Source organism: Rhinolophus ferrumequinum, chromosome 18 (genome assembly GCF_004115265.2).
Source record: "Rhinolophus ferrumequinum isolate MPI-CBG mRhiFer1 chromosome 18, mRhiFer1_v1.p, whole genome shotgun sequence".
Taxonomy (NCBI): Eukaryota; Metazoa; Chordata; class Mammalia; order Chiroptera; family Rhinolophidae; genus Rhinolophus; species Rhinolophus ferrumequinum.
Window position 1 is genome coordinate 3,770,576 of NC_046301.1, and position 144,179 is coordinate 3,914,754.

The following is a 144,179-nucleotide window of genomic DNA, read 5'->3' on the forward strand; positions in this document are numbered from 1 at the left end:
ATGGAGGGACTTGGGGTGCAGTAGACCCAGCTGCTGCCCCTCACCAAGGGTGACACCAAATGAACGACAGCATGTGAGTTGTAACTTCACCTGTACTTCATGCTGACCTTATGAAACAAAAGGTGTCTGCAGCTTCATCTCCATGTTCCAAAGCTCGTGCAGATGGTCTCTGGTGGCCCACTCAACCTGAAATATGCACAGAGGACATTCTGGGACACAGTTCCAGCCTCGCGATGGTCTGTGCACCTGCTCATGGAGAAGAGTTGGCTAACCTGCTACCTTCTCTTCCATCGTGCAGACGTGTTGCCGACAAGGGGCTGTCCAGGCAGGACCCTCTCAGCCCTCCTCACCTTGAACCTGGCTGGAAGCACATGAACAGCTTCTCTCTGTGGAATGTCAGTGGAAGTGGTGTGTGGATAAGAAGCACAGTGTCTTCTCCACATCTTTACCACAGTTCATTGGCTGAAAGAGAGGAGGATGCAGCACAAGATGAAAGGAGATTTGATCCCTGAAAGCTCATGACAACGGCTTCTTAACTAGGAAAACCCACGGAAGACGGTGACATGAGCAAGAGATTCTTATTTTGCTAAGCCATTGAAAGCTCAGTGTTTATCAGTTATAGCAGCTAGCATTGTTTTAATGAATATATTATTCTCTTAGTTTCAATTGCTCAGGATATGATTCAATTCCCAGAGGAATTAAAACTGAGAGAAATATAATAATATATTCGAGATAATACATAAGCAATATAGGGAAGACACTTTTGAGTCCCTTTGCTTTAGATTTCGCCATTTATCTGAGTTTTAGTCGATCACATGTCCATTTAAATCTTGAGTCTCTGGGGAGCAATTGCAGTGCCTCCTCCCACTCTGGGTCCTTAGCTAGAAGGTGTCTTGTTTCACTGAGTCTCATTGTAGCTGAGAGTGGGTGAGTGGCCGGTGCAGAAGGCCTAGACCCAGGGCTGGGAGAAAACACAGAAGAGGGAGGAACAGTTGCTTTATGGGCTGGAATCACTAGCCTGGTGACATGGGGTACTTGGCTCGGTCTATTGATTGATGGACGTTTGAAACGCAGAAATGCCTAATACAGAAGTTCAAATTTGGTTTTGACGAATTGTGCAATATAGACCTCTCCTTTAGCTTGCCTGAAAAATATCCAGTTCATTGTACACTGCTGTCTAATGCTTTTATGATTCTTTTAAAAAATGCATTCTATTTCTGATTTGATATGCTTCTAAAACAGAAAAAGACATGCAGGGATCTGGAAAAAGAATGATCTAGGGGCTGCAGAATTCTGGATTATGGAGATCTATTTTATTTCCTTTCTCTTTTCCCTAAAATTTAAATTCACAAAATATGCTGAATTAGGTGATAGAGAAAATTGTGTTTGTAGGATAGGTGGGAAATGAAGCATTTGGGGGGGAGTTTCAAGTAAATTCCCTTCTTTAGATTGCTTTCATTTATCTTTATATCTTTCTTTTCCCTTATCTTTATTTCTGAAAGCATTTTAATTTTAAAATAAAATTATGATTATGTTAAATGCTTTCATTTTCGTGACTTTCTTTGGTTAATATTTTGGCTGATTGAAGAAAGTAGGCATTACAGTTTCTTAAGGTCAAGGCTATTGTTTACATCTTTAGGAACATAGAGAAAACACTGACTCAAATCAACCTTGATTAGTCAAAGGACGATTGGACAACTGGTGATGAATCCTTCCCTCTCCTACCCAGCTTCTTTTTATCAGCTCCCCAACTGGTATGGGAGAGACTTCTGATTAAATTGGGCAGAATGGAATTATGTCAAACTTGAAAATTGTTTAATCTGGAAAATGAACTTACCCACCGCCAGAAAAGTTGATTTTTGTTAGGTAGTATTTCATTCCATTCAAAATTATTTCGGGAAACTGACAAAGCACACATTTGCAAATCTTGTCAGGAAATTGAAAATTCTTAAGAAACAATTTTTATAGGAGCTAAAACTAACAATAATTTTAGATTTTTAAATTGATGACATCTCTGAAATACTTTGAATGACTTCTCTCTGACAGCAGATACATATTTTTTTTTATTACTGGAGTAAAGCTATGGAGGTCCTTTGTGGCCGTCTCATTTTCATTTTATTGTGTGTGCGTATCTGTGTCATGCATTTCCATTTTAAAGGTTGTAGCCTATGCAGTGTGACTTTCAAACAATTGAAAAACCTCTTCCCATGTCAACCCCTCTGCTTAATCAGCAGTCACTTTATTCCCACTCTTTTCAAAGGCACTTGAACTGCCTGAAAAGCTAAAGGATATTTCAATGGAGTGTGAGGCTGGTTCCTTCCAGTGTTCGCCTATTCAAATTCAGGCATGTGACCTTCTGGTGAAGAATCATGGCTCAAGGGTGCAATCACAGCCATGCTGGGCAGATATCCGAGAAATGAAGGCGAGAAAGTTGCCTTCCAGAGCAGGAGTGAAATTTTCATATTCTGAGTGTGTACGTGGCAGTTGTGGGGTGCAGCACACAGACTAAAATTAGGGAGAATGATAGTTTACAGTAGCAGTGCATGCTTTTATAATCTCTTCTTGTTTGGAAAACATTCTGAATAGTTTTATCAAAGAGTGATATCTCCATCACTTGGTAGATTCTGATGATTTAAACAGACAGTGTCATCCCAAATCTTCGGTGCTTAAGAGTTCAGGCATAAAACTATCGATCTATTACCAATAAAAACATGAGCTTTTCTTTGTCAGTTGGTTTTACTGAAGACCATTGGATGCCAGTATAAGCTTCAGTCCCTTGAACCTCTGAAATAATGTTTTAATTTTTACTTCGTGAAGTCAGATTTGGCCAAAAGTACCTGTAACAAGGAACTGAAATACAAATCATTTTGGAAATGAATGAAACATTCAATTTGAGACATTTATTTGACTATGTGTCAGAAGTGTTTCTAAAAAATTGAATTGATCGGAGATGTAACATCTGGAGCTTAAACTTGAGACACATACCTTCTTTCATGACAATTTTGTGACAATTTCCATTTCCAGTTTAAGATTGTTTCATAGTAGACTTAAGTATAGTTGACTGGGTTCAACGTGAATATTGACAGAAGGAAATATTAGAGGAGAAAATATTTTTTAATCGGTTTTTTAAATTTATTTATTTATTTATTTATTTATTTATTTATTTATTTATTTACTTGCTTACTTACTTATTTACTTATTTTTTAAGGAGGGTGAAGCTCACATTGACCCATGTGGGGATCGAACCGGAAACCTTGGTGTTACGAGCACCACGCTCTAGCCAACTGAGCTAATCAGCTGCCCCAGAAAATATTGATGACAAAGAATACTAGACAAAAAATGAAAGTGCTTATTGTGATGTATTCCTGGTCACTGATCCTGAAACCAAGACCCAGGTGTCACATCATTACTGTCCACAGTGGGGAAAGCATAATCTGAGTCAGACAAACACATTTGAGCTTGCTTTGGGTCATTGGCTGTGTGACCCGGAGAAATTATTTTACATCCTTGGAGCTTCAACCTTTATTATTAATAAAAGTACTAATTTTCTCCCCACAGGGCTGTTTTGATTTATACGTGATAATTGGGAACATTTTTCACCCAAAGTCTTTGTTTTAAAATATTACAGTAAATATATGAAAATAAGAAAAAAATCATATTTAAAAGATATTTTATTGTGATTAATTAGGTATATTTTATTCTATTTAATATATGTATCCTTTCCTGAAAGGACAAAGTGAGAATTTCATTATTTTGCCTGCAATAACAGGTTTAGGATTTCTACATTGTGTCTATAATTATAGCAGTTTTCTCTGCTATCGCAGAATTTAGAGTGAATTTTAAACCTAATGTTTTGGCTTGTGGGGTTTAGAGTGCATTTGTTCTATACATTAAAACATGGATTGTTTGGAAGTAATAGGGTTTATTTCTACTCTCTCTTTATTATTTCATCTAGGGCTTTAGAAATGGCTGGAATTAAGTATGGTTTAGGATTAGGCATCAGAAAGGCTCAGAAAAAACTGAAGAAGGAGGTATTGGATAAGGCCTTTAGATGAGATTTATACAGGAGACAGCTTGCAATAAAATCCTGTAGTCATTGCACATTTTTTTAAATTTAAGAACTGATTGCCCACTGTGTATTAGCCTTTGTCTTAGGTTCTCTGTAGCTCCGATAGCTTGGGGAAGCTGACACTACAAAAAGGGGTGCTGTTAATAATATTAGGAACACACACGTACAGACTTGTGAACATTCCTCTGAGTAATTCTTAGCTACGTGTCATGGACTCAGTGCTTTTGGAACAACTGCTTCCACCCAGAGACTCCTTACCCCCCTATGCAGCCATGATGCTTTCAGCTTCTTCTGTTTATTACTGTCCTATAATGTGCACAGTTGACAGCTTCCCTAGGTCCCTGACGTCACCATACTGTGGGTCCCAGGCAGTCCCTGAGCCCCGGAGCTGGCAGTCCTCCCGGCCCCTCTCGTTCCCGTGTTGGGCTCCTCTCACGCCCTCTGGGCCTTCGTGAGGCACTAGTCTGGGAGAGACAGGGAAGGGCTGCCATCTGCGGTGGGTTGAAGTTCAAGGCCACTCTTGACGTATATCACTGAGAGGACGAAGAAGTACAGTTATAATGTGGATATTTCTCACTCAGAGTAAATCTGAGTAGTTTTATCAGCACGTCTATGCAATCAAAAGAGTTGTATCAAATTCACCAAAATGCTCCACTTCAGATCTCCCAACTCAAAGATCAATTCGTACGCATTGATGGGTGTGAGGATGTTTGTGTGTGTATGTGTGTGTGTATGTGTGTGTGTCTGTGTGTGTGGTGTGTGTGTGTGCAGTACAGGTGTGTGTGTGTGTGTCTGTGTGGTAGTGGTTCTTTTTTCAATATTCCCCCTCCCCCTTCCCCCCACCCCTGCCCACCTTCATGCTGACGGTAAACTGAAGGTATTTTATTAAAAACTCAAATACTGAAAGTGATATTCAGGCTCTCCCTTTTCCAACTCATGCAGTTTGCATTTATTAGTAAGATTTTTCAGTTTTTCCTAATGTGGTATAAAAATGCCTTCCCGTTGATTTGCGATTTAACAGCAGAATCTGTTTTCTCAAACAGTAGCATGGGGACGTTGGCAGACCACCTTCTCGAGGCACTGAGGCAACCGGGTAATGTGCCGAAACCTAGATTTAGTCACACACGCATTAGGGCGGACTCATGGCGAGTCACGTCGGTTAAAGTCTCTGTTTCTTTTGTCTAAATTGGAGTTGTTGATCCACGTCCAGCTGTACTTGTAACACTAATTTGGTAACAGCTTCTTCATACTATCAGCACTCAGTTACCTGTTGGCTTTATTGCAGATGTAGGAGCTATATTAAGTAACATTCAAATAAGTAATAGAAATTTAACTCAAAGAATATGGAACCAAAAGCCACAGCAACACACTGAGAACCAGTTGCAACCTGGCACCTGACAGTGATTCACAGGTTGAACAGATTAGACTAGATTTAAATCTCTGGTAAAAAAATATGGAAAGACAGAAAATCTTTTCTTAAAAACAACGTCAGCAATTTAACAGGTCTATGACATTTGGAAAACGTTGATGTGTTTATGTATTATCAGTCAAAATTAGGATAAGCTGGAAGATTTTGAACATACCATACAAACAGGAAACAAAATCATTCAACTACCTTAAAACTTCATCTGATTGAACCAGACTTCTGAGTATTTGAAACACCAAATTATTGTTGAAAAATATCCATTTTGAATGGATATTTGACCTCATATAGATGTATTACTAATAGGTAAAGCATCAATATTAATACGTTTGATTTATGAAACAGTTCTTAAAGTGTGTCTCTGTGTAGTCAAAAATCAAGCAGTCATTTAAATCTACCATCTAAATAATTTTGGTTAAAATATTGGATATAATGTGATGTATTTGGATGGTGAACTACTAGTATTCATTTCTGTGCTTCATTTGCCTCATGAAGATAAGCCTGAATCTGTGATTACTTTTTTAAACAATCTTTTCCAAGAAACCATTTGAATATTACAAGAAGGAGATATATCAGTATAAATTATGTTGTGTATATAGTTTGCTGAATCTTATAGTAATTTGTAAAATTTGTTTATGTTCATCAAATTTATATTGCCTAAAGTATAATAGGGTTTTTAAATGTTCCGTAGAATATACAAAGCCCCCAAATATGTCCTGATGGATAGTAACTGCTCCTGACATTTAAAAATCCTAATATTTTAGTACAATACACTGTTCTGTGTATGTGCAGAAGGAAAACAAGCTTTAAAGAGATAGTTTCTTTAGATATTGATATTTTCTTAGGCAAGCCTGTCTTCTAAAAAATAAAACAATTCTCTCATCTTTCATCACCTTGTCTCCTAAATCCATCCAGGAGATGGATTTAGAGTTAGTTGGTGAGGTGAATGCAAGGGGAGCTTGTTAATAGGGGTTGGCTGCTCACCCCAGAATAAAACATGTTTTCTCAAAAGATTACTTTCATGGAGTTTTTATCTTCAAAGTTTTATGTGGACATCATTCCAGAGATGTGACAAGTAAATAAGTAAGAAATAAAATAAAATAAAAAAACTGAAATAAGCATGGCCTTCAAAAACTGCAATTCTTCCTTTAAACAAATCTTCCTTACTGGCGATCTGGCTCAAATTATATGTATATAGAAATGACATGAACAAAGCATAGTATCTGGTTGAGATAAAAGTCCTCTTTGAGTATTGTTTGTAACTTGAAGACTTTGCCCCCTTGTTGGATAAATTCCATTAAACACAGCCGGGAGCAATATACAGTGAGGATTCAATGACTTTGCTGTAATGCACATGCAAATACATATTTTTCACATACAATATACAAACATCGCAGCAGGACGATTGGATAATGGAGCCAAAAAATTAGAAAACTGGCAAATGTACAGTGGATTACTATGGCGAGATTCCACACTTCAAATATAATGAACATTTTAACTCATCTGATGTCTTTTTCTAATTGGAGACACATTGGCAGAGGGGCATTTGGAGTCACAAACACCCTCAATTACTTCCATGTTAACCACATTTCCAAACTTCCAACTTGTGAACTATTTTCTAAAAAAACTTAGATGGTGGAACTTGTAGGCTTTGACCAACTCAAGTTTTCCATCCTTTTTCTTGGATTTGCCTTTCAAATTATGCTCCTCTGGATTCAGATTTTATGTTTCATTCTCCTATGACTATGTAAATGCAATTCTAATTATTATGATTTTAGCAAATAAAAATTTCAGTTAATTTTGTCAAAGAGTGCCAGGTTAACATCAAACTTTCCATAGTGTTTCCTGAATATTCTTGTCCATTGCATTCAACATGATTCTACAAGTTAAATTATAGTAAGTGACAATAAAAATATCTTGATTGGCATAGCTTGACAGTTCACAAAGGTCATGTATTCATTCATTTAACCAGTAAATGTTTACTGAGCACATATAATGTGCCATGCATTTTGCTAGACTCGGGAAATAAAATGGAGAAGAGAAAGCCCCGGTCCTGCCCTCAGGAAACTCAGCCCAGCCTCACAAAATCTTTACACATCCCAGTGAGATGGATACCTCTGAAGCCTGTTAACTTCCCACCCCAGAGTAACTGGTTCCCTGAACTAAGTTACTGCATGCAATCGTACGCCTAAACAATATACTTTTCACTTTTGCCTGGTTTTCACTTTTATATAAATGGAATTATACTATCCATGTTCTTCTGTCTTGCTTGTCTGTTTTTTCATTCATAATTGTTTTTTATATTTTCCATGTCACTTTGCATAGCTATAGTTGTCTATTTTCACTACTACATAGTATAAACATGCAACAATTTAATGATCTCGTCTACTGCTGGTGGATATTTTTGAGTTCCAATTACTCCACATTTTCACCAAATCTTGGAATTGTTAGACTTATAATTTTTTACCAAAATGGTAGATTAGAAAGATATCTCTTTGTGTTTTTAATTAGGATTTACTTAATTATTAATGAAATTAGCATTTTTCACGAGTTGATTGGTCATTTTTGTCTTAAGACTTGCCCTCTGTCCTATTTTAATGGTTTTTATTTTCTTGTTCAAATATATTCTGTGATACATATTCTATTTTCTGGATGCTAATATTTCATAAGTAATATGTGTTCTATAAATATTTCTCCCAGTTATGGCTTACCTTTCTACTATCTTTATTGAAACCTACATTTCCATATAAGTTCTTTTTTTTTTCCCTCCCTTTTTTCGCCTCCCCCTACCCCTCTGGTTCAAGCCGTTGTTTCTCAGTCTAGTTGTGTAGGACACAGCTCCCTGGCCCCTGCTGGTATTATGAGCCTTGCGCTCAATTTAGTAAATCGACACTCCATTTTCCTCCAGTGATGTGTGATATCGGTACCATCATATACCTGCTTTCTCCTTTTACTGTATGGGATAGAACCGCCAATGTAAGATAGAACCAAAGTGTTGGTAGCAGGATCATTGTAATATTCATGGCATCGGAACGCTTTCAATAGTTCATCATTTACCTTACTGTACTGTACTCTTAGGCAACATGTGTATTTAGAAAGTTCCCTTTTAGTTCTAGTTTGCTAAAAGTTATTTTTTTCACTAAGCTCCTTTTTATGCCTATTTTATATATATTCATAGATTTTACGTTGTTCAGCCTATCTTGCAGTTCTAAGATAAACTTGATCATGGTTTTATTCATTTTGTATATAGCAAGATTCAATTTTCTAGTAATTGGTTTAGCAGTTTTGTATCTGTTCATGAAGGAGACTGTGCTGCATGGTTTCTTTCTTTTGTCCCTGTCAAGCTGTAGCAGTGACCCTCAGGAAGTGAGTCGGGCAGTGTTTCCACCTCTCTTATCTCCTGGAAGAGGTTATATGAGATCGACATTATGTTTTTCTTTTTTATTAGTTTCAGGGGTACAAAGCTACGTAATACTTAGATATTTACACCCCTCGTAAAGTGATGCCCCCCAGCCCCATCTACTACCCCTCTGACATCATACTCATATATATATATACACATATATATATAAAACTCATACTCACATATGTATTATGATGCCATTAGCTATATTTCCTATGCTGTACTTTACATCCTGTGACCATATATATATATATATACTTAATTATAGTTGACATTCAATATTATTCTACTTCAGCTTTCAGCCTCAGGTGTACAGCAGAGTGAGCAGGGCTCTACACAGTCGATGAAGCGACCCCCCCTTAAGTCCAGTGCCCATCTGGCACTTTACGTGATCTTTACAACATTGTTGATTCTATTCCCCACTCTGTGTTTCCTACCCCGTGACTATATTGTGACCACCAATTTGTACTTTCTAATCCCTTCCCCTTCTCCCTCATTCCCACCCCCTCCCATTTTTAGTTTCTGACTTTTGAATGTCTGGTAGACTTTACCGATAAATCCATGTGAGACTGACCTTCGATACATTTGTGGTAATTTCTTCTCATCTGTCTTCAGTTCACTAATTCTGCCTTGTGCACAAATATCCAAATGTGGCTGTTTTTAATTTTAGTTATTATATTATTCTACAATTAATTTAGTTATTGCTCAAATCTTTTTTATAGTTCCTAATTCTCTGCAGATATTTTCATTTATTTCTTTAAACATGATAAGCATATTTGTTTTAATATTTATTTCATAATTCTAGTGTCTGTTGTGCTTGCAGATCTGTTTCTGTAATTTTTTCTTCTGGTGTTCTCCATATTGTCTTATTTCTTTGTTAGCTTTCTTATCTGTGGCTGCCTACTAGTCGTTGCCCCCAGAAAATTATTTGCAAAGTTAATCAAGGTCAAAGATAGATGTGGTTTCCTCCAGAGAGAGTTTGCTTTTGCTGCTTCTAGTTTCCTGGGGATGCTTAAAGTTGGGGCGAATTCAAATCATCTGTACAACTTCAGGTTGTGTGGTTCATCCAGAATCAATCTACTTAGGGGACAGATTCATGTAAGAGCAATGTGTGGTTATAACTTTGCAGGACTGTTTTACCCTTTCTTTTTTTAAAAATTTATTTTCCTTTATCACCTGTGCTCAATTCCAAGACAGCCTTATGTGCCATTTCTTGATGTTGGGGGCACAAGGAGAATTTCAATCACATGTAACTCTTTGGAGTCCCAGGTTAATTTTGGGAAGGCATTTATACTATTTCCCTAACACGAGGCTAAACATCTTAAAGTGCTCAATTAAGTGTTAAACGCATCATTATGCAGATAATCCTCAATAAACATTTATTAAGCATTCAGTTTGTCATCATATTTTTCCAGGTTCTCCAGGTCTTATTTTCGGGGAAACAGGGTAGTTGGGGAGAAATAATGTGTTGGAATAAGTGTAGCAGTGGCACCTTGGAAAAGTTAAGCAGGTGGACGACCTGTGTGTGCGTGTCAGGAAAAGTCCGAGACACCAAAAGCTCCAAAGCCCATAGAACATTTCTGATCATTTTTTGTAAAAACTCAGCACTTCTCCAGTGATGAATGATTATTTTTTTACTGCTAGCAATTTAGTAATTATTAACTCCTCCATAATTAATGAGTAGAAATTGAATCACATATGGGAGTCTAATTTTTATTATACGAGGCTTTTCGTATTTTCAAAAATAATCGTCTAATTTTTCCTTCAAGGATGAACAATTAATAGGTAATTTTCAACATTGGTGTCTTCATGTCTCCTGAGATTATTGGATGTGAATAACTTCTTATAAACAGAATTCTCTGGGGTGGAATTTCTCATCCTTTGCAGCTCCATGGCATTACTCATACACGTCCCAAGAGGACTGTGAATTTGGGGATGGCGAGAACCGAGCCCAGACTTGTTGAACCTGCATGTGTTTGGCGGTTTACTGTTGGTGACGTCACCACTCCCTTTGACCTGCTGTGGACGGGCCAGTCTAAGCCTGGTGATTTCATCGTGCAAGAGCCTTCCCGTTTTAGGACTAGCATAAAAAGGGAAAAAAAGGCCATCTTTTATTTTGTTCTTCACATGTGGTAAAGTCAGTGGTTGACAAAGGGAAGCAGAATGTGAGCAAGTGGTATTCACAATGGCTTCGGTCTTCGCTAGATAACCTGAGATATCTGGGTTTCTTTTGAAGTCAATCACATTATGAATCTTTAATTCTGAGCCCTTGAATTTGAAAACTCAGGTTCTAGCTGGTGAGTGCAGATGTGGATTTTATTGAAACTTCACTGAAAGCCTTCATTGAAAGCCCCTGTGCTCACCTTTTAATAGGTAGGGTGATGGATTGGTGGATTAGTGCTTCTCCTGCCAAAAAAGGGCACGATTAGCCAGTAGTGAGGTCACAGCTGGATCATTGTTGATCCCATTTTCTCTCTGCAGATGTTTTCAAAGCTTCAAACTATATCTCAACGTAATAGTGCATACAAGCTGTAGAACAACTTGTTTTGTAGTTCACTTCATTATTGAAGCAGGATACAGACAGCAATTTGAAAAGCATTATGACTTAGCCAATTGAATCTGCATTTGGCTCGAACACACTTCAAGCTCTTGGGACAGGGTCCAATCATTACACACATTTATATCACCGCTGTATTGAGGCAAAGATGTGCAAAAGAGAAGATAGCAGCTGTTTAGATGAAATAAGGATTTAACTGGATTTGAACCCTATTGAAGGCCAGGCAAGTTTCGGCAAAAGCTTGCTAGTGAACACTTTCCATGGTATTAAAACTTAAGAACACGCTGCTGTCTTCTTGCAGTCCTGAAATCCTAAAACAGCTCATATTACAGTTCCAAAGTGGGCTGGTTGACAGTAATTCAAAATAAGTAAACAAGATTTCTTAATTAAGTTGTAAAATGTAGGAAAAATATATAACCTGAAATGGTTTATTAACTCCAACAGAAGCAAAGATAATTGTTTTACAGACAGTACCACATATCCTATTAAAGAGATTATTTTTATGTCTATATTTCTTTCATTTGAGATTTTCAAAGATGTTTACACTCAAAGAAAGAACCAGAAGAGTCTCCGTATTCTCTTTCCAGAGCTTCATTCATTGAAGAGTTCAACAATAGGTCGTGGGTTACTTTTAGTATATATAGCGAAAATGGAAGCAAAAAATAAATCACAGAAAGTAGATATTCGAAATGGCTCCACTGAGAATTGGAAAACATTCCAAAAATTTTGCCTGAGGTCACACCATAATAATTCAATAATTCTTTGTGTATCTGACTTTGAATTCCTATAGCCTTAGGGAACCTTTGAAATTGTGTTCAGAAAAATTAGAAATTTTGGATTTGGAGAGTTCAATCCAATTTAACAACATTTGTTGGAGACCGTGTCAAGTACTGGCTTGAGGTAGTATATAATTGCAACAATAGTTTGAACTACGTTTCTTTAGATGATGTCATATCTTTGCAAAGCTGGAGTTTTGGTAGTTGTGACCAAAGCAAGTGTTATGTGAAATGACAGTGGTGACGCTCAAACTAATTTCAAGGTTTGAAAAGTTGTGCAATGTCCCCGACTGGTACACACATCTCATTAGCAAGTAATTATGGTTATTTAATAATGTAAGAACAATATCACTAAAATCCAGATAATGAACATATCCAGTACCCCCAAAAGTTTCTCAGGCCCTTTGTAACCTCACCCTTCTTTCTGTCCCCATCTTACCCCTCTCCGCCTTCTATCCGCCTTCTATCACTGTGGATTAGTTTGCATTGTCTAGACGTTTATACAAATGGAATCACGTAGCATGTGCCTCTTTTTGTTCTGTCTGGCTTTTTTCTCTCAGCATAATTGTTTTGAGATTCATTCATGTTGCGTGCATCGATAGGTCATTATTTTTTATTACTAAGTAGGATTCCATTGGACAGATAGGCCACGATGTATTCATTCACCTGCTGATGGATTTCTAGGTTGTTTTCCACTTGAGGGTTTATACAAATAAATTTACAATAAACATCTATGTACGTGCGCTTTCGCTATTTGGAGTAAATACCTAGGCGTGGAATGCTTTGTAGGAGTATGTTTAATTTTTAAGAGACTGTCAAAATGTTTGCCAGAACGAAATGCCATTTTACGTTCCCGACAGCAGTGTAAGAGAATTCCACATCCTTGCCAACACTGCATAAGAGCTGTCTTTTTACATTTTAGAAATTTTAATATGTGAGTAGTAGTGTTTCATGTGGTTTTAATTTGCATTCCCATAATGCTTAATAATTTTAGCATCTTTTTATGTGTTTATGTGCCAACCGTATATCTTTTTTGGTAAAGTATATATTCAAATATTTTACTCCAATTTTTGGTTTAGGTTTTGCTTATTTTCTCCTTATTAAATTTTAATGGTTTTAAAAATATATTCTGAATACAAACCCCTTATTAGATATGTGATTTGCAAATATTTTCTCCCTGTCTGTGCTTTTCATTTTCATTCTCTTAATATTCTTTCGAATAGCAGAACTTCTTAATTTTGATGAGGTTCAATCAATTATTTTTATATGTTGCATTTTTGGTGTTTTATCTAAGAAATCTTTGATTAACTGAAGATCACAAAGATTTTCTCCTGTATTTTAGAAGTTAGCTGTGGTGCATGGCTGGTTCCAGAGGCTTATATAATGCCACCAGGAAATTTTCACCCTCTTTCTGGTGACACTCTTCCTTATGGTTTGGCCTCATTCTCTCCTTCTTAAAGTGACTTTCTCATCTCTTGCAGCTGGAAGACAATGCTACAAATAGTCCCATGTACATTGTCCTTACATGCCGCAGTGGCAGAAGAAGCAAGTACCTTTCCTGACGATTCCAGAAGAAAAGCACTTTGATGAGGTGCCCACCTTTAAATCAGTCCTTACAACCACAGGGTAGGGTCCTTTGCCAGAGCTGGGTCTGGCAGTTTACGCTATTCCAAGCAACCACAAACCCAACAGAACACAAAAGCCCAGCAATTCCCTGCGGAATTATTGATGAGAAGCATCTCAGGTCCACTTACTGTTTTCAGATTAGGTCTTCAGCTTGATGAGTTCAGCCCTGGGTGTTAGCTCTCCCTGCATACATAGGACGCTGCCATTGCCATCACCCTGGGGACACAGATGGCAGCACCAGGCATATGCATCTTGGAGACTCTTCAAACTGACAAAAACATTTAGGTTGTTTTCCTAGCATTAATTTATTAATAATTCAGAAGACCATCAGGATTTGTTATTTCCCTTGTCTCTCCTTTCTTCATTCTTCCCCAAAGTCAAATGAACGAATTTGAAATGTTAGCGATAATAGGATCAGTTGTGCTCAGTTTTAATGGATCGGACCTCACACTGGAGTGACTCTCCACTGTTAGAATTTAAACTTGCATTGCCCTGGAACCTTCGTGGTTTATGGGGACAGGTCTCCATTGGACACTACACTTCTGCTGAGCTCACTCAGGCAGCTGCTTCCTTCTCTTCACGGCCTTCTCAGGTGCGCTGCTCTCTCGTGGGCCCTAGATCAGTGTTTTCTTCAAGGGACCTCTGTCACTTGAGATAACCCATTTTATAAAGAAAAAATTAAAAGAAAAATAGTAAAGTACTTTTAAGTTCAAGTACAGGTTCAAGTATGTTTCGAAACCAGCAAATTGTCATTAGTGTGCAAACAGCTTTGAGTCGGCTCTGCTCATCACTTACCATCTATGCAACACAGAACAAGTTAGCTTCATGAAGCCTCACTAGCTTCATCTTTAAAATGGGGATGATAATGTACCAGTGTCTTAAATTTAAATGAAATAACATATATAAAATCTTCTCATTGATCCTGGCAGTGAACAGAAATACAGTAGATATGAAATATTATTTTTATTAAATATATTTAATTGTTAATGAATATATCATAAGTTAGCATCTCGTTAAGTAGCAACGTTTTGTGGTAAGTGGTACTATTGTTCCCAGATATTTGCACAGCTCCCAAGTGGAGGATTGTATTTTTCTGATCCGCTGACATCAGACATGGCCATGTGACTTGCTTTGGCCAATGAAGATGCACAGAAGTAGTATGTGCCACTTCGTCACATAACCTCTGCGTGGCAGCCTTTTCCTTTCTCTGTGCCATGTTCATCAGAAAAATGTAGACAGCAGCTGCTTCATCAGCCTGGTTTCTGCTGTGAAGATAGGAGTCAATGTACAGCTGATCTGTGCTCAGTTGCAAGACAAGGAAATAAACCCTTGTTTTTAAGCAGCTGAAATATGGAGATTGTTTGTTACTGCAACACAACCTGGATTTTAAAACATTTTAGTTGTGTAAATTAATATTTACATTCCCCATCTCTAACCCCCCCTTGCAAAGGAATTATTTTATTTAGGGCCCAGTGACTAAGCCATTCCCAAAACAGATGCAGGGAAGTTTGGTTCTCAGTTTGCTATCAATCTTTTCCACTGGAAGGAACAGTTTTTTCCAAAGAATGAATTTCAGGTTTGGCTCTAGACTGAAAGCATTTTGTGGGCTGCTGGTGCTTTGCTTTCAAGTGAATCGCAATTCTGGGTACTGATCCTTCACCACTCTGCATAGCAGGCAGTTACTACTAGTGTTTCTCCAATGGCCCTTTCCAAAAACAACTTATGAATATAAAAATCAAAAGCTAAAGTCTCATTGTTCTTTACTTGGAATAAATCCCAGACAACTGCGTTGAATTTATTCATAATACATGAAAAGAAAAGGCTTAAGAAAATCTCAGTGGGAGTAGGAAGAGAAGGTAGGAAATTGGCATGATAATGAAACTTTACATAATATAAAGCGAAGAAGAGGCAAGGTCAAGGCTTTTTTCATTAGAAATTTTATACCTTTGAAAATTAGACTTGTTTACTTATAGTATTACATGTGTTTGACCAGCAAATGCCGATTTGAGTTCCAAAATGTTAATTTCAAGTATGTCAGCTACCAACTTCTTTATGGCGAGTCATTTTCCTTTTTCAGTTCAGGGGCTGGATGTATAGTAGAGCCTCAAGTGAAGTTCTCTTGGAGCAGGTTATGGATAGTTGTAGACACGATCTTGGCAGTTTGCATGAAACAAGATCCTAGTTTAAGTGTATTAAGGAAGTTTGCTATTTAGTGTTTTATTTTGGAGAGGCCACAATGATGATTTTTAGTAATGACAGACCATCACTTCCTGTTTTAGTCGGCTCAGGCTACCATTACAAAGCACCACAGACAGGGCGGCTTAAACAACAGACATGTGTTTTCTCACAGTTCTGGGGGCTGGAAGTCTGAGGTCAGGGCGCTGGCAGGTGGGGCTCGAGTGAGGGCCCCCTTCCTGGCATGTAGACGGCCGCCTTCTTGCTCTGTCCTCCCATGGTTGAGACAGAGCTCTGGTGCCTCTTCCTCTTCTTATAAGGGCAGCAGTTCTATTGGATCAGGATTCCACCCTTATGAACATATGTAACCTCAATCACCTCCTTAAAGGACCTATCTCCAATACAGTCACGTGGGGGGTTAGGACTTCAACATGTGAATTTGTGTGGAGGGGGCGAGGGTGGGCACAATTCAGTCCGTAGAACTGCCTAATTTTGGGATTAAGCTGGTTATTCATATTAAATTCAGGAATAAACCAAAGGTACCAATATAAAAATCTTGAAAATTAAAGATGTTTAAATCCCTAGCGAAGTTTTATCAGCTAACTAAAGAACGATGGGCTTTATATTTTATTGATTTAAAAATAGAGTACCCATTACTGTTCTAGATAATAGAGATGCATCCATGAACAATACAGACAAAAGTCCTGTCCTGGTGGGATGTACACTTTGGAGAGTGTTACAAATGAGTGAGTACACCCCCAAGCAGACCTTGGCATCCCTCCTTGCACTCGTCACATCTGAACTGAGGCACAGCAGGGGGAAATAACTGCCCTCAGAGTAATAGGTCTGAGTGTACGCACTGGAAATCACATATGCAGAAGTGCAGTATTTTTAATAAGTGAATTCTTTCTCCTACAGATGATGGTGGGAGGACCGATCTTATTGTTTCAAGGCATTGCAGACCCTTCTGGCGTATAAAGTTAGTCCCTTATGGGTAAACATTTAGTCCCACTCAGCATTCTCCCTTAACCCCTCATCTGCCCTTCTCTCAAGGCCTGAACTCAGTGTTGGCTTAGCTTCCCTGTTTTCCAGGCTGGGGTAGGGGTTTGTCCCTACCTGGCTCCCATCTGCTCTCAGGGCAGCAGCCTGTTGCCACGGCATCCCTGCTGCCGAGTCCATGTGTGTAGAAGCTTGTGTTCTTTCCCAGGGGGATCATCCAGTTTGGTGATGGCGAGCATGGCCCCATCACCCACCTGGTAGCCTCCCCTTTGGGCCACTGCTGGTGCTCTCTGACCTTGTAGGACGCACTCGCATTCCACCTGCCCTTGCTCTCTGCTGGGTCTTTTGGGAGGGAGGCCCCTTGTATCTTGGGGTTTCAGTCCAGAATAAGAGTGGGGTTTCACACTGGAAGAGGCCTGTGCATTCTTGTCACTTCCATCAGGCATTTTCTGTCCAGCTCTGAGGCAGTCTGTCTTCTGTTGCGTGGGAACTACCCCTAGGTCATATGTGCTTCTTTCTTACTTTGATTTACAGTAAAAACCCTATGTTCCTTGGTTGGCAGCCTGCTTCTTGCTGTTCAAAATACTACTACTACTATTATTATTTTGATTTAGAAGATTCTTTTTCTTTTCTAAAAAGCCCAGGTCCCTACAATTGTCATCTTTGAAGAGTATGAAGTGTTAGCTTTCGAAGTCAAAACCTGTACTCGTCACCTTTGCTCTGGGTTTGCCTCTGCCCTCCTCAGGAGCCTTTATATACAGACAAGGGAACCAACAAATTATGAAGGAAATGATCAAATTATTGCAGTCATTATTTCAAATACACGAAAAAACTCACAATCCATCAGGGGATATGAAAATCACCCAAATTCAGTTTGGCAATTTAGGGTTTGCCAATGGTGAATCACCAAGAAGACCCCCACTCAGTATTTTCTTCTCTCTGTTTCCCTCAGGGACTTGTCAGTCTTTCTGAAAACCCATGTGATCTCGCTAAGCTTTCCAGTCCATGCAACCCCACTGGACCGAGCTCGCGTGAGAGCAGAGACCCCGCTGTCCCGCTCACTGCTACCCCCCCACGCTGTCCCGCTTACGGTCCCCTCCACACTGCTGTCCTGCTCACCGTTTCCCCCACACACATGCTATCCCACTCAGCGCTAACCCCCCATGCTGTCCAGCTCACCGCTCCCCTGCTCTGTACCCAGGACCTGAGCTAGTGGGCACACCACACCCACTTGTCCAGCATTTTGACATAAAATGGTCTTACTCATCTCCCTTTCTGTAAGAAAAGGCAGTTTGGAGTAGTTTGTAATGATCCAGATATCTGAATTTAGATGAACATAAAGACATGGGAGTGTGATCAAGATGGGGGCTCAGTAGATCCTCCCCTCTTCCAAAGGGCTTCTGGGGCCTTCCAGTAATACACACGACATTTGCTGGGAAAGGCTATTGAGAATGCAGAGGCATTCCTGTGTTATTCGAGCAGTCGAATCATGGTACACTTACATTCTTACAGGGCAGCGGGAAGGATTTTTATCCCATCTCAAGTGCAGGCAGTCATAGAAATAAGTGTATCTCCTAAAATGGTTGGCTCTCATTTTTTTCCATGTCCTTTATATTAAAATTTGTTTCCCGTCTTTGCTAACTCTTTGACAAGCAATCCTTACTTTGAATCTGAAATTGATTTGCTCGTTTTTCTTTTTTCTCAGTCAGTGCTTTGAAAGTCAGTGCTGTTATGGTCAGGCAATATTTTAAACTACTTATGATCAACTTTAATTATATACAAACTTGTAAATACTCAGACTTCAGAGGATTTTATTTAGCAAATATAGGGAAAGACTCTTAAAACATTTGAGATTAAAAGCTGTAAACTCAATACAATCTCATTTAGCCATTATTAAGGACAGAGAAGAAGATAAGAGTGAGAAATCTGCTTGATGTCTGTGTGTTTTCTTTGCCATATCTCATTTCCATGACGTCGTCTTCTAAATTATTTCCCTTTCCTTCTCTCTCCCACTTAGTCTCTCCCAAATTTCTGAAGCAATGGATCATAAAGTAAAAGGGCTGAATATCAGAAATGAAACAGTGATGGCCTGATATAGAATACCGTTCTCACCACAAATGACAGATTTAGAATTCCAGCCTAAGTTTGTGGAGCAATGGAACCCAAAGTCTTAGTGGAATATCAGTCAGCCATTAGTTTGATGCCAAATGATGGATTTTTATTTTGGCTCTTAAGCATATTTATTTAACCTAAAACTGAGCCATTGTGCAAATTAGTAGGTACAGCCAGTAGTATGTGATTTAAATACTTTTTTCCCTTCCTATTTTTGGGGCATAAAAGAAGAAGGGAGGGCAGAAAAAATATAATACATTTTGCTTGCAAATGGAGGGCTGGGATTGGGATGGGGTAGGAAAAAAACCAAAACAAAACAGGTTTATTTAAACATTAGCTAGAATCCATGCACTGCTGAACTACAAATGACATTAATTTGCTCTTTATTAAAACCTGGAATATAGTATAAATATATTTTTTTTGAAACTGGTTCTTGTTCTTCTGGAATTTCCTGACTAGGAAAATGAAACTAGGAGACAACTGAAAAACTAGTGACCAGTAGCTCCTGATGCTCAATAAAATATGTTGAATTGATGAAGTAAATGTTTCATTGACTTTTCAGCCTTTCTATGTTCTATTAATTTTATGAGAGCTTGGTGATTCTATTTGATTCATTTCAATTTGATTTGATTCAATTGAATTAGATTCTGTATTATTAACATTATTTTGTTTTAAATCAAGAATCTTAGGTTAATGTAGTGAAAAGATACAGGATTTGGAATAGAGAAGTCTATATTCTAGAATTATCCAGTCACTTACTGGCCAAATAGTGATCAATGGCAGGTATCCTCTACTCTCCAAGCCTCAATTTTCTCATCAAAAAATAGAATAATTGGATATTTACCTCACAGGATTATATTGATCAGAAAAGGTCGTGCATATAAAGTCCTATTGAAAATAAGAAATAGTAAACAAATATCAGTTACTATTATTATTATCCCTACATGGACTTTCACAAGCCATCTAAGGTTTTTGATGAGTTTTAATGTACTCTGAGACAACTTGGAATTATTGGAAGATTTCACTCAAGGAGGATATTTATTTGGAAATTTCAGATTTCAGAGAGAAGTAGTTTGAATTATGTAACACATATTTCAGGGTAGAGATATCCATTTATTCATTCAATTCATTATTCCACAAATATATGCCAACTGTCTACTTCATACACAACAAAAAGATAAATGAGACAAACACAAGGCCACCATTTTGCCCAACTCTAGGAGGGACCAAACTGCCACAGGACATTTCTGTTCATAGACCAAACAGTTTAGCTGGGGAGAGAGACAGTCATCTAATTCCACACAACTGCTGTGTTTCCCTGAAAATAAGACCTAACCGGAAAACAAGCCCTAGCATGATTTTTCAGGATGACATCCCCTGAACATAAGCCCTGATGTGTCTTTTGGAGCAAGAATTAATAGGAGACCCGGTCTTATTTTTGGGGAAACGTGGTAAGAAACATGGTGAAAACATACCTTGTGAAAGGTAGAGAGGACAGGTCTGATGTTCGTTGCAGCCATGGTCAGTGCTATGGAGCAAGAGTATGATGTCCGGACGAGATGGTCTAAGAAAGCCTGTACAATGACACAAAGGCAGGAAAAGAGTCAGACGTAGCTTTTCCAGCTGAGCAATTCGAGCATCTGCCTCCTTCTGTTTGGTATTGCTCTGAGCTCCAGTGGACAGGTGCATGCGGTGTGTGTCCGCTGATGACACGTAACTATCGTAACATGGTGACTGACAGTTGCTCACTAGAAGCTCCTGTAAACCAAGAGTCAAGACAAAGAATGTGGAGCTCGGAGTGGTGAAGGCAGGTATGGGAGGGTCTCATTGGGAACAGACGTGAGTGACAAGGGGCAGAGGAGATGTGATCCACGTAGATGAGAAGATTATGGAAGAAGATAATAACAGAATCAACGTCATTGCGTGTCTAATATGTGCCAGGTCCTGTGCTCGAGCTAGAGACTCCAAATCCACACAGAGAAGTTTGCTAGGGTTTTATAAAGCTTTTGGCAGTTGATATGAAAAATAATTTTATCTTGGATATGCTTCACACAAGTCGGTTTTTGTGCTCCACGGATAGGTAAAAATGAAACGATATTTATGGTATTAGATGAGTTGCAGTGGTTTTCTGCTTCATACCATTTCCATGTTGAAAATGGCCACTAACTCACCTTAGCGCTCGGCGGTGCCTGTGTCTGTGGTCTGGAGCTTCCTCAGAGGCCTCAGGAGAAGCCAGTGAGCAGGTAGGGCGCTGACTGCAATCTCAATAACTCGGAGTTTCATAAGTTGACTAATTTTTGTTCCACATCAAGTATGGTTTACAGTTTTCTGATACAAGTAGTGTTGCTAAAGCCTGAGATGGGTATGAGCCCTAAATTTCAACAGGCTTCCAAAAATGGTAATTCCCTGAAATATGACAGCCTGTCTGAGAAACTTGAAAGCCACCACTATAAGGATTGCAGTTCACAATATATTCACGTACATAGACATCATCTAAACACCAGTCAGCAAACTCAGGTCTGTGTAAGAGAGAATGAAAGCAAAAACTTTCATTTTTAACTTCCCATTTCCCTTTAAACCAGGCACATAACTTCAATTTTAGCAGGTTCATTTTATTCCAAAACTTTCTTGCTTTGTCCTTTATTTCGCCCTCCAAATTATGCATGTGAACCACCAGCGATAATTTGAAATGGAAATTGTACCTCCTCCTAAGAATTGTGTCTCTTACACACATGCTAAGGTTTACCAGTCCCCACCAACGGCATATCTTTCACATTTTCATCAAACATTTCCTGAGGTCCTTCTGACACATTAATAATACTATTTTATGTGAGAACGGGATTCTGATGTAGACTTCCCTCCTCTGTGATTAAAAATAAAAGCGATACTCAAACATATTATGTATGACCTTGGAATATACACTTTATCGAAAAGGCTCAAAAAGGATTAGCGGTATTAACTGCTAAAGGAAGAAGGTATTCAGCACAAAAATTCTTACAGGACAAGTTCAGAACAAAATCAGTTCCCTTGTTGCATGTGACTAATTGCCCACATCTTGACCCTGGCTGTCTTTGCTAATTTGAAGTTTTTGATCCAGGTTGGCTCTGCGGTATGGAATTAACTTATTTCCCAAGTCCTTTATACTCACACTTTCACCATCAAGTTCGTTCGTTTGTTCGTTCATTCATTTATTCATTCATTCATTCTACAAATACAATATTGACTGAGTGACCTCTCTGCTGGGTACAGTTTTGACCACAGGAAACTTATTGGTAGAAAAAAGAAAATCTCTGCCCTTACGGAGGTTGTGTAACTCTCCAGTGGGGAGCCAGCCTCTGGAGCCAGACCTCCTAGGGGAAGCCTCAGCCTGCCTGTGTAACCTCGGGCACTAACTTAACTTACAGCGATTGTTGTCTGTCAACAGAGGAGAGCATTTGTTGCTACTTCATAGGGGATCAAATAATTTAGTACATGTAAAGCATTGAAAAGAGTGCCTGGCTCATACTGGGAGCTCAGTAAGTTACCTGTTGTTGTTATTATTATCATTGTCATTATTATTAAAATGAAATGAGTAACTATAAACTATTACTTTATGTGGGGATAATGTTCTGAAGAAAACTCCAGCAGGATGAGAAGCTGGAGACTGGAGCTGGGTGCATTGCACTGCTCAGATAGGCAGGTCAGGGAAAGCTTCTCTGAGGAAGTGGCGTTTGACCTGAGCTCTACAAAGAAATCAGTGATTATGTCAAATTGAAGGCCCGATGCCGGAAGAGACTTGAATCTGGGTGTGATGAGTAGACTTCTGCCCCACTTTCCCACCTCACCAGGCTTTCTCTAGACTACTGTGATGTGTGGGAGGGATGAAATGATGAAACAGGGATAGGCTGAGAAACCAAAATTGAAAAGTTAAATCAACTCTTTTCTTGTTTTCCACAATAAAAACAACAGCCAGTCAAGATTTTTAAATAATAAATATGTGAATACCAAACAAAAAAATGATAGGCCGTCAACCAGAGGACTCTGACCTATATGACCTATGAGTATATTTATTGCCTTAATTTGCTGGTGGCCAAGTTCGGTCCCAAAGAAGTCATGGTCCTTAGAGTCCAGCAGAGGCTCAGACCTATCCTCTCTGTCACAAGCATCGCCGGACATATGTCCACTGATAATGATATTTTAGATTGGAGTTAAATGGTACTGGGTAATATTACTAACTCTACGAATAATTTCTTTTTAGATCCACAAATCACTCTCTGTCTGTAGAGTTTTCTATCTTATATCATGGGGGAAAATTCCCAAGCCCTACATTTTGCAGAAATAGAAACAAACAAACAAAAAGCAAAAAAAAGAAAGGAAGGAAGAAAAGATCCAGGTATAGAGCCAGGGGCCCCTTTAAAACGGAGAAGCAACAAATACCGAGAAGAAAGACAATATTGTAATTTGCAAGTTAAATAGATTTTATTTATCTTGGAAATTGACCTAAATTAAATTTGCCTAAAAGCCATATGTATTTTTTATCTTTACTTTCACCATTAATTTTTAGCTCTTGGCTGTGAAAAAAGATTTCATAAATATAAATGTATTTATGAAGGAGCATAATTTTTGATGCAGTCACAATTTCTGGTATTTTTAAAATGTATGCAATTAGATGGACTCACTACGGTAGAATTCGTTTGAATAGTCTCACAATACTTGGCCCCCAAATTCCCTTTTCATCCCTGTCCTTGCACATTTTCTCCTTGTCCTTATCCAGCCCAGCACTTTAGGGACATGGAAATATGTCTCACCACCAAATGTCTGCTGGCATTTTACTTCTCCTGGCCCTTCAATGCAAACACTTTTATCAGTAGTCAGTAGCCTTCCTCTGAGGCAAAGTGTCACACATTTTAAGTGAGGAAGCTGTAACGCAGAGTCTTGGCAGGTGAAAGGAGAATGTGCCCCTAAAATATCTGTAAGCAGAGGAAAGAGTGAAAGAAGGAAAGCAGTGGAGTAGGCAGTGGGGTATAGTTTCTCAAACTGCCTGACTATCAAGAAAGGATCAGGTGAGGCAGTAAAAATGTACTTGGGGAGTGAGACTAACTGCTGAATGCAAAGCTGCCAGTGGTTAGCAGAGTTAGGATTATAACAATATTTTTAGCCTGCGTTTTTATAAACATGTAATTCTGTTAATAAACAATGGCTAGGAAAAAAATAAAGTGTGGCGCAAAGTTTCCACCAGTGCTGGAAACAACGCTTAGCTCAGAGTTTCCACGACTCCGCAGGTCTCTGCGGTTGGTCATGTCAGTCATGGCAGGCTGCGCACATGCGCACTGCACGCCCAGAGGCTGCCTGCCTCACCAGGGACGGATTTGTGTCCGAAGAATTTGGGAAAAAGCTTACGATTGTTTTTCCTTGTATCGATATTCATTGAGAGAGAATGTGTGTCTGTTGTTTTATGGGGCAAAGTCAGATCTCCCCTCCATGTTAGGTGGATAAGTCAAGATCCTGAAGCTTTTTGTTTGTTTTGATTGCTACATATTAAGTATTTCCACTAACTTTTACTTCCCTACAACTAATCCAAAATCAGTAGTATTCGAGTAACTCTTATTCTTTTTAATTTTTGTTCTAAGAATTTCAAAACACTATTGTTCCAAATAAATTTTAACTTGAAAATACAGTGGCAGCTAAAACAATCAGGCCTTAGTAGTTTGTAGGAAAATGGAAAAGGCATGTAAATGGAGAATTATTTTTTAAAATGATACACATGTATTTAAAATTTATACATATATAAGTTATGTGGCTAATTCAGTGATGTATGGCCAGGTGGCACAGACTGAATTTTCCTTCTTTGCAAAAAACACACCCTTGAAAGTGGAACAAGAAAGTTGTATAGCAATTTAGTTCAGAAATCATTCACTGTTTTATTATGTTTCCTTTATAGCTATTATTTTATAGCTCTCTACTCATGTTTAATTCAGTTGTATTTTTTAGGAACTCGATTTTACTGAGTCTTTCCAAAGATTTCAACATAATTTTTGTAGAAACAAGTCCGTATTTTCATTGTCACAATTTTATACAATCTTTGATTAAATTTAATAATTATAAAAAGCACACGTACAATATAAAAACAAGCAGTTCTTGGTGATCATGAACTCACCTGGTGGTAGCAATGGGCACAGTTCACTGTTAGTTATAAGGAGTTCATGTCCTCTGGGCAGAAATAATATAGTTCACTGGGAAGCGGAGAACCTCAGTTATCTGGAAACTCAGTTAAATAGAGGTTGGCTCAAATAGCTTCCAGTGCAATATTTTCTAACTTACTGACATATTTTTTGCTCGAAAAGAGTGCAGTATGTAGTGTCAAGTACAAAACTGGCAAGTGAATCTTCACGTTGATCATGAATTATTTGTAAACATTTTTAAGTTTATTGATAAAATAGCAAAGTAACATTAATGAATCATTAAAGTTTTTAAGTTAGTTTCATAAAATCAATTAAAGTTATTTTTTTTTTCCTAGAACAACTGAGAGATTCAGAATGGAAGCTCTGGATTCAGATGGTTCAGGGCCATATTTCAGCTGTACCCTTTATTGTGACCTCGGGAAATTTACTTAGCCTCTCTTCTTCAACTGCAGAATGGAGCTAATAATGGCAATGAGCTAACAGGGCCCTGAGGAGTCCATGAGCTAGCACATGCATAGTGCTCAGCCCCTTGCCTCGCTCACAGTAGGACTCCCGTAACTGTTAGCTTTTATTCTCATTCTTATTCTTATTACATTTAATGCTTATATTCATAGATAAGTTTTTCTCATACCCCCTGCTCCTATTTCTCACTGTATCAAATTTCAGCCCTGTGACATCTGGAAATTGCTTCTTTGCTGTCTGCTCCTTCTCTTCTTATTCTCCATGATTTCCTTTGTCTTTCCCACCTTTCTGTAGGAGGCTTTCATCTTTTCTTCCTTGGCGGTGTCAGGTCTTTGCGACTGATAGTTGTTTCCGGTTCTGTCTTGGAAGCTGCTCGGATCCATCACTGATGAGGGCTTGAAGTCCTTCAGATCCGCCTACACATCCACTGACAAACGGATCTCCATATGCTTATCACCTCTCCTGGAATAACTTCAGCATGTTGCTAGGTTGACAGTTTCTGTCCCAAAGCGAGCCCTTTCCTTATCACTCCACCTCCTGAAACATGGGTGGATGGCACAAGCCAACTTTGTTGAGTGGAAAGAAAGTCGCCTTCTTTCCCAGTGGAGTGATCCACTTCAGTCCTGTTCCAGGCTCTGGGTCTTGGCTGGGTCCATACAATTTTGTTGTCAGGTAATAAAGCTGAACGGGTTTCGTTCAGATGACGATGTCTAAGGTTTCAGAACCCAAAATAAGGCACGAAAAGTCCTTATTTTGAGAAATGCTCACCGTTTTAGCTTGACTTTTTCAGATGTTATCTATAAAATTATTTGTAATTATAATAAGTCATTCAAATTAAAAATAGCGGAAAGCCTATGGACTTTCCATAAGAAGAGGATGTGAAAAGGGAAAGATGGGAGAACTGAAACAACAGGACTAGTTTTGCAAACTTAGTGGTGAAAAACCTTAAAATCTTAAAGTCATATAAGTTATTCAAGTCATTAAAGACATATTAACCTGAGGGCAACGAGGAAATGTGCGTGTGCTGTTGCAGGTGTCTCCCTGGGAGGTTAGACGTCAGGAGCACAGATTGCCCGCAGGCGGTCCGATGGGTCGGAGCAGAGCGATGCCAGCTGAGTTCCTTAGTGGCCAGCTAGCCACTGCCACCAGGAAACCAGTTACCTGACAGGGCTTATTAGCAGCTCAAAATTGTGCATTCTTTCCTTTTTTTTTTTTTTTTTTAATTTATGATTCCATTTTACCTCTCCCTTTTCATGCTTGAAAATCCTTTATTGATTATCCTCTCATATTTCGTTGTCTTCAAATATGTGTTACATTTAAGTTTGTGTTTTTAAAAAACTTCCTTTGACCAGAAGGTCTAAGTGTTGTAATTTATTTCTAGATCATTATATTTATTACTAGTACACAATGGATCAAAACGAACTAATTTATTAAAATTTTTATAAATAATTATTAAATCTCAAAACTGAAACTTTGGGATACTAGAAATTCATCTCTTCTTTGAATACTGTATTTTGAAAATTTTCAAATCTACAGAAAAGTTGACAGAAGAGTAGCATGAGCATCTTCACATCTTTCACTGAGATTCACCAGCTGTTAATGTTTTGGCACATTTACTTGAGGGTCGATAAAGTGTATACAATATAGAATGACATTGTGTTTCCCAAGGTTCTGCCAATTCTGGGTTTAAAAGGAAATGCTGTTCATAAATTGCAGCTCAGAGACCTTCTTCTTTTTGTGGAGTGTGTAGTCCCCCCAAAGGTCTCCAGGACGCTCGGTTATTCCTGAGATGGTCTGGGGTGTCAGGCATATTGCCTGTCACCTGGCACCTACCATTATTTTCTTTCTGCATGGTAGCCCACCATGGAGAAACATACTGTATCTGTAGAAGTGTGAAATGGAAACTGCCCGCAATCCCATGCATGCCCACGGGTACCCAGCCGTCCCAACAGGTCTCGAGAACTTCGACCCAACATCTCCCTAAAGAGAACCGCTGTGCCCGTAAATAATGCACATTTCTGTCCCAGGCTATTCATGCTGTTCTGTGTTTTCTCACATTCTGGATGCCCTGGAATCAAGTCTGTTTATATTTCTTGCTCTCTCTTTTCTCATGCTATGCAAATCACTTAGGTACTAAAACAGCACTGCTTTCCCCAGTGCTTTCTTTTCTTTCTTTTTCTTCTTATTAATGAAATGACTATTTCTTTTTAGCCTACAGCTAACAGTTATCACCAGAAGACTCACATGTTAATCCCTGGGGGACATGGCTAGGGGCAGATTCCTGGTCACCATGTAATATTCAGTAAAGTCTCTCTTCTCTCTAATTGCCAAAATCTGTCACTGGTACTGATTTGTCTGCCTTCCTCTGTTCTCTCTTGGGAAACGTACTCTCCAGCAGGCTCTTCAGGCTCTCATGAATGTTGACCCCCAGTGAATCTACCATATTGAAGACCAGTCATGGACCACTCCTGCTCAAGCTACCCCCTGCCCCCAACATTGAGAACGTTCACGCACGCACTTAATCAATGTGTTTATGAGATAGACAGAAGTTGAATCGCAGACTAACATGTCTGCAGAGATGTTCTAACATGGTAATTCAAAATACGGAGGAGGCCAACTTAGGAACAAAGTTAACCAAGAAAGATGTTTATTGATGTTCAACCTGAGTGTAACCTTGAAATAAGAAGTATGTGATTTGGGGTTTTGGTGAATTCCAGAAACAAAGGTTTCTTTGACCTTTTCCTAGTGCAACTCATGAGGGGGATGGGTGGAGACAAGGGGTTACCATTTGAATGAGTTCTGGAATTTCTATTCTTCGTTTTGAAACCAGCACAGCAAAGACTTAGTTTGCCTCCGCTTGCAATTGTGGTGGTTTGGGGTTTTCTAGAAGTATATAGGAATGTTTTTAAAGCTCAGGCAATTGTCCTCGGATTGCAGGAGTGAACACACTAGCTCTAAGTAGTGACCCGTCTTTTCCTCCAGCCCCCGTGGTCCCTAATGGATAATGATGTCCAGCACATCCATTTAAAACTTTTGATGAATTTAAAACAGAAACATTTAAAAATTTTATTGAGTAATTTCACATTCTTGTCTAATTGTGTTTTCATTTTAGAAAAGCAAAAATAACCAGGGGCTGTTTAAAAGCCAACTAATTAAAACAACCTTTCTTTAAAGGTTTCTCAGCATAACTTTTACCTTATGAGGAGTAAACATTTAAATTAGGGGAATGTCTTTCCCTCCTCCCCCAAAACTGTCCTTATTTTTGACCCTCAGGCTCTGGGAGCTTGGAAAGTGGAACTCCACCCAACTTGAGCAATATATGTTGTAATAATTTCTTAATTATTTTTACTATATCTTCATTTATTCAATACATAGTAAGAAAAAAATAGTAACTTTGCTTGCACAATAAACCAACTGGTAAGAGATTCTGTGAATGCATCCCTTGTTATTAGAGAGGCAGCAGTTCTAAAAGAGGAGCTGATTCCAATGTTAAAAATTCTAAATTAAAAAAATAGCAGTGAATTTGTCCAGTATCAGGCAAAACGATTGTATTCCAACGTGCGTTAGCCAATTGAAACTGGTAGGCGGAGGCTCGGGCTGCTGGGTGCTTGGAAGTGCCCACCTTTCCTTATTTCTCGTTTCATTTTATATTTTTTGGGAAAAGAAGACAACATTCCATGAAGTCCCATGTTTTCATCCCTTTGTTATTGTTAGCACCATGTTCTTCGTCTCACTGGCTTCCCATTTGATTACTTCTGTCCTGTCTTCATGTATTACTTTTTATTTTCTCTTATCTCCTCTCTAATGAAATATTCATACTACTTTCCCTTCCTCTAAAGAGACAAAAAAGTGGCCTTCAAATCAAAGCCAGAAGAAATAATGGTTCGATAATCTCATGATCTTTATAAATATGCTCTACTGAAATGTTAGGTTTCTCACTTAGTTGTTTCTTCTTGTAGTTAAAGGAGTGAAATTGTTAAAAAGAAGATGTGACTTAAAATTTTTGAAAAGTTAGGTTGAATTTAATGCAAAACAATGCTTAAAACCTTTGTGTTTCAGTGTCTTCAAGGTTCTGTAGCTCAAGAATCAATTTAGACATCCCTTCCCCTCAGCTGTGATTAGAGGAGTTTTGAGTTTGCAAAATATAAGTTTGCTTGGCAGCTATTTGATGGGTCATGCATTTGTATGATACATATTGTTAAATATATATATTTAGTTGTAATCTCTGGAAAACAGATGCCAACTTGCAATAAATCCTTGGCAATTAAGTGTGGCTTCTGAGCATTGGAAGCTCTGCCAAGACTCAGGATTCAGAAGAGGGTTGGGGTAGAGGGTGATGAGTGCTTGATAAGCACGGAGGGCAGAGTGCTGAGATATTTTTGCTTGAGAAACTGAGTTTATATTTGCCTTATAATTTGACTTCACAATCTCATTAAATTTGATGGTATTTTAACCTGTACTTTAAAAAAGCCTGCCCTGCATCACTCTAGAATTATTTAAATTAATGATCCTATTATCTTCTTGGTGATATACAGTAGAGAGATGTATGTGAATATTTTGACATTTATTGCAAATATGTCATAAATTTTAATTCCCACTAAGCCTATTCTAAATTAAGGACTCAAACAATGTAAGAATATATTCACCATTTTATTTCTCCATGCATGCGATAGTTTAGAACTTTTTAATACCAATTCTTTTGAACTGACATTTCATAAGTCGGCCTCACTTAGAAAACAAGCTTGGATTCAGAAGGTTCAGGAAAATAATTCCAATCCAGGTGTGAGTGTGTGTCTAGGTATGGCTTATTTTCCTCTAGTACAATTAAATCAATTATTTTTCTTCATTTACATTTAAAAGTGAAAGCAGCATTTGACTTTTAAAGGAAAACTTTCCATCAGTCATTTTCATGAAAGAAGCTTTACCGACCATGTGGAAACATTGCCAGAAATGGCCTCACCACGCAGAAAATACTGCTTGGAACAAAATTTCAAGTCTCTTCATAAAAAATACAATTGTGGTTAAATTCATAGGTGGCTTGTTTTGCTTCTGTCTCCAAGTGTTTGGAACCAGTGGTGGGTGGTGACTAGCTGGAATTCTTCAGGGGCTTCTAGAAGCATGCGGCCTTCAAGTTGAGTTTTAGACTTACATGTAAAGCTGTGTCATCAACCATCCTATGCCTCGCCAAACAGGATGGTGTGATCAGGAAATGTTTCTGCAGAGGCTTACGCTTAATGGATCACTTAATTTAGTTTTAGTGATTTAGATGGAAACTTTGAGAATATTTTCTCAGAAGAATTTTTATATTTGAATTAGATACAAGACTAGCAACAGTTACTTTTTTAATCCTAAATCATCCCTGCAAAGTATTATCATCCTTGTTTTTGTAGCTGAGGAAAAAGACCAGAAGAGAAGAAGCAGACTGCTGCTCAAGGTCAACCTAACTAGTAAATATTCAGGCCCAGACTTGCCTTTCACTAAAGTGGATCTTTTTCCGTTAAATCATTTGGCCCATTCCCCAAGTGTGGCATCTATTAGAAAGTGCATTAGAGACATTTTGAAATAAAAAGATCGTCTTTGGAGGCGGTGCTCCACAAATAAACTTTAGGCTTTCTTTTGCTTCCTCAATGAGATGTGAAATTATGCAAGAACTTCAGCATTAGCTTATCAAAAATTAAAACATTTTCATTGTGTTCAGTTTGAAAGTTATGAAGGAGTCTTGCAAATTTAGTTCTACATGTGATTGAATACAGGCAAGAGTGTTTAAAATTATGCCATCTTTTAGAATGCTATAATTAATCTAGGATCATTCTCCAGAAAGGAACTCAATAAATATATAAATAGCTTTTAAACATTTCCCCCCCCAAATTGCTCACAATTCTACAGTTAGCCAGCGAATATGTTTGGAGGAACTGTTCAGAGTAATAATAGAGCTCAGAGTAAACGCAGTGAGGACGTCAAACACTGTTAATCCAGGCTTCCATTATAAATATGCTAATGTACCAGAGCTGGCCAGAGGTGGAGTTTTTAGCAAGTGGCATCTGATGCAGAACGAGTTTGTACTCTAGTTTTCCCCCAGGGTCCAGCATATCCTTCAGTTTCTGGCAAAGTTGAGTGTGATTAGCAACTCTCTGATCCCTTTCCATCCTTTAGAGGTACCAAAGTTAGATTTGATTGTTTACCAGTGTCTGTGGATCAGAGTCCCGGGTGTTAATCAAGAGGGAATGAGGGGTCACAGGTGAGAGGCCTGTGGGAAGTGCTAATTGGCCCTGTGTGTCTGGCCTGTGCCCCATCCGATAGGCCTGTCACAGGGCGCAGAGCTGCTGCAGCCTGCTGGGGTCTGCCACTACTGTGGCCCTGGAAAGCCTCGGAAAGTGACCTCGCGGCCCAGCATGGGCTTATCTCTTGGTCCCTTTCATCAGGGAAGAAAAATATTTTTATTGTTGGCTTCTATAATTGGTGCTCACATCCCCCTTTCTCTGTTTGTAAACAAACTGATTAGCCGTTCCTCTGATAATCAAACGGGGGTGATTATCCATGAAATAAATGTCCTCAGGATGTGGTCACCGATTTCAGAAACTTGGACATTATTCCTAACCCCATGCAGTTTTCACCATGTTTTCTCTAACACTCAAAAGAAAAATCGTTGGTTGGATTTTTACCATATTCCAACCAAGGTATTGTCTCCTGAAAGTCACTTAAAGTAGCTGGATTGATGGAAGAAAAAGAGAAAATCCAAGGGCGACCTGGGTTTCGTCCTAGATGGAGAAAAAAAGACCTCAGGCTACTTGCATTTACTCTTTGTATCTGTGTGAGGTCAGCAACACCATGAGCTGCTTCTCCTTGACTCACAGAGGAAAAGAAGCAGCCTGTGGAGTTTTATTTACACAAGGGCGGACCTTCCATGAATGGCAGGCTTCCTGTTTCATAGCCTTAACAGCTCTTTCTTGGAGCCATCCAGAATAATCCAGGCCTCCCTGAAGACACCGGCCATGTCATTTCAACCCATAACTCTGGGGACTGAATCCATGTTTATTTTTATGACTCATTTTGCTCACTAGGGATGGTCTCTTCAGTAATATATTGCAGGGCTTGTTTTTATGTCTGTGGAAAAGGCCCCTTTCATGCTAGATTCCAAAGGAAAGGCCTGCAGATTGCCCTTTCTCGGCTCAGTTTTCATTCCAGCTTTGCAGCATTAAGGGATTTGGGAAGTGAAGATAAGATCCCCAATCCTAACATGTCTCACTTTTATCCAAACAAAATTTAAAACCCAAGTCAAGGTGTCCATTATACTGAAGCAAATCAAAGGCACTGCTTAACTTTGTTGCTTAAAGCCATAATGGTTAAGTGGTTTAAATGTTGAACACACATATAAACAAACATCAAGACAAGAATTTTTAAATAACGACTTTGGTAAGAAATTTAAGGAATAAATCTTAAAGTGGAAGGTATTTATATTCTTCCACTTCTCTTGAATTCTTATATCCATTTTGTTTCCCTAATAAATAATTGTATCGTTGCCACAATCCCCACACACATTAAGTTGGGGGCACACTCATGTATTGCTTTCTTTCACTCTCTTCCAATTCAGTTAACTAAATCGCTTCCATGCCCTCTGCTCAAACATAGATTTCAATGGTATTTACTTAGAAGTCATAGGGAAAAGCCATCATATGCTATCCAAATGTATTTGAAAATACATAAATTATACTACATACCAAAAACTGTCCTTAATGGGTGTACTAATTCTGACCTTAATGGGTGTACTAAAAAGTGAATCGTTCTTTCCAACCGAGCAAAGGCAGTCTTGGACCTTCAAAAACAGATGGGAAAGTTCTCTTGGAAGTCTCTTTAAAAATGTTTTCTGGCTGCTTTCTAAGATAAACACGACACAATTGTACTAAATCATTTGTCAAATCAATAGAGTGATTTTTATACACCGAACTGCTTTGAATTCTCACTTCTCGTGAACTTGCTGTTGGAATATGTATGTGTGCATCCTGCGTCCACGAAGACACCCTTTCCTAAGCTAATCATCAGCGTCCTCAAGAGTTTAAACGCACACGCCACACACTAGGTCAGAACTTGTTTATTTCTTAGTAAAACAAGAGCAAGTCTGGAGAAACCTTTGCTTATTGATTTCTTATATTTGCACTGCTTTCTGGTAGCAGTTTGAGGTTGCATATGGTAGTACAAAAGCAAATCCAGAGTTTTGTTCTAACTTAAAACATTGGATAAAAAGTGGCAAGTTAGTACCACACTTACCGAGAGGACTGAGAGGCTAACGAGAAGGCAGTGATTCCATTCTTTCTGAAAATTATTTTCACAGCATTAAGCAGAGACAATACATTGAATATTTATCATTCTCCTGGGACAACAGGTGTGATTTTTAGAAGTTTTACTTAAACATATCTATTATATTAGTAAATTAAAATTCTTAAAAACCATGAATCATTACTAGGTGTTGAAACAACTTTGTTTAATTATTTTTTTAAAAAACAATTCCACAAAAATCCTCAGACCAATAAAAAAATTCCTGTGGCTTAATGGTCTCAGACAGGCAATGTGAGATGGAGATGCATGTAATTACGGCCTTTTTGAGGTTCTGGGCTTGTTTTTAGACTACATTGTTCCTTTTTTGTAAATATCAGATAACTTGACCTGATGATCAGGTCTTGTAAGAAAAAAAAAAAGAATTAAAGCTACTGAGGGAATTTCATAGGATTATTAAATTCACAACCAATGTTTTAAAAGTTATTGTTAAATGTATCACTTATTTTGGAATAAGCCAGCATTGAGTGAAAATGGAATTCATTTTGTTTCAGGTCATCATTATTATAAGCTATCTCTAAGGTAGAAACACAGAAATGATTGAAATTCTGGCACAGAGCGAGGAACTTGTATAAGGTCCAATAACTAAAATAATACTCGGTAAGATAAACAAAGAAAGTTTACTATTTCTTGTGATAATGACACTGACTTTTTTTTAAAGAAAAGGGATTTGCTGGCTTTCTGCGTTGATGGTTTCAATTTAGAAAAGATTGTTTGGGAATTTGTCCACCAAACGTTTATTTATCCATTTTATTTTCTCAAAGTCCCTCCTACTGGAAAGCATTTAAGGGTTCTTCTTGAAAGAGTTATGTGGACTCTCTGTGCCTCTCATTGTTTCACTTAAGGATCCTCAGCTGTTTTTCTCATTGTGAAGTAAAAAAGAAAGAATTAACTTGTTCTCTTCTGTTAAAGGTCTGTTTTGCAAAGGCCAGGCATTTTGTTTATTCACATGGACGGATAGGAACGTTATGTGAAATAGCTAGATTCTCGCCTAAGGAAACGGGCAGAATGGATTCAGTCATGCTGTTTATAAGAAACTCTTTCTGACACTTCAGTGAATAAAATAGTATTTGGATGATGGTTTACATCAGGTATGTGTCTGGTGCTGTGTACGTGTTTAAGGCAAGGCACGCAGTGCTTAATTTATATACTGACCATTGGTTTTCACCATCTGAAAAAGAAGGGTGAATCTTTTGGAAGAAGCTTTTCTGATGTTAAATAATAGCCAGATACCACCAAAACACTTGTATCTCTGCTGGGTGAAAAAAAGCAAGGAGTGAATAGACCTATTTTCTTCACCAATTCATGTTTCCTTAAAAAAAAAATCACCCCAGAAAATAGTGCAATATTCATGGCTTATATGTTTCATGTTTATAAACTTGCGAGCTATAAAAAAATTACAAAAGGGAACTGTAGCCTATAACTTTTGATAGGAAAGCTGCACCTTTTGAGTCCCTGATATTTGATTAGATGGAAAAGTTTACACAGGCCACATGAAGGATATACAACCAGATTGAGTTAGTGATTTACTGTGCCTTTATTCTGTGTTAGAAAAATGACAGATGGACGCTCACTTTCTAAAATCCTGGTAATAAGCCTTTGAAGAGTGGGTGGTTTTCCTCATTTTATTGATGAGGAAACTGAGGCTCGGAGAGGTTAAGTGACCTTCTATGTGCCTTGTGGGGATCCGGGGCCATCACGACTCTTCTTTCTCGTGTATCACATCAGGCTGCCCCCTTTATGTAGTCAGGTACCCACAGTCACCATGTCTTAGTCAAGGTTCTTCCTCTGTAAGAAAGAGACTCGAAGTTTTTCAGAAAACAATGAGGTGAACATTGTTGTAAATGCACATAAGGTCTCCACAAGGGTCCAGGACCAGCTGACTTCAGCCCTTTGGAGGAGCTCCAGAGAATGCTGTCTCTCATCTCCCTCTCTCTTCCTCATAGATTCTGTGCTTTCCAGTGTCCCCAGCTCCCAGGCAGCCTCTGCCAGGTCTGCTTGGTGTGCAGGACATGGCCAGCCCCCACCCATTGCTGCCTATTGAAAGTCTCTGCTAGATGCCATTGGCCCAGCTGGAGTCTGGAGCCAGGACTCCCAGTTCAAGACGGCAGGGCTAGGCTTGCAGTTCACGGTCTCATTCCTGGTTTAGTCGGGTCTTATGGTCGGAAGGGCCACACCCTCTCTGTGGTCTCAGAGGGTCACAGGGGCACAGGCATACCCCGTATCACCCAGAACTTTATTTTCCTGGCACTCAGGAATTTTATGTGCACATTGCTCTTCCATAATTATTCGTTAAATTTTGAAAGTTCACATGAGGCATTGTAGAGTTGATGACTTGGTAGGTACTTTACACTTAATGGTTGGTAAAATCTTTTGAGAACATAGAGACTCAGAGGCCAGTTACAATATTCACGAAGGAAGCAGCAGTCCACAGAAGCGAATGCCGAGCTTGTTCCTGTTCCTCCTGAAGTACTTATCTGCAGCGTCTCAGTGCTGGAGCTGGCACACGGCAAACACTCAGAGATGGCAGCATTCATTTTCCATCTCAGAAACCTAAAGCATTCAAATAATAGCATCATCTCTCTTAGTGGGGAAAAAAAAGGTAGACCTAAAAAAAATCATTTATGTCATGCAGATGCTTCGATATCATTGTTGAAATTTAAAATGAAAGCTTTTTTCCTAACATTTTAAAATAATTCACTGCAAAATAAAAAAAGAATAGGTTTAGTCTAAGCTGTCATTGAGATCTAGTTTTCGGTTTGTTTATTTATAGTGTAATCTTAAAGCTTCACTCTGGTATAGAACCAAAGTTAAATAAAAAAACATTTCAGATATTCCATTTTGATGAAAGAATATTCTGAAAGCTGATGCTTTGTTTTACTCTTCAGGAATTCAAGGCTGGAAGACTGAGTGCTGCTTGTCTCAGGAAAGAGTTGCCGAGGGAATCAACTGTGTTATTTGAACAGTTCATATACATGAAGTAGGTAGGGTTGTGGGTTATTGACCCTACCTAAACTTTGTCCCCCCTAACTTTCCTCTTTGGAACGCCCACCTCTCAGTTTCCCAGGGCTGTTCCGTGCCCCCCATGGGGATGATCCCCACGGTCATGCTTCATAGTTCAGATTTATCCCTTCCCCAGATGCAAACTTCTGATTCCAATTTCCTTAGACCCTGCTTCATGATTATTTAATCTCTCTCTCTCTCTCTCTCTCTCTCTCTCTCTCTCTCTCTCTCTCTCTCTCTCTCTCTCTCTCCTTTCCTTATGCATAATAAGATAATGTGTTACCTAGTTCAAGAAACACATTAATATTTTAACCTCTGCTCACACTAATACAAGTAAGTTCTTCGAATAGTTAGAATTCAGTCTCCAGGCCCAGGGTGAAGTCACCGGTAAAATGAGGACATGGACAGCTTTTGATGTGTGTAATTCTATCAGTAAGTAAGGCTGAGCCTGAAAGTAATGTGGAAGTAAAAACGCATAATCACCGTAGAGTTCTGAAATAAGATGATCCGTTTTTACCTCATCACTTTCACTCCATCCCCACTTCAGACATTGTGTCAGTGCTTCTCAAATGTTAGTGCACCTGGGATCTTGGAAAAATTAGATTCTGATTCAGCAGATCTGGGCTACTGCCCAAGGCTCTGCATTTCTAACTAGCTCCCTGATAATGCAGATACTGCTGGCTTGTGGACTGCATTTTTTTTTCCTTTGGCTAATCTTTTTTTTTTTTTTTTTTTTTGAGGTAAAATGGGTACATAACATTATTAGTTTCAGGTGTGCAGCACAATAATTTGGTATTTGTATATAATACAAAGTGATCATCACAGTTAAGTCTAGTTGCCATTCCTCATTATATAGTTACTCCCTTTACCCATTTTCCCCAGCCCCTAACATCCTTCCCCTCTGATAACCACCAATCTGGTCTCGGTATCTATGGGTTTTGCTTCGTTTGTTCATTTGTTTTGTCTTTTAGATTCCACATGCAAGTGAAATCATATGGTGTCTGTCTTTCTCTGTCTGACTTACTTCACTTAGCATAATACCTTCTAAGTCCATCCATGTTGTTGCAAATGACAAGATGTCCTCCTTCTTTATGGCTGACCAGTATTCCATTTCATATACTCACACATCATTTTTAGCTGTGCATCCAGCGATGGCCACGATGGACACTCAGGTTGTCTGTATATCTTGGCTATCGTGAATAATGCTAGAATGAACATAGGGGTGCATATATCTTTCTAATTAGTTTTTTCACTCTCTTCAGATAAATACAGAAGTCTCTCCTTATCTGAGGTTTTGCTTTCTGCAGCTTTGCTTTCCGCAGTTTCAGTTACTCATGGTCCACTGTGCTCTGAAAATATTAAATGGAAAATTCCTGAAATAAACAATCCATAAGTTTAAAATCGCATGCTGTTCTGACTAGCATGGAGAAATTTCATGCTGTCTCGCCCTGACCCACCCAGATTGAATCACCCCTGTGTCCAGCATCTCCACACCGTGGACACCCCCTACCTGTTCATCACTCAGTGGCCTTCTCCATCCTCAGATCAACTGTCGCGGTATCATATTGTTTGTGTTCAAGTAGCCCATATGTTACTTAATAATGCCACATTCACAAAACTGTTATTACTATATGTTGTTATAATTGCTCTATTTTATTAGTGTTTCCCCGAAAATAAGACTAGCTGGACAATCAGCTCTAACGCATCTTTTGGAGTAAAAATTAATATAAGACCCGGTATTATATTATATTATATTATATTATATTATATTATATTATATTATATTATATTATATTATATTATATTATATTATATTAAAGACCCGGTCTTATAGCATAGTAAAATAAGGCTGGGTTTTATATTAATTTTTGCTCCAAAAGATGCATTAGAGCTGATTGTCCAGCTAGGTCTTATTTTCCGGAAAACACGGTATTAGTTAGAGTTGTTTCTCTCTTCCTGTGCCTAATTCACATTATTGATGAGCTCAGATTAAAGGCTCTGTGTCCTGAATTTTAAAAATATCTATGCAGTTTTGCAAAACTGTATTTCAGGAACTTGCAAAATACCGTATTACATGAGATTACCACCGTCATAAAATGATTGCTACTGAATAAAGAAAATGTATTTTTAAATACTCAGCTATTTTTAAAGACATGGTTCTCAAGAATTTTATGAATAACTTATTTCAAACTTCCAAGAAACATGTAATGGTCTTTTAAATAAACCATTCCAGAGCATAGAAAGAATTTAAATAAATCTCAGTGAATTTGGCCAATCTTCCTTAACTAAAAGCTGACATGTTTTTCTATAAAATATAATGGGAGACAACTCTACTTTATAAATAAACATACAGAAATTCAAATAAAAATACCAGCTAAGTTAATACAATAGTATATAAAATACATTTCATGAGTAAATAAGGATCTTCCGTAAGTTAAAAATTGTTTAATATTAGAAAAATTTGATAATCTATATTAATAGATCAAATGACAAAGAATTTTGATAACATTTCATACAACTTTTTATTTTAAAAAATAGTAAAGTATAAATAGATGTGTGTTTCTTCAAAACAATAAGAATATATTTCTAACGTTAAATGCCAACACTGAAATTTAATTATAAAACTTCAAAGACATTCCATTTAATTCAGGATTCATATAAAAATTCCTATTGCAATCATTGTGGTTCAGTATTCCTCTGGAATGTCTCGTCCTTTCAATGAAATTAGAGGACAACTATTGGAATATGAAAAAATAGGTTATTTCTGAAAAGGTAAAGAATTAGAGAAACTAAAGTGTTCTTCAAATGAAGATTGGTTAAAAGTGAATTACAAGTACTGTCTCACTGGCATTAAAAAAACAAGAATACAGAAATTGAAATGTGTTTATAATGTATTATAATATAAAAATGTTAATTATTAATTAACTCATTGACTAACTATGTGCCAGGCACTGTTTTAGGCAATTGCGATAGAAGAGGGTTTTTTTTTTTTTTTTTTAAATCCTTCCCCCATGGAGCTTACAATCTAGTAGGGGAATGCCAAGAGACAAACAAGTAAATGTGTGTTTCTATACATATTCATGTTTTTCTAACTGCTCAGAGAATAATATGTCTTAATACATAAAACATTGCCAGTTTGACTTTGATTTTCATTCTTGATTTTTTTATATAGAAATATATATATAAAATATTGGAAACTTAAATATCAAAATATAAACTGGTTATTTCCAAACATTATAATTATGAATAATTTCATAGTTTGCATGCTTTTCTTGTTTTTGAAAAGTTATTTCTACAATGAATGCAAAAAATACAAGATTTAGATATATAGAATGTTTTTTAAAGTCCAATGTAAGGCATCAAATTTTTTCATTCCTTTCAGATTTATTTATAACCCAAGTTATTAATGATCAAATGGCTTATCATAGACCAAAACATATCAATAAAGACCAATTGTAGTTTGATTTTTATTATGTTGTGTTGAAAACCATACCAAAGTTAAATTTGAAATCTGTGCTTCTCTGCAGCTAAAATAAATTATATATAATCAAAAACAGTAAAGATTAAGATTGGCTGCCAGTTAGATCAGTATCCAAAACAGACCCTGCCCCCAACCGCCATGTTGTAATTAGCTAAGCTGCAGGAACAAACATACATTATTGTAGAGCCAGACATATGATTATCCAGATAAAAGTACATGTACCATCCCCATAAGGCATAATCTAATACATTAGTACATAGTTGAAAAGCCAGATGCAACTCATTCTTATCCCACTGACTCATGCTTATGAATAAATTCCAATAAGTATTTTGTGCAACCATAACCTTGGAAATAATATATGATGCCTTCATTATCCTTTTGCAAAACACAAGCTTCTATCCAAGGACAGCTGCTCCATCATATGTTTTATGTTCTAATATTCTAAAATGTTACAGAGAACGACAAACAACATTGTTCTGGAAGAAAGATGGACATGTATATACCCCATGCCATAATAAAATACAGTGGTTATGTGGCAGAATGAAAAAGGCAGACTGGGCTTAACACCTGTGTGAAGAGCAAATACTCAGTAACTCACTGATGTTTTCTAATGCTTGCTGCTACAGCAAAATAAAGGCAATTATCTAGACAAATCACATGGAAGCAGTTATATTTCCTGCTAGAAGACACTGCAGAGGCTGAGTACTTAATTGTCGAACGTCTTTCATGTTTTGAAGATCGTACTTTCTATGGAGATCGGGAGGTGAACAAAAGCCCTTCCTCAAAACTGGTTCCTTCTCCCCCGTCACTGTGTCCCGCTCTGCAGGACTGATTTGTTGTGCAGACACTATGGCAGACAGTATTTATTGAGCACGGCAGTGGCAGACAAGTTCTGGCATACAGAGGTGGAAAGGGACGATTCTTGCCTCCAAGTTGGGGACTAGGATGGTAAGAAATAATTACTTCAGTAAATACATATTTAATTTTATTTTGTATGTCCCAAGGAGAAAAGTAGAAGAAAGGAGGTAGAAATGGATAATATTCTGGGAGGAGAAGGGGAGGTAGGGGAAAGTTTTATGCAGACGTTGCCCTAAGCGTGATGTTTCATAGCTCTGCCCTTTGAAGGAGTGCAGCTCAAACAACACCATGTTCACTGAACGGACATCACATGATGCCCTGTGCTGTCTTACTCTTCTCTTTGTTTATGTCTTTATTTGGTGACTTCGCTCCTCATTTGGGTGGTCCTTCGCCAACCTCACCAGATCAATCTACAGCGCCGTTCAGCAGTCATGGCCTAATGTGCTCGCTGTTCTGGGGCAGCTCAGTTCCCGTGAGAAAGATCCAATGAGAGCATAAACCAGACGGGCTACAACGGTAGTGACTTCAGTGTGGGAAAAGTGACATCAGATCAAGGGCCTAGAATGTTCTCTCTCAGTAGGGGTGGCAAACCACACCTGCCACCTGTTTTGTTAATAGAATTTGCTTGGAACACAGCCATGATTGTCATGTGCGTACTACCTACAGCTGGTTTCCTGCTATAGTGGCAGGTTGGGGAGTTGTGACCGAGTTTGACCATATGACCCCCAAAGCCTAAACTATTTACTGCGGCTCTTTACAGAAAACATTTGCTGAGCCCATCTTAGAGCAACAGATATTTGATCGGAGGCCTGAGTGAAAACAACATATTACTTGTCTGTGGCCACATAAGCAATTACCTCAAGATTTTGAGTCTTCAAAGAGCGGACATTGATGACCTAAGTTTCTGTGGCTTGGCTGGGTCCACGGGCTGGAGGTGTGTAGCAGAGCGCAGTACAGGTGCCAACTGGGTTGTGTCATCTCCAGTCCGGTTGGAGGAAGACTTGCTTGCAGGTTCACTCGCACAGGCTGTGGGCAAACTCAAGTCCTCACAGACTCGGCTGGAGACATGGCATCCCTGCCATGTGGGCTCTTCCAAGGGCTACTCATAGCTCCCTTCCTTTAGAGTGAAGGACTAGAGGGCGTGAGAATGAGAAACAGGGAGCCCAGAACAGAAGCCACCACCTAGCCCACTCTCAAAAGAGACGTCTCACTAATTCACCATGTTCTATTCATAACAACTGCGACCATATGTGTAGCCCATGTGCAAGGGGAGGGGGCTACAGGGGACATAGGTGCCATGGGATGGGGATCACTAGGAGCCCTGTGACAAGTTGCGACAGCTCAGAGCTGTGCAGGTAGGAAGAGCATTCTAAATGGATCGCAAAGCCCCGAAGCTAAAAATGAGCTGGATTGAAATGGCAAAAATAAGTCTTCCGGGAACAACAAAGCCAGCTAGTGTGACTGGATCACGTGGAAGGAAAAGCATATATTAGGGAAATAAGGTCTGAGAGGTCAGGCCGAGATTTGGTATAAATTTAACAATCATGGAAAAGAAGTTGGATTTTTATTCCAAGTGTAATAGAAAGCCACTGGAAGACTTCAAGTTGGAGACATGACATACTGGGACTTATGACTTAAAAAGATTTAGTTATCTGAGTGAAATAAAATAAACTTTACTAGCTAAGGCCAATAGTTCATTTCACTTGTCATGGGAATCCCTGGTGGTGTGGAGACGGAGCATGTTGGCTACTGGAAGACCCTCCGAATTCACTGGTCATAGTGCTTAAGTACATAATTGGCTAGAAGGTAACTTGATAAATATGAGTATGACAATGCAAGTGTTTCAAATTATCCAAATTTTGGCAGGAAAACTCGTTTTTCAAAAGTTGTATTTTAATGATTAATTGAAACATATTTTACAAAAGTTCCAGATGTCTATTGTGGCTGACACTATCCATTACTACAAATACACAATCGTATGTTGTCACCCCCATTTGATAAAATGCTTGATGACATCTTTTTCTTTTTTTTGTCCTACTCTAAACATTCATTTGCCCTGTCTATACTAGTAAAAAGAAACACTTGACATAGTCTAGCAAAGAAATGTTTGATTTTTTGTTAATTCTAACTACTCGCATGGGATGTCTTCCACTTCATTTTGTACAACTTTCTGTGGCTAAATATGCTTACCATATACTCCTCCATTTAATGTTCAATTTATTTTTCATATATTAAGAACAATAATAAGATACTTCTTTGGGAAATAGAACTGTGTAAAAGAAAGAATATAGAAGATTTATCTATTTCCAAAATTCTGCCAAGAGTTTCTACTAATTGTTATAAACCTTTTATGAGTCAGAGGAATTACTCTCTTTTTCCACGAGTTGTTCTCTGCCCCCCTCTATAATACCTGCAATTCTCTGAAGAGGGTGTCTCTGGTTGCCTCTTGCTAGCTCGACTGAAAGTTGTTCTAAACGTGCTCAGGAATTTTGGAACGACCCCCCAGCTTAACTCCTCTCCTCCCCAGGCCTCACACGCCCAGGCAGAGTAAGGGAAAGTGAGCTCAGCCAGAAATCATTCCTGCCTTTCTGTGAAGACATAAGAGGTAACTTAACAGATACGTGCTTCCCTGTCACCTGACTGTTGAATCCTGAAAACAATTGTCTGATACAAAAATCTACTAGGCACCTTGAAAGGTATAAACCTCTATCACTTAATATGAATTTCTGAGCAGTGGTGCAAATAGTACATTACTTTTGGGGGACCAAAAAATGCTTTGCTATGCCTATCCAAAATTATGTTTAAATGTTCTGTCATGCCAAGAGTTAAAAAGTCAGAACAGGAGGACATGAGAATGATTCTTCATCTAATTTCTGTGGTTCTTAATATGTATAAAAATTCACCTATAAACTAGGTATGCTCAGATTTCTTTGGCTTTGCTCAGTTGATATATATAGAGAGATATATAGAGAGAGACAGAGAGGTATAGGTATGTAAGTATATATATATAGTTATATATGTGTGTATATCTGTGGGTACATGTGTATATACTACATATAAATATATATAATGTATAGGAATATGTATATACATATAGGAGTGTGTATATATAATAGATATAAATACATGTATACATGTACACATATATGTATATATATTTAAATTTTTTTTCTATTTCTAACGAATTTGAAAATTTTTCCATACAATTCTTAACCATCTTTATTATCATTTTTCTGTGTTGGCTCTTTTCTATTTCGCATATACTCATTTGTAAAATAATGGCACATAATATTTTTTAGCATATTCTCTTTTTGTATTACAAGTCATTTTTTGGATCATACTATCCTTATAATCCCAGGTTATAGCTTACCTTTTGATTTGGTTATTTTTCTTTGTTTTAGTTTTAAATCTTAAAAAGTTTTAAAATTTTATGTACCCTAAAGTCTTTAAATGACGTAAAGTAAAAATTGTTTCTTAAGTCATTTACTTTGAAGTGGTCATTCAAAGTCAGCTGAGTTGAAATATGATAGCAGATAGAGATCAGGAGACTCTTTGGAGGTCCAAAACTCTCCCACTGGGGACTCAGAAGACAGAGACATTTAAAATAAATAAATAAACAAACAAAATGCTATGTTTCCAGAGCACAGTCACTGTTCATTTTGATATCTCAAAATAAACATCTCATCATTCTCATGCATTATTCAAACATGGAGAAATAAATGTCTGCATACATAATCAAATGGTCGGCACTGGAAAAAATCCGAACTCATTTGATAAATGAGAATAGAGCAATCTTTGTAGCTTTTCACTCATTTTCTCTAATTGGAGAGAAATTTACATATAATCACAGTTGCTGCATGAAATAAGAGAAATGTATTTTAATCATTCAATGGTTCATTTTAAAAGCCATGTATTACAGCTTTAAAATATCTATAGCCCTCTCATTAAAAATTGCCATTATTGTACACGAATATTTAAGTATTACTGAAATTATATGTGGTATGCTACTCAAATTATGTATTAAATTATATTCTGTATGTTCCATATTATTGAGGTCTTGTCTCTACATTTTCTTGCCAAACTAAAATTCTTTTATCAGTATATACTTGTGACTATTTTTAAATTTTGAGGTTGATAGTAAAACATTTAAGATGATCTGTTTACTAAAGAAATATTTTGAACAACAAATAATATGCATTTTAAATAATGTTTTTAAAATTTAGAAGCTGAGCTGTTTTGGATCAGACTTCACAGTCATAGATAGACACTGGTATATTGTGGTCACTGTAGAGAACTCACTTGAAACTAGGAACTTAGACTTTCTCAATTTACCAGAGGAATTATTTGTTCTGTAAAGTTTTCTTTAATTGTGGGATTCCTCAGTGGCGTAAAGGTGCACGCACACTATGGGAATTCCGCTTCCTGTATCACACTGCTCTGCTTACCTCGTACACGGCTGTCTCCTGATCCGAGACCGCTGAGTTTCAAGGGCTGGCAGCACGCCTCTTATCCCTCGTGGATACGGTGGGTGCTCAGCCACTGTTGGATGAATGCATGAAGATCCGCATACATCCATGTGGGTTTTCTAAATGCCTAAGCATACATATTAATTGTGTATTTCTCCTTTGGTCAGATGTGGTGAAGTTATTAAAATGGTGTAGCAGAGCTTATTCTAGGGTGCTAAGGATGAAGGACCAGCAGCCTCAGAAAACAGTACACACTTTGCTCAGTTAACTCTCCCCCATGATGTCAACCTTTGTGACAGCAGGACAGGGCCTGTGTTCCTTCTCCATATACTCTTCCTAATTAACTGAAGATCTATGTGGGGGAACTATAGTTAAAATTAGTGATTCTGAGTGCAGTCTGGAAACTCAAAATGAGAACTAAAGAGGCGTGTCTGATGGATCTCAGCTTTATTTCTTATATGAAAAGATTCTAAAACTCTCTACACTGATGTATCTAACTCCAGGCTGACATGAGACTCTCTCCTGCCACCGCAACACATCGTTATTGTTTTATTCTAAAATGTCAGAATTATTTCAGGCTTACCACAGTTACTACATAGATTGTTTCACACTGTTTTGTGTATAGTATAAGCCTATTTCGCAAAAGTTTTATAATAATAAAGGGAACTGTGATTTTCAATATGTGCATGTGTAAAGAATATCAGGAATATTCTTACATATGAATACTAAATCAATTTCTATAAGTGACACCTGTAAGGATATCAATTTTCAGCAAATGACGGGGGACAAAGTGGTATATGAACTAGAGAGGGTGTGTTAAGTAGTTTTTTGGCATAAAAATTGTGCCCATTTTTTTCAAAGCCTTTTAATTGTTTTAGATTTTTGGAGCAAATGTTTGAAGTGATTTGCAATGTGTATATTATACCACGTTTTCTTTTCCCCCCACAGATTTAATGTTTCCTCTTCATTTTCCCCCCAGTTTCATGGTTCCTCCTGAGCCATATTACTCCGTCAAAGAAAGAAAAACAATTTTGCCCTTTTGGTGGAAATCTGCCCAAAGCTTTGGTGTTCACAGCACGGCTTGTCTTACCTTTCACTGAGCTGGGAAAATGTCAGGAATGTTTCATCATTTTACCATTAAAACACTCCTGGTTCAAAAGTCCTGGTATCAAGTAGAGCTCTATATTTTTTTACGCTTTAGACGAGCCAAGAAAATAGGCAGATATTAAATCAAAATTTACTTCTGTTGGTAAACAGCGTCAAACTGTCTTGTGATCCCTCATTGATGACTACTTTGCTAAACTACTTTGTAAGTGACTTCTGGTATTATAAAAGGAAGGTTGTAAAAAGTATTATAAAAAATTAACTTTTGTTGTCAGGTCAGCAACAGTTTCATGGTTCTGTTGAACTGTTCAACAACAGTTTCAAATTTTCCTGAATCCACGATCTGTGACTTCGGTTTAGACATGGAAGCAGCAGGTTCAGTTAGAGATGCTCTCAGAACAGGAGACACAGGAGTGTCTCATTAGCATATCAGTGTTGGAGGATCTCACCGCATTAGCAAAGCCAATGATTCCCTCCAGACCTGAGCCTGCTGGGATGACGGCTCCTGACAGAGGACTCTATGTTGACAAAACTGACAAAGTCAACAATATCAAATATTCACAAAGATGACACAAATCCGGCAAGCAGTACGATTTCATTTCATTGTTCTGGAATTGTGCATATTGGGGGAGGTTAAGTTCTAAGGCAGTTTCCTTCGCTTGCTCGCACAACATCATTTGCGTCCTAATACACGTGCCAAGTAAGCCCATCACATAGATTAACGCACACCTTGTATTTAGGGTGTTAAGTCATTTCCCAAAATACCTTCTAACCAGTTACGTTTTATTGCTATCTTAAATTTTATAAACATTATGACTTAGCAAAAAAGGAAACTAACTCGATTCCCTAAAAATTCTCAGTATGAGTTGCTGACCCCATCCCAAACCTGACATCGTGTGTCAGTCAAAGCAACAGTAATTCCACTCGCAAGTGTTTCCTGGGCCTTTCATGGCTTAGGCAGTTTGTCTAGCCTTGGTTGTTGCAGTTACCGTTCTGTACATGACGATGGCTTTGCTTGACTTTGTCCCATGCTAAAGCCTTCAAATGTTACCCTGAAGGCGATGGGGAGCCTTTGCTGATCGTTTTTGAAATTTCGAAAGATTACTTTGGAGCAGTGGATGGAGGCAAGAATGGAGACAGGGAGGTATGAGTAGGAGGCTCTAGCAGCCCCGTGCAGAGGATGATCAGAGTCTGGACTGAATGGTATGATGCCGGATGGAGATCAAGCGGAGAGGACATGGCTGATGAAGATTACAGAGGCAGACTTGATAGGACTTGGGTCCGATGGTCCGTGGGGAACAAGAGAGAGGAGCAGGGGTATAGCTCGATGAGTCCAAGAGGAAAAGCAGATGTTCCGAGTAACATTTTGGATGTCTGTTGAGTTTGGGGTTGCAATGGGACATCCAAGAACTGTCCAAGGGATAATTTCTTACAGATTAGATTGTGAACCTGATGAGAGAGGTCCGCTTTGGAGATAAAGTCCTTTGCATAACAATTTCAGGAGCAGCTGGAGACATAAGGGTAAATAATTTCACCTGATAGAAGGCTGTAGAATGGAGAGCAAAAAATTTGTAGAACAGTATGACATCTGTGGCACTATGACATCTCTAAAATGACTTTGTTGCTTTGCTTCTTTCTTTCCACTCTTTTTGATCATTGAAATAATTAAATGGAACTAGCAATGTGAACTCTAGTTATTGAGAACAATGTAAATTTATAATCATTGATAATAATTAATATTTATGAGATATTTATTGAATAGTTGCAGGCACTGTGCTAAGTAGTTTTTACATGTCCTAATATAATGCTATAGATTCATGACAAAAAATATCATCTCGTTTTTGAGATGACAAAACTGGCCTAGAGAAATTAGAAAACTTGCTCAAATTTGTAGTGGCTGTTGAAGCTGAGATAAACCCTTCACATGCCTTATTCAGCCTTATTGTTCGCCTAGTTGGTTCATTGTGATCTGTGAAGTAATATTCACAGTCATGCACTTTTTGGCCCCGTGTCGGCAAACACAGCCAGGCTCTCTGAGGTCTGGATTACTTGTCTTGGTAAATATCTTAATATGAAGATAGTTTCACTTGCGAATTCTCTCTGTTCTCATTTTTAGTTGATACTTGCTCCGTTGTCATCTTAAGTCGCTTACAGAGGTGAAGTGTGTGTGTGTGTGTGTGTGTGTGTGTGTGTGTGTGTGTGTACACTAGTGCATAAGAAGACAGGTCATGGTCCTTGTGGATCCTAAGTATAGAGGCAAGTTAAAGAGTGATGTTAGACTGTTTCAGAGTCCCTTAGAGAAACTGAAAGCACAATGGAACTGAGAAAAAAGCGTTACCGGGGGAGTGCTATTGAGACATAGCAAATCTACATTCTTAAGTAATATATCTGTGGCTCATCTAAACCAGAAATGTAATTTTTAAAAGTATCCTGGAGGGGGAAAAAGTGTATGTGTGGAGGGTGGGGGTGAATTGCAGTAAGTGAGGTCTTCTCTCCTCACGACCACTCTGCCTCAGAGGGATCCTTCCACCGTGAATGAAGAGACCAGGAGTTTTAGGGTGTGTGAGTCTCCTCCACGCAGCACACGGACTGAGTTAGGGTGTGCGTTCAAGGCTGGTTTTCAGGGAAGCCACGCTGTAAGGAAGAGCTAAGCGCCACAAAAAAATGTGGACACTTCCTCGTTTTGCTTTTAGAGTGGACCATTCTTAAAACGCAGTATGTCGCAGTTTATCTAATTTGCATAAACATTTTCCTTGGCCCTGGAGGATTACCTGGAAAATAACTATTCTGGGACATAAATCATACTCAACATCCTATAGCAGTCTGGAAGTTTCCAAAAGCCAAGCATAGTTTTGTTTCACCCATGTGAGGTCTCCACACAGTATCAGGAAATATATGTTATATTGTCTTCAAAACATTAGAAGGATTCCTGAAGTTATCTAAAGCCCTTGTACTTTCTTCCTATTTTCAAAGTGGCATAGAAAACGAATAGTAGTGAAACAATTGCTGTCTTTAAGCACTGTATCATTAGTATGTCTTAATGTTTAAAAAGAGGGCTAAAACATAATAATTTATTTAGACTTTTCAATATTTTGAAAGATAAAGACTCTTTCTTCCTATATATCACTTTCATTTTAAAAATATTATAGGGAAATCATGTAAGGTTGCAAAACTGAAAATAAGAATTCCCTCTTCTTCTTAGTTTTTTTTTTTCCCTCTCAAGAGGAGGGCACACTATCAATGAAACTGTTTTCCCAGTATGGTACCAAAAACTCTTTTACCATAATTTTCAGTGTTATAGTAAAGGAGAAATTATGTATTGCTCATTTGATATGATTTTTCCCACAGTAAAGTGCAGATGGTGAGCTTCACAATGGCAAGACCCTGGTCATTATTTTCTCACTTGAATTCCCAGTGTCACTCGTATTCCTGACCCATTGTTGGCCTTTGACAACTATTTTCTGAGTGAATGAATGTTATAGTCTCGTTTTAGAACATAGTTTAAATTCTTGGTGTCTCATATTCATTCTGCGTCTGCTGCAAATTATATGTGCTCTTTCACTTATACAAACCCAGTATGCTTCACCTAAGTAAACATATTTGCCAGAAGACACTGGGCGGCGAGGCTCTGTTGTGGTCGAACAATATTTGTTGAGATGAATATAGTGCTTTGGAAGGAATGCTGTGGTCCTGTTGATGCTTTTGCAATAATGCAGCTCTTCAGCCAATGTATTTTAGTACCTTTTTATATCTTAAGAGGTCAGGGGTTTTCTAGGTCTTTGAAATTCATCTTTTCAGCAATTTCAATTATGTATAGCATGTTATAAGCACATTCCACTTTGAAAGTTCAAGAAAATTATGACTATGGTGGTTGGAGATACAACTAGAAACCTGTCTTTAAATAACTTCAAAAAAGAACTCAAACCAGTACAAAGGCATGGAGAACATAATAATATTTTTTATTTAAAAATCAAGTTTTGAAGTAAAGAAACCAAAGAATTTATTTAGGACTAGCATATAGTTTCGTATAACTGTTGATTCTCATTTTAAAAGGCTATAAGCATTTTTTTGTTTTACCAGTTCTTTAACTTGGTTTTCACAAGGAACAATAATAGAATTTTGTCACCACAGTATTTCCAGGGGAATTAACTTGATGTTATTCAGAAGTCATTTTGTTTATTTGAAGCCATGCTGGCTTACATCTCAATTCCTGACCAAAATAATGGTTATCAAGCTGCTGAATGAGTTATTGCAGAAATGAAAGATATTTTAGAAAGGTAGATAAATTATTATCTAAAAATTGTACTAGTGATGTAATAAAATGGCATTGCTTTGCTAGAATAAGTCAAGCTTATTTAAACATGAAAATGACAGAAAAGTGAAAAAGTTAAAATTCACCCCAAATTCTACAGCTAAAAAATAGCCGTTACTAACAATCTATGAATATAGATTCAGATATAAACATAATAGATTGAGATTAGAATTTACATGTTTTTCACACCAGTTCTCATGCTCCTTCCAATAGACCACAGTGCCTCAGAGCCCAGGTTGCAGGAGAAGAAGGATGTAGACCGCATGGTGAGCAACGTTTTGGAGTGCAACAATCATCACGGCTAGGGGTGTAGAGATTAAGAACCCCGATAATACTCTCTGTAACTGTTGGAAGACTGCTCTTGGGTTTCTGCACATGTTGGGAGGAAAGAGGCGCTGACACCTTTTGCTCTGGACTATCTGTTAAAGCGTGTTCGTACAGCAAACGGCCTGGGAAGGGAGTGTTTCCTACAGCAGCAGAGGGAAGGTTTGAAGGTATAAGAAAGACAACATATCTCTCCAGGGAAAAGTTTAGGCAGGTTTGCTGGCAGGAATTGGACAAGAACTCGGCGCCTCCTAAGCTTGGGGTGCTATAGCTGTAACCCAAACCCACTGCATGCACAGCATCTAACTGGGCCACTCCACGCGGCCGTGGAAGCCAGAGGGCAAGAGGAACTGATGTGAGGTGAAGTTCATGGTTCCTGTGGTGACTTGTGTAGGAAAGTCCTTTGTTTCTGACCCAGTTGACTCATGTCTTCTACAGCAACCATGAAACTGTGGCGGGCTAAGGAGTTCATGTAAAATTAGAGTAAGAGTTTAGACCCTTCACAATTATTGACAGGAATGTGATCGAAAATAGAAAAAATGAAGATAACCCAAAACTGAAAATGTCCATTAATGGTGGACTGATAATAAAAAATTTGGTACATCTATTCAATGACATAATATGCAGCCATTAAAACGTGTTGAAAATTTTTATTTACTAACATAGAAAGAAAATAGAAACCGTATGGCTAAATAAAACATGTAATTGAAGGTTCATTATATATTGTGTGTTTCTATTTCTGGAGAAAAATGGCATTGTATCTATGTGTCAAATATTTTATATATGCGTTGAAAAAAATCTGGCTGGATGCACACCTTAATCTTCAGGTTGGTCAGTGTTTGAGAATGGGTGTGAGTGGTAGGTTACTGCAAATGATGAAAAATTTGACTTCATACACGTCTAAATGTTTAAGTTTTAAGTGTCATATGAGATTTTTTAATTTTTAAGAACGTTTCAAAAACTAACAAACAATAATAAAAAAGAATCTGCCTTTCAAATCAGATCCATGTGGGTGTAGGGCCTGGCTGTAATTCTTGCTGTTTGTGTGACCTAGAGCAAGTTGTGACACCTCAGTGGGTTTGTTTCCTCATCATAAAATGGGTTTATAAAGACACCGTCCTCATCTGTTTGTGATAAGGATTTACAACGTTAGTGCAGATGAAATACTTCGCACAGCTCTTGGCATAGTGTGAATTCAGTAAATATATGGATGTTATTATGAATGGAGTTATTTGCAAAATTTGTAATTATTTTTATATGGTAAAATTAACTTTTCTGCCTTTTCAAAATGTGATGTACAATGTTAAGGTGACAATGACAATGAAAAGGAAAGGACAATAAATTGGTTTCCTATTGTAAATCCCACAATTTGTGGGTGGTTTTATGAGAGATGATTGTTTTCCCTGTTTTCCCATGGAAAAATCTTAGAATTCTCAGATATTAGAAGAAAAGACCATTTAAAGGAAAATGTGGAGAGATGGACGATCAGCTGATCCTAAGATGTCAATTCTGTTTCTAAGTTCAGTATTTTCTTGGTACATGCAAATCTTGATCACTGTTCTTGAACTTTCTTTGCTAGAATCTGCTAAAACCTTCGCGAGTGCGCATGTGTGTGTGTGTGTGTGTGTGTATGTTTACAAAGGATGCCCTTCCCTTAAAAAGTTGTTGTATTATTGAAGTGAGGGCCATATGGCTTTCCAGTTTTTGGATGACATTGAAAAGTGCAATGCAATTTGCAAACAAAATGGCATACATCCTGGAGCAATTAAACTAATCCCTTTTTAATGACTAAGAATACCTTTGTCCAAATTCCAAATTATTTCTCCAAAATTGATCAATAACAAGTGCATACGGTTAATGTCTAATAAAAGGAAGAAGGAAAGAAAGGCATTTTTGTATTGTCGTCTAAGAACATAGATTTTAAACAGGTGCTCATTTAAAATATTAAAATGTTCCCCCCCTTGTAAAGTCAGCGAATGGGGATGTCCAGATAAATTCTGGCCAGAATTTAAATACCATTATAGGTGTTTAAAAATGAGACAGCTAAGTATGCAGTGATGTGGAAAGATTTCCAGGATATAGTAGGTTAAAAAAGCAGGTCAGAGAATAATTCTACAAATTGCCTAATGTGAAAGAAATGTAAAAATGTGTGGGATTTAAATATTCTGCCTTTTATGCTTTTTCAACTTTAGAGATCTTTCTTTACATCTGCGGTTTCAAAAACCAGCCAGCATATCTATAATTTTAAGTCTCTTGTTTTGAATTTTGCCTAGAAAACGTTGAGCCCCCTCATTCTGCATACTCGTACGTAGCTCTTTTTCAGCTTAGGACTGTTTTCTTCTATCTTCAATCTTTCACTTATTCAACAGAGCATGGTGGACTGTGAGAAAGCAGGAAATGGATAATATAAAATTGCTTTAGGGTTTTTCTGTAATCATTGCTGAAATTTATTGAGGGCTCTCTACGTGCCAGGTTGTTGTAAGTAAAACTCATTATGTCCTCACTCAGAACATTTGAAGCAGGTATTAGAAGTGTGCACATTTTACAGATCAGAAACTTAAGGCACAGAGAGGTTCAGGAACTTGTTCCAGGTGCCCCAGCCTGAAAGAAGCAGTCTAGGGGATCTGACCTGAGCGCACGCTGCATTTCAGCATTTACTCTAGATTAGGGTTTCCAGGCGGGAATTCCCACCCATTCTCAGCAATTTTTTTCGCTTTCCCGTTCCCGAATCCTGAGATATAAACTGTTTTCTGTTCTCCACGATGAATCGTTTCCACAAAGTGATGGCCGATACGACCAACCACTTGTATTCAAGGAGCTGATTTTCCTGATTTCCCAACCAACTTTTCTCGGGATTTGGGAACAGAAAAGCCAAAAAAATCCCCAAGAATGGGTGGGAATTCCCACCTGGAAACCCTAATCTAGATCATCCCTGTAGTTGCCACATGTGAGCTTGTACCTTTCTCAGGAACAGGACCTATGGGGCTTCTGTTTCATCCACCACATTTTTCGTCTCTTCTCTTGTTTATTTGTTTGTTTTTTGTTTTTTTCAGGGAAGGTAAGATATCTTTTTCTCTTCAAGTTCAGAGAATTAAGGTCAATTTTCACTCACGTTGTTGAATCAGCTTTTCAAACTATCAGTTCTGCTTGTATTTGCCTCTAAAGTGTATTTAAAATCTACTGCTGTTTTTGTTTTCATTGAAGATTTGTCTTATCTCACTTCTCTCACATTTAATTTTATTTAATTGCTTTTTAATCGTATAATGAGGTTCCATTATAATGTAGCAAGTTGTACTTAGTTATACATGGTGTATCTGGGGGTGAATTGAGTATATTCCTACTGGAATAACCAGGAATGTCTCTTTGAATGTCTCAAAGCAGCCAGGCCTAAACAAGTGGGAGAGGGACATCATATAAAATCTACAAAGCACGTGCGTGCGTGCGCACACACGTACACACAAAATTTTACTTAAGAGCTCTACCACCTATAACCATGCTCAAATGCCATAGCCTCTCATTATATTAGATATTTCCTTGTATTTCAGGAGCAGATAGATAGGATCAATATAATTGGACATATATTTTAAGTTATTCCTTAAATTTTTGTCAGCATTTTTTAATGGAGGCAAATTACTGTGTGGTGAGCACAGTGGCTCTGCTGCGTTCTGTAATCACTGCTGTCAGGAGACTTCCAGCTCGAGCTGAAATTGTTTCTGCATTTACCGCTCTCTGGGCCTATTCATGTATTTGTCAGTGCAGCTGGGATTCATTCATTCCCTAAGACTGCAGCTAATCGTGTATGGGCTATTTGATCAAAAACAACATTTTAACAAGACCAAAATAGCCAAGGCAAGGGGAAAATGTAGTTATATAACAATGTTAGAACTTTTTTTGGAAGCAGCATTGAAAAAAATTATCCATTTGTATAACTGCCAAAGCCAAATAATAATTATGGAGGCATTATTCTGTCGTCCATATTGTTCAAATCTGGGTTGGTAAACCAGAAAGAGCAAAGTGAATTAGCCCTCATTATCTTGTTTCATTTGGCCCTGTAAATGGTCAATATTGCTAAATTACCCTTTGGGTTGGAAGAAATTAGATTCTATCATTTGCCACTAAAGGTCTCTTTTCATGGTTGCAAGTTTTTTAATTCACAAGACTCAAAATGCTAAAGCACATATAAATACAATTATTAGTCAGTTATGCCATCAACGTAACATACAAATGCATCATTCACTCAGAAATTTACAGGGCACTTATAAACACTGAAAAAAACCTCCAGGAACTAAAGTAAACTTAATTTGAGACAACGAGAGTTAAGGTATATACCCCGACATTAATTTTTGTGCCAAATGTACTTCAGTTAAGATAATTACCCTTTCTTATGCCTTTGTGAAGTACCACCAAATCTGGATATAAGAACACTTTGAATAATAATCCTACAGATTAAGCCCAGAGTTATATGAAGAAACAATATATAGTATGAAGTCAGCATTGCTGGGCACTTGAATACATTTGGGGGATTAAAGAAATCTTCCTTGTCACAACTTCTATTATCTTCTAATAGAAGTGATAAAAATAAACACTCTGTTGAGATAGTAGTGGGTTTCCCTATCATTCTCCATCATTTACTTTGGGGAAGTGTTTCTCCGTTGTCCCGTGGTCCTGGGAAGGCTCTTGAGGGCAGTACCCTCCTGCGGTCACGACACTGCACTTGGTGTCAGCCAAGAGGCAGAGAAGCCGTTGGTCACGAGACTGATCCTGTGTCCTCGGCTGGGCCAATCACATCGCCGAATCACTGTGCACACAGTGGTTGGAGCCAGACAAGCAACGGCCCAGAGGATGACCGAGGACAGTGGGATTCCTCCCTGATGTGTTTCCAAGTTATAGACGGCTGAGAGTGTTCTTGCTAGGTGAATCAATAAGGGACTAAAGTAGCCTAATGTCATTGGAGGCAGATACCTTGTCACATGGACAGAAACCAGCAGTTGGGGGTTGAGGGGTATGGAGAGGAGAGCAAGACAATTCTTTCTGACTTGGAGTCCCTGAGGCTGACCATATCCTTAGACACCTTAACTTCAAAAATGAATTAATTGTTTTTTTATTGAAGCTCTTCCAAATTATCTTAATGTTACAAATAACTGAATAATGCTACCAATTACTGAAAGTAGCCTGACCAATAAAAATTTGTTTTGCCCCAGAACTGGAAATAGAATATTTATTTTGGCACTGATAGTGTTTCTTATGTTGCTGAAATAATTAGTAGGATTTAGTGTTCAATTTCCCTGGCTATATGTAGTTCTTTTAGCATCCTTATATAAGTAGCAATATTAGTATCCTCATTTTGTAGGAAGTAAGTTTCAATGACAACTAATTTTGCCAAAGTCATATATCTAGTAGTTCTACTCCCACACCACACACCTTCTGATAAACGACCGTCCAATTGCTGAGTTTCCAGGTATTTAATTTGGAGGAATTATCGACATTGTGCAGCATATACAATTAATTGGAAAAATAAAGAGAATGTCATTTGAAAAGACAGCATAATACACACAAGGGACACACACACGTGTACTTACATGGTGGAAAGTTTGCGAACTTAATTATCTGCTCGTGGGTGTGTGTGTGTGTGTGTGTGTGTGTGTGTGTGTGTGTGTGTGTATCCATCCTTTGGATAAGAAAGGAAAAACCTGAGTATTTCTAAACTATTGATTTTTGAGTACACAAAAATAAGAATTTCAGGTGATCATAAATTATCAGGTACAAAAATCAATAAAATTTTTAAAACTTAGGACAAGCGGTTAATATAATTAATATACAAAGAGCTCATATAAACCAGTGACAAGGTAAATAATTCAGTAGCAAAATGAGCAGAAGACATAAATAGGCAGTTAAAAAGGAAGTACATTAAACATAGGGAAAACCAAGTTACCTAGTTAGTTACTAAAATTCATACTAAAATGATAAGATGTGGATATTTTTACATACCAATATGGAATATATATTTTAAAATAACGTATTTTACCAAATTATGCATAAATAGCAACTGTGGAGAAACAGCTTCCCAATGTCTGTACCACCATTGTATAGGGTGGTTTTTACAGTGAATATCAACAGCCTTAAGAATGTGCCATATCCTTGACATAGTAAATTTTGAGGGGTGATTTTTATTAATAAATTAATAAATGAAAATAAGCTAAGACATATTAAAAGAATCTCCTTCACAGTGTTATTTACCATGAAAAAAAAAGGGAAAAAAATGACATAAATTCAACATCTCACTATAAATGAATAACGGAATGTTATTTAGCCATGAATTATTCTGTAATAATTAAGTGGTTAATTAACTAATAAAATGCAAACAATATTGATAGTCAACAAATGCACATCTGTAGAAGTGAAAGTTATTGTTTAATGACAATAGAACCGTTAATGTCATGGGAACTATTCATCTTTCATTTGCATGTATGAAAAAGCAAGATACCAAACTAACTAGATGGGTCTTTGTAAATCCTATCTTTAGGGCCATCCTGTGGTGTCCTCAAACCATCAAAGCAAAGAGGTATTGTTGGTCAGTTTATAAAACCAGCTGAGGAGGCAAGGTGACTTATACGCCAGTGAGATTTCCTAATATTTGTAAATTGCATATTTATATTAACAAATGTAAAAAAAAAACATATTAATCAAAAGGTGGGATTGAGTAGTATTAGCTAAGCCTATGTCTGAGTCCAGGCTAATCAGATGTGATACTGTAATTTATAATAAGAAATACACATATATATTTGGTTTTTGTCATGTCCCTGGCACAGAGCTCCTAAAACGTTTGGAATTTCCTAAATGGTAAGAGCTATAAAGGTGCCTTTTGCTATTCTCAAGTCCTTCTATTAGCCCACACCAGAGTTTATGTTAATGAGGGTGATTTCAGAAAGCCCCTGTGGATGGCAGCTGGTTGCCAGGGGAACGAACCACATGATTAGAGGGTTGGAACTTTCATCCCAACCCCCACCCCATCCTGCCTCTGGGGAGGGAAGAGGGATTGGAGATTTGAGTTCATTCACTAACAGTCAGTGATTTAATCAATCACGTCTATGGAACGAAACCTCCACGAAAAGCCTAAAAGGACAGGTGCAGAGAGCGTCTGGGTGGGTGAACATGTCCACAATGCTGGGGGGGTCGCATCCCAGTTCCATGGGGACAGAAGCTCCTGTGCTTGGGACCCTTCTTGACCCTAATCTATGTACCTCCTCGTCTGGCTGTTCATCTGTACCCTTTATGATATCCTTTATAATAAACTGACAAGTGTTTCTCAGTTCTGTGAGCTGCTCTAGCAAAGTAACAGAACCCATGGAGGGGTCCTGGGAAACTCCAGTACATAGCCAGTTGGTCAGAAGCACAGCTAACAACCTGGATTCGCTACTGGTGTCGCAAACGGGTTCTGTCTTGTGGGGCCCTTACCTGTGGCGTCTGATGCTGTCTTCAGGTAGAAAGCGTCAGAAGTGAGTTAATTGCTCAATGGTGTCGGGAAACAAACAGCAGCCCAGATAACCTTCTCAGTCTCGTGCAGCTTGAACACATGGCTCATTTACTGTAATGCCAAAATGGAATTTCTTGTCTGACATCCCTAGTTGTCATCAGAATAAACAATGGATATTCTGGTGGCTTCTTAGATTTTATTTTGTTTGTTTTCTTTACTAGTAGCCAACCCTCAAGGGCCTAATTGTCCCAGGCACAAAGAGAGAATCTTTGGGGCTTGAAAATAGACAGTCAATGTAATGGGCTGAGTTGTTCCCCCGCCGGATTCGCATACTGAAGCCCTAGTTCCTTCAGAATGTGACTGCTGCTGAGCTCCCAGATGGCTCAGTGGGTTGAAGTGGGGCTCTCAACCACAAGGTTGCCGGTTCAATTCCTAGACTCCCTCAAGGGATGGTGGGCTGCGTCCCCTGAAAATAAGATTGAACACGGCACCTTGAGCTGAGCTGCCGCTGAGCTCCCGGATGGCTCAGTTGGTTGGAGCGCATCCTCTCAACCACAAGGTTGCCTGCCGGTTTGACTCCCACAAGGGATGGTGGGCTGCGCCCCCTGCAACTAACAGTGGCAACTGGACCTGGACCTGAGCTGCGCCCTCCACAACTAATACCGAAAGGACAACAACTTGACTTGGATAGAGCTGATGAGTCCCAGGAAAAACACACTACTGTTCCCCAAGTAAAAAAAAAATAAAATGTCCTGGAAATTATACACTGTTCCCCAATGAAGTCCTGTGCCCCTTCCCCAATAAAATCTAAAAAAAAAAAAAAAAAAAAAAAAAGACTGTGACTGCAGTTAGAGATATGGCCTTCAAAGAGGTGATAAATTAAACCGAAGCCATTAGAGTGCTCCCTGAGCCAATCTGCCCGGTGTCCTTATAAGAAGAGGGAACTTGGGCACACAAGAGACCCCTGGAAACAGGGAGAAGACGACCATCTGAAAGCCAAGGAGAGAAGCCTCTGGAGGAACGAGACCCGCCGTCACCTTGACCTTGGACTTTTAGCCTCTAGAACAGGGAGGAAATGCGTTTCTTTTGTTGAAGCTGCCCAGTCTGTAGTATTTCGTATGGCGGCCTGAGAAGGCTAATACAGTTACCGTGGGTGATCACTCCCATCACTGGTCCCTCCCACACTGCCATCCCACCTCCTGACAATGTGTGCGTGGGAATGCAGTTAAGTGTACTGATGGTGTATAGATTTTTTTCTTTCTACTTTTCTTCATTATGAACAAATTTTTCTGTAATTCAAATATATTTTGTTATATTCCCAAAAAGTCTATTTTAAAAACAAACAAAAAATAACCCCTAAGTTTACAAAGTTTAAGTTCAGCTAATGTTTCTTTATGTCACACAGAAGTGCCTTTGTTTAACAAACCATTAAGTGCAGTTCAACAGTATACATATAATACAGTATGTCAGAATAAAAAATGGGAAATTAAATGAAGCATTCATAGGCTTTATCTAATTGACAGTATTTCACGTATTTAGAAATATCTAAATATTTGACTTTTTGAAACAGAATAGTTATAATTTGCACATAGTTCTGCTGCTTCCTCACTTCCGTTTTTGACCATTTTTTCTTGTATTCCAAATATGGGAAGAATGATGACTTGTACTCTTTCAAATACAGGGCCACTGTTAGCTTTTAATAAAATTTCTTCTATGTGTATATATATTGGGGGTCCAAGTGCTGAGCGACTGAACAGAGGTTCAGGAGACGTTTGAAAGTGAGAATGATTCCAGTGGACAGTCAGCTGCAGAGGAATGCAGATTCTGAGGGGAAGCAGCAATGACAGGGGTGATAAAGAAAACAATCTGGGGGGGGGGGAGGATCAAATCCAGGATACAGAAGAAATAAACTCGGTTTGGAGGAAACAAACCAAGATTGATGTGGCTTTTGATCAAATGTCAAAGTACAGGATACAGACAATAAGTTAGTGAACCCACAAGCAACTGCAATATTTTAGTTTATTCCCAGCTGACATTCCCAATGACATTTTCTCACTTATCATTGGGAAGAAAAACCATTGAAAAATAAAAGTGACTTTATAAATCACTTTGCCCTTCACCAGTCAGTATCTAACTTTGCTACGCTCGTGTGGTAAAAAATAATGCTTGGAGGCACAAAGCTCTTGGAACTGTGCAAAGTCTGGGGAAAGGATTTTTTAGAAAACCTTTCATCTAAATGGATTTGAAATGCTGTACGCCCCAGCTACATACTGAAATAGTTACTTCCCGCAGCAGTGTGCTTGGATTGCGCGTTATGCCTTTACATGTGAATGTGCCGGGGCACCTTAGCAAGGTAATAAAATAATAGTAATGGTAACGACGATAACAACGGCTGCTGCCGTTCACTGGGAATTAGCATGTACTCTGCCCCTTACAGAAAATGACAACAGCTCAATAATATATACGCTGAGGGAATCAAGGGCCAAATAGTTGAAGTACTTTTCTCACAGTCCCAGATCTGGCAAGTGGTACAGACGGGATTCAAACTAAATATGTCTGACTCAGCACTGCCTCCCAACTCTCTGATCTCAATGATCACTAGCTGCCTGTTGTCCTGGACTCCTTTCTGTTTCCTGAGAAAACTGATCTTTTTCTGTCTCAGGATCTTTGTGTTTACTGTCCCTTTGGCCCAGAAAGCTCCTCCCCAGAAAGGTCTTCTTATGCCTTGCTCTTTTTGTTTCTTGACCTCAATTCAGATACCTCCCTGACCATCCCATTTAAAGCAGTACGATCGCTGCCACACTCAACCGTCTTTTCTCTATGACACTTAGCACTAGCTGACATTTTCATACCTTGATCTGTGATTACAATGATCACTCCCCATCACCCTCACACAGAGAGGAGCACCCTCTCCCAGCACAGGGCTTACCACACAATGCGCTGTTCAGTCGATATTTGAAGAACGAATGAATCTCATTTAACCTATATGAAAGGTATTTAAATAAGGCATGATTATCCTTGATTTCATTAATATTTTGAATCTTACTGAAATTCATGCAGGTAAGCTATCTTTCCAGTGACTACTAAGTGCATATGTGGCAGAGCTGGAATTCCAAACCAGGTTAGTCTCCTCCCCAAACCAGAAAGCTACCCTGCCTTGAAGGAAGTGACAGTTACAGGAGTCACAGCGTCTCACAGGGACGTCCCTAGTACAGTGGAAATGCCCTTCAAAAAATAGTGGCTGTCCACTTGCTTGGAATTTGTATTGGCTCAGAGACACATGGAAAGGAAGGGGTAGGAAATCTTTAGTTACTTTTTAGATGCAAAGTTATCACATCATAAAGGCAATATAAACGAAATTCAAGGAGAAAAATTGTTGATGCTTAATTTTAAAAAACTGAAAGAAGAATCGTATGCTAAATTTCAGAAGTTATCTTCTAGGACTAAACTATTTGTGGTACTTTTTCACCTGGTTATTTACAAGCCATTTCCATTTTGAAACCATGAAGGGAGTACTTTCAAGAATTTCATTTAAGCTAGAACAAAATGAAAAGATAATGCCAGCAAAAACAAAAGATAATGAATTTGCTAATCTATATAATCTATATTTACATCTATATATCCATCTAGATATAAAACAGGTGTGACTTTTCAGGAAGGAGAAGCATCAGAAAATTAAGTCAAAAACTTCCAATAACCAGTTCCATAGGTCAATAATCCTTATCAGAGTCAGAAAACTGAAGTCATTTAAATGCCAAAATCTGCAAAAGGATATAAGATTATTTGCACATTGGTGTATTGCTTCCAGAAGGAAAGATGTTTGATGTTAAAAATTACTATTGGGCGCATTTTCTGAAATCCTGGCAGACCTCCCAGACGAGAATGTGGTCATTCCTAGGTACCTGTCTTAGAGGTGTTTTCTACCTGTCTCCACCTCGGTTCACAATAGGACAGTTTGACTTACGGGACCGCTCAGATTTATGTTGGAAAGCTGTGTACTGGTGTCCAGAAGCTCACACAGTCATATGGTGTGCCAAAAAATTGTAAACGTCTATATTCCACTGGTTTTCCAGGGGAGAGATTCAGATTTGGAAGGAAAGTTTAGGAGATATGTATCTAAAGTCACCATATATGGTATTTAGAAAACTTTAGTCTTTCTTTTTTTCCTTCAATCATTATAATATTCAGGATTATTTTTCTTAAGGATAAGTAAAAAGAGTTATACTAAAACATATGGGAAGATAATCATCAAAAGAAATCACAGTAAAGGGAAATGATTTCTGGATATTTTCATTAAATTTCTTCATGGTAATTCTACTCTTCAAATGCGCTGATAACTTTACGAAAGCTATACTTAATAAAACCACATGGTACCTACGTGTGAGAACAGCAAAGGTATGTCATGTGCTGGCTTGCTGAGCCCCAGGCACTATTTTAAGTGCTTTACATGAATCCCCACCAAATAATGTATTTCTTCTTCCTGTTTTCCTGAATCAGAAACTGAGGCAGAGAGATGTAAGGAAACTTGACAAAATCACCGTCAGTGAGATGAGACCTGGGATTCCAACCCAGGCCGTCTGGCTTCTGAGGCCAAGCTCTGACACACTAAGTTACAGATACATTGTCAAGTGGATTTATTTCACATTATTATCATCTAAAAAAGGAATCCTTACTGCCTGGCGTGCTGGGAAATAAAGGATTGCTTTGGCGTCAGAGTGCTCCATGTAAGTGAATGTTCCGGTTGCTTCTATATATTCCTTGTAGTAGCCAATACGTTCGATGAAAATTTATGCTAGAAGGAATTGCATACTTTCCTGACTTCTCTGCCAGCATTCATTCATTAGAACTTTTTTATGCAGATTCTGGAACAACACAAAAAATACCTCTGATTTGTATACTTTGTTTTCTGGGTAACGGGTTCAGAGCTATGAGAATATGTAGGGCTGTTTCCGTGCCCTTCTTATATAACACCATGCATTTCTTAGGGTTTTCTCTCCTCTTTGGGTAGTTTTCTGCATTCTTTACTGTAGACATGATTTCACATGTTACTTATTCCCGTTTTATTTGAATTCTAGAACATTGCCTACATCTCCTAATTTATTACTCTGAATCATCTGTGGCTTATTAGGAAAATCTGTAAGAAGCATGTAGGATTTATATCGGATACATAGTTAGAGAAGCTCCCAGTGAGAGAGTATAATGCTTGCTCAAGTGTAATGCTTGTCCCAACATTACGCCTGGAGAAGGGCCTAATTGTCTCTTAGTTAACTTTCTCACTGCAAGTAGGAGACGCCTTCTTCTTGAAACTTTCCTTGCCTGCAGGGTCCTCTTCGTAGTCCCCCTCGCTTTTCCCTGGAGCTGCCCAGCAGCGGGCTTTCCCACTGTCCTGCCCTGTCATGTCTTTCTCACCGTCGCCTACATGCTCCATCACCACGTTCTGCTCCCGTGGACAAAGCCAGGGCTCTTCTCTCTAAGCCTTTGTCTCTGAAATCCGGTCTCTAATTTCCAGCTGCTAAATTTCTGGACGAGATTTCCAACAGAATGATCTCTAAATGCAGTGCCTCATTTTCTCCCGAGCCAACCGTCTTCCCAGTTGCTAGCAAGTGGTGGAAGGAGCCCGGATTCAGGAGACTTGGGTTCATCTGCAGTGTGGCCATTTAGTAGCCACGTGAACTTTTCCAGGACGCATGTTCTCTGCATCCCTTGGTTATCTCACCAGCAAATAGGCGAAATAATATACTAGTAACTCCCAAGGGTGATGCCCCCTAGGACTGGAGCTGTGCTCATTACCCCAGGCTAAGCTGAGCACCCCCAGCTGTGACGTAAGCAGGCACTCCCGACTCCGCCTCACCTCAGGGTCTGTAGGATTCCGCTGCGCTCCCCAGCACCCCGGGCTCCAGAAACCGGTGCCATAACCTCAGGGACTGCATCCTAAGAGCAGCGGCCCCTACTCCTCCGGGAACTGGAAGGCTGTGGGGACCTTTGCTAAGTCCTCCCCAGGAAGGGGACGGCACCAGCGGCTCCCTGCTCTTACCTGCCGGGACTCAGATCTTCCCACGGGTTTCGAAGCTGCGGGGAGTGGAGCACCCACTTTGTGAAGGACTCGCCAGCTTTTACATCTCTCATTTCTTTCTCTGAATCCCCAACCTGTCTAGTGTCCCTGAGAAAGGGAGGGTCTCTCAACTGGTCAGAATCCTTCCTAATATTTTCTTGAAACCAGGAAATCAGGTCTTTTCATCTTTCCCCCTAGTTCTGGCATAACAATCCCACATTAGATGATGGATGGAGTCTCTTCACTCCGGTTTGAATGGGGAAGGCCCACAGAGCTCAAAAAAAAAAAAAAAAAAGGACAAGGCAGGCACAGAAACTGTCATCAGTACATCCAAATGTCACCCTGCTTACAAATTGTAACAGGAAGAATCTAGCCAACAGTAAGAAGAATATCTCAACTCTGAAAACAGATATTTACCCCACACTATAAGCTTCATAATTTTAATAAAGAAATGGGCCTGATTTCCTGGGGCCCGAATTTTAGCCCTATGCAAACTTTCTGGTTTCTCTTCCAGCCTTTATTCCTTTCACTGCCTCTGTTCCCTCCTCCCCTTTTTCAACCATGCCTTTGCTTCGCACATTGTCCCTTCCCTGCCCCGAGTGACACCAGTGGAGGCCAATGTTCTGAGAGACAGCTGGCTCAGGAAAAGAAAAATGTTTTCTATGGGCAAAGAAGCCTGGGAACAGTGACCCATCACGTCTGTTATACCTTTCTCTCCATCCGCAGGCACAGAAGTTTAACAAAGTTTCTGAGTAAATACGCAGTACAGAAACCTGTCTCAGTTTGACCAATTGTTTTACAAACATCTATTGACAATGTGTATTTTAAGTAACATATGTGGGGAAATGCTCCTTTGGTAAAAGTTGCTGGAGTAGAGAGAAACTAGCCACTCTTCTAATGTCTTAGAATGATAAACTTTAGAGTTGCAAGTAATTTTAGGGGCCTCTGGTAGTCCAACTTGTGATGCGTCCAGCCCAACGCTGAGGCCAGGATATTGTAAAACAAAAGCTCTTATAGCAGTACCTTATCTCTGTCAGAGTGATACTTAGAAACCAATCATTGCAAGAAGTCATATGTGCAGTTTTTCTTATCTGTATGGGAAAATATATGGATATTTTGAATAACATAGAAAAGGAGACAGCTCATGCAAAAAAGAAAAAAAAAACACCTTAACTAATTAATAAACTTCAAAGTGTATTTGGGTTTTATTCACTTCTTTCGTCTAAGGAGAGCTGCAGTTTAACTAATGTTTCTGTCACTTCCAGTTCATGTCACATTAATTTCTTTGACAAGAGACTTCGCATTCCATCTTTCCACAGTTAGCACATGATATTTTTCTTGAAGAACCGGGGAGACTTACATTTGGGGAAAACCACAGTGAAGTTCTTCTTTGCTTCATTGAGAACTTGACCTCTTCCTTACCTAGGATTTAAAGTATCTGCTGATCTGGGACATTAAAAAACAAACAGAAATGAAAATTTTAAAAAATGCTATCCTTGGTGTTAGGAAATTCAGTAGGAGGAGGTATGAGTGCGTGGGAGTGTGTGTGAGTGTGTCTGTGTGTGTCTAACCTTAGAATTCCTTATGTTCAACCCTGTGCCTTTGTTAAACTCAGGCCAAAGTTTGGGTAGTTTCTATCCCACTTTTATTGCCTATACTCAGATTAAAATGTAAGTAGATAGGAGTGCAAGGGTTACTGGTCTGAAGTTTAAAACCACTTTAAATGTTAAAGTTGAACATCGATGTGAACTTTCTCTTACATATATTTCAAAGTTTAAGAGATGTTGGAATCCAGCTTATAGTTTATCAATTGCTCTAAATCTGGCAGGATGATTTGCACATCGACATAGAAATAAAAACAAGGAAGATCAAACCAGAAAAGTAAGGAGACAGCAGAAAGCAATATTGTGTTTGTCGTCTCGTGAGGAGTAGTTTTATAAAGGGATTGCAGGTTTTCAGTGGGCAGGAGGGTGTGGGGTAGCCTGGGTGGGGATAGACAGCACCCGACAGGTGTTTGATTTAGGCCTCGCCATGCCGTGTTTAAACACTAAGGGAACCAAGAGTGTGAGGCCAAAAGCAAAAGCCAATTGTTTTGCAATCCACCCTCAGCTCTCCTGGCAGATATCTGGCCAGAGATCCTGGAGTATTGGGAAGCCTACTGGATGGGAGGTCTATGGATCTTTTTCCAGCTTTATTGAGATATACTGACATATAACACTGTATAAGTTTAAGAGGTACACCTTGACAAGAGACTTCGCATTCCATCTTTCCACAGTTAGCACATGATATTTTTCTTGAAGAACCGGGGAGACTTACATTTGGGGAAAACCACAGTGAAGTTCTTCTTTGCTTCATTGAGAACTTGACCTCTTCCTTACCTAGGATTTAAAGTATCTGCTGATCTGGGACATTAAAAAACAAACAGAAATGAAAATTTTAAAAAATGCTATCCTTGGTGTTAGGAAATTCAGTAGGAGGAGGTATGAGTGCGTGGGAGTGTGTGTGAGTGTGTCTGTGTGTGTCTAACCTTAGAATTCCTTATGTTCAACCCTGTGCCTTTGTTAAACTCAGGCCAAAGTTTGGGTAGTTTCTATCCCACTTTTATTGCCTATACTCAGATTAAAATGTAAGTAGATAGGAGTGCTCATTTGATGCACATATATATTCTGAAATGATCACCACCATAAGGTTAGTCAATACAACCATCACCTCACATAGGTATTTACAATTTTCTGTGTGTGTGATGAGAGCATTTAAGATTGATTCTTAGGGACTTGCAAGTACACGACACAGTATTGTTAACTACAGTCACCCTGCTGTGTGTGAGAGCCCCAGAACTTGCTCATCTCATCACGGGAAGTTTGTCCCCTTTGATCAACACCTCCTCACTTCCCCCACACCCAGGGGGATTTTTGACATGTGTAATACGGGAACTCAATAAACCTCACTCTAAAAGAGTATTTAAACTTGAAGACATTATCTATGAGGATGATGCCAAAAATGAGGTGTGACACGTTGTAATAGCAAGAGCTTGACATTTTTGGCAATAAATCAAGAGAAATTGGTCAAGTCGACATCACTTACAGAAACCCATAAGTGGTGATGAAACATGGTTTCTTTGGCGTGCTCCGCTATCTTAGCCATGGCTTCCATGGTCAGTTGATCTCGTCACTCTCTCACACGCGGTCCCAGTTTCTCTCCACACTGCCCAGCACGTGGACGCTATCAGCCCTCTCCCATGACAAACACAAGGAAGCTTGCTTCCTATCCCAGAGGTGCTGCAGGAGTTCAGGGTGGGAGCAAAGCTAGGGACCCCTGAAAGCAAGAGAGTCACAGAGAATTCATGGAAAGGTGGGGTGTAACGAGGCCCAGGGTTTAGGTAAACCACGGGAAGAGGACATTCTTACTATGATGTGAGGAAAAGATTGGAGTTTAGATTGGATCTGGTGTCCCATGGGAACCATAGATTTGGCAGTGTTCTCTTGATTCGTCTATTCATTTTGGGGAACACAGGGTGGTAAATTTACGGAGGTTTGTAGCAGTCCATTGAAAAGAGTTTTGAAGATTGGGTGATAAAAATTATGACGTTAATTCCTAGTGAGGAGAATATTTTTAAAGATTTTTTTGGTCAGAGTATATGCCAAGCACTACTTACACAAAATTAATCTGAATTTATAATTTACTTAAAGGGAGATGCAACATCCAGGACCAATGGTAACTGTGTGTACTCGACACAAAGATGGCTTAACAGATGTTAGAACAGTGATGCAGATAAACTTTGTGCAGTGCTGGAAAATGCACTGCGGTATGTAGCCACCAGCCACCTGTGGCTATTGAGCTTCAAATGTGGCAGGAGTGATTCAGGAACAGCATTTATCACTTTAATTGAGTTAAATTTATTTTTGCAAGGATTAGCATTTTGTTGCATAATTACATTTAAATAGCAGCATGTGGTTAGTGGCTCCTGTGTCGGACTGTACAGATCTAAATCATTTAAGACTGAGCATTGTTTACTTCCTTCCCTAACATATTCAGGACAAAGACTGCACAATTTTCAAGTTTTTATCATCGCATTTTTAAAAAGAGCTCTTTTGTTCCCATTAAAATACTCATTTATTTCAATCTTACTTTTTAAATGTAGGATTTTATTCTCTGAAGCTGTGTTGTTCAGTAAAATAGCCCCTCACTACAAGTGGCTATTTAAACTAAATTAAATTAAATTTTAGTTATCACTTCCTAGCCTCATTTCAAGTGACCGATAGTCGCATATGGCTGGTGGCTGCCATACTGACAGTGCAGCTCTAGATGCAAAGTAGCAGGAGTAGGAAAAAATCTGAATGATGGAGGCTCGAAACCAAGTAAAGAATTATTGGCCAGAACTGTACATACTTGGAGGGATGGAGACAAAAGTTTCAGAAGACTCAAGGGAAATGCCAAGAGGTTGAGCCTGGAGCCTAAGAAATGATGACCGCACTAAGATTTAGAAGTCGGGGAGGATTCTCGTGGTAGGAAGAAGGAAATGTCTGATTGTAGACATGTTGAAGTAGAAGGGCTCTATTGAGGTGGAACAGTTCAGCCTCTGCTTCAGAGTTGTCACACAGACTTTTAAGGTTAGTGACACTGAGAATGATAAGGGGGATGATTTGGTTTAGGTGGATGAAATCCATGTACAAATGTGGAAATCGGCAAGGCGAATTTTGGGTGCAGACTCAATCAGTCTGTGTTTTCCACAGTCAGAATGACAAGTCATCGTAGTCACTGGGAAGAAGCAAGAGAAGGAAACAGTGACTCCTAAAGGAACAGATCTGTTCTGGGCTGGGGGCGGACAATAGCATTGTTATCAGTCATTCAGGGCGTTCATGACACCTTTTCTGAGCACAAAAGCTCCACGTTCCCCATGAAAGCAGTGGCCCTGGGGCCAAGATGTCTGGGGAAATCCCTCTGTGGGCTCTAGAAGATGAAAGAATCCTGGATTTAAGTTAAACAGCTCTGTAACAAATCATATCCCTTTAATTAATCACTATGTATTTCATCCGACAACCAGATCTGTGTTTTGTGTACAGTGGATATTCAGGAATTATATGTCTGGAGGAAAGAAGGGAAAGAAGGAGGGAGGGAGGGAAGGAAGAAAAGAAGGAAAGAAGTTTTTACAATAAATTAGTAGTATTTTATGACATGTGTACAGCAAAAGCATAAACTTTTCTCTAACATCAGACTGTATCAGTGATGACATACGATTATGAATAGCATCTTTTCACATTTTAAAACATGAATAGAGAGCTAAATTGAATAACAAATAAACAGTATACTTTTCCTTTTTGAAAACCTGATTTTTCTGTCCCTTGGGGAAGTGCGAGTCTGTACACTATTAGACCTGTTTTCCATGAGTCCTTTACACCAAAGCATAATGCACACAATCCATTACAGTTAAGGTACCAGTAAAAATCCTTAAAATGGCTTTCAAAGAATGATGTATGGAGGCAGAGAGAGCATTCACTCAGCCTTTATAACGTAACAGAGACGTGAAAGCACTTTCCCGTCACTAATGTAAAGCAGGCACTGCTGCACCCAAACTCCTTCCCAAATGCCCTTGAAAACAGTGCCTCGTAATTAGGTGTAGGTTGTTCACTGTAGGAGGATATGGGGAGCCGGTGGGGTGTCCTGGGAGGGGGGGGTCACTAGAAACGTTGGCTGACATAGGTCAAGTTGTGAGAACACACTAGGCAGGAAAACCCTGACTTCTGAGCTTTCAGGAAAATAAGTGTTTATTCAATCCCACTTGGGTTGTTCTATCTGCATCTTTCATTTACTTTGATCTTGTCCCTTGAGCCTGGGGGTGAGTATCACAACGTTTATTTTGTGTGTTTTTTCCTGAAATATTCTTGGAACGTCTTCTTAATCCATGTCCAAATGTGGTTGAACTGCACTGATCTTCAAGCATAATGCAAATTCAACTCTTCAGTAATTTGGGAAAAACAGTGTTTCTTTCTGCCCTTTTTGGTTCTCGTATATTTTTCTATGTGTATTTTATTTCTTAATTCAGAGAATCAGAAACAAATGACTAAACAGAAAAATGTGTAAGAATTTATAGTAAATTAATTATATAGTGAATTTATAGTGAATTATATAATTATAGTGAATATAGGAAATGATAGTGAATTTAAAAGAATTTATAAGAATTTACAGTGGCTTACCTACTATTCAAGTTAGCCATGGGTGCATTCTTTTGGAGCTTTGGTCAGATCACCTACCTTGCTTTGTCAGAGCAAAGAAATATATACATTAGTCCTGATCAATAAAGTTTCAATAAGTTGAAATGATCAAAATAGTAAAGATTTTTATGAACAGTCAACTAATTCCAAGTAACCTCAGAAATCTGAATGCAGCACTTTTAAATTCACATTGACATTTATTAGGGGGGAGGGTCAGTTGTTAACCAGCAAAAAGTGAAGCATAAAACATGCTTGGTTTTTAAAAATAAGTTATGAATTCATTGAGCAAGGAAAAGCTAAGAGATAGAGGAATGCACGTTCAGCACTGAATCTGCCAGCTTTGCACAATTACCCCCAGAGTCTCGCTGCATAGGTGTACGTCTTGCCCTCCTCACCAGAAACCAGAAGGAAGAATGTGATTTAGTATGTCTTAACAATTCAACCCAAACCCAAGATTATAAATATCTAAATTGTTAAGCTCCTTTTAAAACACAGCAATGATCAATTTTTTTTCTTGTTTAAAGGAAATCCATCTGAAAAGCAAAAATTGTTTATATAAGTGATGGGATTACAAAACGGATAAAATCCTCAGGCACATCTACTGTGTACTTGCCGTGTCATTTTGTAATACTGGTATGTTCTTCATCTACACGAATCGTTATTGTCCCTTCGACAACGGGACACAAAGCCCTGAGCAGTGGAGCAGATTTGGAAAGTAACCAGAAAATGTAACCAGAATCTCCACACAGTGGAAAGAGACCAAACACACAATTGTGAATCTAGGCTTTGTCAAAGGGGATTGCATGAAAGAGATCAGCAAAGCAGAAAAGTGTTCCTGAAAGTTTAATCCCAAAGGAGTAACATTTATCAGAGCAACTGGCAAGAATAGTTTTGTCACTTCTGCTTCTGTGAACAAAGGATAACAAATGAGTTTGCCACACTTACCACCGAATTTGAAGCAGTTTTTCAGCATCAGGGAAATGATGTTATTACTGCTGTAGTGTCTTTGTAGGCAAAACGGCAAACCTGGCCTTGATTTAACATGTATTCCTAACAGGCATTGATTTTGAAAGGCATGTCGTTTTATAAAAAATGAAAAGCATGCCAGCGCTTTTAATGAAGAACAAAGAAAATCAGCCTTTATTTTTACTTCTACATGTAGCTCTAGTACATGGACATCAGAATTGGTAATAAATATCTATTTTGGTAGCTTAAGTTTGATTACATAAAAGCACTTATCAGAAATATATTGAAATATTTTAGTAATCATCCTTTTATTTTTCATATTGAAAGCTCAATGGAACTAGAAAAACTGTGAGACTAAGACCAGAATATTTGATTGTTGGTTGTTTTTGTTTGTTTTTCCCAGCCTCTGACATATACTTATGAATGCTTGAGTCTTATATGTTAGCAGGGTTAAATAATCTTAATCTGGCAATTATTTGGGGGGCTAAGGAGTTTGCCAGTCTATTTCAGAAAACAAAATGGCCTGTTTTCAAGCAGTGTTTCATGCGGGTCATTTTGGGGTGAAAAGGAAGAACTGCCACATTAGGACAGGAGTGGAAGGGTCTTACTAGTCAGGAGAGATACTCGTGAACTAGTGGCTGAAACGAGGTGCAAATCTCTTTGTCTTCCAAAGATGTGGACGTATCGCCTGGGACAGATGTGTCTGTAGGTACCCAGAACCTGTCACGTGCTCCTCCTGGCTCAGTGCCCTATTTTCAATTCATGTACAGCACAGCTTCTCTAGTTCCCGTCAACCCTCCTGCCCCCACCACCCCAGGTGGGAGGTGGGAGAGAGCATGTCTCCTTTCTTAAGGACAAGACCCAGAAACTGGACTTTTCACCTCCACTTCGAGCCATGAGTAGAATGGTAGGGCCTCACTTAGCTGCAAGGACTTTGTTAAAATATAGACATTTTCAGTCACTCAAAAGTTGTACAGTCGTATTCAACTATTAGAACTGAGGAGTACTATGAGTAAAGGAGGAAGGGAAATGTGTACTGAGGGGCAACTTTCAGCATCTGCCCCCAGGTCACGTTCTTAGTCCTTCCAAACAACAGCAATGAAATTGCCATCTGCTCTCTGCAACTTTTCCATCATTTAAAGTGAGTCAAGACTGAAAGACTTTTATAAAATACCTTTCATAAGGAGTTTGTATTAGTCGGCTCAGGGTGCCGTAACAAAATTCCCTACGGTAGCTTACAAAACAAATTTATTGTCTCACAGCTCTGGAGACCAGAAGTCAAAGATCAAAGTGCCAGCAGGCTGTCTGGTGTCTGGTAGGACATCTGCCCTTGGACAGCAGGGTCAGCTCTTTCTGAGAGCATCAAATGTTAGCAGGAATGGAGAGCTGGGACTCCCATATAAGTGGTGGGCATGTGAAATGGCCTTCCCTGTGGATCCCGAAGGTGCCTGTCACGTGGCATTAAGAGCTAACAGAGCTGGTTGGATCCATTTACCGCTTACCAGAACTAGGACAGAATAACTATGTCTGTGTTCCAAAGTACTGGTTTCTTTTTCCCCCTAATTCTGTTGGTAGAGTAAAATCCTTAGCTCAGAAGACTTGATCACCTCAAGTGTCTTATGGAATTCAGATGATGACATTTAAGTGTCTCTGATATATCTGGAAACCATTGAAATTTTCCGTGCATCCAGATTGAGTACTGCAAGTGAATAATTTTTTTATTAAAAGCCTTTGTGAGGTAGAGAGATCCATAACATTTCTGGTTAAGATGGAAGAAATTTGTTAGCCATCTTCCCATCATCATTCTGAGACCGAGCACTTTCACTTCCCAATACTCACCCCGGGGGTGCAGAGCTTGGGGTGTCTGCATAAGGAGGCAGAAGAAGGTGCTGGGTGGAGGTGCATCAGGTGAACAAAGACGGTTTCCACATGGTTCTGAATGTAACTGGACTGTACTTTTCATGGTTTGGTTTTCATTGATTCTAGGTATATAATATATATATATATATATATATATATATATATATATATATATATATATATATATATATATATATATATATATATATATTTTGCAGCTAATGGCATCTGTTACCAATTAGTTTCATACAAAGATTTGCTTGACTGAAATGTGAATCTTTTTGTTAATTTACTCTAAATCGAGAGACGACTGGATTTGCAATCGCCAGCCCGTCCCTGTTAGAACCAATCAGAGAAGAGCTACGTGTGCAGGTAGTATGCATTTTCCTGCCTATGATTAGCATTATTCTTACGTTGCCTTGGAAACCATAGGCAGTCACCTGCGGAGACTACTATCAATTCTCTTAGCCAGGATTTCAGACTTCAAAAGGTTAAGGACTGGATGCGGAGCACAGCCAGAATCTTCTCTTTCCTGCTCCTTAGTAATTTCCCGGTCATCTCAAAGAGCAGGGAGATTATCCCAGCCACTGGAAGATGCAGTTTTGATTAATCTCATCCCATTTTAAATGCATTCTTTCATTGTTACTCTTACTCTGTTATTCTAAAAGAAAAGCTATCACTATAACTCTGTACAGTCAAGAAATGTCCATGTTAAGGTGTTCAGAGTGCAATATTGTATTACAGTATAGTGGAATTCTCTAAAATTAGCAAAAAATAAGATCATTATTAATAAGTTCATCATTTCTTCAATTTTGGAAACAAAGAATGGGGTAGGCTTTTTCATGATCTGTTATCATCAGGAGAGCTCCCGCTGGCCTTCGTCATAGCCTATCATGGGACTGAGTGAGGTTGGGCCACTGGCATGAGATCACCAACAAGATGTGCTTTAGCAGAGTGCGGTGGCCCTGCACTGGCTGACACCCAAACACGGTGTTCTGACCACCTCCGATCTGTAGCACCTGCCGTGAGGGGGAGGGTGGCAGCAGGTGTCTCGTCCCCATGTGCCCACCACTGCATCACTGGGCTCTTCAGGGAGCTAGGCCTTCTCTTCCTCTGGCTTTGTAGCTGTGGCTCTGCAGTGCCAGTGGACCCTTTCAACCATGTGGTCTCCCCCGTCCCCAGCTCTGCCAGATGACGGGTGGTCGTTCTTAGCACGAATGAGACTGCTCTTCTCTCTCTGCCATGGGACCTTCTCCTCCCCTCCCTATACACTAGGGGCAGTGCATAGAAGGTAGGGGTGAGAACAGCAATATACACGTGCAGGGTGCAGGTCTCACCACATGACCCCGGAAGCAGATCACAGCAGGGCCGCTTACGGGGAGTGGTTCTCTCTGATATGTCTCCTTCAGTAATCAGTGTGGCCCACCCAGAGTAATCTCCCTTTCCAGTAACTGGACGTCAACTGGTTAGTAACCTAATTCATGAGTGACTTCACATCATGCTCACACGTTCCCTCACACTCAAGGGGAGAGGACTACACAGGTTTGTGTCCCGAGGGTGGGGGTCTTGGGGACCATCTCAGAATCTTGCCTACCCACCGAAACAGTCCTTTTTAATGGTCTTTTAGTTGAGTTATTTTCTAAGTAAACAAAGATATCATCTGCAAATAATGATTAATTTAACTGTTTTCCAATTTTTATGCAGATCAAATATTAAATTATCTTCTTGACTTTAGTGGGAATGCAGTAAGTATTTCTCTTTATGTACCGTTATTGATATACACGCACATATGCATATGTATATAATGATGAAAATGTGTTCATGCATATCTTGTTAAAAGCTTTTGTTAAGAATGGGTGTTGAAGATTAATGAGTTGTTTTCTGTGTTGAGAGGTTGTTTATAACATCTGTGGAGTCAGGTTTGCTTGTGCTTTAAGACTGGCTGGGCCATTAGCTGTGAGCAACTCATTTTTCCCCCCATGGCTCTGTTTCTTCATCTACAGAATGGGGACAATCATGGTACCTGTGTTAGTGAGTTACGGTGAGAAGGAAATACATTAACACATAGGTATGCTTACGCTGAGTGCCCTGTTCACGTTCGCGACTACTTTTCATTATGTGCTAATATGCTGGATCATCTGAATATATCTCCTAACAGAAATATCCTTCCCTTATGCACATGACTGTTCCAACCAACAGATGAGTTTTTCAAAATGTTCCTTCATATCTTATAATTCCAGCAAAGATCTTTTCTTTAATTCCAATGACGTGCTCAAGTGATATAACTAAATAAACTGTAATATCATGAAAAGCCTGAACCCAGCACTCAGCAATGGGATAACTTGATTTTTCATGTTCAGAATAGTATAATTCTTTAAAAGACAAAATGTGAAGCAACTAACTGATTGGAGTAAAATTCTCCCTGAACAAATGATTTTATTCGCTTTTTAGAGAAAAAATATTCTTTGGATACATATTGTAAATTACATTCAAATTCATCAAATGGACATGAAGAACTACTTCGCAAAGTGGAATGTACTAGATAAGTAGATCAGGACTCTGTTTGCTTCCTTCTCTATTTTGAAACTGACAAGCATCCAGCTTTCAAGTGCTTCTATATCAAGTGTCACCAGAATGCTGATGAGCAGTGTGCGGTGAGGAATCTCTCCATAACATTTATATCCACGCCCTGTGTGACATACAGGAACTTGCCAAGGGTGGTATTCAAAATAGCCACAACTATTGTGGCCCGGAACTGACCATGGACATGAATGGACACGGGTTACAAGCTACCTCATCCTGCACAGGCTCAGCTTTGGTCCTGACTTAGCAGAATCAAACAAATAACCAGAGCTAAGGTTTCTTGAGCTCCCACCATGTGCCAGGCACTCTTGTGAGGCCCTTACATGTATGAATTGCTTTAATTTGCACTCAAACCCTGAGATTTTAGGCACTATTATTATCTTCACTCTACAGCTGAAGAAACAAGCACAGAGATAATCTGGCTCCTATCACACAGCTCATAAATGGCAGAACCACACTCCAATCTCTTAACTATTATGCTCAACACCTTCCCCCACCAATCCTTGTACCCATTTCTGACCTATCATCTTGACTTTGAATTGTTTAATTTAATAGAAATAAAGAGGAAGAAAATACACTATGCTGATTCTTACACAATATGTAGAGCTTGAGTTTTGGACCAAAGTACTTGTTACTGAGTCTGAAAAAAATATTTTAGTAAAGGGTTCTTAACTACATCATCCCCATGATTTAAAAAAGGTATTGTTAATTTTACTTCCGAGACACAATTTTTATATTAAAAGTTCTGATGAACCTGTTGTCTTCTTCTTAAAATTTAAAATTTGTTGTCTGCATATATGTCATTATCCATTACATGGTCTACAGATTATGAAAGTTTCAAAAACACTGATAAGTACATTTTTGTATGGGATGATTAAAAGGGTATCGGCTTTTTTCAGGGGCAAGAATGAAATGGACTAAAATTGTGAATCAGTTATTTACAATGTGGTTTTAAGTGATGTTCAATTATTAGATGTGAAATTTCTTTAGAATTCATTTTTACAACTTGTCATTACTTCTTTTAGAAAAAATGATTAGAACATCTATTACTATAAACCTATGAATATTATTCAACTCTAAGCATAGATCTCATTTTTAAAAAATGATCTGTATGCTTAGGACCATAGAAACCCTATTCTATATTTACACTTAGAGGTTAAACTAATTTCCTGTGCACCAAATGGGGCAATAAGGCTCAGAATTCATGAACAGTAATTTATTAACACCATCAAATCAAAGCACTTGTCAGTGTTTTTTTGACAGTTTGAAAATACTGAATCCTGGCCCTTACATCTAGTCCAGATAGCTCTAGCTTCAGATGCTATGGATAGAAAACTGGAAACGCAGTGGCTGACTGCTTCTGGTCCGGCTTTCCCTCTCCGCACTGGGAGGGCAAGACTGGGAGGCGAGCGGTGCTATACCCCGATTACAAACACACTGGCGCCCTACCCTGCTGGGGAGAATATATGTGCTGGAAGAGCAATTTGAACGTTATGCCATTTTTCTTTTGAAGTACACACTTCTGTGTGACAAATAACGATGTCAAATAAAGACTTAACATTGCAGTAGAAGCAGGGAAGTAGTCTAAAAGTACCTCCTGACCCGTTATTCTTGTTTGCCGAAATAGCTGTCATGGAGTAAGAGCCTTCCGGGCAGTGTGCTCATAAACAACCCCTGCTCTTTCTGTCTCATCGTTCTTGGGCTGTGGTCATAACACTTTGATGCTTTTCCTAGAAAAATATTTTCCTTCCCTAATTCTGTCCCTTCGGCATGTTTTCCACAGCCTCACATTTGCCGAAATGATTTCTTCTACAAAGAAATCTAATTAAACCATTTATCACCTTTTCTTTTTCCAAAGGGCTAGAGTAACAAATTAGCCCTGTAGTCTACCGTGCGGTTGATAGATGGGAAATTAAGATGTAGAGTCATTTATTTTAGCTGCAAAGTTGGGAATAAAACACTTGTTGGGCTCTAGGCCAAGGGCCTTTCAGAGATGATGGCTGATAGGATACGGTAAGACCTGGCAGGGAAACGTCCAAAGGGGACAGAATGCTCTGTTGTCCGACCCTAATTGCAAACATGAACCCAGAACCAGGGAAATCTAACCCTTTGCATTATACCATAAAGCATGTGTTTGATAGGTTTGAAAGATAACGTTAATGTTGCATAGAATATCTCTTTTCATCCTAATCTTCTGAGAGAATGAAACTTGCTGGTCTGAAAGTGTAAAGACAGTAAGCGGAAGGAAAGTACACATGATACAAAGCAATGTAAATGATTCGCTATGAATTTCAGCTAAGGTTTACAAAAATCAAAAACTGAGTGCCGTAGCTTGTAATGTGTCTGATGGGTTCTATGATTATTCCAAAAATAGAGGTACATGCTCGGGACGGCTGCTCCAGGAACACAGAAATCTAACTGGTCCCATAGTTTATTGTTCTCTGAGAATATAGTCCGTATTACTCAAAGCACAAACACAGACAGGCTTAGTTCCCTTGCCAAGCAAATAACTTCTACATAATTGTTTAGTCAACATTAAAATTCAAAATGCCCCTATTCTGTATTTTAGAGTTTAGTTTAGAAATTGTCTTTTGTTTTTTTGATGGAGAAAGGAAAACTTTTTTCATCCTTTGAAAAAAATATCTGAAAAATATACTGAATACAAGCCTGATTGTCTACCAAGAGACAGTAACTAAAAATACATGAAAAGTCAATTAAAATTATAATACATGTCAAAAAGCATGATCATTGGCCAAATGAGTAGAAGAAATCATGCTAAGATTTCAGAAGAAGAAATCATCAGTGAGAGTTACCAAGGTTAAAAGAATTCATACAAGGGAAGATGTTGAACTGAGCTTTGAAGGAGGAATAGAATTTGTGTGCTTAGGGTAAAACGGGTGACTAGATTGGATGAGCAACAGAGTAAAGAATCATTGTTTCACTTGTGGGCCTTTCAGTGGCTTAGCACAAGACAAGTGTGTTTCTTCCTCATGTAACAGGTCTTCTTGGTGGCTTTCTACTCTGTGGTCGCTCAGAGTCCAAGAAAGCTTTCATTTTATGGCTTTGACATTCTTTAGGATTCTATTCATGCTTGAAATAAAGTAGAATAAGGGGAAAAAAAATTAAAAAACTCCTCCCAGAAGAGTTCACACTCTTTTTACGTATTTATTAAATTTATTGGGGGTGACATTGGTTAGTAAAATGATACACGCATAGGTTTCAAGTGTACATTTCTATACTATATCATCTATGTATTGCATTGTTTGTTCACCACCCAGAGTAAGGGAGCAGGAGGGTGGTAGAAGAGGGAAAAGGGGTCAAATATATGGTGATGGAAGGAGAACTGACTCTGGGCGGTGAGCACTCTTCTTAAAAGCCTTGACGTGGTCATGACACACATGACTTCTCCTCATGTTCCACGATGACAGCCAGTCACTCAGCCACTCCTGAGAGCACGGGAAATGTAATCTCTGGCTGGACACCCACTTTCCAGTGACACAGAAAGACAAGTGCACATGTAAACACAGAAACAACTGAACGTCGGTGTTCTGTTGGTCTCTGATTTTGGCTCTCTTTCCATTTCAGTCTGAATCCTTTTTCTGTAGGAATTTCATCCCAAACAGATTCATTAACCTCCTAAACAACTCCTATGTTTCATCTTTAGCTCAGGATTTTCTGGAGGTAAGATTCATAAATACACTGCTTGTTAAACTTATCTTTCCACTTAGGTGTCCGTCAGACATCTGAAATACAGTCTGTACAAAGGTCAATCATCAGCTCCTTTCCACAGTTTGTTCTCACGCTGCATTTTCTATCCTGCAGAATGGCTACCCTGCTTTACTAATTGCTCAAGCCAGAGACTTTGAAGACCTGTTTGACTCCGCTCAATCTTTCATCCCTTTAATCTGTCTTATCCTGCCCTTTATACCCATTCCTTCATTTCCCCCTGGATTACTGCAAGAACATCCTACTGACTCCTTGATGTGATTCGTCATTCCAGATGTCCTCTATTCATCCATCATAATTTTCACAGGGTGAGATTTCCAAAGTGTGTATGTAATCTACTAATCTATTGAATCTCGAAGGATAAAAATCCAAACATTTAGCTTGGCACACCAAGTGCAGCACATGCTTCTGTTTTCAGTCTCTTATTCTGTTGTTTTCCCGTGGTGTTCACCTAGCTAGGTGATTCCAAACTGTGCATGTTTCCATATATACTTTGCTCTTTACCTGAAAGTTCTTTCTCCTCCTTCCCCTCACCTCTTCAACTGTCAGGGTGTCCTTTCCTTCTGCCCAGCTGAAGAATCATTTCCCCTGGGCAGAGTTACCTTATTCCACATCCTGAGATTGGGGTAGGGGTGTTCACTCCAGCACCTATTAAGTTGTTTTGTTCTAGATCACTTACCACTGTGTTACAGTTACTGCTCCTGCTTCTGAGCCCACTACAAGCCACAGGAATTTTGTAAAAATACCAATGGGCAGTCATCATTCCATGCCAATGAAAACAGAATGCCCTGAGGTAGAATGTTCTAAAAGCTTTGCTAGCGGTCCTAATTTCAAGGTTGAAAACTGCTGCCGGGGGGATAAAGTATAGGGCACTGTTGGAAGGCATTGGCTGTTGAAGGCTGTTCTGTTCCATTACTTTTCCTCATTTTCTTCATGGTAGTAAGTCTACCTGGGTCATCTTGTTAACCATGATTAGAGTGTGAGCTTGCCGGGAGCAAGGACATTGTCCATCTCTTACACAGCTGGACCCTCTGAATCTGCGATTTCAGGGGAGCTCGTGTTCCCCCAAGATTCTCACAGTCCAGACCACCCAGGGCTGCCTCTAGCACACAACACCATCTTGTGAATTAGAAAAAGCCGTTTTCTCTGGATAGATGAAGAATTGTGTGTTCAGGCTTTGAAACAGCAACGTTAGCTAATTTTGCCAAAATTTTTGTAATTGAATTGGAAAATATCCTATTTAATCACCATATTAGGTAATTTAGTAATAATCATATATTTATCTGATCCCCCAAATTTAACTCTTTAAAGAAGTCTAACTGGTTTCATTCCCAGTTGCTTTGGAAAGAGCTCACCCAGGTTCTGCTGTTCACTGAGTCATTCTTTTTCATGACACACCACAGGACAGCACCCTGACTTGGGACTTTCGGGTAGCTGGCACGGAAAGCACTCCGAGGCAGCGCTCTGGTCATCCGATGGCCTCCCGGCGACCGGGCCACACACACCCTATCAATCTGCTTTGTCACGGGGCTTAGTGGAGAGAGGGCGGCATCCTTCCAGACACCACATCTGTTCCTAACTCGCCTTATCTCTGTGTCCATTTCACCTAGTGCACCACTCGTCACCAGGCACGGATGCCTGTGCTTTAGAGAAGGAATTGTTTCCTATTTTCTACTTTCTTCCTTCCATAAAAAATGTAAAAGAAAGAATTGTTTTAGTTCAGTCCTTCCCTGCACTACGTCTACTTCCAAATACATAACATGTTTCAGTTTGATCACAGAACACGACAACGTGCTGACTGTTCCCATCAAACTTTATGGCTTTGCTTTGAACAAGAACAGTCTTTGTTTAAAGCTCTGAATGATAACCACCAGAGCACCATTTCTAGAGTGGTTTAAACACATGCTTGAGTGGTTCTTCCTAGAACGATCAGTGAGGTATCTCACAAAATGAGTCCTGCTAGCAGCACTCTCTGTACCTCGAATGCAGCCATGTTTAAAGAAAGAAGGCGCATAGTCCTTCTTCGGTTGATGCGATGACTGTCCGTCCCCACAGCCTGGGACCCGTGGTGCAGGAAGCAAGGCAGGCTCTTCAACGAGCACCTTCCTCCCAAGTTCAAAGTGGGGGTTACGTAGAAGGAAGACGCTCATGTTCCACTTCTCTCTGTGTCTCTAAATAATAAGTGCTCTTTATTGGGTAGAAATCTTGTTATTTGAGTACAGCGGCAAATAAACAGATAGTCTGCCCAAACCACCTCTAACCACCTCTGAATGACACATTTATACGTAAGGTTCACTTTTTTAAATTAGATACCTATTTTTATTACTTCCTACAGTGACTAACGGTGACATAATAGAACATCATTTATTTATATCTTAAATATTATTTAAAAAATTTAAGAGTATGTTTTTCTTTCTATATGTAGTAATAGTATAAAAAAGGAGGAAGTCATCCAGGAACACTTCTATGCATCCATGGTTCAGATTTTCACACTCTCATAAACAGCTAAATATAAGGTTTTACCATGGAAATGCTGGGACTTTGTGGCCAAGCAGTTCATGCAATGTATGAGATTGTGTGTGTGTGTGTGTGTGTGCGCGCCTGTGTGTGTGTGCCCGTGTGTGTGTCATGAATTCATACATATTCTAAAAGGCCAGCTACAAAGTAGCTTTTGATTGTTTATTTGTTGCGATGGACAGTAACTACTGAAATCTTTTCTGTGGGTTTGCATGTCCATGTTTATCACAGAGACATCAACGTTCCCCACAGTCCATTTCTGCTTCAGGAAGGCGGGCTCACAGCCCAGAATAGTTTGGGTTGCGATACATGGAGATAAACTATTAAAATCGTTCAGTCTTGCTAAGCCCTAGCGACATGCGACAGCATAGAAGTCTCCAAAGAGATTTCTGTTCCCTCTCACAGCCTGCCGTCCATCGCTAGAATACGGATGGAACGCTGGTGCAGAGCTGGAGAAGTGTCCATGAGCCCGGTCCGAGCGGTGTTCTGGTGTCACCTGGACCTCTTGTTTATTTATGTTTCTTCAGAAAAAATAAGGAATTCATCACTCTTAGGCAGTTGAAGATAAAACAAGTTAAAAAGAGTATCAAAGGAGCCAAATTCGAATTGTAAGTGGCCATCTGCAGAGGTACCTTTCAGCAATAGTCTTAGGACCAGACTTCAGAAAAGAACCTGGTAGTAGAGTATGTAAGACTCACGCTGTTCTTTAAATCATACACGAAACATCACTAAATAAGTTCTATTATGCAAATTAATGGAAATTTAACTATTTTATATATGAGGACTTCCACATCTTGAAAACAATATTGTATAAATATTTTAGCAACACTTCCAGCTTACTGGGTAGTAATTATTGACCCATTTGTTAGTTTGTTTGTAGTATGATTTATCTGAACTGGATTTTTACCTTTTTCGCACATGGCAGATAGTGCACGGTGGCATCCAGGACGTGTAATGGGCGTGTGCTCTCCTTACTGCCCGGATGCCCTCTTTCTGCCCTGCCATCCAGGGGCCTGCCTGGAGGCCACCCCGGTTGCCTTGTGGCGGGTAGGATAGACACAGCCGCTCCAGCGGTGTCTGCACAGATAGGCGCAGGAACGGGGGAGGCTGCAAGGGGGTCATTCACCATTAAGTAGTTTGCTGCTGCTCCTGACAATAGATCACATTAAATATAAAATAAGGAGGAGATGGATGTGGGTAGGCAACGCACAGTCTCTGCCGCCCCTTTCTTTTACGTGTCTTTATATATGTTGTAGTTTTCAAATACGGTTAGCCATAAAACTTTCTTTGTAAAACACTTATCACACAGAAGTCACTACATTTAACTAAGTGGAGCGTCCCTGGCGGAAGCAGATTAAAAGGTGCGAGGCCCCTGTAGGTCTGCCTGCTGGTGACAGCCGTGCCTCCGAAGACCCTCTGGACAGTGCCCAGGGCACACCTGGTCCGCGTGGCCTGCTCGGGGCGGGTTCACTCACGTGACTGCCCTGGGAGCCCCGGCTGATAGTCCTGGCTGGCAGTCTGATGTGACGGCCTTGGGATTTCTCATGAGACTGAGTCCCAGTGGAGTTTGGGAAACAACTAACTCCAGTCCATATGCAGATTCAACCAGCGGAAGTCATGGCTGCGTCCACAATTTTAAATACCGTTAAAAATAGTATACAAAAGAATACATACCTGCTTTTGAAAAGTGACAAAAGTATCTATGCATCCATTCAGGGACACCCAGGTTGCCTTCATATCTTGGGTATTATAAATAATGCTGCAATGAACAGTATGGATGAACACATCCCCTCCAAGTAGCATTTTGGATTTGATCCAATGAATACCCAGAAGTGGGATGGCTGGGTCCTTCTTTGTCTCTTGTGATAGTCTTTGTTTTAAAGTCTATTTTGTCTGATATAAATACAATTACCCCAGCCTTTTCTTTGTTTGTTTCCATTTTCATGAAATATCTTTTTCCATCCCTTTACTTTCAATCCGTGGGTGTTTTTCGATCTGAAATGCATCTCTTGTATAAGGGTCTTTTTTATACATAAGAATCTTTTTTTCTTATACATTCAGCCCCCCAATCTTTTAATTGGAGGATTTAATCCATTTCCATTGAAAGTAATTGTTGATAGGTATGTAGTTATTGCCATTTTATTATTTTTTTATTGTTTTTTTCGTCTTAAAGAAGTCCCCCTAAGATTCCTTGTAATAGTGGTTTGGTGGTGATAAACTCTTTTAGCTTTTTCTTGTCTGGGAAGATGTAGAGTATAGCATAAGGAATATAGACAGTAATATTGTAATAACTATGTATGGTGTCTGATGGGTGCTAGGTCTATCGGGGTGATAGATGGGAGGGGGTTGGGGGTACAGTGAAAAAAGTAAAGGGATTAAGAAGTACAAATTGGTAGTTACAAAATAGTCATGGGGATGTAAAGTGTAGGGAATATAATCAATAATATGGTAATAACTATGTATAGTGCCAGGAGGGTAGCAGTCGGGGGGATGGGTCACTTCCTAAATTATATAAATGTCTAACCACTATGCTCTACACTTGAAACTAATATAAAATAATATTGAGTGTCAACTCTAATTGAAAAATTTAAAAAGGGGACAAAGATCAATAATATTGTGATAACGTGGTACAGTGTCAGATGGCTGCTGGACTTACGGTGATCACTTCTTTAGCACAGGGAATAATCAATAGTGTGGTAATAACACTGTATAGTGCTAGGTGGGTTCTGTTAAATAACTATCATATACACCTGAAACTAATATAATATTGTATGTTAGCTATATTTTAATACAAATCTTTTTAAAAAAGAAAGTGACAAAAATAGTATCCAAAAAAATCATGCAGTACTTGGAGAGGGCTGGCACCCCACACACAGCTATGCCAGCATCAGGATGGCTGCTGACAGGGGAGTGTCCAGAGCAGGGGGTGCTTAGTGTGCAGCTGTTTCTTTCCACATCTGGTTAAGCAGAAACATGTTTATTTATACTGTGTTTGGGAAAAGAATAAAAACCTTTGCAATATTTCTGCTTTTCTTACCCTCCAAAACTTTCTCTGAAGTTGATTGTCAGATTGGCAGTGTCCACTACATGAAATTCCATCACCTTGGCACCAGACTGATGGTGGCTATCAAACAGGCTAATACTATTTTGTTATTGTTCACATGAGTTTGATTGAAATGTGATCCTTTAGTTTTGCTGTATTAGATTATAGCGAAAAGCAGCATAGCAAGTGTGTGAGAACATGGGTTTGGAGATAGATTTGTGTGGATTAAAAAGTCTGCATCTTGCTATGTGAGCTGTCTGTGCCCTTCGTAAGTTACACTGATAATCACTGTTAGTCTTGTTTGTAACACAGAGGTAAGTTGCATGGCAGGGCTTTGACAGAATGAAAGGAGTGAGTGAGTGAGTGTTCAGTGTGCAGTGTGCAGTGTGAAGCGTGCAGTGTGAAGCATTCAGTGTGCAGTGTGCAGTGTGCAGTGTGAAGCATTCAGTGTGCAGTGTGCAGTGTGAGGCGTGCAGTGTGCAGTGTGAAGCATTCAGTGTGCAGCGTGCAGCGTGCAGCGTGCAGCAGTCAATGTCACGTGGTGACAATGTCTAGGCTGTTCCATGAAGCGCCCTGTCAGTATTACTGCCGTGACTCCCACTTCTAAAGTGATGAGCCATGAAGCACTACACCACTGTGAATATCAGACGTTTTAGATTAGAGATTAAATGTCGTCTCCACTCTAATTTTTCTCAAGAAGCACATTTGTTTCCTTTCTTTGGATCTTACTTCCCTTTTGGGAATTGAGAGCCCCTGATATCTTTTCTTCTCTGGTCCAGGAATATGGCTGCTGTTATTTAAGCAGGTGGCACCCTGTGCCGTGTGGTTATCACTGGCATCGGTCCTACTTACCCCTGAAGCTGTTCTGATTGGCTCATTCCTGTCTGATAGTGATTGGTCAATAGCTCACTCTTGTTAAGAAATTTTACTCTCTGTCTCTCTTTTTAAAATTTCACTTTTATCCAGAAATATTACTTCAGAATTCCTGATTAGGATTCATAATAAAAATGAATAAAATACTACTTTGGTGGAGTTCTTATGAAAATGAGCAGTTGTGAAAAAAGAAATCAATCCCACAGTAATCTTGGAAAATGTGTTATCTGATTAGTCAGGGCCTGAAACAATAGTTGCCATTTATTTGGCCACTTATATTGTAGGAATTAACTATACTATGTGCTTTTAAATGCATGCCAAATGTTTTTTACAGGCATCCTAAGGAGTAAATATCACTCATTCTATTTTCCCACAAGAAATTTGAGTTGCAGATACATTTTTTGCTGAAATTCACAGGGTTAATAAATGTTGAAAATAGGATTTAAATTCCTGCCCTTCCTGACTGAAAACTATTTTCTTAACAACAATGAAACACTGATATTCCTTTTGCAATGAAGGCCACTTCTTCCTCCAAATACTTTACTCCCCTTTTATGTCAAGAACACTGATTAGCTTTTTATTTTAATCAAGAATATCAATGAATAAAGGATCCATGGAGTCATTCCCAAAATAGTTTGTAGATGGTGTTGTAGCAAGTGCTTTTATTGGTAGTTTCTAATAAGAGGAGTCTGTTCTCTTGAGAGAGCCTCTCTGTTTTGCCCATCCCCCCAAGGACAGTTTTCACAGGCCGCTCTCATTTTTCTGCTGCTGACGCCCGCACAGTGTATTGCTTACATACTCCGGTTATATGGGCTCATCCCCAGAGACCCAAACCTGTAATCACATTTCCCACTTACCCAAATCCCCAGTTCTTCTTTTCTTACCTTGTTCCTCAGGAGTGCGGAAAGAAAGGAGACAATGAGCTATCTTAGCAAATCAAAGAGGAACATAAAGAAATACGTATGTGTTTGACTACATAGTGACAGAAATGTGTGCTGGTTTTGGTTGTTTTTCCTTTAAAAAAATAAAGTCCACACAGAATATTGAGAAAGGGAGTTTAAGAAACTTTACAAAGAACCATTTAGGAAATTTGTCTTTTTGACTGTTAAAATCGTAGTTGTGTCTAAAATCTGTTTACTCTAGACGTAGCACATAAATCAATTCTCTTCCATTGACCATCCTTTGGTGTGCTATTCCAAATGATTTCACAATTCTCAATAGTTAGTGAGAAATATGGGCCAAACCGTCTGGGTAACTTCTAATTTCAAGAGAATGGTAAGATGAGTGCCATTCTTGGCTTGCTGTGATCCCTTAGCACTGGCTGGAGCTCCCCGCAATATGCACTGTTGGGGGTGGGGGTGGAAATAACACACTTCTCTGGAACTGGAGTCATAAATGCAGTTCCGAAGGTACCTGCCTCATCCTGGGATCAGAACTGGCCTGACCTTCGGGTTAAACATGTTAGGGAGCAGATGATGACAAAATCCTGCTCAGTACTTTCACGCCAACCCTCCTCTGTTTTATATTGCAGGCTGGTCAGAGCACACTTTGCGCATTCTGTCTGGCTCGTGTGAGTTATAAACATTCATCAGTCACACAAACAGCTGAGAAATACGGTTTTTTTGTTCTCCAGTTTGTGCTTTACTTAGATTTCTGAGGATAAAAGCTTATAGCAGAAAATCTAAAATCAGTCAGGCAAACAAACAAATGGGAAGAAGAAGAACAAACAGGCACAAACAACGGCTCTGTCCTATTCTTAATTCTTCGTTGAGTTCAGACCTGACTGAGGCTAGAGGTGCAGTGGGAAAGCCTGGATCAGAGAGTGTTCCATGTTGGACACGATCCCTTAATTAGCCTCTTCTCTGCGGCAGAACCCCTGTTCTTTCTCACAGCCAAAGGTCCTAGACCTCTCCCAGTTCAGGACTGACAGTTCTATTTTTAGGTGTTATTTCTAGTGCTGGGACGTTAAGTCCCCACTGTCTTTCCATGCTACCCAGCCGCTTTCTCCTTCCCGGTGGTCCTGGGGTCCAAGTGAGTCTGCTTGAGCCACGACCCCGCACACCTGGACCCTCTCTGGGACTGTGTAAGCTCCGGTCTGGAAGGTGGTGACAGAGTATAGGTTGTAGGGGGACAGGGGTGGAGAGCGGACAGAGGGACACGGAGAGGGAAGAGGTGGATCCTATTCATCCCCAAGTAAAGAGCACAATCCAGCTGGTTCCAATCTACATAAAAGAGTCAGGACCACTGAACTCGGCCAACTCCCACTGCCAACTCCCGCCGAGTCCTCCCTTAGAAAAGTTACAGTGAAGCAATGGTTGGACATATGTGAGCATGTGCGTTGTCATCATGCAGATTTAAAACTAAAACTCACTCTTTCGCCTCCGAATCGAATTCCAGTCCGTTTCTCACCTTCTGTACTCAGACGGAACTAAATGAGCCTAGGCAAACAATGTCTGTTTATGTTTTAACTGACTTTTATGGCACTTTCCACATCGGGCAATATGGGAGGCACTGTGACCCAGCGGCAAATGACACACGTCACTCCAGCCACGTGAGGATCCCCAGATTGTGAACTCAATGCAGAGGATGCAACTGATTGGCAGAGGCCTGTCCCCATGTGTCCAGATTCCCAGCTGCCAAACACAGTTAAGTTAGGGACTTAAAAAGGAAGCACGACCCATACGTGTGTCTCAGATGAGGGTTTATAACCTCACTCAAAATATTTTTGAATCAAAAGTGTGCATTAGCTCATGTTCCATAGTTATGACAGTACTAATAAATAATGTCTCTATTATTAATAAGGCCACTTTCTATTCATATATGAGGAAAGTGAGGCTCAGACATTTCAGTGACTATCTCAGGTCACATTAGACCCCTAAATGAAACAGCTGGGAATCAAGTAGTCTTTTCTCCTTACTTTTACAAGTCAGTCATGTTAGAAGTGGCAGGAGGCAGGAGGCCCAGAATAGTTAGTCCTTTTTGACATGAATAAAAGAAAAATCTGTGCTCTGTGAAAGTAAAGAATTTCAAATTGTTTTGGATATCTGTGTTTTGGTGTCTTGAATCTAGTGATGAAACAGGAAAAAAGGGAGGGAGGGAAAAACGTGGCTTACTTGATTAATTTCACAGGGTAGAGTCTTCTGTAATAGAAAGCCAAGATTACTGATGCCCTGGGAGTTGTATAATGGCATACTGCGTTTCTGCTTTGCTCACTGGGAGGAAAAGGATTGCAACAACGTTTAAGAAACTACAGATCATAGAGGTGCATGACAGTGCTTGTTTTTCCTCCCGGAAGCTTGAGTGATTGGCAGTTGGACCAACCAGCAAACCTCGGCATGTGTCTAATATTTACCAGTTACTGCAGTGTAGCTGAGGCAGCAGAGAACCCTGCACATGCTGGAGGGAGCACCCTTAAGCAAACAGTGCCTTTGTTCCAAAGCCGGGGGCTGAGTTTTCTCTGCTTTTTCAGTTTCTCGTGCAGATGCTCTATATTATTTCTTAAATGTTTTGTTTGAGAAAGCCTATGTAGTCAGGCTCTCTTTTTCAAAAGGAGTGATACAAATTCTGATGTATCTTTTTTTTTTTAAATATCCCTGCCTCTAAAGAGTAGATAACAGATTACAAATTGGCATCACCTGGTAGTTGGTTAAAAATGTAGACTCTCAGGTCCCAGTCAGACTTACTGAATCAGAGGCTGCATTTTAATAAGATCCCCATGTTATTGTCAGTAAAGTTTGACAAAAAAAAATCTCATGGGACATTAGGCCAATTACATGAAAATTAGTTGCATTAGGAAGCTCAGGATGATTTACAGATCTGACTAATAGTATAATTGACGTACTTGGTCTCTTACAGAGACTGTCAGGCAATCACTGACTGACGGTCTTTTTACAGCGCCCTACTCTGCGCCAGGCCCCCTGTGAGGAGGGTAGAGATACTAGAGTGCTGTACAGGTGGACATGCCACCTTCTGTATAGATTCTGTGACATTTTTCCTCTTAAGTTTCAAATGTCTCAAGTTCCAGTGGAGAGAGGGCCATTTATCTTTAAATTGGGCAGATCACACTTCCAAGAACACACGCACTAGATGAATAGATAAAGAAGTTGTGGTATACATACACAATGGAATACTATTCTGCCATAAGAAAAGATGAAATAGTGCCATGTGCGACAACACGGATGGATCTCGAGATTATTGTGCTGAGCGAAATAAGTCAGACAGAAAAAGTCGAGAACCATATGATTTCACTGATAAGTGGGATATAAAACAAAACAACAAAGGAACAAGACAAACAAACAAAGAAACAAAAACTCAGACATGGACAATAGTGTAGTTGTTACCAGAGGGTAATGGGGGTTAAGGAGGTGGTAGATGAGGGTAAACGGGGTACATGGTGATGGAAGGAGAACTGACTCTGGGTGGTGAACACACAGTGTGATATATAGATGATGTATTACAGAATTGTACACCTGAAACCTATGTGATTTTACTAACCATTGTCACCCCAATAAATTTTAGTATTAAAAAAAACACACACACATACAAAGACTGAGTTAACCGAAACAAATTGCAAGTGGGTTCTTTGTTTACAGATGGGACCTGTCACCAAACTCTCATCTGATTGGAAACATGAAGTCAAAGACCAGTACCGATGAAGTCACAGTGGTTGTCCCTCGAGCATGACGGATTCTGTGGAGAGGCGCACCATGGCTGTGTCCACTCACCTCATTGCTCCTGGACCCGGTGGCATGCGTGATGACTCCCAGGTATGTACCATGTTCTCTGGATTTCAGGTGATGCTTTGATGCATGTACCATTTTTCCCCATTTGTCTCTGTGTTGGTTTCCTAGCTTCAACATTCACATCTCTGCCGCCAGGTACGTTTTCTTCTCATTGTCTTTTGAAGACCTCGCCATTCTTCCAACAAACTTGATTCATAGCACTCAATAACATAAAAAGCAAAATAAAGACAGGGTAAGAGAGGGGAGAGCCCCTGTCACTTATTTGTTAGCGTCATCATGCATACCGTGTCTCCATCCATCCCCGTGAGAAAGCAGAGGTAAGTGAAGTCTGTTTTCATTTTCTAGGAGATGATGGAAAAAAGTTCAGTGAATTGTTGCATCAGATGAAGACTTTTAATATTGCCTTGGTGTTGTCCGTCTTGTCTGAATAGAAACATATGCGCCAGTGTAGTTTAAGTGCATCCAGAGTACCAGCTACACAAACGGCTTTCAGGTTTAGATGTGGAACAGTGGTTCTGAGCCCTGGGGAGCCTTTAATAAGCACTAATGCTGTCCCCAGCCTGAATGTCCTGACCGAATTGTCCTGGAATAGAGAGCTGCCATTGGTCTCAGGCAGACTGTGTGTGTACCTCTCCCGACATATGAATATACGTACATACATAGGAATATATGTATTCACCTTTATACTATATGTCATTATTTCATTACATTCTCTCTATGTAGCTCTCTTTCTGTCCTACTAGCATATCTATATATAAGTACGTGTACACAGAGACAACGATAGCTATTTATTTGGATCAGAACTCCAAACCATTGTGCTCAGTTTTTCATAAAAATTGCTGTATTTTAAAACTGCACATAATTTTGGTATGTGGTAACTTAGCCCCTAGATTTCTGAGGTTACAAGGTATAGTTTACAAAAAGCTTCTCAGTCTGGGCGTCCATAATGCTAAACAGCAATTTAAAAAACCCTATCACAAGTGTAGCTCTTTCGTATATAAAGTAATGAGATGTGTGTATGCCATGCACTCCAGATTCTTGACTCAGTATTTCAGTTTCTAGCTAGATTCTGGGCATCAAGTCAGACACAGCTCTATTAAGAAGTAAAAGTCAATGCCACAGCAGCGACGTAATCGATTTACTGGCAATAGGTAGATGAAATCGGCAAAAAAGATTTACCGCTGTATAACAAGAGAATCATAACCCCTTGTAAGGTGAGTTTTAGCCCACAAAAAAGTTTATGTTTATCATCTCACTCCTAATTAAATCTTCCCAGGTCTACCTTATTTTGATTTTACTATTGTGGCAAGTCGGGTTGTGAGAAGCTGTCAGTAGCAGAGGGAACAGGCTGGCTGAGTCAGGGCTGGAGTCAGGGTCAGCTGGCCCAAGTCTCACGCTCCTCATGACAGTCTCGGCCACTGCCAGCCTGAGTGTGAGCCGTGTCTCTCTAATCAGGGCCACCAGCAAAGCCACGCCTGGCATTCGGCATGACTGCTTTCATGCGGTGTCGCTGAGCTTGTGCACTGGGAGCCACGTTGTCCTTTACATAGAGCCAAGCATGGAGTCCCTTTCTTTGTCCTCTTCAGGGAGACATCCATCTAATAGTGCTTAAACTGGCAAGTGGCAAGGCTTACTCGACAGGCTGAAAAATGAACGGGATTTTGCTATGGAGAACAAAACACATATTGGCAGAAATTTAGCGTTTGGTGAAGAATAGCTTGAGTTCCTTCCATCTGCCACACTGATTTTCTTCACACTTAACCAAAATCATAAAGCTCAGGGCAGATGAAATATGGACACAAGTGTGAAGAGAGCAAGTCAAAGGGGCCAGTGACTTAGAGATTAGCCACTGGTGTCTGACTCGGGGGTCTGGCATGTTCTGCACAGTCCCCTGTTGCAGTTCAGAGGCCCCTGAAGATTTAATGCCTCTGTCAACATCCAGAGCATTGCCGTCAGGGGATGAGCCGTGACAGAGCCTGAAAATGAAATATACCACGGCTCTTTGTGGGCCTCTGGAGCACTGTGCAGAGCTGGTCCAGAGTCCTTCGCACAGGCTTATTTCCTTAAGATCATACCGTATTTCTCTCATATCATAAATTCTAGTCTTCCCTTAAAAATATTCTTAGACAAATATTCTATCTTTAAGGAAAATCACAAAGGTCATGTGGGGAATTTGGAATTCGGGACTTTAAATATTATCCGAACCTAGACAGACGTATCCTTTGACCAAATGATGCAGTGGTGACTTATATTTCATGATTTGAGGAATGCGTCTCTTTGAACAAATATATATCATTTTGTGTTCATGTCCAGAATTTTATTTTTTCAATTCAAAGAAAAAACTTTGTCTAAAGTATTCTGAGTTTTTCCATTATTTGCTTATGCTTCTGTAAGTTGTGTTGGTATAGAAAATGTATCGCTGTTTGGAAATGTATAAACTTTTAGAAAAGTAGTTTTGGGTGGTATTAATTATTGATGAGTTGGATAAGAAGATATGTTAAGTGCACTTTAAAAGAGAGAACATTGATGAGAAGTCCATGGGTTTTTGGAAACTCCTCATCACTCCTCAGTTGTCACTCTGACCTTGGTGTCATAAGACTTCTCGCATGTAATAATGCTTAGGGTATCTAGTTGGCTTCAAGATCTCTACAGTCTTCAAGCTTGCAAACCCCTCTGAAAGTCACACATTGTTTCATATACTGAGTGGACAGTACTGATCTGAAGAGATATCCTTTCTATTGAAGGAGTATCACTTAATAAGATGTGTGAGTAGAAATAGAATATAAGTAAGTGAGTCTGGGAAAATATATGCAGCTCAATAAAAACTTGAGGCTAAATAGGCAAAATAAGACATGGGTAACTGTGGGATGTTTATATTTTTGCTATCACGTTTTTTTACAAAAATGTAAAAATGTTTACATTTTTTGCAAAGACATAGGCAGAATTTAAATAGAGTTAAGGTCTCATTAATGATGATAATACACATGTAAAATTTCTGGTTATACTGCAAATAAGATGCCCATTTGTACTTTAAAGAAATTCCCATGGCAATAAAACAAGTACATGAAATAAAGAATAACTGCAGTAATTAGAAAGAGTAATTGGCGAGCTTCCTTTCGTGGAAGGCCTCGGAAGGCAATAAGAATATGTGCACAGAAGACCGATAGGTCATACTGTCGTGGGCTTGTGTGCTGGAAGAACTTCTAGGTATGGTACTTATCTGCTCTTCTTTCAGTGACCTTCATCAAGGTCAATGTGAATAGGAATCCACGCAGTTTCATTTCCTCATGGTCTCACCTATTTCAAAAATTCATATCACTGGAGAAACTAGGGAGAAGGTTGAAACATATTCTCTGGCTGAGGCACTGGGGTAATAATGGCTGCCTGGTAATTGAAGTTTGCTTGTCCCCCCATGTCATGTAGCTTGTCAGAGGGGCCGGAAGTAAAAGAAGAGGCGGTCAACAGGATGAACCTAATGTGTTTAAAGTAATTCCTGTAAACCCAGTAGTAGTTCTGTATGAAATAGAATTCTAACTTGGAAGAGTTCTATATTGAAGGGTGCTGTGGTGCAGCAGACTGATTTTAGTACAGGGCACATTGCTCCCAGTGTCATGTATTTTGAACATTCGGTTCATATGTTTCACCCTGTCACTGTAACTTAAATCACACTCATATTGGAACTTACACAGAAGGAAAAGTTTGTAAAATATATAATCGTTAGCTAGTTATGTGTATACTTCTGATTTTATTCCTGTCTGTTGAAAGTCTGGGTCTGTAATGTCTGGAGTCTTATCAACCCAATAGGAAGAGCCTGATTACAATAGTTAAACTTGTCCCTCACGTACCATTAAGTAGACTCTTAGTAATCACTTTGGGTGTAATATTCTTAAGTCACAGGTATAGTGATACCATCTTCATACAACATTAGAAAAGAGCAAATTGCCTCATCCTTAATGTCCCCACCAGAAGGACCCGTCCTCCACTAATCTTTTCTTAGACATAATTTCTAGACTTCTTGTAAGTGTCATAATCTAATCAAACTGATCATAAGGAAAGAAGACTTTTTTTAACATAAGTACGTCTATCTCTAAGTATTGTTTCTTCACATTTAAAAATTTTAATTTTGATGAAATACACATAACATAAAAATTTCCATCTTACCATTTCTACATGTACAGTTGAGTAATGTTAAACATACTCACATTATTGTACAACCAATTTCTAGAACTTTTGAATCTTGCGAAACCGAAACTCTAAACCCGTTAAATAACTCCCTATTTGCCCCTAGTCCGTGGCAACCACCATTCTAATTTCTGCTTCTATGAATTTGACTACCTTAGATATTTCATGTAAGTGGAATCATACAGTATTTGTCCTTTTGTGATTGGCTGATTTCACTTAGCATAGGTCCTCAGGGTTCATCCATGATATAGCATGTGCCATAATTTTCTTCCTTTTTAAGAATAATTAATATTCCATTACATGCATGTACCACATTTTGTTTCTCCATTCATCTGTGGATGGACATGTGGATTGCTCCCATGTTTGGCCATTGTGAATAATTCTGCCATGAACACGAGTGTGCAAATATCCTGTCAATACTCTAAGCATCTTTTTAAGACCTTAATCCCCAAATTATATCACAAGACAAACAATTATTTCTACTGAAATCACGCATCATCAGTTTGAGAACTCAAGTTTCAAATATTAAAGTTGTGAGTTCTCTTAGTCATTATATGCTCTCTATCTCTACCAGTACACAGTTTAATGAGGTCATTTGAAGCCACATAGCCAGCCCCATCTTCCCATCCCTTCCCATTTTTCACTCCTTCCTCTCCTGATGCAGAGATGCGAGTGTCCCAGAAAGTGGTGCAGTGCTAGGAAAGAGAGAACAGCGATGGTGGATGCAGCAGGGAGTATGAATGGTTCAGAGGAGGGACACACTGAGACGTTAAACAAGCAAAGTATAGAAAATGATGGGAACTGGGTTTCTCACTGTCTTAAAAGGGATTTACAAATATGGAAATGGGAAAGCTAGAAATAACCCTAAGTTATTCATTTGGAAATGGAAATAATCAGTGTAAATTCATGTGTGTATATATACATATATGTAATGTATAAACGCATACCTAGAAACACAGAAATAGATGTATGTGTATTCATGTGTTTGTGTATAAATATATATCGTCTGCCTCTATCTGCGTAGAAGATGGTATCTTATAGTAAAAGGAGTCAGGGATTTGGGGATAAATGTCTGATTCCAGAACTGGGTCAGGGAAGGTATATAAATACCCTGGAACAATTTATGACAGAGAGTAAGGAAGTGATAACGGAGTGATAGGGACGTATCAAAAGGACACACACAGGAGCTACTTTGGCAGGGCTCTCCTTGGGCAATACCGACCGTTTGGTCTCAAAATAAATAGTGGAGCATTGGATGATAACTCACTGAGTAAAATAGAAATCCTTGAACTCCTACAGATATAAACAAATAGGAGAGAAGGGAAACCTGATTCGGACAATGAGATGTGAGCTAATAACTGCAGAAGGAATAATTTAAACAGATAATGACCATTTGAATGTTATCAGAGTGGTAGTTGATATTGTCAGGAATCATTAGTAGACGCCAAAGGGTGGTTGGAGGTGGGCTGAGGACCAGGATATTGGTGTCACATAAGAACATTTTCGCACAAAATACTAATGAAATAAAAAGGAGAAATCGTGAGTGACGGTGGGGAAATCTGATAGGCAGAAACTTGATCAAATGAGCAGGGCGCCCTCTCCGTAGTGGATGGATCGCTGTGCTATGCTTCCTGGTGCAGCGCGCTGAGCAGGACTCAGCGCCACGTCTGTGCGATCCCGTCAGGCTCCTAAGACCAACTCGTCTTGAGGAAGGTCAGAGGACCAGGTGGACGTCATCTACAGAATGAAGTCTTTACTCTTTAAGAGCATCTAAGTTGTGAGGGCAAGGGAATCCTTAGAAACTTATCCAGATTGAGGGAGCCTATTGCTACAACTAAACGCAATTGACGTTCTTAACGCAGATGGTGAAGCAGATGGAAAAAGAGACACTGTTGGGATAGGTGATGAATTTGAACAATGTGCATTGGACGGTGCTGCTGTATCACTGTTGCTTTCTGGGCTGGGAGGATTGGGTGGTGGTCATAGAAGGAGGTTCTTCTTGTTTGGGGAACATACTCGAGATTTCCTGGATTTGAGTCCTGGCTGGAATCTTTCATGCCAGCATTATGTTGGGCACATTAACTAACCTCTCTTAAGCCTTGACGTCTTTATCTGAAGAATTCAGGTGGCAGGGTTATTGCGGAGATTAAATGAGAAAATGCACTTAATGCTCTCAGCATGTTGCACAGCGCAGTGAATTTCGTTGTCATGATTCTTCCTCTCTTCCTAAATTCCCAGGACCTTTATCTCTGTCCCTTTAGCTCTGAGCTCTTCCCGGGCCAAGTGACACTTTCACTTTTAGTTGTCTTGTGATATGCAGTGTGTTCCACAAGATCCGGCACATGGCACGGGCCCATCCGTCTTCTCTGGGTGCCTTGACTGCTCTCTGAGTGACATGCTCCACTGGGCCAGCTGACTGGCCCTGATCTTATGCAGAGCATGAATGCAAAGTTACATTGGACATTGTTTGAATTTTTGTCTAAAATCTCGGTCCATTTGGAATCACCAGGGAAATCACAGGAGAGTAAGACTGTCTGTATTCTGTCTACTGCTTGCTTTTCAAATCCTGCCCAAAATATCACCAGGACAGCCTTTCCTGAAAAAGTCTGGCACGTTTGCCTCTGATATGGCTGGAAACCATCAGTGTAAAATAGTCTTTTAAAGCTCTCTTTGGCACTTTGTATAAAGACATACGTTTTAGTTTAGAGCAGGGGTGTCAAAACTGCGGCCCGCGGGCCAACTGTGGTCCGCAGTCCATTGTTAATTGACCCGCAGCAAATTCCAAAAATATATTTAGTTTATTTAAATAAACCAGGTGAGGCAATACGGACTTCACCTCGAGTGAGTGGCCCGGCTGTGTGTGTATTTTACCGCATATGGCCCTTGGTGAAAAACGTTGAAAAAAGTTTGGACACCTCTGGTTTAGAGGAAAGGAGAAGAAGAGAACAAAATAATGTGTGGCATAGGAAGATTTCTAGATCACCTGAATCCTAGTAAATAACAAATTACTTCCAGCAGCTGGAAACTAAATCTCAGTTGAGTTGAATCTACTTAAGTGTTTAAAGTGAAAATAAAGTAAACTAATGGGTAGTACCCTCCTCCACCTGCTTTTGCACGCTGTCCCCAGGAACACACAGAAGGACCGACATGAAACCCACAAAGCCGCCCTGGGTGACATGGGCCCCAGGGCTGGCTCTATGGCATGTGATTCTGATGGTCTTCACTTAAATAAAACTTGCAGAAACAGTCTGATATCTGAAATTTTTGAATGCACAGGAACCAAGCAACGTTAACAACATTTAATTCTAATATCAGAACTACGCTCCATAAAAAGAAACAACGTTGTGGAGCAGCAGTGGGGGGCTTGGTGCTTCAGTTGCTTTGCATCTTTGTGAGAAAGCTATTCTGAATAAAATAAACACAAAAGGGTTTTCATATAAATTCTCAACTTGAAATAAACCAGTTCACCACCCACTGGCCAAGTGCCGATTTCGAAGCTGACAGGCTGAGACTCCGATAGCATCGCTCTCTGCTATCATGCAGATGTGTTAGTTCTAACTGCTTTTAAATGAGGAAACAAAAACAGTGGAGATTTAGATTAAATTGGAAAAAAGTCTTTCTCTGCAGGCGTTTGCAGCTTTGAGGACTCTCTACATGAACTTGATTCTGCACGCCGTAGCTTACTCACATGCTATTTTGTGGGTTTGTTTGGAAGGTACAGAGAAGGCTACATTTTGATTTTTGCATTTTGATAGTCTTCAAGTAGAGAAACTACTGATTAATTTGTAGAGAGTGCATGTAGAATATCACTTGATACTTGAGATGCTTTCGTAGTATTCTCTCTTAGGAGCCGCTGTGGGTCATTTAGTAAAGAGGAACACTCGGCTAGGAAGGGAGAGACTTGGGTACTTGTCTCAATTGGTCACTAACGCATTTCGCGGAACTTACCCGGTCTCCAGACTGCCTCAGGGAGTCTCAGTTTCCTTCCACAAAGAAACAGAGTGAGTCATGGGAATCACTCAGGCCCACTGTCGTGGGCAGTGTGAATATTCAGTCTTTAAGGATTCATGCGTGTCGTTTATTACTTTTCATTTTCAGGGTACATTTTGATATTTCTGTATTCCTGTAGTATGGCATTTACTATATATTTTGTAGGAGTTTCGTGCAGGTCAGCTGAGACAAACGGGGAACCACTGAGCACAGAGGGCCTGCCCTGTATCCAGACCCTCGTAGAGTAGCTGGGATTCCGGGTTTGTAGTCAGAGACTCAAGCTTAAATCCTGACATTGCTGCTCAGGCCTGGTCACAGCAGAAACACTCTGAAAATTTCATAGACAGAGTGTGAGCGGTTCAAGGGAGCCAGAGGACTCGGAAGCACCCAGGGACTACCACCAATAGGAACCAATACTGTCCTCATGCCTGGAGGAGCCTGTTATCCCCAGACCTGAGAGAACTCAGAGACCTGGGAAAGGGACCCCGACAGGACAAGACCTGGAATCGCAGAGAGTGTGGCAATGGCCAGAATCCCGCAAGGCACGGGGAAGGCAGAGGGAGCAAATCCCCCGTTTCTCTTCTAACCCTCTGAGCTGGTGCCTTCTACTGGCTGAGCCAAAGCAGAACTCAGAGGGCACAGGAACCTGGGCGATAGGGTCTGTAGAATTCAGATTCCCGGGGCACAGAGCAAGGCACACAAACTCGGGAAAATGGAGTATAATTGTCTCCAAGCTCTCAAGTTACAGGGACATTACGAGTCACTGACCCTAAGTTGACAGTAAAATGTTGATGCTAATATCGCTCAAGGTACTTTGATAATTGAAACAGAAAATGTACAGGAAAGTGGCTACTTTGTGGAGATGCTTAATAAATAAGTACCACTTACATTTGCTTGTTGAATCAGTGGACAAACAAAGGAGAAACAGGAGCAGACTAACTCCTGTCCCCTGGGCCGGGCACGGTGGAGCTGGTGGTGCACACATACATCTCATACCGCCATGGCGATGTCTCAGTACAGAGGACGGCGACCTTCCACAGCGGTCACCTGAAACTCGTGAGTTTGGAACGGAGCTGTTATCAGCACGACTTGTGATAACACAGGCTGTTCTGTCTCACTGTGTGGTTGGTGGACTGTTCAGACACTGTGATTGCCTGAGGATCACTTCCTGTGAGAGGGGTTTGCCTCCCCCCTCACCAAGTCATCTTATTAAATGCGAAACACTGAGCGCAGCAACTAACAAAAGAAAGATACAAGTGACATGATCGTGTTGGGATTCACTGAAGATATTGAGCGGTATTACATTTTCTGGCCCCACTAACGGAGGAAAGGGCATGAAAATAAGATTTATCAGAGAATCAACTTCATCGAGGAAGGTTTACACAATGAACATTTCTCAGCTGTCTGATTAATCAGAAATGTTTCATGAAATCTTTCATTTTAAAGCTTTTATTAATTGAAAAATAAAAATATAACAACGATAAAGACATTTTAAATGAGCAACTATTATAAAAATTAAAGCTAAGAGATTTTTTAATTCTGTTTATCACTGCAGTAAAAAAAAATTTCTGTTAAGTTTATTTTGATTTACTTTTTACATCACGAAACAATTATCACTTAAAAATATATATAATTCAGTTATCTAAGCCAGAGTTTCTCAACCTTGGCAATATTGACATTTTATGTCTATTTTTTTTCAATTTTTAAATTTAATTTATATTAAATTTATTATGGTGACATTGGTTAGTAAAATTGTGTGTTTCAAGTGTTCATTTCTATAATACATCATCAACGTTTTGTATTTTATACAAGATAATTCCTCTGTGTTAATACAATTTTGTGCTCAGAGCAAGTAGGGAGGGTTAAGGTGTAATCACTTCTTCTAAGTATAATTTCTATTATGCTGATGATAACCTAACCTTAGATTTCTTTCCAAAACAAAGTAGAAAGATTTGTCTACATCATTATGATAGGCTTTTGTTATTTTATTTTATTTTGATTATTCCATCTAGAATAAAATGACATAAAGATATCATCTAGGAAATTGCTGCTCAGGTAGGATATTAACAAATGACACCACAGTTATGAAGTAACCATGATACATAATTGTCTTGAGCATTTCAAACCCACAGCTTCTCGTACCATGATCACTCAAAAGACTGATTTATTCTAGCCTAGTAGATGAGACTGATAAGTAAACCCGAAAGCTATTTTTAAATTTATAACAAATTTATAAGAGATTCAGTAAACATTGAAGAGTGCTTACTCCGCCCTAAGCATTCTAACTTTCCTTTTGGCCAGCTCCTTCAGGGTCAGTGAGAAATGAATGTGAAGAGGCAAATGTTTCCTCTGAGGGTCCTTTGAGAGCAAGGAATTAGAGCAATGACAGTATGACCAGCAGTTGGTGGCATCAGATTACAACTGTCATTTTGTCAGTTATACCTTCACGTGGTGCTTGATTCTCTCCAGTTTTCTGGATGCAGTGCCTCTTCCGCTTGGCAGTGCTGGATTAAAATTGACACACGCTGGGTCCATGGCTATCTCTTTTCTGCGCACCACACGCAGCCATAAACACATCTGTCTTCACATGTGCGTATGATACCTTGGTTTCCATTACACACATGGTAATTAGGTTCTCTAGCCGTGCTCTTCCAGCTTTTGGCCTGACTGGTGCTTTATTGTAAGGGGCCTTCTGCAGATATGTGATCTCACTCCCTATGTGGCTAGTTTATTAGTTAGCCATAGAGTTATGGGAGAGTCCTCTTATTCCTGAGTTCCACTTCCAACGTTACAAAGAGAAGGAAGTAATAGATAACATGAGAGCACCGTATTAGCCTTATTACCAATAATTTCTAGACATTCAGTTTTGGAAAAAAGTCTAAGAAATATATGCATGTCAGTTTATAATAAATACACTCACTTTAAGTTAATGAATCGAGTAACATTATAATGCAAAGTAATATATGATGTGCAGACTTTGTGACTTATGAGTCACTTTTTTAATAGAACATTTTAGGGATTGCTATTTTTTGCTTTTCTAAAATGAGCATCATAAATATGGATTAAACAAGTGAGTTCTGCAGGGCAATTCCATACTAATATATATTATGCATATGTATGTTTATATTTATATATTTATACATTAAATATATATTTAAGAAAATGTCCTATTTTCCCCACTGAAAAATCTTACTTCTTTTATAGCTCTGGAAATGTCTCATTGGGGTCAAAGTCATTTTCAAAGTGCTCTTAAACTCTGTTGCAGATTACCAGCTTTTGTCTCTATTGCCATTTATAGCCTCCTCAGTCCACATGGTCCTAGACCCTCACCACAGCTCGTGACAGAGCCGTGACGCAGACCCCTTCCAGAGCGTCTCTGCCAGCGAGAACTGGCTCTGTTCCATACAATCTCTATCGCTCTGTGTGTTTTTTTGGTCAAGTGTCAGAGGACTCGCTTTGCATATAAATTTATATTGTGAATATAAACATGTATATTCACAAAGTTTTTCTGTAATAGTTCTGTGAACATGCAAATAGTCACCATTTCTACTGCTGGTCCAGTAGAAATTGTTCGTTCTGGGGGCACATGAATTTGAATTCCTTATTGAAGAGAATTGCCAAAGAAGGAAAAGAAATGTAGTCCCTTATATTTCCTTTTTCATCTGCCTATGACTTAGCCCTCTTGGCTATTTTATAAGCTGCAATATTAAATTCCTCATCAAATACACTGTAGATTTGAAGAGGAACCTGAGAGGGAAATATTTCATTCCTCAGCAAGCAGACTCGCCAAGTAGAAATGGGTGGGGCGACCTACTTTGCATTGTGCGCCGATGAAGAGATTTAAAATTTATTTTTTCTTCTCTCAGGGATTTGTATTCCCCAAATTGAAAACAGTTTAAAATAGGAAAAGTGTGAGCTTATTAGCACAGTAATACTCTCTAAATCCTCACTCCCTGGTGAACGTAGAAAGGTGCTAATTAATCAATTGCTCAATTAGGAAACACTCTTACGAGCACATTTGTCCTGGGAAAATATAAGCAGCTGATGATCCGCCTTAAGAAATAAGCATCTTAAAGGAATTATGTTCAAAGTGGTGTATTTGGGGTACAATGTCCCAGATGAAACTGTATTTATGACTGAGAAATTTACTCATGTTTGTCTTTAGTTTCGTAGATGGCCTTCCTCCGAGTAGATGACACTATACATAGAAAAAAGGGATGTAGAGTTTATGCTCATTCATTCGTTCATTCATTCATTCTAGTAATTCTGTAGTGAGTGTCTGTGTACTGTCATCGAGCTTCGTGATGCTTTGATCATACAAGTGAAGTGCTTAGAGACTGTGATGGAAAGGATAGAGAAAGCTCGGCAAGTAATGTTCTCTGAAAAGGACACACGGTCAGCACTCGCAGTGTGACCCCCATTTATCCGTGTTTTGTGTGACCTTATTAACATGCAGGGTGTGTGTCAGGGACGCAGGATGCACTGATCCTGATCACGGAGTGGACACAGGCAGGAAGTGAGGCTGCACTCACAGCCGAGACCAGGTCCTCAAAGTCCTCGCGGGTTGTGTGTAGAAATGTATGATGGGAACGAACCAGTAAATTGTTTTAAATTGTGGATTCATCTGAGCAGTCCTGGTTTTTAGAATAAGTCTGAGGTCAGTGTGGAGGAATAAGCAGAGGTAGGCCAAATAACTACAAGTAGCAGAGACTCTGGGGAGAGCATCTGAAGACTCAGAATCCTGGAAGTCCCCTCACTAGCTGTGTGGCCTCGTGAATAAGCGAACGTCCCCAGCTGCGGTTTTCTCATCTGTAAAAGGCTATGATAAGAAATATGTGTTCCACTGAGATAAATTCCAGCCTGCTGGGCTTCCTAGATGCAATGTTTTATGTCATGGCAGGCCCCTGGGCAGCTATACCCAAGGGAACCCACATGGTCCGTCTCCCTTCCTATGGTCTAACACTCTTCTTCTGGCTCGGTGTCATGCATTCTCCAACATTTGGCCGTCTACCTGGATCCTGCTGTCTTCCCAGCCACTTTGCAAAGCTGGTTAGGCTGCACGTTGGCGTTTCATCACGGCATCTCTTTCTTTTGAATCACCCTTTGACCAGTGACCACCCCAGTGCTCTGCTGAGAACCAGCCCCGTTTTCCCACGGTCCCTGTCTTGCTCTGTCTTATTGGGAGTCCAGAAACGATGAAAACTAAAATACTAATATTTTAATGTTATTTTTATTAAATTTATGTAACAATGTCCTGAAGGAAAAAAAGTAAACAAAAGTTAGAGATTTTCCTCTGATTTCATGAAAGTGATGCTTATAAACGTCATGCAACCAACATCAGCCAATTGCCCAAATGAATTACATGCCCAAATACCTAGTTTTTCATAGTTACAGCTCTTGATGATACTCCTTAGAGTTTTATTAGAACTAATTAAATATCTTACCTTGAAAATCTTACTCACCATCTCTTTTCCCTTTGATGTCAAGTCATTGATTACCAGCCAGGCTGGCATAATATAACCCATAATCATTGAAACAGCTGAGAACCGTCACGTGTCTGGTATTGCACGCACATGTTTTATCCCCAGGAGGATGAGCTCCATCAGTGGAATTGTGCCGGGGTTTCTGTCTGATTTTCCCCTCAGCACTGTACACATCAGCAGTTCACCTGTATCAAAATTGGTGGGAGTTTCCAATGTGTGATTTTTAAGGCTGATGGCCTACCATCGAGTACATATGAAAATGAAGGAAATGTATCCAATAGAGATCCAAACCAAGTGAAAAAGCCAAAGGAAGTCAGGAGATACCAGCTCAGCAGGAGAATGGAGCTCTGCCGAGTAGCAATTCACACTCTGGAATTACTGTGACTGTCCCAACAGGAAGCTCAGAGTTTCCACGCCTGGGCCTGGGTGGTGACAGGAAAGGAGTACCAGCACTGTGGCGAGCCCAGCTACACCTGCTGAGGTCCTGACACCTCACAGACCTGTGCTGTTGCTAGGGATACAGAGCAGATTACCCCATTTATGTTTCAAGTACAATGAGGAGAAAACAAGTGAAGTCCTGACAAGGCTGTTTCCCCATTTTTGTAAATAGTATAAAATAATTAACACATATATTCAAAACAAAAATTATTTTTTGCATTGGCAAAGAGTAGAGATTGATACTCAGCAAGGACATAGAAACAAAGGCAATGTATTTTATTAGTTAATAATACCTTTTTTCCTCATCATTTTCCAATGTCTTTCACTCGCTTTTTGTCACATGCTCGTATTTAAAATACTATCTTCACGTGTACAATCTAAAATAAAATGAAATTTTTGATTTTCAAGATAATCCAAAAAAAATACACACATTAAAGGTAAATTACATTGTGAGTTACACAGTATTTGTATATTCGTATATGAAATCCAGGAAATAAAGGGACATAAATATGGTGTATGAAATAATTTGATGAATATTAAAGGTGAGATTGAAAAAGTACATATTAAGCAATAATTTTGGTCATTTAGTCAAGTTGAATGATACGTTGCCCAAATGAGCTGCATAATTACTAACTGTGATTACAGACCACTAGGGCAGAGTGAAAAGTGGGTTGGCTGTGGGTGAGGGGCGCCCGATGGCTGACAGCATAGATCTCTGCTTCTTCAAGCTTCTGACTAAGAACAAGGTTGGTCCCATAACCTGGGTGGAGCTGAGCTTGCACATGGAGGCTAAGTACTGCCAGCTGTGTGCGTTAGAGGGCTGCAGGGACACAAACCAGGGACGATATTACAAAAACCTTGAAAAATGTGTTGGCACAGCTTTCTGCAATCAGACTGCTCATACAGTATGACTGCCTTAAAAACTGTTAACATTCCATCACAAAAGCCAACACTTTTTGTTGATAAGATATAGTATAATACAGTGATTCTCACACTTGGAATCATCTGGGAGCCTTAAAACTACGCTGAAGTTCAGATCCCACGAGATTATGATTTCATTGCTCAGGGCTGGGGCCCAGGCACTGGGAGCTTTTGGCTCCCCTGGAGATCTGAATGTCAGAATTGAGCCTTGGATTACTGGTCACCCGCCCAAGACCTAGAGCCACAGTCCCTAGGTTCAATATATATCCGGCTGACCTCGTTCTAGCTGTGGAACCTTGGGAAAGTTACTTATGTAGTGTTTGTCCATATTCATTTCTCCCTCTCTGCAGTGTGGATAAAATCGTACCTATCCAAGGACTGATTCAAAGTTCGTGAGATCTGAATTTTACATGATTTTGCGAACTTTCTTCAATAAAAGGAATACATAAAATTATCATGTAAACTTAGGTACAAAGTTCTGTTTAGAATGATAAATATCCTCCCTACTAAGTACACATTTTTAAAAGCTGACAAGTTCAGAAAACTAACACAACATTTTTCGTAATCGCCTTCTAGTCCTATATGATAGTCTTTCTTTTTTTTTTTTTTTTTTTGGCCTGCACACTCTTTGTTCATCTCTTCACAGGACAATGATTTTACAATGTAATTTTCAATAGAGAAAATATAAAAGAATTGATTTTTTCTGTAGCAAAATTTAGTTTTTATTATTACTGGTTTAAAAAAGTTTCCTGTGCCATCATAACTCTTTATTGTCAATGATAAATATTTAAGATTTTAAAATATTTAGGTAAATAAGTAGGATTGTTGTCATAATCGGGACTACTTCTTTCCAAGTTCTTTCGTACAAGAACTGTAAGTTCAGGGTATTTGAAGTTTTCATGGGTAGTAAGTTGAAAACTCTTTGAACAGACGACTCTTTGAACTGGTTTTCTGAGTTTTATATTATCTTTACCCACGCCAGTGTTTCACGCACTGATTAGCAAGAAGCGGTACAGATGTGATCAGGCAGGGTCATTTAAGTTTGTGGGCATCGCAGAGTAAACATGTCTGCAGAGGCAGGGGCGGACTTGCATGGAGGGTGGTGATCCACCTGGGCAACACTGAGTGAAGGCTGAGTAGAGAGCTGGAGCCAGACAGGGACGTGAGAGCCGCGCCTGCCGCGGACAGGGCCTGAGGACGGAGCATCAGCCTTCGTTAAGGAGTCAGAGGCCTGTGACTGGGTCACCAGATGTCCGAAAGGTAATGCACTATGGGGATCAGATCACTAGCATCTCGAGTCAGATAGGCTTGAACCTCCGCTCTGCCACTTACCAGCTTGTGAAACCTTGTTAGAAATAATTCCACATGGAAGTAACTGCTAACCACGTGGGCATATCCACCAGAGCCCGAGTATACCGTCTCCACTTTTCCTCAGCCAGATCCCAAAATGTACGCATGTGATAGAGCAGAAGTTGGGGGGAAAGCAACTGTAGGAAATTAATGCTATTTCATAATTTATTTAATGTATATGTAGAGTTAATTCAGTAAATTCATCATTATGTATCATATTTTACTATGTAAATATAACCTCAACGTTTCTATTGTGTTCTGTTTAGTATTGAACGTGTTACCCTGAAGTTTGATGTATTTAAATTGTCAAAGAGAACACAGTGTTTTTTTGTCTTCTCATTAGAAAAGGGGAATGAGCTGTGTTCAGGTTCGCACTACCTTTGAGCTTCTAGAACAGATCTCTACTGTTCACGGGGACTCCATGCAGAGAACGTGCTGTACTTCTGTAATTTGCATGTACACTTACAATGACGTCATGCCCTGGGCATTGGATCTGTCTGTACAGTTGAGTCGGGCACGATGGAGGAAATCTTGCGGCTAAAGTAGGAGGAAAGCTGCATATGATGGCTAATAAGACTTCTGCCCTCCTGGCCGAAAGGGAAGATGCAGCTTTCCCTGTATGCTTTCTAAGATAGACAGAATACTAGTTGAGTTGAGGCCAGTTCGTTGGATCAGCATCAATCTGCTCCCTTTCTACACATTGACTATCCATTAAGGCAGTATTTTCTGACATTAACAAGGCAAATGAATAAGATGGGGTATCTCCACTCATTTCCATGGAAACAAATTAACAACGAGTAAATGTTAACTATTTCCCTTCACAAATTTACACACACATATTAGAATAATATACATCCATAGTCTTTCAAACTCCCTTAATCCCAAGGAGGAAAAATGTTTTTTTTTTTCTGTCTGTCTTTATTTTTGTAACTTATTCAGTGCCAAGTTTAGCAGCTCATCCAAACTGTGAAACTGCACTTGAGGTCCAAAAATGTCATAAGCAATGGGATCAAATTAAGAGCACAGGAAGCAGAATCCTTAGATGAAATCAGAAAGCTTAATAGTCCTTTTCACTGTTTAAACTTGCGATCTATGCTATAATTCTCATTCGAGACTTCTTGAATTGTTGGTAAGGAGATTATTTTCATTATCACAGGGTTTCAAGGATAATTAACGTAATTAGTTCTTTCTATAAACTTTAAAATGGGAAAATTTCTCTAATAAATTCAGGAACTTCCAAAATCCAGAAGCACTGTCATTCCACTTGATCAGGGAGGAATCAAGAACAGAAAAGGAAAGGATTGCTAAATAGCACAATAGCACTTTACTTAAAAAAAAAAAAAAAAAAAGAAAAAGAAAAAGAAAAAGCTATATAATTAACTCTCAAAAATAAGTCAACAAGCACCCTGGGGCACTTTCTCATCTATTCTTTTTTGTGTCTGCCCAGATGGCACTCTGTGAACAATATTCCCTAAAACAGAGGAAGGGCTTTACAACAGACATTTTAGAGGCAATGTGGAAAGAATCAGGAAAAATGGAAGGGGCAGCCTTCCATGATGCCCCTAAAACTGCTTTATGGTCTTCAGGAGACTTTCTCAAAACTAAGATAAAGCTATATTAATGCACTAAGAATACATTAGTCACTCTTTCTCTTCACCCCCCTAGAGCAGAGAATTGATAGTGGAAAGGAACTTTTATCATTGTCTTTCTTGAATCCTGGATTTATCATTTTTCCCTATTTTGAGACTCTTTTCGTCTTTTAATATGTAATAACTTTAAGTCTCTCTCTCTCTCTCTCTCTCTCTCACACACACACACACACACAGCATGAAATGCAAAGGTGAGGTAAATAGAGATAAGACCGTAGAAATCAGATGGGGTTAAAAAAACAAAACAACAAAACTCATCTTCCTCTGTGTTCTCTCCACTGTGTGTGGTTCTTTCTTAAGTGGAAAACTGAAATGCAAAAAAAAACCCAAAAAACCCTCCAACAGCATTAGCTTCTGAATTAAACAATTCCTTTCTATGTAGTGAACGTTACAACCAAACTGAAAATATAGCTTACGCTAGGAAGAAAGAGGAAGTTCAAGTTCAAGGCACAGAGTGAAACAGGACGAACGCCATCAGGCAACCTGTGGGACACTGGTGTGAGCGTCGATCAGAATCCAGAACGTGGACTGTATCAAAAGTTTGTAGAGAGCTTTGGACTGGTGCTGTGACGCCCGCTAAAAATGCCTGTGTGAAATCTATTGCATTTCAAATCCATTCTAGATCAAAGGCAGTGCCCAGTACGTGACCACGTTGGCCTGCACTCGTCGGCCTGTCTTCTCCTCCAGGTCTTACCCACCTCTAGCATCTTGTCCATCGCCTGGCCCCGTCAGGACACCTCCAGTCTTTCATTTAGGCTTTCTTGATTTTCCCCATTTGTTTCTGATCATGATTCTTTGAAACTTCATGGCATTTTTGTCCTTTGCCTACATAGATCTAGTGTGTCGTGTAAATCTGATGACTACACAGCTATAGATCTAATGACTCTCCAACTAGATAAGTCCTTGAGGGTAAGGCTGACTCATCACCTTGTGTTTGCTGCTAGAATCTTGCCTTGTATATAGTATGTGCTCAGCAATGGGGTGTTTAAGTGAATGAATTTCCCCAAACGAAAGTAATTCCACAACGCTCATAAGCATCTGTTCTATCGTTATGTAAAAGAAGCATATTTGTTAGAATACTTGCTAGTGTTAGAATACTTATAGCTCATAATCACTCTAGTTCAAAGAAACAGCTGTGTGTGGAAATAATCAGAATGGATAAAGGCGGGAATGGTGGGGATGAAGAAATTGACAAAAGAGGGGATCAAAATGATGGATGTGTAAGTTAGTCATTCTGGGTAAACAAGTTGTAAGAGAAAAGGCAACCACTTCATTTCCCATATCAATTTTTCTGTGTGTTGGTTAAACTTTCGCTATGATTCAGGAAAGCATTTCCTGAGTATGTGGACCCCAGAAATCATAACTCTGTGAAAAGCTTCAGATATACAGCTCTCAGCAGATTTGGTATCCTGGAATCAGTAGATTAATTAGTGAGCAACTCTTATTAAGACTTATTAAATATGGCAGCTGATATATTTTGATATTTTACTAATTCAATTTTTTTTATTTGCCTTTACTCTGCATGTAAAATATGTTGCTAAGATAGACGTATAATTATATCTCTGCTCTAGTGAACTTGCAATTTGGGAAAGTCAAACATTTAAATAGCAACAAGAAACAGTGAATAGTCCAATGCAAATGAATTATATAAATAGAATATGTTGTAAATTTGTATAATTTTGAGTGATCGAAAATATGAGATTATGTAACCCAACTCCCTTTTTGCAGAGGCAAATGTACACAGAATGACATGTTATGGCCACGTGGCTAATGACAGATTCAGAACTAGACCCAGATGTCCTGAGAGGGTGAAATTATCATGGGCTGTGGTGATCAGGGAGACTTCATGGCTGAAGTGACATTCCAGCACTGCCTTATAAAGGAAGCAGTGCAAAATGGGAAGTAGCTAGATATGTCCAGGGGACGGTGTGAATCACTTTGTGGCTAGAACAACAGTTTGTGTATATCATAGGATGTGATAAATTTAGAAATTAAAACATTTTGCCATAGAGTTAGAATATTTTCCAGGAATAATTTGTAAAAATTCTCACCAAAGTAGTAACATGATCAAAGTCATGTATTTCTTGAAAATAAAGCTATCTAAAAGTTTTGGAGGTGATTAGGAGAGAGGAGACAAGAGGAAAAAGTGGAATAGTTAAAAATGATTATAATAACACAAGCATGGAAGATGAGGGTATGGACAAACGGATGTCGGAGGCTGGTGAGGGTTTTAAGAGAATAATTACTCAGGAGGAATTAGCAGAAAATTTAGACTGTTTGTAAAAAAGATTTCCAGTCCTAAAATATATGGAAGGTAAATCAGGACGCATTTTTTTTTTTTTTTTTAAGTAAATGGAAGAGGAGGAGAAGATAGATGTGGGGTAATAATAGATTCTGTTGAATTTGCAGTCATACACTGACTCCCAAATGGAAATGCCCTGTAGGCAATTAGAAATGTGATACTGGAGTTCATGATAGAGGTCACGATTAAAGAAATAGATTGGGAATTAAACGAATAGAGGTGATAATTGAAACCATGAGACTTAGTGAGGTTCACGTAAAAGAGAAAGAAAGGAATTATAGATCCTATTATTATAGTCTCTTACTAAAAATTCAAGAATTAACATTAGTTACCCTCAAAGAGACAGGAAATGAAAAAAAATCAATTTCTTTTGTGTAGGCTGTGGGTAAATGTTCATTTTATTAAATTCGATGTGATTTCACACACATTGTATATTCATAATGCATATATATATATATATATATATATAAATATACACACAGCTTTGATACAATATCCCTCTGACCACCACTGCCACTTTTACTACTTACCACTGTCGTAAGTAGCACTCATTCACCAAATAGTGACTACTGGGTGCCATACACTTCAGACTCACATCAAAAGGGTTGATATTGCTGCGATCCAGTAAAGATTGTTAGGTGTTGGGACTTACATAGTGGAAATGAATTTAATATGACGTTAAATTCTAGTAAGCATATAAGAAACATAAGGCAAAATTGATATATCTCTTAAATGGCCTTAGTGGGTGTGTGTGTGTGTGTGTGTGTGTGTGTGTGTGTCTATAAAACATGGTCTGAGGATATGTATACTCTGGAATAGTATAAAAACATATGAAGATAGGTTTTATACCATTTCAATTGTCTTATTGGGTGAGTATGAATGATCATTAATTGAACAAATATTGATTGCACACTTATGGAAATGGAATTTTAGTTCAGAGAGACAGACAATATATGAAATCACTTACACATGCCTACAGCAAGTGAAATCGTGACAGGGGTTAGAAATTGCATCAGGGAAGGAGATGAGCAGCCCTTGGCAGGTGCGTTTCTAAACAGGGTGCTCAAGGAAGAGCCTGCTGAGAAGGCCCCAGATACAGAAAGCCCTGAAGGAGGCCAGGGAGTGAGTCTTAGGGATCCCTAGGAAGAACATTCTTTCGGGCCATCTCAGAGCCATGGCTGCCCTGGGAGCGAGCGGGAGGCCCTCGGTCGTGGGGCGGAGGACGCGCAGGATCTGCCGCATCTCTCTAGCGCTTGTGCGGGATTGTTCAATGCACATTGGTGTGTCGCCACTGTACCAAACACAGGTGCCCGTATTTCTTAAAAGCCGCAAAAGAAGAGGAAGGAGGAGAGAGTGGAAGAGGGAAAGGAGGTGGTTGCGGGGCGGAGGGAAAAAGAGGAGTTGGAAGAAGGGAGGAAGAAGAATCTCTCCATGAAAAATAAGGAAAAGGCTGCCCAGGACATTGAAAGCATCCTCGTGTGAATGCTCTCTGTGCCCCTACCAGGGTGATGCACAGAGACTCAGAACTCCTCTGAGCACCGCGGTCCCTAATGAGATGAGGACCAAAGCCGGGCTCGGAGGGTCTCGCGTGCTCGGGCAGGAGGGTGTTTGCTGGTGGCATCTGTGTACCAACACAACTTGCCAAACCATCTTTTTCCTGTGAAGAAGCCCAGCAAACATGGTCATATATGAATGTGTATTGCTGAATAAGGGCAAGCCACATGCATCTGGGTCACTGCAACAGAAAAGCATCGGTTTTGTTTTAGGGGAAAGTCAAGGTACACCATTGCCCTATGGCAACTTAACGAGCGGAGCCAGCGTGACGATTTGGCGAAGTGGACAAACGCAGACCTGGTTTTCTTCAAGTTGCTACACTGAGCAGGGCTGGGCCTAATTCTGTGTGCTCTTTCATTCACTTTTACTCCCATGCCAATTTTAATTTTAGCTGTTTGGATGGGTAGGCATCTCAGCCATGCTCTAAGAGACCGGCCTGGGGCGGGGCGGGGTGGGGGGTTGTTCGTCAGGCGTCGTGCTCGGGCTGGCTGGCTGGGGTGCATTGTTTTAACTGATAGGCAGTTCACATAAATTCATGATGCCTTTTTATCCTATTTCATTTCAGTGATGTGTGAGTCATTCTGACATGTGAAAAGCCACATTTTTTTTCTCTTCTCTCTCACATGGAAAACATTTAGTGTCCCCAAAAGAATAGAATATCATAATATGAAGCGGAAATTATTCCTTCAGCTATTTTTGTAAAGACTTTGCTACAAATCATAAATTTCATGGTAAAAATGTAGAATATAGTGCAGCCTGATAATTCCTGAGTGTTGCTCAGAGTAGGATTATAAAGTCATAGAGCCTAAAACTCCATGGGATCCAAAAGCCCAACCCCATATCCTCACCGAAGTGGGAAATACTCTGCATGTCTGTACACGTGTGGAGGGAGCATGGTTTAGACTGTTACACTGCCACGTCAGTGATAACTATCTCAAGATGGGTGGTTCTTTCATTCATTCAGTTTACACCACTTATTGCCTGCATCCTGTGCGGGGTTAGGACTATGCTGGTGCTGACGCCAAAGATAAATGAGATAAGATCGGCTCCTTCCAGAATAGCTCTTCAACAGCCTCAATACAGAATTATAGACATTAAAATATATAGGTATGGATTCTCTTCTTGGACATGGAAATACTCATTTGTTTTAGAAATTGCATATTTCCTACCACCAAATTTCCAACTGACATATTTCCTAGCAATGTAAGGAAGGAGACAAAGAATCACCCAAAGAATCTAGAAATGCCTTATTTCTCAGAAGAGAATTTTCCATTAAAGATTGATTTTTTTTTAGGATGTTCTTGGTAAAAAATATAATTTAATTTGAATAAGTCATGGACTTCGTTCAAACATAAACTCACACTCCAGTCCAGAGTTTGGAGAACTTTTTCAAGCAGTGGAAAGACGTATTTTTTTGTTTGTTTGTTTGTTTTTTGGCGCGGGGGAGTCCAGTGTATTGGCAAATCGTTCACTGAGCTGCCTTGCTCGCTTTCTGCCTCATCTTGGTATCTGCACAACTATGTAATTTTCCAGACTTCCCTTTGTCACCTTTCTAATTGCATACATCAGAGGATGCTGGGTGGATTTTCTATGAAAATCATCCTCTCGTGTTTCTCCCAGGCTCAAAATCCTCCAGCGTTTACTCACTATTGACAAACTAAACTCCTCCCAAATCTGGCTCTACCAGAACAGAACTTACAGCCTCACTCACTCGCTTTACAAACCTTACTGCCCCACCAGAGCAGATGTTCCAATGTTCTCTAGACACACAACATCCTTGTTCAGTCTGTCTCCAATCAGGGTGCACGGCAGACATACATGGTGCTGGTACGTACCCATGCATGGAGGAAGGACATGCTTAAATGACCAGTGTTTGCTTTTAATTTGTTGCTATGGAAATGAGAGGTGTTGTCCCTCAATATTTATTTATGTTTTAAGTCAGTGTTGCATGAAAATACTGATTCAATTAATAACAATAAAGTTTCAAGAATGGGACCAAAGCCATGACAACAAAGCAAATAATCTCGACAGTTAAAACAGAAGTGGATCTTGAACACTGCTATTTGCTGAACATGGGATTTTAGGATATAAACAAAAGAAGGCTAGATTCATCCCTGCTAGCTGGGAAGACAGAAGTTATGATTCGGACATAGCATGGAGTTCCTCTCCCCTGTGTGAAAGTCTGCTTTTCTTCTTACTGAAAATCTTCACTCCCAGCTTTGCTGGCCATTCAGAGCCTGTTTCCACTCCGTGGCCACCCTCTGCCTCATGTCCACCGTACTCTGAACTAGGACGATACCTTGTTCCTGGACCATTTGCCCGGACACCGGCCTGGCCAACCCTCTCCTGTAGTGTGAGCGGCCTTCCCTCTCCCCAACTCTGCTCTCTGGAAAACTGGGTGCTCTGTGAATGTATTATATGTAGCTAAGGAGACCCTGATCCTGTTTCACCGGGGATACTTGTAGTTTGTGCCTTCTGTGAAATATGCTGTCCGTTTAGCATTTATCCAGGGTTTCTAAAATTTTTAGCAAAGTATTATAATTAAAAGTGCGGTAAAATCAGCACTTTTGCTTCTGTAAGGACTTGTTTAACAGGGCACAGTTATCTCTTCAACAGACTGTCAAATCTGAAAGGTGATCATAAAGAAATCTCTCGTTTCCCAACCCTTACCAAACTCAGCACACGTGTAAGTAACACCTTCTGTAAGAAAAGCATGCAGGGCCCCCGCTGATAAAATGAACAGCGTTCAGACACAAACTAATTCCTGGGAAAAGGATTTAGTGGTGTCCCGTTCAGCTGTGCCATCACAGAAGCAAAAGTGCCAGCTGTCAGTCCCTCAGGTGAGAAACGCAGAAAAAAAGTAAGGGGTTTGTGAACCAAGAGAACATGGAGGCTGAACGTACTTCCTTATAGTGAACAGAGAGGAACCTGAGCCCTGTACAGCAGTGCACAGGCCACCGCAAGATGTACTTCTTCCATCGTTTCTGACTTTTACTTATTTATTTATTTATTTATTTATTTATTTATTTATTTATTGCCATGAAATGTCTCTGCAGCTGTGGTCTCAGAGAATCATGCTTAATAAAAATTAAGCACTGAATTTCTATTTTTCAAAGAGCTTGATTACAAACACGTAACTTGCACAAATAATTTATTGACCTTTAATATCTCTCAGGGGACAACCCTCATATCACCAGCCATAGGAAAACCTGAAGATATATATCTGCTAAAAAAAAGTATCAAAACAATAAGCGGTCAATATCCAAAATATAAAACCACATGTCTGATAATGGGTCAATATCCTCAATAACAGAAAAAGAATCTGATCATAAAATGGGCAGAACATCTGAAGGACACTTTTCCATAGAAGACATACAGATGGTCAACAGAAACATGAAAAGATGCTTGTTTCATGTTTATCACCAATGTTTCATGTTTCTATCACTAATCATCAAGGAAATGCAAATGGACACCAAGTGAGACATTGTCTCACACCTGTTAGGAGAGCTGTCATGAAGAAGACAGGAGATCACATTTTGACCTGGATGTAGAAAAAAGGGAACCCTTGTGTACTGTCAGTGGGGCTATAAATTGTAACACTCATTTTTTATGTAAGACATATGGAGCTTCCTCCTTAAATTAAAAATTGAACTACTATGTGGTCCAGCAATCCCACTTCAGGATATACTCATATATCAAAAGGAAATGAAAACAGGATATTGGATATTGAAAAGATATCTGCACTCCTATATAAAGTCTAGCATTATTCATGAAAACCAAGATATGGAAACAACCTAAATGTCCATCAATGGATGAATGGGTAAAGAAGATGTGATACACACACACACACACACACACGCACGCACGCACGCACGCACGCACATGCACTCACAGTAGGGTATTATTCAGCTATGAGAAAGGAGAAAATTCTATCATTTGCAGCAATGGACCTTGAGGACATTATGCTAAATAAAATAAATCAGATGGAGAAATGCAAATACTATATGCTATCACAGATATGTGCATTCTAAAATGACTGAACTCAGAAACAGAGTAGAACGGTGGTTCCCAGGGGCTGCAGGCTGAGGGAAATGGGGAGATTTTGGTCAAGGAGTGCAAACTTCCAGGTGGAAGATGAATAAGTTCTGGGGACCTAATACACATCACTGTGATTATAGTTAGCCATATTATATACTGGAAAGCTGCTGAGAGAATAGATCTTAAATATTCTCACTGTGAAAAAGAAATGGTCATTATGTGACATGATGCAGGTGTTAGCGAATGCTAAGTTGGTAATCGTATTGTAATTTCAAGTGTATCAAATCATCACATTATACACCTTCAACTTACACAATATTATATTTCAATTATATATCAGTAATGCTGGAAAAAATAGAAGTTGTGGTTGAGAAAATTTAGTTGCGTATAAACAGAGTTAGTTAGATTAACTGAATGGCAAAATTTTTAACACAGAGCTGAAGCTGAGTTAATTATCATACATCAGTGTGACACCGCACACTTTCGTTGTGACCATCATCATTTGGATTTTAGAAATGTGTGAGCTTCTGATGAACTACTTTGTAGATCAACCCAGGTGTTCTATAACTGTATTCACCTTTTTTGTGAATAAATCCTCTTGTTTGTATTTTTCAAATCAGTTAGAAATTATTACTCAAAAGCTTCAGCAAATGGATTGCTAAAACTCACCTTTTGAAGCTTTCGTTAAATTACAATTACTAAAAAGTATATTTGAAAATAGGAACATATTAAATATTTTTATTATAAAAGCAAGAGAGCAACTGAGTAAATCATCATTCCACATGGTATATTAGATAACATTTTGAAATTTTATAATTTTTCTTTGGAATATTTCAACTGAGGGGGAAATATTTTGATGGAGTTTTGATTTTTAATTGGATAAATTTCTATTTTGTACAGAATTTAATATTAAGAAGGCCTAAAATATCGCAAGGTTTCAAACAAATCATGAATAGAAACAAGCAATTTAATGAGTTTCATTTTATGAAATATCTCTCAAATAAAGATACACTTAATGGAATATAAATTTAAATGAATTGTATATAAAGGAAATAATATTAAACTTTATTTAACAGAATTTTCTTTGATCCTAACCAATGCCTTTGGAGAGATCTTTTTTATTTTTCAGTTAGAAATATCATGGTTTACAGAAAATAAGGCAATGAAATTTGTTACAAATATTGAATTTATTGACCATAATGTACTACTTTGAAAAATTGTGAAACCATTTTTATGAAAAAATTAAAACTATTGAAAAAACTATATATTGCAGCAAAATACTGATGACTTGGTATTAGAATTTTCTATTGATGACTCGGAGTTAGATTTGCTAAGTAACATTAAAATGTAAGAAAATGTACCAATATAAATATGTTTTATAGTATCGCATGGATGGATACATGCTATTTTTAATTTATAAACATAATTTTTGAAAATTGTTTTTGACTAGAACTATTTTACCACCCCACCAATACAATTAATTTTTAGTGTAAAATTTTTTCAAAACTTATAAATTTAGCATTTTCACTCACAAAATGTATCCTAGTGTGAAAGATAAATTTCAGTTATCCTAACCATGTGACCCAAGTGGAAGAACTCATCTCAGAGGGGTCATGGTGAATTTTAGTCCAACCGATGAGCTCGCCCCACACTCTGGACTTAGGGGCAGACACAGTGAGACACGGTCTGGTCACTTACTGAAATCCTGTACTTCAGCTCACTCATGTATACAGTGGGCCAATAATAGTTAGTGTCTGCCTTGTGCTGTAAAGATTGCAACACAATCTTTTACATTAATAATGTTACATTAAGTCAAATATGTTAAGACTTAGATCCTGGTATTTAGTAAGCACCCAATACAATAATTTAGTGATGTTTACATTAATTGCATGGACGCATGCAAATATAAAACCATAAATAGTTAAAGGCATCTAACAGCTGCATAGCATTTCAACACCTACTTATTTCCGATGTTTGAATTGTCATTTAAAACCCCCAAAATAGCTATGAATCCTTGCTGATGATGAAAAACAAAATGAGAGAATAAAGGGACAGATTTATTTTTATAGTCAAAGTTATATAAATAACAGAAAAAGCTTTTCCAAATACACTAATAGCATCCCTGTGCCCAAAGACCAAACAAAACACAGTCCCACCCACCCATTCTTCACCCCTGGAGCCCTTCATGTGCCTGTGATTCAAGCAAACTTCCCAACATGTCACCCACAAAAGGAAACTAATAGAAAACATGGGGCAGTGTATTTGAGGTCTGAATGTACAAACTTTAGAGCATGATGTATCCATCAGTGCTTCACAGTAATGAAACATTCATTAATGCTGGTTGCCAGATAAACCTCTGCATACTGTTATAATTTTGGCATGTTTTTCCAAGCACGCTTTTGTGAGCAGTAAGACGTCTAAATATATTTTTAAAGCACTTGGTCTACTGACTATATTGGCAAATCTCAATTTTCAGAAAATTACCAGTTAAATATGAAATTAGTGTTTGCCATATCACATAACTGACCTTAGAGGATTGAGAGAAAAAGAAAAGCTGGGTATTTTTTGTGGCATCTTCAATAGACTGCATTAAGAGCAATGAAATAATTTAAGGAGGCGATGCCTGTACGTAGAGTATAAAGTGTTACTATTTTATGTGCAGTACCGTTTTCAGATGGTTCAGTTGTATCAAGCACAGAGTCACTGTTTTGATGTTTTTGTATGTCTAAAATATGGAATATATAAATGCGTTCAATAAAGAAAGGAGAACACAGGTTCCTACCACTATGTTCATCCATGTGAGGAATCACTGGTAATTCCTCAACTGTCAGGATGGATGAATTTTACTTTATTTAGGAACAAAGGAGCTGCTTCTTTGTGAGTAGAAAATATAACAGCTTGGACAGCTGGAGCACAGGATAACTTGAAGGTTTAGAAGAAGCCCAGGCAAAGGGAACATGCCAGAAGGTGGCCACGGTGGAGACTGCCAAGTTCTAGACTTAGGGGAGGGTTCCCTTTGCTATTGATGTTTGTCCTCAGAGCTTTTTTTCCTCCCACCAGATTTTGTTTATGGTTCTCATTTATGATCACAAAACAAAATGAGACTACATGGTAAAGCATTAGACAAGAGCAATCTTAATAATTTTTAGAAGGGCACAATTAAATTTGGGTACCAGATGAGGTATGGATAATGAAAGACAGCCCACAAAAATTTTTTAGAACATTTGAAAGTAAACAAATACAGATGGGTGTATTGATACATCATTCAAAGAAGTTCAGACTCATAAAATTGCATTCATCGAGAAAACGAGGAAAAGTTGTTAGATTCTTGTGGGTTCTTGGAAGCCATTTCAGTTCAACTCTTTCCAGGTATCCTCCAAAAACCACAGAAATCATTAAGTAGAGCATGTAAATCCATAGATGGGTTATGACCCATGCACAGAAAAACCAGGAGACAGATCAGAGCCTGCTAAAAAAATTTCATATTACATATAAGTAAGCACATAAACACTTAAATCCAGCAAAGCTATCTGTAGAACCCACCCACGCTAGAGCAAAACAATCAGCAAAGATCATGTGGGAAAGAAGATAGGAAAGTGAAGGATGTACCAAGCATCCATAGGGTCATACTTAGAAAGAGGAAATCCCATCCTGAATGGGTTACTAAGAACGAGACTGAGTGAGACCTGGGAAATCAGAACACTTGGTTTTGTTGTTCAAACGGAAGGAAATAAAATATAATTCAACAAGAGGCAGTAATCTGGAGAACGGAGGAGTTGAAAGGGGGTGGTGCCCTCAAGCGATTTTGTGATAAAGGAAAAGAAGGAAGCAAAATGTGGAAATTACATGTCCTGAAGAAAATAAAGAAAATCACAAAATAGACACATAATATCCCTTCTCTTCTTACCCTATAAAAAAGTGCCATCTATTAAAGAGTGTACAATTCACTAAATTAACAGAAGAGAGTATTCTTGAAGCAAGAATCACAGTTCACCAAACACACACACAACCCCGCCATTTGCACACAATCTTGTTGCTAATCTAGGAAACTAAGACTTTGTGAAATAAACAGTTAAGGGAAGATTATATTCATACAAAATTATCATAGAAAGAATACAGAAAATGAGAAACAAAACATTCGAGCTCATAAGAATTATACTTCCAATACTAACCCAGAGACAAAAGAAAATTAAAGTGTAACATCAAAAACCAAATCAAGGTACTTAAGCAAGAATTATCACACATGAAAAAGGCTCAAATCAGATATTCAAAAAATCAGAAAAAACAAACATAAAAACAGGTAAAGGACAAATGTTGATTGAACTTAGGGGAAAAAGAACATTAGAAATAGAAAACAATATTTTAAAAAATTTATACTGAATTCCTTGATGCTCAGGGAAGAATAGATTTGATTGAAGAATACAGGCAGAGTTTTTAAAGAAAGGCATGTAAACAGACAAGATAATGACAATAAAATAAAAGAAGAGGTAAAAGAATCAGGAAGACTGTTGTTGGTGTAGAAGATAGGCAAAGAATATCCAAACCTCATATAGTTGGAATGCCTGAAGAAGGAAAACAAAGATTGAACATAACTGATATTTAAAACTATAATTTAAGAAAATTTCCAGAAATAAGTCAAAGTGTGAATCTAGACAAAGGTTTAATCATGTAGTTAGAAAAATTGACCAGAAACAATCAACTGGAGACTTGAAAGACAGAGAAAATAACTTCAGGCAAAAAGACCAAGTCACTTACAAATAAAAAGAAAATCACATGTGTGTAAGATTTCTCAACAACAACATAAAAATCGAAACCACAGTGTAGCAATATTTTTAAAAGTCAAGAAAATAATTAACCTAGAATTATATATCCAGTCTGTCATTTCAGTGTCAGGGCTATAGAAAACCATTTTTCAACGTGCAAGAATTCAAAGAAAACTAATCATGAGCCCATGCTGATAAATCTATTCAGAGATAAGTTCCATTCAACCAGAAGATGACTAGAAGAACTTTGGCCAAAGGACTATTGGTAATTATTAGTTACGGTTAACTGTAAATTATTTTAAGGATAACCATCTGTCAGGCTTTACTCTGGATACTTTTTCATTGAAAACTACTGTAGAATGTTTAATGAGTTAAAAGGAAGATAATGACTGTGTTTAGTTTACTTAACCCTATAAGGTGATTATTTCTTTGACATCATGCTTTCCAGATTAGAAAAAAAAAGCATAAATATTAAGATGTTAAATATCTAAAAACTATATCTATACAATTATACTTAAGCTCCAAATCCAAAATATGTATTAAGAATATAAAAATGTATAAAAGGATTCATTATGTGCGTGAAATTATGTAGGTGAATCGTTTTTTTCCAAACCTACATAGTGTGACTTGGCATCCCTTATTGAAGGAGAATCTCTCATGGTTAATAAAATGCGTCTTTACAAGTGTAAGTAATAAAATAAAAAGCACCCCTTGGTCTTCTTTTATTTTTAAGTCTGAAAGGTCTTAAGCAAAGTAACTACTTCAAATGTACTGGAAATGATTAGGCAAAAGCAAGAAGATGTTTGTGACCAAAATGAATTGATTCCAATGATAACTCCGAAGGGAGTAAGAGAAGAAAATGGATGTGTTGAAATGTGTGGGTTTTCATTTTAATCACTCAGCACCACCTGATTGAAGTGAATAAGAACAGGAAAAAATAATTTACTGTCACTTCAAAGAAATATGACTTTAGTGCAAAAAGAGAAATATGGCTGACACATTAAGAGTTGTTATTATGGAAAACAATATTGGTCAAATTGCAGTTTGCACATAATTCAGCCAACTTCCTTCTTTCATCATAAGATTTGCATTCCTTAAAATTGTAGCTTTACAGAATGATGAAGTTTTTTTCATTATTCATCTTTGCCATTGTCTCAGAATTAAAAAGCGTATTGGTGACAAAAAGCCAGTTAATCATATTTATGGTGACAACCATGACTGTTATAAAGCAGACGTTCTTGGAAAGCATGTCCTTTACATCCAAACCTGTTGAACCTACTCTTCTGTACCCTCAGGCTTTGAAGATAAGTTTCTGTTCGTTGGGGAAAGGAATTGTTAGTACAAATCTATAGTAGCTATTGTTGCTGGTAGAAATGGACCAAAGTCAGAATTTTACATTCCATTTGTTTTGCCAGTTACTGTTTTTGCTGCCTATTTCATTTGAAAAATATGGATATAATTCATTCCCTAGTAATTCACTCATTTAATCATATTCTAACATTCTGGAATGTTCCCTATGTGCTTAGAGCAAGAAATTCAAATGAAGACAAAATGTGGACGAGTGTTGAGTCTGTTCATTAACTAATGTTTGAAACCAAATACAGTCAAGGAGTAGAACTTATCATCCAAATCGCCTTCATCAAAACCTTCACAAATCCACATGGCACGGTCCAATTGACAATGTTTCTAAGGGACATTTAGTTGCATCTTTAAAGAGAGTTGTCTTTTTGTTTTATACAGTCAGGTTTAGAAATAGATTTTATCTGTTGTACAATTCTTACTTTTTAGTCTAATATAATTTCTACATAGTGAATTTAGACTAAATCTTTTAGAGCTACAGTCATTGACCTTTCGACATGAAAAGACTTTTCGAGTTTATTTAGTGCAGGGACTTTCTCTTTTCTGCCCAAATCCCTTGGTCATCTGAAGGAGACTATGGATCAGCCCTCAGAAAATAAAATTCAGAGACTTACAAAGAAAACGAATTACACTAAAATAGTTATTAAATATTTTTTAAAAATAGATTTGTGACCTAGTAATATATTAGCTTACTTATTAATACTTTCTTGGTGCTGTGCACTTGATAGTTTCAGAACAACTCTTCGAATTAGGTAATATTACTGTCATTTTCAGGTGAGGAAATTAACATGTGGCAAGGCTAATCCACTAGCCCAAGGTTTAAAAGGTCACAATTGGCAGAGCTAGAATTCAAATCAACTCTACCCACCTAGAAAACCCGTGATCTTAAAAGAAAGAAGGGGGGACTAAAAGAGGGATGGGTGCGAGAATGAATCTGAAGGCTCAGAGCTGTCATTAGACGATGCTAAGACGTTATCTTGGATTCCTATATTCTACACACAAGGGATTTATTATAGGTATGTGTAGATTTGAATAATCAACCTCTGGGTGGGGGGCAGTATAGGAAACCAGTGCCTTATGGGAAACGGAAGGGGGAAAGACAGGTCTCACCACATTTTCTTCAGTGATTCAGAGGTCAAGCTTACGCTTATTTTCATTCCATATATGATTTCCTTTACCACGTGTGATATTTAATGTTGGGCTACAGGCTACACTTGAAAGAATTTTTGCTTTGCAAGGTGCTGAGCTAGAACTGTAATGAGTTTCTTATAGGGAAGGTACACAATTGGAATTCTTGGGACTTATTATATTAGATGGAAAAAAGTCTCAAATTATTTGTATTTATAGCTTTTGCATTAAGTGGAATTCTGTGGCTCCTGATAGGTTAACATTATGTTCAAGTGAGCAGTTTATGAAATAATTCACCAGGCAACATCTCCGTTCCCCACCTGTGCAGAGTTGACCTAGTGGCTTTCAAAGCTTCTCACAGTGAACTCTGTGAGTCACCGAGTCGCTGGTAGTTGACAAACACTTTTTATTGGAGTTGAAGACATGTTTATGACTAACAGTGCATTTTTTATATGAAGATCAATTTGCTATTCCTCTTGGGCGGCTAGATTAGAGGAGAAAGTGGAATAATGCCTGTCCTCTACTTGGCAGGAACATATTTTCAATTCCTCTAAACTTCCTGAATTGGGACTTCATTTATCAATATGAACCACATGAGAAATTTTGCCTCACGTGAGGCTAGTGCCAAGAATTCAAAATACATTCTGTGGATCGTGGCCAAAAGTGTAATCATGGTCAGGACTCAGAAATCCACCCACGAGCTGGTCGGTCAGGTACCTAATCATAAAATACAGTGTTCTTGGAAGAGAAACAATCTTGGAGATTTCTGTGGTGGCCCAAATATGACTGACAGAGACACCCAGTGCAAATGAATGGCCGACTGGCCTTTCTACTACCGTAATGAAACTATGGGATCTTTGGATTTTAGAGTCAGACTCCGGGAGGTGAAAGCTTAACGTTTGGATTTCTCACTCACTTGGTTGCCTATATACTGAAGTTTCACACTATCTTCTTTTCTTACGGAACCTAGATTTGGGTCATGAATTTGGGGGTCATATAGTTCAGGAGAAACCGGACAGCTCCAAGCTGGAAATCATGATTAGTTTTAGTCATTCACAGTAATCCCTTTCTCCTTGGCTGGCGTTGGTTTATGAATAGTTACGCTCATGCGACCCTACTCTGGCCAATGGGCTGTGAAGGGGATTGTGTGGAATGTCTTTCAGGAAAGGAAATAGTACGTATTATATTGAAGAAAAGTACTTCTTTCTGACCCCGGAAGCTATTCTATGAGGATTAGCTGCTTGACTTTGGTATTGCCATCTTATCACCATGAAGGAACAAGCTTGCAGCCAAAAATCCAGACCCTGAGGGTGTCAGAGCTAAAATATGACCATTGGTGAACTATTTGTGTGCTCAATGTAGTACCCTGAAATAGCCCTATCGCCTAACTTCTTGACATGTGAGATAAATTTATATTATTAATGTCAACTTCCGAGTTAATATGGTTTATATCATTGCAAATGGAAACATTGCAACTGAAACATTCATCACCTGCTACTCTTGGACTGCGAGCGTTATAGCCTCAGAAGTTCCCTCGTTACAGGCACATTCCTCTTTCCTAATTTGGGTTTCTGTCCCCGAATTCATACTGCCTTTCTTACCTGTACTTGACCTCTAGACTAAAACAGAGCTCCACTGTATTGCCCTTCACAGATCATTGCCGCCTCCACCCTGGTTTTTCAAACATAGATAATGTAATCAGTTCATTCATAGAACCCTTTATTGAGTACCCACTCCGTGACAAGCCCTGAACTAGGTTAGGTAATGGGGATAAAAATGGAATAGATGCAGTTTTCCTTCTGCAGAGGCAAATGGATAGTCCATACGAACAGTATGTCTCAGAGGGTTGCCCACGTTGTCTGTGAGTGCTACGTACAGAGAATAGGAACTGCAGAATGGGTGAGTACGGGGAATTCGGGAAAGAACTGCAGGGTAACACCAAGGCAAAAGCCCGGAAGGGTACATCATCAATACAAGTCAAGCCCTGAGCACCCTCTTTCTTCTCTGCCTCATCCCTAAATTGCTCCAGAGTCAAATGTGCTTCCTAATGGAAGGCACCCCTTCACAGCAACATAAACCACTCTTGTTCAAAAAAGAAATTTCGGGACATGTAGAGGAAGAAAGAGGGAGAAAGATGAAAATCTGTTTCCCTAAAAAGGCTCTCCAGAATTCTTTCTCTATGAAGAACTGCTCATGTTTTTGTGCTTCTTCCTGACTCTCTTCTCCTTAGCATTTTTCACGGTCTGGTCTCAACGCACACTGGGGCTTCACTGAGGGATGTGTAGTGGAAGGTGAGACCCGCACTGTGGCCTGCTGTGCCAGGAGCTGCCACGGAATCCCATCTGCCTTTAAAGCTGTTATCTTTGAGATCAGTTATGCAGATGATGACAATGAGGCCCAAAGCATTAAGTAATTTTTCCATACTCACATAATTGGTAAGAGGCAATTGACGTCAAGCCCATTGGTTTTTCCACTATGTCATCCTATTACTCAGCTATTGTTTCCCGAAGATGGGACATCTGCGACTCCACTTGAGATACTGAGCAATAATCATTGGATAATTATTTCTTATTTAACCAAGTTGAAGAAAACATTCATATAAAACTCACTCGTGCTTCGGATTGTAACATCTCAGTAACTGAGCAGCATCTCTGCTGAAGAAGCTAAAAAGCATCATCCACTCGGTCCTTCATTCAAAGAAGAGCTGTTCCTTCCAGTCGCTTCCCCATGCTGCAGGAAGTACTAACATGGTAAAGATTTGATCAACTTCCAAATTGTATGCAAAGCCAAGATATACACTCTTCAAAATTCCTATCTTTCAAGAAGTTTGACATCCTGCTATGCCTTCTCTTCAGACAATTGCTTTGAATGGTAAGAGACTACAACGGGTTGTATTAGGGAATTATTTCTTTACAAAGATCAGAAAGCTACTCAAGTTCAAGAAAAATTGAGTTTACTGAAAAGATACAGGAGACACCAATTTGAGGAAGTGTACCTTGTTCCAATGGGCTTGGAAAGTCATTAGACACTAACCTCTCCGTCTCTTTGTCTCAGGAACTGAAGATCTCTCATCTTACCTCTTTCTGTATTTTTATCCTATTCTTATTCTTGCTTTCTGTTTGTTTGTAAAAGATTCTCAGTGCATGATCCCCCACAACTTTGGTGTTCAGGTTGATTTGGATTAGTAAATCATCCACTTACTTTAATCTTTATTTCTTAGTCCAAATATTTGAGAGAATCTTAGTGTCTCAAATTAGGCTATAAATAGCTCCTTTAGCATTTGGTATCATTCTTTCCTTAATCAAATTAGCTGGAAAGAAAGGGTATGATCTGGAACCAACTAGGCAGCCAGAGCTCTGGAGAGAGGAGTGTATGTATACTTAGAGAGGAAATGTGTGGGCATAGAGGCCGTTATCTATGAGTGATCTAAGCACTGGAATTCCTTGTTATTATGGGTTTGGTAACTTAAAAAGCATCAGGCTACACAATAGAGTCATGTGTGAGATGCATCGTATTGTATTTTCATGTGGTCAGGAGGGCTGGAGTTTATAACAAAGGACCCTGCTGACGGGGAAGGCTCTACAATTACAGCAACACTAATGTTATTCTCATCTGGCTGTTTCACTTGGGGATGTTATACTTGTCAAACTGCTCAGTATGCGCGTTAATGGAGTTTCTTGCCTCCAAATAGGCTTGTGTAGAGCATTAGAAACATCTGTGGAAACTGGTTAATATCAATAGAATGAGATCACAGGGTATGGATAAGGAATAGGAGAGAGCTACTGGTATGCACAAGAGTAAGGTGAACGATCTTATAGCCATAATGACTGGTTTATCCACCCCAGTTTTTAAGTACTGGGAGCACTGCTCATTCTAGAAATTCGTCTTGCTTTTTGAGTTATCTCATGTAAGCACTATACATGTAACTTTTCAAGACTACCATCAGCCATGATGGGCTATTTCTCTCCTCTAGTGAAAGAGAGGTGAAATGTACATATCTATTTTGAAACATTATGTCACTTCTACAAGTACTTGCTGATGTCCAATGGTATCACTTTCTTTAAATCTTACCATAGAAATCTTTCTGAAAATAAAACTATCACATTGGGGTGAGAATTCTTTCACTAAACTATAGGTACAAATTTCCGTGACCCAGAAATAATATCAAGTTTCCAATACCAAGTAATCATGAATAAACTCAGACAAGAGTGCTGTAAAATTTATTTTTCATTTAAAAAAATGGGTTCTTAAGAGTGTACTCTTAGAAGTGAGTTAAGAGAAAATTATTTAAGAAAATCAATTATTTTAACATACATTATTTGAAATTTAAAAAGCAATATGTTTATCAATATGCACTATCAGAACTCCCACTCCAGGTTCATGTAGAAGATTGAAGGGTGATAAATTTAGATTAATTGCTAATCAGATCAGTGAGTTTGGGCACGTTTCAATAAATGCTCATTAGATCTTTCAGACATTCAGATATTTCAGTGTCAATGTGATGATAATAATGGAAATTTTTTCATTATTTTTTGTTGCACTTAAGCTTGACAAAATACAGAGGAATAAGTTAAGGACTACATATAGTGAAGCTAAGTCTTCATAAATGTTATTTTAAAAAGCATGGTCACTACCAAACCACAGGCATTCTTTCATTCACTTAAAAGTAGCAGCACTGTACGTCCAGTTGGCAAGTGAGTAACCCAGGGAGGCCAGGGAAACATTCTTCCCTCCATCATTGTTCTTCATTTTATAAAAAAATTTTTAAAACTTTTTTTAATGCCATAAGCCATTGCAGGTTAGAGGTTCCAGAAATTCTGTATTTTCAGTGATTATGAAGACATATGTGAAATTTCCCAGGACAATTCCATCTTTTGGTGATTTCTCTCTGGTTATTCTAGAAAGTGAAGCCATTAATTGAAAACCTTCCATGAGAATCATTACATGAGATGGAGAAAAGTAAATTTAAATCATTCCTTACCTCAAATTCTGACCAACATAAACTCCAAATGTAGGCTGTTAACAGCCAGAGAGAGTTTTTCATAAGGATGAAGCATTTACTCCGTGGTCCTTGGGGACACTGGTGTATCGTCTGATCTGAGAGGTCTTGTTCTTCTTTGTGACCTCACCTTGTTGGATTTTTCACCAACTTTAGAATCATCTTCTCAGGCCTCTGGAATTTTACACATTCCTTTGTGTTCCTCATGGAAGGAAAAGATTCTTGAGAAGGCCTTGATAGTTGAAGGGTGTATGCTTGTTAAGTAGAAGACAAAGAAGAAAACTAAATTTCAATGGAAATACCAGTGAAAGACAAGTAATAGGATAAAGCTTTGAACAGAGAAACTGGGAAAAATTAACTAGAAAGCCTTGGTGATAAATACCCCAATATCAGAACGGAATCAGAGAGGAAGAGAGGGAGGGAGTGAGAGAGAGAGAGAGGTAACTTATATCCACAGTGCAAATCCAGTAACTCAGATTGGAAACAAGGAGTAACAGGAAAAATGCAATTTACCTAAATTTTCAGGGGATAATTTTCAGGGGAGACACTGCAGGTCAGACAAGGATAAAAACATAATTGGTTCCTCTCATCAGAGGAGCTTTCTCAGCTGCCATCATGATATGATGTCATATTTGTTACTGAGAATAGCTTCCTAAATGTGTGTGCTTGTCTCATATTCCCAATATGTGGAGTGGCATGGTCTAAGTGATTGTGGAAAGTGATGGGTGTATGCAAGGAAAAAAATGCCTCACTGTTTCTGTGCTACCCATCCTAAGAGAGTCTTGTACAGCCTCAGCAGTGCCTTCGGGCAAACTAACATCTGTTGAGTGTTAATTATTTCTTAGGCACTTTACTGGTTCCTAGGGATTCAATAGTGAGCCAAAGCAGACAGAGGTCTTACCTTCCTGGACTTCAGTGGCTAATGGGAGGAGCCAAAAACTAAAATTATCACTGAAACATGTCATTCAAAATCGTGGTAGGTGCAATAGAGAAAAAATATCGGAACAAAGAAAGGGTAAAGGAGGAGGGTCAGACCAGGTTGTGAGGGTTGGGGCTTCACTGAAAATGTGTGAGTTGAGATTTTAAGAAAGGGGGACTCGAAGCTAACTAGGTGAAAGTGTATGGGGGCGGGGGCGTGTTCCAAGGCGAGGTAGCCCGAAGGCCCACTACAAGGCCGTTGACGGAGCAGACCCTTGTTAGAATGCGAGAACAGACCAGTGTGTCAGCACGCAGAGAGCTTCCCAGAGCAGGCTGTGAAAGATCTGCCGCTCTTTCGTCAGCAGGACTGTGGTGTAACTGTGACAGGCCCAGGACAACGGCGTCCCACCCCTGCGCTGTGAGCAGGCTCTCCCTGGGGATTCAAGAAGGGGAGGGCTGGGAAGACAAAAGGTGTCCCGTTCTAACTAATGGGCAGTCCCGTGCAGCAGAGAGCACCCCTGCGGGAGCTCCACTTCTCACTAGCTGCCCATGCTGAAAACCCATCTGATTTCATTCCAGGAGAAGCCTGTGGCACGGACAGACTGGAATAATAGAAAAAAGCTTTAAACTCTTCCAGCACAGTAATTGGGAGCAAATAGGGTAAAAGAAGTTTGGATTTGCGATGTCTGATTGCATCAGCCTACGGTGAGGGTTTTCCCCCCAGCCCCTAACTAATTTGCTGCCGGCAATGGAAAAGACTGACTAAATGGATGACCACCCATTCCCTAAACCAAACGCAAAACGAGATGAGTGAATGAGGTGAGGAGGGAAAAAGGTGCTGAAAGGGACCAACAAAATTAAAAGCAAAGGGGAAGGGAAGCATCAGAGGAGAGAGAAGACTCAAGGCAAGGAAATGTCCCCTGGACCATAGCAGGGTTCTCCCCATTCTCTAAACCGGGGATTCTGGAGGAATGGGCCCCGGCCAGCAGCTGCAGTGTCGTCTGGGACCTCGTTAGAAACATGACTCCTCAGACCCCATCCCACTCCTCCTGGATCAGAAGGCTTTGTGGGCTTTGTGCTCAGCGGTCTGAAGCATGCCAGAGCATGAGAACCTGTGACCTAGATCTAAAGTCTTGTTACCCTGACGGACCAACATTAGGGTGAAGCTGTAGCAGATTGCCATCTGCCATGGATTCTGTGTTGGGAAGAATAATAAAGCAAACCTAAAATAAAAGACATTTTCTTTCTGGATCGCATGTGTGTGCCTGACAGTTGTCAGGAAAAACACTGTGTTATATATCATGCCATCTTCCATTATTACTTCTGAGTTTCAAAGTGTATCTGCTAATTTGCGATATTAGCATATATGTGATGTTAGAATTGCAAGTATCACATGAGAGGCAACATAATGTATAATTGGAGAGTGATTGCTTATCTGAAAGTATTTTTATACGATACTTTCATTTGGTACAGAAAGGATTATACTGGAAAGACAGTGGGGTAGCTATGAGGATAGTTCAATAATTGAATGAAATGATTGGAAAATTCTGATTTCTAGTAGTAATATTTCAGATTTACTTGCATTAAGTCCATCTGCCTGTGTTCTGATAAATAATGAATGGTGATCCCACAGGTGCAGATTTCTTTAGCTGAATTTCGTTCTTCAGGGATGAAGTAATTTGGTGATCTTTTCTGAATAGTTCAGTGGCTTTATCCCGCACAGGGTGAGGATCATGACTTAAATCTAACAAGATATTATTGATACTACATTAGAGTGAAGAAAGAATAGAACTATACATCCAAAGACCTGGGATGCAGTTTACTTTTCTACTTGGGTCAGATATCACTTTGATGCACTTTGTGCATAACGAATATTAAGAAGCAAAACTTGCTACCTACTAGTGAGACAAATCTCATGCAAATCTCACTGAAATACAGTACAACCCTTCAAGTGTGGTTGTCGGTGTTCCAGAGTCAAACAGCCAGCTTCCCATGTCCCAGTGTCCCAGGTCACCTAGGAAATGCTAACCTCTGTCTTTTGTTCCCCTGTCAGCATGGGTATAATAATATTAGTACCTGCCATGTCCACTGTTGTGAATGTCAAGTGACGTGACGTGTGTAGAGTGCTCAGACCAGTGCCTAACCCTGTGTTCAGTAAATGTTTGTTTTTATTAGTATTATATTCACAACAAATTTAATATTTTAGAGTAAAAATGAAACCCATAGAATTACACAGTGCTAAAACTGGGCCTTGGCAACCTATAAGAGACTTTCCTAGCAGTGTTACCTAAATACCTTTGACGTGTAAGTCACAGAGCATTTTAAAACTTAGCACATTGATTTGGTACAAGGACTGCCATAGATTTTCATGGCAATGTTATATGAGATGGATTTAAGCAAGCCATTTGGGATAATCCAAGCAAATCACCAGCAGCTGAGAGGGGATTTCTGTACATGTAGCTGCGTTTGCTCTGGTTTTCCTGCCTGTAGGTAGCAGCAAAATATCATTTAACTTTATCCTTCTGGTGTCCACCTGGCCTCCACTCCTAGACCTTGAGTTCCAGTGATGTCACTCTTTGATCTTTCCATTTTTAATGTCCATCTGTTGCATGACTTTCCCCTCCAGCCTGAAGCACAGACGTGTGAGAAAGAACACCCCCTCCTTTAACAGGAAAAGCTGATTATTTCTATTAAATAATGTTTAAAAATAGACATGGTCTAATAATTTCAAGAGATTTGGAGTAGATTCATTAGAACTTTAAAAATCTATTTGTTCTCTTGCCTATGGTCAACCCAACAGAAAAATGAAGCATGATACCCCTCCATTTGTCCCTGCCTGTATTGTAAAAAATAAAAATAAATTTAAAAGGCCGCAATGAATCCCCAGTTCTCAATATTTTTTAAACATGGACAAAATAAATGACTTGTGGATTTGGAATAAAAGCTATTATGTAAAAATAGGGTTAGAAGGGAAACTGAAAACATGTGAATGACAAGATAAAAGAGTAGTGAGAAAAAATGTTTAAGACTTGTGGTGCTTTCTGATGGCTCGACTTCTCAATTCAGCCAAAGGGGAAAAGTAGTTTGTGGTAAATATTGCAGGCAGAATAGCAGGGTGCATGTGTAGCTACACACATCTGGCACACAGGTGTCCAAGTGGAATTTGCCATCACTCCAAGAAACAGTCAGATGTTGTCTTTTTAAATGGAGAATGGTGTGAGGACTGGTGGAATTCGGTGTTAGATGTCAGGCGTACAACGTATTCATTTAAGTCGGGGCTGCAGTCAGAGTTGCTGTTTGACATCCATTTGAGTTAATTTCACTCAATAGAAAATGTTTCATGAGCGTAAGACAAAAACCAATTTCATACTCACCCTTCGGAATCCCATCTTCTAAGGAAATCAATGAAAAGGAGGCTGTTTCTAGTTTCCATCACTGAAAACCTTCCTTAACTTTGGTCAGAGAGATCAATTGCTTTGGGGCTTGAAAGAAATAAAAAGATCATCAGAAAGATTATTGATCACAGAGCTTTAAAACACACTTCCAAGTACCAATTTATTTTTGACACAAAAATGAACGATTCTTGATAACGGTTTAAGTATTCTGGCCCCTGGAGTCCCACTGTTGGTACACTGCCCGGCTCCCTCCTCTCGGATAGCATGGTACCCACCTTTCATTCCTTTCTGGGAGACATCTACTGGTAAACAGAGTTGATCTTATAGCCTTGGATCTCCCCAGGAGAAATAGTCACAAAAGGGGAAACAATTGTCACCAAAAAAATGATGATAACAAACATAGTCACAAAAAAATTGATGATAACAAACATTTCTTTAGTCGAGCTTGGTAACTTTGTAGTTTGGCACTTTGCAAATAGTCCTTCCATTTTTTTTCTCCTCCCACACATAAGTCAGGGCTGTGCTGAAATGGTGCTTGTGGGGTCTAGGATAGAGTCACTTGCTCCTGGTTTTCCAGAAAATCAGTCATGAACACAAAGATAGCCCCCGCTAACCGAGGAGCCTATTAAGAGGGCTCTGTCTTACAATTACTCACAGCTTTCAGCACGAACAGGATCCTGTGATGTTGAATCTGAACAGCAGCAGAAGCTGTCTGCCAAACACACTTTCTGAGTCCCCTGCCTTTCTGGGGATCTCCTTTATAGATTAGGCTGAGGGACGCGAGGGGCTCCCGTATGCAATCTTATGTGTGACAGTGACATGAAGACTGTGCTTTGCCCGGTGCGGACTGACTCTCAGGCCCTGTAACATTGAACCTCCGCTCTGTGGTCTCACTGAAGGTTACACGGGTCACCTGTGCTTCCTAGGCAGAGGGGGTGGCGTGTGAGCGCGCGTGTGCGCGCATGCTTGTGTGATATTTAGAAATGTGCAAACGCTGACAAAAAGGTTTTCTATCCTGTCAATATTTCATTTCATTTCTGTTCTTTATAAAATAACCTTATTAGGTATTTCCCCTTAACTTAAAAAAAGTGATATGTGTCCCTTATTAAAAGTCTGTAAGCTACAAAAAAAAAAAAAAAAAAAAAAAAAAGCACGAAAACTACCCCAAATAACCAGTTAAATTCTGATATCTGTTACTTTATTGCTTTATTCACACAGATATGTATATGCATTTATATATTCTTATGTCATTAATACTGTTCTTCAAAACTATTTAATGAATGTGTAAATTCCATATTATAATGCTGATATATTAATTCAATACATTATCAGTTATACATGTACATAGTTTTAGAAAGCAGTTTCCAATGCTTGCAGAAGAAGGAAAAACACTCAACATAAATTTGGTGCTATTTCTTGCTTTCCCAGTAAAAATATCAACTACTGACTTCCTACAATGCAAGATAAACACAACACACACGCACACACACACACACACACACACGCATATGCACATACATGCACACCACACACATACCTCACACACACACATGCATATGCACTCACACACACACATGCACACACGTGCACGCACACACACATACACACTCCATCCATCATTTCAATATAATGACATTATAATTTTGGGTGACCTTATTCTAAAGATGTAAATATTTTCACTGTTGAATCATGTAAGATACGACGTTGACATTTCAAAGCTTGTCCAATTTTTCACTGTTTTTCCCCTGTAGATAAGGGTAATCACTTGTTTCTTCACTTGCTTAGTCTCTGTGTTCCCGTTACTAACTTATCACCAAAATATTTGTCATACTTATAATCTCCTTCTTCACTGAGGAAAGTGAATGTTAATCTCAGCAAAACTGAGGTTCCACTGCCTCGGTTGCGGGGGCTGTGGCTGTGGGCCTGGCCTCAAGGTACATCTGGGTATCACCTGGTATTTGGGTTGTCCAGCCACCCTTAGTCCTGTGTCTGTGGAGATTTGCCACGTTTCATTCCTCATTCTCCCCTACGTGACCTTCTCAGGTCCATCGTCTCAGTGTCTCTGCTACTTTGGTTCTAAATCTGAGAGACTGAGAATTACTCTGTTTTGACCCACACGGGGGCTCCGACAGTTCTGAGAGGCTGGCTATGCTTTTATTTGTCTGTCATTTCTTGAAATAATCACGTGGTTGTTCTCTTTGGTTCTGTTAAGATGGTGGATTTCAGTGATTGAGATTTAAACCAACCTTGCATTCCTAGGATAAACTATGATGTACTGTGTTTTTATGTATTGCTGGGTTTAATTTGCTAATATTTTGTTAAGAATTTTTGCATCTGTGTTCATGAGGTACATAGGTCAGTAATTCTTTTACTTCAACTATCTGTCTCTGATTTGGTAGGTAAAGACTTCTGTATAAATGTGCCATCCTCTATTTCCTGAAAGAGTGTGTTTAAGATTGGTAGTGTTTCTTCTTCAAAAGTTTAATATAATTAGACTTAGAGTTTTCCTCGAGAAAAATCTTTAATAACAAATTTAATTTATTTACAATATACAGGGCTATTCATATTTTCTATTTTTTAATTGATGTTGGTGATTTGTTTGTTTCATATGATTTTTCCATTTCTGGAATGTTGCAACATTCATTAATATAAAGTTCATAATATTCCCTTACTATTTTTTTAACGTCCATAGCGATCCCTTCGTTCATTCTTGATATTAGTAATGCTTTATCAAGCTTGCTAGATATTTAAAAATCACGTTATTTTTCAAAGAACAATTGATTTGTAGATTTTCTTCAATTGTTTGTCTTTTATATTTAAATGGTATTGTTTTTCAATGCTATTATTGTCTTTTTCTACTTGCGTTTAATTTGCTGGGGATTTGTTTTTTGTTTGTTTTTACTTCTTAACATATAAATATTATATATAAGGTGATTTTACACCTTTCTAAAATAATCATTTAAAATTATAACTTTTTAAAAACACTGCTTTAGCTGTATCCCACATATTTTGCTATATGCATTCATTACCCAATAGTTATCATTTAATTTAAAGCATGTTCCAATTACTTGTGTGATTTCTTCTTTGCCTCATGGGTTATTTTGAAATAAGTTGCTTAATTTAAAAATATTTGGAGATTTTATAAATGATTGTTTATAATTTCTGAATAATTACCACTGTAGACAGGAAACATACTCTGGATGTCTCCCATTCTTTGAAATGTGCTAAGATATGTTTTATAATCTATAATATGGTCTTTCTTGGTGAATGTTTCATGTTCATTTGGAAATGCTATTAAAAATACCTCCATATTGCCTATAAATATCAATTAGATAAAATTCATTGTTAGTGTTTTTCAAATCTTCTCCATACATCTCATTATCTTTTGGTTTTTTGTTTTGTTTTGTTTTGTTTTGTTTTCTATGGTTTAGAAGCACACCACAGTCAAGGAGAGGAAATCACATGTGTGTGAACACCAGAAGGCAGGAATTATAGGACTACTTTAAGTGTCTGTCTGCCAGCGTCTATATTGAAATATTTTTCTTGCAAAAACCCAATATTTGGTTTTTGTGCTTTTATTGAGCCTGGGAATCTCTACCTTTTAGTTGAATTGGTCCATTTACATTTAATGTAGTATTGCTATTGCTGTGTCTCCTTTTTCTTTTAAAATTCTGTTGGTCCTTTCTTTCTTTGTTCTTCCTTTCCTAGAATTATTTAGATGACTCACATAGTTTTTTGTATTCAGTTTTATGTCTCATATTGACTTTTAGATATCTCTCTTTATGCTGTTTTTAAGTGTTGCTCTATGATTATAATGTATCTTTAACTTATCACAGACTGCCTTCAAATAATATATTTATACTTCAAATATAAATATATTCTTCAAATAATATACTTTGCATCATATGTTATATTATCGACTATGTGTTATATTGTATATATTTCAAATAATATACTATTTTTATACTATTTCACAATCATTGTAAGAACTTGATAATAGTTAATTACACTTACCTTTCCTACTTGTTGTCCTCTTCTTATCCTGTATTTTAATTCTGCACACCTCAAAAATCCTTCAGAAATTCAGCTCCTCTGTTATGACCAGTTTTCACACGGTATAATTGAAATCCAGCTTTGCATTTTGTAAAAACTAGTGTACATTGAATGATTTCTCTCAGGTCTCCTGGCTTTCCTTCTTCTTCCTGCAGGCTGCTGTATCATACTAGGGAAATACCTTGTGTACCTCAAGGACACTGTTTCATTTCCCAGCCCAGTTTCCAATCTTTGGAAAACAAGCTCCATTGATTTGTTTGACCCATGGTAGAGAATCGGTGGTAGATTCATACCGCCTATGTGTCTGGGACTCCCTGGGATTCCAGTCTCTCAATCGAGAGATTATTCTGCTGGTTTCTCCCCATCCCTACCTGTGATGCACTTCTTTGATCTTATTGTCACTCCTGTAAAGATGATTGTAGCTGTTGGTGTCTCTTTCTTAATAAGAGTTCATTATTTTCGGAAATCAGCTTGGTTAGCCTTCTTTACATTCTAAACTAGCTGACAATTTAGCAAAGTCTATCATTTTGTAGATTATATAACTTTTGCATTTCAAGGTGGGAGCAATGGTCTCTTGGGACTTTGTATAACCTAACTGGAAAAGGAATTCCAAGAACTTAGACTTTTTAAGAAACATAAGGCCAGTTAATTATTTTTTCTTAATCTACCCTCAGCCTTGTTATAATTTCCTCATGGGTAACAGCAAGGAAGCAAAAGCAATATACGTGTATGTTAATGTTTCAAAAGTATTATTCTGGTCCAAGAGTTAAAGATACAGAAAAAATGCTCTCTTCTAATTTGTAAAGTCTTCTTAGAGAAGATAATCTTTAGAATTGTTTGCTTGAATGGAGAAGAGAATTGCTGGACTTGATATAAAGTGGACAAGTGGTAGCAAGTAAAAATGCAGATATTTGAGAGTGTTATATTGCTGCAAACCACTAAAAATGTGGCATTGTGGGTCATAGAATTTTTTCAATTAATGAAGTCTCAAACCATGTTTAATAAGAACATGTATGATATTTACTAAAAGTCTCAATAAAATATGTGAAACCAGATATAAATATAATAATTACATTGACTAAGCTGAGATATTTATTTGAACATTTGGCTTTTTATACTTCACTAAATAATCAGAAAGAAAGAAGTATGGCCCTAAGTATTTATGGTAACTCCTCCCATTTCAAACAAAGGTGTTAATTTTCTTTTTAGCTATGTTCACTAAAGCTGAATGATGATTTTTTTATACTTTTAGCTATGATGTTTCCAATATAATAACAGTTTCCAATATAATAATAATAGTTTGTATTTATTTGTTACTTTTTAAGATGATAAGCCATGAAGATCACTGTAATTAAACATAACTTCTATATAATTCAGCAAAAATTATTGAGGCTCATTTTATATTTATCAAAGACCACTGATGATTCAATGCATAAAGAAACTAAAATCTGAAAACTGCCTAGCCTTCCCTGAACTCATTTTGCTTTATTTTTAACACTGTTTTATTATTGTGGTCTTTCAGAATAAAATCAGAATCCAATATACTTTGAAAAAAACTGAAACTGACACATAACATGAAGCAAAATAATAAAGTTTGGGACATCAGTGCTTTCTTAGACTATTTTTGGCATCTATATATATATATTTTTTTTTTTTTTGGAGAAAATTCAAAGAATATCTAAGTTCTCATGTGGGTAGGACTAAGTAAATACTCATGATTCCATTTCTAATGATTTTAAATTGAACAACAATTACACTAATATTATTAAATTATTCAGACATAGTGTTTCACAAAGAGTGTTTATATTTTTCTCTTATTTCAAGGAGAAAAAAAATAAATGTAACAATAATTTAGAACAAATCACTATTTCCTCCTTAAATCTGAAGGCTCTTTTACAACAAAAGTAGCTCTCAAAATTGCCTCAAGGAACACATGTCCAGTATTATTACCCTAATACCATTCCAAAACATGAGACCCCTGTTTCTGAGCAACTTTGGTAAATCACTGTCATTAATTCATCTCATCCTGTTTATGTAAAACCTCATTTAGGAAATCGGGCTTTCCCTGCCCTGAATATGTTTCTCCTCTCTTGAAGTTTGTCATTTTGCCAAGCTTAAGGTAAACAAATACTTAAAATTCTAATGTCATGTTTCACTTCTTAAAAATTCTCACGTGTAAATCTTTCTCAGTCATAGGCAGATTGGAACCTGCTCGTGCACTGCTTCACTTACAGCCCTCTCAATCAGTAGTTTCCTCTTCCTTGTCCAATCTGAGTATTATGGGCATGAAAGACAGAGATCCACGCCCCCTTGCCTTCCTTCACTGATAGATGCCCTCCCTCCTACCTGTCAGAATGGCTGTTACCAAAAGGACAAAAAAATGAAAAGTGTTGGCAAGGATGTGGAGAAAAAGAAGCCCTGAAAACTCTTGGTAGGAATGTAAATGGTCCACCCATTATGGAAAACAGAAGGGAGGTTCAGCAAAAAATTAAACCTAGAATACATCCATATACCATAGGATTCAGCAATTCCTCTTCTGCAGATTCATATTCAATGGAAGAAACTGAAAGCACTAATTCAAAGAGATATACACACTACCGTGTTTATTGCCGCATTATTTACCATGGCCTAGATATGGAAATGATCCTTCAATAGACAAATGGATGAAGAAGATCACACACACACACCCACACACACACACACACACAAAAGCACAATGGAATATTACTCAGCCATACAAAAGAATGAAATCTTGCCATCTGTGACAACATGGATGGACCTAGAGGGTACTATGTCAAGTGAAATATGTCAGACAGGAAAGACAAATACTATATGATTTCACTTATATGTGGACTCTGAAAAACAAACAGATACAGAACCAACAAAACAAAACAAAACTGAAACAGATTCATAGATACAGGAAACAAACTGGTGGTTATCAGAGACAGGAGGAGTTGGGGCTCAGGCAAAATAGGTAAAGGGGAATAAGAGGTACAAACTTCAGTTAGAAAATATGTAAGTCGTGAGGATGTAATGTGCAGCGTAGGAAATATAGTCAATAATATTGTAATAATTTTGTATGGTGACAGATAGTTGCTAAACTTATCATAAAGATCAGTCTGTAATGTATATAAATAATGAATCACTCTGATGTCCACCTGAAACTAATAGGATATTGTATGTCAATTATATATCAACAAAAAAACTTTAGCTCCTCTGAAGTGCTTACTATTAGATACAGTTCCATCTGCTATGCCTCTAAAGGATGCATCTGAAATGTTTGCAAAACCTACAGTTTTTCTCTTCACTGATACTTTCATCATCACTTTTAGGAACCACAATAATAGGTAGCAGTCTTCTTTTCTTTAAGAATTCTTTTCACTTTAATGACTACAGGGTTAGATATTAATGTAGTCACCATAGATTTTTTTAGTTAATATTTACATGATATTGTCATTCAATCCTACTTTCAAAATATGTGTCTTTACCTTAGGAGGGTATCTTAGAAATGATACCTATCTATTTTTTCCATTGTGTATCAGAATTTTATCTGACTAGTTTGGGTCATTTGCATTTATTGTTATTACTAACATATTTGGAATTTTTCTATCCCCTTTTGTGCTTTCTCTTTGCTCTGTTTTTCTCTGCACCTCATTTCTCTTTTCTTGCTTTCTTTAAAATTAAACTCTTTAATACCTTTTTGTCTGCACCCCTTTAGATGCTTTATACTGTAGTCGGTCTTCTGAAATTTTAACAACACACTTTTAATTTACAAAAGTCTAAATTTAATCAATGTTTCTACCCTTTATTTAAAAAACAGAAAGCATTTTAATTTCTGTCATTTTTCTTCAATGTACTGTTCATTGCTTTTTCACATTTTAATTGTATCATGTTTTTAACTCCCCACATCATGGATTTTATTATTTTTGGTATATACAGCAATTTTTGTTTGTACTTACCTTCAGTTCGAGTTTTTACTACTATTCCTTCTAGCAGCATTTCGTATTTCCTTCTGGGCTTATTTTCTGTACTCTTGAAGGAAAAAGCAAACATCTCTGCTTTGTTGATCTGAAGATGTCTCTATGTTACCCTTGAGCTTGAATGATCATTTAGTTGGCTGTAAGTTATGAATTCATTTTGTTTTCAATCCAAGCAGAGATAAGGTTTTAAATTATTATTTTTTTAAAATTATTTTTAAAATTTTTTATTTACTTGTTTTTTTGCACAAGTCGACCTTTTTACTGAGGATGCAGTCACTGAAGGGTTCCAACTTCACGTGGAAGTCTCAGTTCCGATCCCCATGGTGACATGTCTCTACCTCCCGCATGGCCACTGAAGCATAAGGCCTTGGGTTTGAAGTGTGCAGTGGACCCTGGCTTCATGCTGTCTAACCATTCCGCTTTCAGCTCACTCTTCTCTTTGGGTTGTCCACTCTGGATTGTCTACACATCCTGGGAGCAGAGGTTTGCATTTTAAAAAGATTTGTTTTCTCTCCTCTAGAACTTCGAGGTGACGATAGTAGGATGATTTTCCAGCTATAAGTGTCATGCTGCCTGCCTCAGTCATTTCTTATCGTCTTCCTCTTTCTCACGTCCTCTGTCACTGGGCTGGACTTCCACACCCCGTGATAACGATCGCTTCTTGCCAACACTCTGATTCCTGTGCTCGCTTTCCTCTCCCTCACACTGGAGTGGCAAATCCGCGGATCTGTTACACAAACCCCATCTGCTTCGTGAGTACCGTATTTATATACGGACGTGCTGACTGGGTGTTGTTTAAGTTCATCACAGCAAACCTTACCTCCCTTCACCCGGGCCGAGCAATCTTTCTGCTTCTCCAGTCGGTGCCGTTCTCCAGGAAGACACTTGCACACCTTCCTTTTTGTCAAATCATCCACACACTTCAAGTCAATGACCTTGCTTCTTCTTTCACTGAATGAAAAGATAGCAAAAAGAATGACCTCATCCCGCCGACACCATATTTCCTGATGTTCCTGTGTCTTCTGCTCGTCACACAGCCTCCCCTTCCATTGGAGTGACACAGTGGGGGCGTGTGCTCCTGTCCAGTTCTAATCTTGTCACTTGTGCCTGGATCCCATCCCCCGCCCACACTCAGAACCAGCTGCTGCGATCATCTCCTCTCTCCCACAGCATCAATAGCCCCTTCTCTTTTTCCCAGTGGCATATAAGCAATCTGTGATAGCTCGCTGCTTAATGTCACTATGGCAACTCCCTGGCACAGCATTGTGAAGCGAAAGCACAGGCCCAGAGGTTATCCTGAGATATGAACATGACCCACGTGGCCCAGCCTCAGACGTGAGCCAGAGAGGAGAAAAATGGGCTGAAAGGCTTACATAATCTTTGTGGTTTTTTCTTTTCTAAAACTTCAAATACTTTTAGACATACAGAATAGAATACCTTTTTCAACAAATGGAACTGAGCCAATCGGATATCCACACACACACACACAAAAACAACAATTTTTAAAAAGGAACTTGTCCCTTTTCCCATTGAGTTATCTTGGTACCTTTGTTGAAAATGAATTGATGAGAAATGTAAGAACTAATTTTGCACTTAAAGTTACGTTTCACTGACCTATGTGCCAACACTACACTGTCTCAATTACTATGACTTTATGATAAGTATGAAGTCAGGTAGTGTAAGTCCTCTAACTTAGTTCTTTTTAAAAATTATTTTGACTAGTCTAGGTCCTTCATATTTTCAGATATGTCAGGATCAGTTATCCATTTTGACAAAACAAGACAAAATGAAAACCACAAACCCACCAGCTTTTGATAAGGATTATGTTAAATTTGTACATTAATTTTGGTAAAATTCACATCTTGGTAATACTGAGTATTCCAATCCACGGATATATATTATTTCTCCATCTATTTGGATCTTTAATTTATCTCAGCTATGTTTCGTAGGCAATGTTTAGTGTAAAAGTGTTCTACTTCTTTTATTA